The sequence below is a fragment of the Pipra filicauda genome, unplaced genomic scaffold (assembly GCF_003945595.2).
Source record: "Pipra filicauda isolate LSUMZ 115617 unplaced genomic scaffold, ASM394559v2 scaffold184_size3518187_pilon, whole genome shotgun sequence".
Taxonomy (NCBI): domain Eukaryota; kingdom Metazoa; phylum Chordata; class Aves; order Passeriformes; family Pipridae; genus Pipra; species Pipra filicauda.
In genome coordinates this window covers 1-106,556 of record NW_024104292.1, presented here as the reverse complement: position 1 = coordinate 106,556, position 106,556 = coordinate 1, and the positions used below count along the sequence as shown (strand labels likewise).

The 106,556-nt window shown below is 42.6% G+C and overlaps 1 protein-coding gene across 1 annotated transcript; it reads right to left on the bottom strand.

Annotated features, from left to right (window-relative positions):
- Positions 1-5,368: 5,368 nt before the first annotated feature.
- MAML2 (mastermind like transcriptional coactivator 2) lies at positions 5,369-72,935 on the bottom strand. The gene is made up of 5 exons (XM_027735570.2): positions 72,930-72,935; positions 70,203-71,666; positions 18,174-18,377; positions 15,722-15,833; positions 5,369-10,143 (listed from the first exon to the last, which is right to left on the bottom strand). The coding sequence occupies exons 1-5, from the start codon at positions 72,933-72,935 to the stop codon at positions 9,161-9,163; spliced, it is 2,769 nt and encodes a 922-aa protein (XP_027591371.1). The 3' UTR covers positions 5,369-9,160.
- Positions 72,936-106,556: the final 33,621 nt, after the last annotated feature.

The following is a 106,556-nucleotide window of genomic DNA, read 5'->3' as shown; positions in this document are numbered from 1 at the left end:
AAACTTTTCATTTGTTTTCAACAGTTTTTCCCCTTTCTTTTTTCGTGGGGACCCACGAAGATATTTAGTCCATTCCAGTGACTGAAGACAGCTAACCATACCACTGTAATTTCTGACAGCTGCCTAAGCAGGTCCTGAAGACCTTCAGACTCCATACCCTCCTCATCCTCATATTATCCTTCCTGTTAAAAACTTCCACCTGGCATCTAACCCAAACCTGTGATTTCTTGGCCTGTACAGATCATTGTGGAAAATACCTAATCTTTACCCCTGGAAGCAATGATTTATCCATTCAAAGACTTTATCTTTGTCTAGACTATCCTATCCCCACTCAAATCTCCTCTCCTTCAGCCTAAACAACCTTAGTTCTTTTCTATATATTATCTAGACTTCTGTTCATTTGCATTGGTTATTTCTACCTGGGCTGCATCATATTACCAGGGTGCTGCTATTCTGCAATCAGTAATAGGGTTGAAATCTGTGGCCAGACATCATCATTTTGATCAGAGTGGGCATTGGAGCCAGGGTTTGGGCTCCTTTTTGAAAATCTTGCCTTTTATCAAAATGTGTAAAAGCTTGGTGAAAGGATTCTCCGATGAAAGATAGTTTAATAAAAAGTAGCATTTCTGGAGCTAATCTGCCATCCAAGTGCACAGCTATGCTGTGTCGCAGTGTTGGTGGCCACTGGGAGATTTTTCTTTATTGCACACTCTCACTTGCTGAAAGCTAAAACCGATCTAATAGCAGGAGGCTTTGGAGGCACAGTGAAGTGTATAAAAAGGACTCAATTTCAAATTTTTTTAAAAAAGAAAACCCAAAGGGAAAGCAAAATAGGCCACTACTGAGGGTTAAAAACACAGATGTAACAAAAGAATATTTCTGAGGTTTTGTGTGGTTTTGTGCACTTGAGTCACTTACAAAAAGGCTATATTCAATGCTGAGAAACTAATGAAATGTTCTTCAGGATGGGGTTTTTTTTAATTCCCTTTTTTTTAATGATTTACTTCTTTAAATGGCACTATCTTGTCAGCTGTTGAAAGCTTCTCTTTGTAACCCTCTAAAGCACTCCAGACATTTTCTATGGGAATGTTTTAAACTCCCCAGTACAAACAGATGGTCTGTTGGTATTCGTATGACAGAAGCTAGCAGTTTATATTGTAAAACACACTAGATTAAATTTTTGGGGTGGGAGGGAAAGTTAATGAATGAGATTATCGTGCCATGGCTTTACTCTAGCAAGATCCACAGAATTAATCAAGACCAGTGTGGCACATAATAACATAAAGATGCCATGTAACTATGGGGAAACTCTTTTGATGAGTGAATTTGTTACTTAAATGAAGGGAAAAGTTGGCTTTAAGGGAGTGTTATGCATGAAATCCTGATTTGAGCTGTACTAATGCAGTTAACTTGCTGCTCACGTGTGAATGGGGATGCCACGTAGCCCTGCAGCTTTGATCAGCCTTTGGGAACATACATGGAGTTCCTGTCTCTGCTGTAGACATCCTGTCAGCCTGGTTATCTAACAGACCAAGGCTAACATGTTCACACTAAGGAAATTACGTGAGAGAGTACAACGGGTTTCTTTACACTGGCCTTGATTTGCTGTACAGTTAAATTACTCACAAAGGTACTATGAATAACATTATGCCAATTAGAAGTCTTGCTGAAGGACAAGTAACATGGTAAAAAAGCACAATCCTTAAGAGAGGAAAGAACTCAAAAAATTAATAAACCATCATTGGCAAAGTTGTGCAGATTCACAAAGGGTTATTTTACCCAACACATATATTTTAGACATTCTTCAATATTTACTTTAAAGACACTGTGAAGTTTGAAGAATCAAATAATATGGCCTATGTATCTGACACATTTCTCTTTTTAGAAACTGCAATTTCAGAAAATTCACCAAATTCCTTCTAAAACAAATTTGAAGAGATGCAGCCAAATTGCAGAGTCCCCACATATGCTTTTACTTGAGAAAGTTAGATGTCTTTCACTGATGGAAATTTCATTGATATGTGAATTATATATTAACCTGACTGTCATGTGTGCCCACTTGTTCATGAAATCAACTTATGGAACTAACCCTATAGGATACATCTACAAGAGGGACCTTTCCAAATCAGATCCTCAAACAATAGCACAATAATTTCTACTAAATATTTCTCAGTGGCTGGTACCCTGGAGTTCTTCAGGAACTAACTTAATTTTAAAAAAAATTAATTTTAGGCCTCTAGAGTCAAACTTCCCTGTTGTACTTAGAGACCAGGTCAGCACAAAAGGCAATTTGAATACATTCCCTGGTTTTATTTTTACCATGTCCCTCCAACATGGTATCAAGGGCAAACTCTGCCCTTATGTCCTGTTTATTGACCTTCACAATGACCAGGAACCTTTCCTTTCATGTCAAATTGATATTGAGGGATAGGTTTTGCCTTCAGATCTGTTAACTTCAACATGAGCTGCATGGATGCACCTATACCCAGCATTTTACCCAAACACTTAACAGCACCACGGGGTTTTCCTGATGTTCCTGGACATGAAGGATAAAACAGAGCAACTGTGTCCTCTCAAACAAGGCAGACCAGTCAGCCAGAGTGAAAACATGGCAGGCAGCCTTCCAAAAAATGTAGATAGAGCATCTTTGTTGTCTGAAGCTGTGCACAGGAATGCACGACATGTCTGGGGAGAGTGAGCTGCTCACCAGGCACATGCCAGTGCAGCCAAGCGGGGCTTTTTCTGTTCCGCTCCAGGAGGCACGGGTTGGCTCTGCCATTGCACATCCCAAGGGTGATGGAGCAGCTCATCCAGCCTTGGTACCCAGGCACACAGCACACCAGCAGCACAAAGATCCACATGTCCACCTGAAAAGGCCATCACTTCCTGGGTAATCACTCTTCAGCACACAGGAGTCTGAATTATTACAGGCAAAACAATAATTTAAGCTCTGGCTCTTTTAAAGGAGCTCCTTGTAATGAAAATGCCAGAATGGCAATTGCTACTTTGGGTTGGGTTTCTTTTTTTTTTGCGTGTGTGTGTGTGTGTGTATGTGTGTGGTTTTGTTTTTTTGTTTGGTTGGTTGGTTTTTTTTGTTTGGTTGTTTGTGTTTGTTTTTTTAAAGCTTAGATTTCTAAGTCCTAATCAGGCTGCTTTTTTCAGTTTGCATGACCTGTTCTGGAGCACATGGATGAGGATTTTACACTGCAATTTCTCCATTATGACAGTAACTTCTGGTTGAGCTAGCTTGTAACAATTTTGTGAAGAAGAAATCAATGAAATTTTGTATTTTATTTAAAAGGATACTTGGGCTATGATTTGGAATCCTAGTAAAGAGAGTCTATCAAACTGGTCTGCATGACTGAGAATGCCCAATTTAAAAATTAGGATGAAGTAATGTTTTCCTGTGGTCTAAGCTTTTATTGTGGCAGGAGGAATCCTCTCCCTGGTTCTTGCAGCTGCCAGACCTCCATGCTGCTGAAGGAGGGAGCAGCACTCTTGGCTGGTCTGCCCTTCTGAGCCGGTAGTGGTTCCCACCAAGTGATTCAGATGCAGTGGGAAAGGTCAGCCCTCATCTGGGTCTGGCGCAATTCCTGCTGTGCTGCTTCTGGCCAGGCAGGGAAAATACTCACTACCACCCCTGTCTCACACCCCCTCCACATGGTCTCGCTGGCTACATCTCCCTGGGCAGAGGATACAGGCCTGAGGACATTTTCTGGCATGGAAGCCATGTGGCGCAGGGTGATGTGTGTCCATATTATTATAATGTCCTATCTCTCTTGTCCTGCATCCACAGTGGGAATGCCTCTTAATAGTGAGACCTGTAGGAGGGTGGATATTGCACTCAAGCACTACCAGGGACCCTCATACCCTGGTGGCACAGGCAACCACGCTTCAGGGACAGGGAGGGGTCCCAGGCTGTTTTTCAGCTTGCTGATACAGACATGTGTGCTTCGTGTGGGCAGCAGCCCTGCCTGAGGCTCCCACATCCTACCTGCCCTGTCTTCTGCCTTTACAGCTACGATAGACAAAGAGGCACTTTTAGGGCTTGAGTTTCTTGACCTGTTTACCTTCAGATAAGTGGGACTGTACCTTATTTTCCTCCCTTGAGTGCAAGGAAAGCACTGTCTGCTGCCTGTGTTGGAGATGCTGAAGAGAGAGCCATACGCCTCTCGGGCACCTCCTTACTTCAGCGTGTCCATCCACGATTGGGAGTGTGGGTACAGTGGGTGCAGTGGGACACAGGGCACCTGCCAGCATCCTCCCCCCATCCCTCCAGTGAAAGCACTGGATGCCAGGGAAGGACAGAGGAGCCATTCGTGGGTGGGAGTCAGACACAATGGAGGGACTGAGCAACACTAGCAAAAAACCCATGAGGACAGCAGTCAGCAGAGCTGGTGTTGTGAGGGGCAGCCAAGGGAGGTGCCTCCCTGCTTACCCCGTGGGGGAAGGTGAGCAGAGGGGGACTAAAAGGGCGGATGCACTGGATGGCAGTCCCTGAGCATCACAACCAGCAGTGAAGCAGTTAAGATGTGGGGAGCCCTTTTTTTTTTTTTGCTACATCTGAAAATAGCACAAGGCAGCCTTTGAGCACAGGCATTGATGCGCTGACATTTGTCCCGCTGAAATATCCCCTTCCACCACCCCTTCTGCTCAGTTTGTGGGGTAGGAAGAGCCACCCACTTGGAGATGGAGCCCAGAAAGCCTCTCAGGGAACAGGACATCACTTCCTCAGCGCTGACCTGCTAAAAATAGTCTGGTAGGGATGAATATTTGTGTGAAACAGTCTGGACCTGATGTGATCTGGTACACGCTGAAATCTCTTTAGGCTGGAATCTCTTTAGGCTAGAATGAGGTGTAATGTGATGCAGGCAAGGAGGAAAGGAGGAGAAGGGAGTTGCCTGACTTCTGGCATCTCATTAGGGGTGTCTGCTAGTGAGGGGAGAGGGGCAGATATCTTCAGGGCATGATCCAGGGCAGGGCATGGGCTTGAGGACCTGGCCAGCCCTCTTGGGGTGCCTAACTCTTGGGAGTTCACAGTTCTCGGCTTTAACTTCTGCAGGATCTCAGAGCAAATTGCTGTGCTGCAAGACTCTATCAACCCATGCACCAGGAGCTAAAATACTATTTTTTGTTAACCATCACTTGTTAACCCTTACTGGTAATGAAACCATGTCTTCAGTCACTAGGAAAACATCACAGCTCTCTTGCGAAGAGGCAGGCTGAGCTCCTAGAAGCTGCCACATGAACATTTTTCTCATCCCCCCTCCTAAAATATCACCATAATTTTAATTTACTCAGATGAACCAGCAGGTGACTAAACAGACATTCAATATAAAATTCACATTAAGAAAAGAGACACTTGGGATAATTTTGATTGATTTATTGGCAGAGTTTTGATAGCTACTGAAAAACATACTATTCATGTTTAGGTGAAAAATAAATGAAGTCAAATAAGTGTCACTGCATAGTACTAGGAGGTATATACAGCCACATGTAAAAATGCATAAACACAAACATTTCTGTACAGCATCTTTTCAGTCTGTATAGAGAAACACTGGTTTATAATATGGGGAAAATATAAAGCAGACATACATGCAACAAGGACATGACAGTTACATAGGTCCCACCTGCATCCCAACAGCTGCAATAACAATAATAACAATAACAATAATAATAATAATAAAAGCCTTTTTCAGGGAAAAAATTTGAAACCTGGAATGTTTTCATATTGAGGTTTCCAGACAGCTTCAGATGTCAAACCTATCTGAAGGTTATTTAAAGGCTTCATTCAAAGCCCTGTGAAGGCAATGGAAAGACTCCATCGATTTCAGTGAGCTTGGGGTCAGACCCAGCTATTTAACCATGATCCCATTCTGCCCTCCCCCAAAACCCAAAGTTGAAGTCTGCAGATAAAAATAAACAATTGTATCATACAAAACTTTGTATATAGAATACAAAAGGTAACCGTTGACTTTTTGTATAAAATACAACTTTGTGATAGTATATTTATTTCACATATGTATAAATATAACCCAAATAATATGATTTTTATTATTCCTACCAAAATATTATTACTTTTTGTTGTTGTTTTTACAAAAGTTTACAAAACAAATAATTCTTTATATTTACAACCCAATACTGTGAAGAGTGCCCGGTCAATGATGAAAAATAGACTATAAGGGTAGTGCACTTAGCCATTGCAAAGAAAGAGAAAAAAGACACTAGCTCCATTCAGATACAAGTGTTCTGAAGAAATGATACTGGATTCAAGTTTTGGTTGCAAAAGTCTTTACAAGCTTGCATTTCAAATGCATCAGGCTTATATTTACAGGACTGGACGTGGCCTCTACCGTTTTTGAATTTACTTAAGACAGGATGAAATTTTGCTCCCAGGTATGGCACTCACAGCCCAGTGTCTTTTCCACTCTCGGCTGAGGCCAACAAGAAAACACTCAGCATTGAATCCACCACCACATGGTATCACAGAATCATAGACTATCCTGAGTTGGAAGAGACCCACAAGAATCACTGAGTCCAACTCCTGACTCCTTGGGATCAGCTCCTCAGATGAACAATTTTTTTACACCATTTTAGGATCTGGAAAACAGTCTGCTCTTAATACAGGAACCAGTGGTGGCTTTTTCAATGGTGTGTGAGGGTAGTTGAAGTTACCAGACTTCAGTCACCATTGCTCATGGTGATACTAACTCAGCCTCGGCCTTAGTGGCATCCATCGCAGTCGTCTGTTCCTACCAGAGCGCTGCCGGTCACTGTTGACCCTTGTAGATGGGGTATGTGCCCGTGTGTGAGGCAGATGAGCCAATCTTCCTTCTGCTTCAAACTCATGTAGCTTCTATTTCAGTCTAGTTTTGCATGACTTATAGGGGACACATTTGTTAGATTGCATTTGTATCTCTCCAAACTTAGGTGGGACCCCAGTGACCTGAGCTGAAAAGCTCTTCAAGGACTTGGAAAAATTTGTACTGATATATCAAAGGGACCACGTGCACCCCAGCCAAAACTGGGGAGAAGAGGGAGCTTTCTGGGCAGCTGAGTGACCATGTTACACAGTGCAGGGGTGTGCAAGGATCACTAGCTGGGGTGGCAGAATGGATTCTGCAGCAGGCTTTCTTGTCCCTCTTAATGACAAACATTTCTGGGAATGAACAGCCTCAACTGGCATGTCTAACTAAATGCCCATGTTACACCTTTCCTGGAGGTGCTAGTGCTCATTTGTGTGATGGTGCTTCTTGAAACATCTTGAAAAATTTGAAGTGCCCATTTGAATGAATGCCATTTGAAATGACAGGGTGAGCTGACTGGAAAAGCCTTATTAAAACCTCTCTCAAGAAATAGGTCAGATAAGTGCAGAGGCTATTGTCAAATAGTCTCCTCATCCCACTGCTACTAACAAGGATGAATAAAGCACTTGCACAGGCAGAGCAATGCCTCTTGGCACCAAGGCATGCAAACGTAGGCATTGTATTCCTTTGCCACATCTAGTTTTAGCTAATTCAGAGGAGGCTGTGAAACACGTCGCACCACATCATTTTAAAGAACAGTATTTTCATTTGAATTGCAAGATCTGTTCCCATCCATGAATCCTGTCTGAATCACTGTGGAGCTGCTTTATAGTGACATAGCATATCCTTCTAATGTCCTTACTGACCAAGTCTATAGCAAAAAATTTAACACAGTTGAGACTGTTCCTTGGTAGGTATGGAATTGCCTGTATGCTTATTGCTCTGCTCTGTTAGCCTTCAAGGCAAGGTGGCTCCAAACTGCCTATGGAAATGGTCCTTGCCCCAGGATATCTTCCTAGTGATGCACAGAAATTGCTCAGGGCAGTGTTAGCTGGGCCATCACCAAACGCAGAACAGATGATTTAGTCCAGTGCCCAAAAATATTCCCCCGAACTGTTTCATCTACAAGCACAGATGTGGCTGAGCGGAGCCTCCTACTGTGAGCTATAATTGATATGCATGCTAGTTTCAGGGGCAGAGTCTTTCATACTCCACCCAGTGGAGGCTGTGGGGACCTTGGCCATCACTGGAACTCTTTCAACTCTCCCTGTATAGCAAAGGAAAACCAGGATGGAGCCAAAATGCAGTGCAATCAAAATGACAGCCTCTCCCCAGACAAAAACGATGGCATTTCTTCTGGGGTAAACCTGCTTGATAGAAGAGGACTGGGCTGAACTAACTGACACTCACTATGGGTTTAGATGAAAATGAGCACAGTGGCTTAGCTGAGCATTTACCCTCCTCTAAGCTGGACTGGGAAAGTAGTCAGTGAGGGTCAAATCGTAAGCACCCTTCTCACTCAAGTTCTCCATTAAGTCACTGGAGTCCCTGGGGTAGGGCAAGGTAGCAAAGTGAGGATCCTGAGCTTTGGTAATAGTTCATCTCGTATTTCCCTCAATGCCCAAAATGACTGTGTTACTGGCAGGACAGTAGCGTCCTCTGATAGTCACTGCAAGCACTGATGAAAGGGAGAATGCAAATGCTAGAGCACACTGAGTAACGTGTTGGAAGATCTGCTTCCTTCTTCTCTTGGATAAGACCACTTACCCTGTTGTGTGCTACAAAAGATAGAGGGTTTATAATAAAATCATTGAGAAAGCAAATGTGAGTTTGTACGGAGCAGAAGTAAACAGTTTTTGTGATGCCATGAGATTTACACAGGGCTTGATGCTGTCAGGGCTGCAGTCCCAAGGAAGTTAAGGGCTGTGAACATGATGACTGAAGAACTCTGGACCACTTAGGCTCTTACTTGCACTCAGAGAAATGTTGTTCCACAACCCATACCACTGTCTGGTGCTTCCATGTGTGGGAAGCTAAACATGTTTTTCCCCACAGTCCCTGTGAGAAGAACTGATGAGTCTGCAATGCTCTGGGCCCTGGTGTGGGGAGCAGACCCTTCATGCATTCTCACTCCTTTGTGACAGGCAGGAATATCACTTATGCTATCACTTCATCTGGGGTGACTTCAATTTTGTTCCTAGAGCAACTCTTCAAAGAGGGCAGTTGCCCTATGTGGTATTTTAAAGAACAGCCCAGTTACTGGAGTGTAAATTAATAAAGCAGGTTGTTGGCATCTAAAGAGAAAGCTAATGTCCTTGCTGCCTCTTCATCTGATTCCCTGTCAGTACTGTCACTTATGAGTGGTTCCCTAGAATTTCGTCGAGGTTGATGTCTTTCATCCAGTCATCATTACCAGGTTCTGTTTTCAGTAAAGAATCTATGAAGTCCGAGTCACTGTTGAGCGCAGGTCCTATACTGTCACCTTGCTGGTTTAGAAAGTCAAATGCTAGGTCATTATTATGATCACCTCCTTGGTAACCCCTAGAGTTTTGGTTGGTAGATGTGAAACTGGTTGATGGCAGAGATGATGGCGGTGTCATACTTGTTCCTGGCTGATTCAAGGTAGGCATCGTCTGTCCTCTTAGCTGGTTAGGTCTTATGCTGAGCCCTCGTAGTGAGCCAGCAGGTTGTCCATTTAGAGTCTGGTGCATTGGGTTTAGAGGGGGCCTCATTTGGACTCCCGCTGTTAACTGGTTAGGAGGTGCCAGTGCACGCTGAGGAAAATGCTGGTTGCCTACATTGCGTTGCAAAGACTGGTTAGGATATGGAGTGCCAGTGGGGAAACGGACCCCTGCAGGCTTCAGTGCATCCTGCTGCTTCACTGCAGCTTCTTGTGGGGCCCAGTTCTGGGCAGTGGCAGTAGCTGTGATCATCACATTGGCTGGCCGTTGAGCAGGGATACCTGTTGCTCCATGGTTCAAGCTTGGCCTTATTTGCTGAGTGTTGACCACTGACCCTGTCCCAAAAGCTGTCACATTGTTTCCCTGTGTCATGGTTTGCTGTCGGGACACCATGGGGTTATTCTGACTGGGCAGAACCTGATTTTGGTTTCTGTGTGGCTGCATTTGATTCATTCCTGAAGTCATGTTGTATGCACTTGGTTGGTTGCAGGGAAGATTCCCATAGCAACCCATATTCCGAGCAGCAGGAACAGAAGGCATTCGGCTTCCAGCGGTGGTGGACATGAGACTGGAGCTCTGGGGCATGAGGCTGTGCGTTGAAATTGGGTTGGATAAGGACATGTTGTTGGAGCTCATGCTCGCAGCTGCCGAACCACCTGGAAAGGAGAAAATAAAAGTGTTACAACAAGCATGAGTGCATGAATGAATTGTGTCATTCATATACCAACAGGTCAAAAATCCAGTTTTCTATTAGCAGAATTTCTTGAAGAAGATACTATGCTCTTAAGAGGACTTACATGAACTTGCTCAAGGCCTTATAGATGCCTATCATCCAAAGGGTGGTTTGGCCTATATGAAGCCCTTGGTGGCTTTTCCATCCCTTCAGAGGACAGCAGATGAGCCAAAACTAGTACTCATTGTAAGAGAAATATTAGAGCTGGGAAGGACAGACTGAACCACTGGGCAGGAGAGAAGACTTCTCTGCCTTTTTCTACAGAAGTGCTAGTCACCTTAGACAGGACAAAGCCTGTTTAAGTGATCACAGATCAAGAACTTCCTTAAAGGGCATGGCTCATCCTGGCTCCCTCTAGAGACAATGGGGAGCTAGAGGCACCATCATCAGGCTCCTTTTTTACCTACAGCAGCAGTATCCATCCTTTGCGGGAATACCTGTCCTATATAACAGTGGGAGCCGAGACTGCAGCTCAAACATTTGCAGCCATATGCTGGGAGAGCAGTTCAGCCCAGTCTGTGACCTGCCTGTCCTCCCACGTGGCAGCAGAGTAGGTACAAGAACATGACTTAGTGTTCTATCTGGGGAGTCCCACCCAGATGCCCTTCTAAACTCCCTTTCCAGCTGGGCTATTTGCTCCTGTAGAAGCTGAGGGAATCACACATGATATGCTGGCATTTGCAGCACATGAAATTCACCTTTTGTGCATTAGAAAACTATGAGCTATGAGTTGGCACAAATGTACCACTCATGGCTAATTCTGCCTACTGGAGGATTTTCCTGTACCTGACACCCGCCAACGAATCACAAGAAGAGAGTCCTTCAGCCTCCAAACCTGGACACAAGCTCACTTCTGTAGCACATTTGCGGCTACATAGTCTCTATTTCGAGGCCATGGTAAATCAATTTTGTCACTGTAGGCTGATTGCTTCTGCAGTGCAAGACTGAATTAATCCCTGAGAGGCTGGTTGAAGACAACCGTTTTCCAAACACAGCTGCTGTAGATGGCACTGTGGAGAACGCTCTCTGCACAATCAGCTGCTCCATAGCTTAATTGCCTTTGCTACTGTTGCTTCCAGTACAAGCCCTGCGAGAAGCACAGCTTGGAGAAGTCAGGTTCAAGGCTAACAAAAGGAGATGTTTGTTCACACAATGTGTGGGTCAGCTGAGGAAATGTTTGCCGCATGGCACAGTACAAGCTAAATTCTCGTATCACTTTGGGTGGCTCCCAAAGCATGAGAAAAGCTGTTGAATGGGCTGGCTACCAAGGTACCATTGCATTTCGGAAATTCCCTGACCCTCTGCCAGAGGAAGGAACATACGATTCTGTAGATTTTCTATTTCATAGATATCAATTACTAACAATTGTTGGACATGGGACACCGCCTTGGTTTGATCCTTCATACATACCACAAAAACAGACAATTCGACTAACTTTAACTTTGTCATCGAATCTTATATATTGGTCTGTGTGATAAATTTTATCAGGTGGTTCATCATCAGTTCCTTCCTACCACACAGGTGCTTCAAGACTGTGTCATGCTTGCAGCATTCTCCGAATACTTTAGTATCAGTGAGTGGCGTGTTTTCCAGTCCCTTGGTCCTTCGAAGCTCTTTTTGACGTTTGATTTCAGAGCTGTGCATCACTGCTGGTCACAGTAATAGCTTTTGCACATCTCCAATATGGATGTAAAGTAAGCTCTATTTTTCTTGTTCGGCCTTGTCTTGGACAGTGTTTGTGCATTCGGTTCCAATCACACAGCCTGTTCACAGTGATATCTGGAGATCTGTCAGCGATTACCTTTTGAGCTGTGTTAATTTTGTGTCACTCTGGTTTCTTAACAAAAATTGGCAGTAAGAAGTCAGATGCTTTATAGGACATTATCTGAACAAGAAATACCATGGAAATTTGAAAATATTCTTTCATATCAGTCCATGTTGTTTGACAGTAATTATATCCCCTTCCTATATTCTTTATTATTCAGGCTGTATCTGCTTCCCAAGTAGTTTTGCTGAGTTCTTCATTAGGTCACTAGGGCTACAATAACCTACTTACTCTTTTAATTTTTGTCATGGCATTAGCAGTCTGGAGTTTCAAGATTAAGTAGAAAGTAACATTAAAAATTTGGAGAACCTTTCAGCCAGCTCTTTTAAAACTCTTGAAGACAAATCATGCGCATACATATTTTAAAAGTCTGTGTTTAGGAACAGCTGTTTAATAAACTTTTCCTGTTGAAATGTCACCATAATGATGTTCAGCTCCCTCAGAGTGGAACTAAAGAAAAAAAAAATCATATATTTCTGCCTTTTCTGCATTATTTTTATACATATGCTATTTCCATTTAGTAATGGATGCAAAGGATTCATTTTTTTTCCTTAAGGACTTAAAAATTAACTCTTCCCAAATCATTATTAACACTGAGAGTGACTCCACAACCAGAGTGTTTGTTCCAAATTAATATAAACATAGATACCTAAATTAAGAAGCTCCCCCTCTGTCCTGGGAGGCAGCCTGTTCCACAAGCTGGCTCTAAGCAGGAGACACTTGTAGAGAATATAATTGCCTTAAGAACTATGTTGTCCTAACTTAAACACCTAAATTCAGTCCCCAGACTGGTCAGGTCCTGGTACAGGAGAAGCTATGGGAGTCCACCTGACTTTAGCTCAACAGGGACAATCAAATTCTCACAGTCAGTGCTCAGCAGGCAACCACACTATTTTTGGCTTTGCTGATGGGTTGTGCGTTTTTGGAACTACTGTAACATTTATTGTGAAGACAGGCTGAGAGAGTTGGGTTTGTTAAGCCTGGAGAAGAGAAGGTTCTGGGGTGACCTAGCACCTTCCAGTACCTGAAGGGGGTTACAGGACAGCTGACGAGGGACTTTTTACAAGGATATACAGTGATAGGACAAGGGGGAATGTCTTTAAACTGGCAGTGGGTAGGCTTAGATTGGATGTAAGGAAGAAATTCTTTACTCAGAGGTGGTAAGGCACTGGAACAGGATGCCTGGAGAGGTTGTGGATGCCCCATCCCTGGAAGTGTCCAAGACCAGGTTGGATGGGGTTTTGAGCAAGCTGGTCTAGTGGAAAGTGTCCCTGCCCAGGGCAAGAGGGGATTGGAATTAGATGATTGTTAAGGTTTCTTCCAACCCAAACCTTTCTGTGATTTTACAGTCTTTTTGCAGGGGTGATAGGGATGGGGCCCCTGATTCTTTGCTCCTTTATGCTGCTATCAAAGAGGAGGAATGGTACAGAATTCAGTGGCATTTCAAAAGACCTGGAACACCAAGCTGGGGAGAGATGGTTTCCTCCCTCTAGCTGAACTACAAGTTTGTGGACCTGCTTTACTTGTCATTGGGATGAAGCCCCTTCTGGGGTGACCCTGCCAGCTGTTGAACAGACCTCAGTGCTCCTGCAAATGCCACACTCTGAAAAATACAAGTGGATGGGACATGGGTTGTACTTGTACAAAAGACGAAGCTTCCTCTTTCTTTGTATTGCTATTTTTATGATTTTATTTTTAACACAAGTATTTTCTGGTCTGATTTCTTCCAGATGGGAAGAAATGCCTTACCCAGAAGCACAGTGTACAGCAGCTAGGCACCCCAGGCTACAGCGATTCAGAGAAACATCTTCCCTACCTGATTCACCTGCTTCTTGCCATGACATGGCACTGTGAGGAAAAGTATAGAGGAATAAAATGCTTAATCAAGTTTCTTCAAGCCCTGGTGTTATTTTATTTAGCTTTTTGTCTCTTCTTCCCTGACCTGAGCAGAGCTATTCCCAGAAAAAGGGAACAGATTCCCTGCTGTTACTCCGTTATGCAAGAGTTTCCTAATCACTCCGTCTGGTAGCTTTGTTGGAAACTCCTAGAACAGCCCTTTCTCCGAGGCTCACCTAAAAAGCTGCTGTCCTCCCAGGGCTCACTCAGCAGGGACTTGAGATTTGAATGGACAAGTGCTGCCAGTCCCACATGCTTCAAACCCAGCAGATGGGACTCCAAATACCACAAGACTGACAAAGAGTCCATCAGATTAACAACAAGAGCCACCACATAACAATGGTGATCTACTCATTTTGGAGCCTTTACAGATGTGGCTGCAGTCACTTCCATTTTCTCTCTCAAGCTGGAAAAGGAATGTTTTTAAGTAAAAGCCAAGAGTCTCAGTTAATCATTTGATTCCAGGAATGAGCCTTTAAACAACACACCAAATCACAAGATTCCCCAGCAAACTGCCAGGGTTGCCAAAGCATTTGTTTTGGGAGCACAGGAGTTAGCCAGCAAGCAGGGCACTGTCTGCCCTGTGGCATTGCCCTCATCATCGGCTATTACACTGGCATCAGGGATGCTTGTGGAAATTTACTGGAGATCATAAACACTCAGGTCCATTAGAAAGTGGCAGTTTCCAGCAGCAGTTTCCAGCCGGCAGCAAGCTTATCACTGCTAGAACTTGGAAGCAAAGCAAAGGAGTGCTTGAATGTTGCCTGAGCAGCCCAGCCTGGCCCTTCCCCACAGAGCTGTGCTGGTGGTCCCATGGCCAGCAGGTTGGGCAGAGGGGTGGCATGTGAAACAGCTTCACTTCAGAGCTCATTAAAATCGTAATAGAAGATGAAAAAGTTTTGCTAGAAAGGACAGGTAGGAAGGAAAGACTCAGACCACTGGCTGAATCTGCAGAGCCAACAGTTATGGAAAAACAAAACATCACACCATCTTTTTTTTCTTCAGTGTGTTGTATACAAAATGATACTAGAAGGCAAAGGATCCTTTTTATGCTTACATGCAAAGGCACTTTGCAGTATAAAGAACATCCTTTGATCCCATCTGCTGCATTTCTCCCACCTCCTCTCTCTCCTCAGCATTTTTTCCTTTGTCCTCTTGAGTGGTCTCCAGCCAACCAGCAAGGTGAATGGCATGAAAAGTCAAACAGGCAGGCCTGCACTTCCGAAACTAGACCAGCAGTAAAGCCATGACCATGGCATATTAAAGAGACCAAAAGTACCATCCATGATGGTGCCATGTGAAGTACTTAAAAATCAATATGAGGGGCCTCACACCGTACAAGAACTGCCATTCAAAGGGAGGGATGGCTCTCGTCTCAGTCTCTGAAGCAAAATGTACCACATACATGAGAGAAGCATCTGGATGGAGTGAGGTTGCATAGTCAAGAGGACACCTCTGCATCAAGTATTTCAGTGCACCTCTGCCCCAGACAGTGCTAATGGGAGGGGTACCAACCCCTTCTTCCCCATGTCTGAGAGAGGCAGTATCAGCGTGGATGAACCACCAGATCACACATCAGCACTTCTCAGTGGTGCAAGACAGTAAGGTAAGTAGCACAGGAGAGCAACAGCCACCATCCACCACTGCCTCTGTGGTGATGTAAGTGGATATCCAGAAAATCATGCCCTGGTCATCTGTATATGCATGGCTCTTCTGGATTTTCTTCCAGTTGGAAGGAAGGAAGGAAACAAACAGTTTCATTGAGCCCATGGGCACTTACCAGGATATTGGTTTGCTTGTTGCATGTTGACCACGTTCCTTCTTTGGTCTTTATAATCTGGTGGTGGACGTGTCAAGTGTCTGTTCAGCTGATCTTGTGGAGTTATTTTCTCCTAGAGGATTAGAGTAGAAATGCATTAATTTGCTTTTCCTTATGCTTTCCTGCCTCTGTGTTTTGCCCATCTCTTTGTTGTCTCAGTATGTATAAATCTCAAGTGTTTCTTCCTTTCACTCTGTCTGGTCCACAGAGGCACCTGTGAAACTGTGTCATCACCCACTAAAGTCTATAAGAAACCTTTTTGCTGGTTGCAGAGTGTTTGAGACTGGTTCAACTTTCCTTAAAACCACTGAAAGTTTCTCAGCCTCTGAGAACACTGTCCACATCTGCAGTGCAGTACAAAGTATCTTCTGATGTACATCCTGTCTTGCTCACCATGCTGATCAGATAGAGGGGCCTGATGGTTCCTCATGGCTCCCTCCCTCTCTGTGCAGCTAGGTGTGCTTTCTCTGAAAGAACAGAGACAGAGCAAACACCCACGTCTAACCCAAAAAACCCACACAGCCAGGGTGCAGCTGGGGAGCAACAAAGGCTGACACCTGCTCCTTGGCTGTGTCAATGACTATCAGCCTGTTTCACCCACATAGTTCTCTCAGCATGCACAGCTGGCAAAGAGGACTTCAGCTCATCATCCCCATCCACAGCCATGTCCATTCCTCACTTACTCCTTCCTCCTAAACTGGAGGAGTGACCACAAAAATCAGTTTTGTTCTCGCGCTTCATCTCCCCTCAGCAGAGATGACAGCAGGACACATGGTGTAGCAAAGATGGTGCTGTGCTGGCTGTTTTTCACTCACCAATGGCCTGTGCTTCCCCGTAAATGTGTGTGGTGCTGTCTTTCCTGTTACACTGGGAGTACAAGTGTTGGGGCAAGGACAGAAGGGAAAGATTGCAGAAAAAAATATTAGTTGGGGAGAATTTTTTATTTATTTTGAGCCTGCAGGGACATGTCTGTGGTAAGAGGAAGATAGAAATCAAAGTCCTAGAACTGAAATCTGACTAGCTGCCCTGTGTTCATAAAGATCTGGAAAGAGCAGGCACCAGAGTCAATGCCAATCTCTCATCAGCATCAGTGTGACTTGATGCATTCAGAGTGCTACTGTTCGCCCATGAGCAACAAAACCTTGGGACATGTGGCCTCGTGGCAGGAAATTGTGAATTTGGTGCACACACACCCTTACTGGGCAGCTGCTGGGCAGGCTTCACACCTGGGCACAATGTGCCCAGGTTTCATGCTCAGCTGCCAGAATGGCAAGCTGGCTCATCAGTGTGAAAAAGTCGGGCCCTGGCTTGTGATGGAAGTCCACCAGAGTAATTTGAGGATCTTCTGCCTGAAAAGAGCAGGTAAATGGACCTTCTAATGAAAAATCTGTTTTTTCTTCTCCCAGGAGCAATTAAAAACACTGGGAAAAGAGCCTTTCTTGTGGTGTTTAGGCATTTCTATAATGCATGATGGGAGTGAAGGGTCTGATTAAGAATTTTAAGGCTTGTTTTTACATCTTGCTAAACCTGAACCCTTCTGAAGAAGAAAGACAAGTTATCTCCCAGGAAATCCCTGCAATGCATGCAGAAACTGTAGGCAAGCTTTTTGTGCGTTTCTGTGTACACGATACAAAAGCAAAGTCAAGCTGATTAAAAAACCACATTCTGTAGAGTATTTTCAATTTCTATTTTATTTCTTTTTAAGAGAAGCTATTTGAGCAATTAACTTTTTGTTCTGCTAAAAATTCTGACAGAAAACTGCATCACATAGAGCTGACTTGAAAGTTCCTTTTTCTTCTGCATAAACCAAAAGGCAAGAAATATTTCCTTGTAGAATCCCCCATGCTTCATAAAAGGACCAGTAACTCCCAATAGGTCTCTCAGATACCAAAGGAGTGGGAAGAATTGACTACAGGTATCTGGAAATGCAAAAAGACAAACGGAGAAAGGAGGACTCATGTATGATCTCAGCTGAGCACATAACTTGTGTTGAAACCCAAAATCAATGTACCTGATCCTCGTTTACACACAGGCACTTTACACCATGCTGCCTGGGTCAAAGAGCCTGGAAGTCAACTTTCCTCTGAGGCTGAAGTAGCTTAGCAGTGCATGTTGGCTTATCTTGCAAAGAAAACCATGGACAATCTCCATATGCCTCAAATCAAGTATATGCTTGGACTGTTCTTGTAATGACACCACAGTAGCTTGGATATTTAAGTTGTTTCATATAGACTGAAGAAAGTTTCAAAAGGGCTTAGCAAAGCGCTGAAAAATATGAGGCACACTCTTGAAGTTTTAGGCATTGCCAAAACGACCTCAAAGTTTAGGGGACTTTCTTTCCCCATCTTAGCTTTCTTTTCTATTGTTTTTTTGACAACATTTTCCATGTAAAATAAGGGATTAGAAAACTTACAGCTTCTGCCAACATCTGCTGCTGTAGAAGGAGTTGTTTTTGCTCCATCATTTGCCGTTGCAGAGCCTGTTTCTTTTCCATCAGCTGCTGATTCAACAATGATTGCTGGGATGAGTTCATGTAACCACTTCCAGTGTTTGGATTTGAGCAAGAACTGGAGCTTGGAGTGGGGCCAGCTCCCTGGCCTACCACAGAGTGTTGATCCTGAAACAGAAAAATGGCTCATGAAGGATGAAAATAATAACAAGCATCAAGAAAAGGAAATAATCCTTTGTATGTAATTAGCTCAAGTTCAGGACACAGCCCACAGACTCTCGGGACAAGTGACCGATACAAAGGCTTTGACAAATTAAGAAGGGGTTTGAATAACTTTGTTGCTCAGGGAAGAGTGAAAATGTGCCAGGTGATTCCAGTGGAAAACCTCAATATTGTACCAGGAGCTTGGGAAACATGACCAGAAGTAACAGAGCTGTCCTGGGGATGTCTCAGGAAACATGCATTGGGCTGTATGGCAGATTGTTTGACCACGAGGGAACAAACTCAGTGTCTGTTGGTTCCTCCATCTGGTGAACAGCAGCAAGAAGTTACAGACTTATTACTAGAAGTGGCATTTATTCTTAGAAAATACAGAGGTGGTAAGTTGATACTTTGCAGTGGGGTGAATGGCGCTGCTTTCATTCATCCCGTCATCCCCCTGACAAGAGCAATCTCTGAGAGATTGCTAATTGACTGCCACTAGCAACAGGATTAAATAGGCTTAGAGTGTATCAACTTCCTTGGTAAAACAAATGTGTAACTGGGAAGGACCTCGAAGAGTGCTTTAGGGTCTCTGGTCTTGGTGAGGAATCTAGATCTGCTTCCTCTTTCCAGTGTGCAGCTTCATGAGGAAGGGATGGCCAAAAGTCATTGCAGAAAGCAATGGGAAAAGTACTTGAGGACTCAAATCGTGCTCATACAAGATGAGACATGGAATGACAATATGCTGCTCCTTTTCTCTCAGCCATGATTTCCCTCAGCAGCAATATGTTTTCTGCCTACTTACTCCACCGGTTTTTAGTACTTGAGACTTTACCAAATGTAGGAAATAGCTTTCTCAGTGTACACACAAAACCACTCAGCCTATGTTGGATCATAGCAAAAGTCTGCTTCATGGCCATTGTCCCTCAATGCATCTATGGAAATATGGACTGACCAACAGTGGAGCAAGAACTGGTCTCACATACCCAGGGATCAATGCTGGGACCAGTTCTGTTTAATGTCTTTATCGATGATTTAGATAAGGTTATTGAGTCCACCATCAGCAAATTTGCAGATGACACTAAATTGGGGGGGAGTGTTGATCAGCTGGAAGGCAGGAGGGCTCTGCAGAGGGACCTGGAAAGCCTGGAGAGTTGGGCTGATTCCAACGGGATGAGGTTCAACAAGGCCAAGTGCCGGGTCCTCCACTTTGGCCACAACAACCCCCTGCAGCGCTACAGGCTGGGCACAGAGTGGCTGGAGAGCAGCCAGGCAGAAAGAGACCTGGGAGTTTGGATTGACAGGAAGCTGAACAGGAGCCAGCAGTGTGCCCAAATGGCCAAGAAGGCCAATGGCCCCCTGGCCTGGATCAGGAACAGTGAGGCAAGCAGGACTAGGGAAGTGATTCTTCCCCTGTACTCAGCACTGATGAGGCCACACCTGGAGTACTGTGTCCAGCTCTGGGCCCCTCAGTTCAGGAAGGATATTGAGGTGCTGGAGCAGGTCCTGAGAAGAGCAACGAGGCTGGTGAAGGGACTGGAGTACAAGTCCTATGAGGAGAGGCTGAGGGAACTGGGGTTGTTCAGCCTGGAGGAGGCTTGGGGGAGACCTCATCACTCTCTACAATTCCCTGAAAGGAGGTTGTAGCCGGGTGGGGGTTGGTCTCTTCTCTCAAGCTGCTATCAGTAAGACAAGAGGGCAAGGTCTTAAGCTCTGCCAGGGGAGGTTTAGGTTAGATATTAGGAAGAAGTTCTTTACAGAGAGGGTAATCAGGCACTGGAATGGGCTGCCCAGGGAAGTGGTGGATTCTCCGTCCCTGGAGGTTTTTAAGATGAGACTGGATGTGGCACTTAGTGCCATGGTCTAGTAACCACGGTGGTGTTGGATCAAGGGTTGGACTTGATGATCTCAGAGGTCCCTTGCAACCCGGCTGATTCTATGATTCTACTCATGCCCTGAAGACCATGGAGCACTGATGCTTATTGCTTTTCAAACTCCAGGAAAGCCCATTTCTGTGCCTTAGCTTTTGCATCCTTCCACTCCCCAATGACACTCACTACAGACTAATCCCACTTAGCTTTCTGCCATCTGGCAAGGAAGAAATGCAATGATTGTTATGGGTGTTCCTATTTTAAAATAGTTCTGTGGCTTCTAGATGGGGACACATGAGTGTGTAGCTAGTTAGATAAAGTATTTAAAGACTGTTACTGAAATAAACCCCATGACTTTCTTCTGGAGCCACCTGCAGCCCCCAAGGCAGTCTTACAAACCCACCCTTCAAATTTATTGGGCTCTTACACAATAATATCCTGCACACTTTCTTTCAGTTCCAGAAGGAATCCAGGATTGCTCGGCACTGCCACATTTTTCAGCCCTTATGTTAGCTGCAAGATAGAAAATACCTCCTCTCAACAGACCTGCTTGCCAAGTTGTTGTGCAAACTTTTTTGTCTTTCTTAAAATATTTTGAAAAGAAAAATATGTTACAATAAATTGGCTTTGACTTCTGTATTCAAATGACAACTCTAGCTTGAACTCAGCCACATGTTCCATCCATTAATAGAATTCATCTGTTGCATTTTTGCACAGATAGTGCAGGCTCCCCGAATATGCTTTCATAGTCACGCTTAAAAAAACCAACGAAGGCCAACTTTTTCATTCCCTCATCCCCTACCAGCCCATATAAGCAGTAGGAGGGATTTTGTTTTAAGATAAACTGTGTAGCGTCCATTCAGAGTACCTATCAAAGAAAGCTCTTCTGTAATAGCCATTGGCACAAAACACCAGCTGCTTGGCAAACAGACCCTGAGAAAAGAGTGTAAATCATCAACTTGGAGCCAGGTTGGGGTTTTTTTTGCATTTGGTCCTTTCCCTGCTGTTCATGAAATGTCAGTGCCAACCTATGAATCTACGATGTGTTACTTCTCCTGCCTGCTGATCTTCCGTCAGCCATGTTGGGATGGGAGAAGTTTCCTAATAAATTAGGGGATTAGCTGCACAGCAGTTTGACCCTTCATGAACCAGTGCTATTGAGCCTTGCTCTCACCCCACGCTTGGAGCACTGCAAATCAGACAGCAGAAGGGCTACACTGCTGTCAGGGACGTGGGGCTCTGCTCCTGAACTTGGACAAAGAGCACCTTCCAACATCCCTGATGAGGAAGGGCAGATTTGGGTTGGAGTCAGCCTACTTTCGTTGAACTGTTTCATCCTGCTCTAAGCCTGGCTTTACTGCAGCAGTTTTACTACAACTCCACACATCTAAAGCTGCTGGTACCGCCTTGTGAACCTCATTCCCAGGTTCCCGTGCTGTGGTTCATGTGCTTTAACTTTAGAAACCCCTGACCAAAGAAAGCCTGGAGTGGGATGTGCACGTCCCCTTGCCCAGAGGCGCCTCTGCCCAGCAGGCTGCAGAGGCAGCCTGGCATCTCTCCATCTGCAGAACCCCAAGTGCTTGCCTGCACAGTGACACCATGCACAAGGAAGGTAACCTTTCCACTTTGCCTCCAAGGAGGCAACATGACCAGGAGAACATCCATGCAGCCAGGTGTCAGGGACAGGCTGGAAGCTTCACACCTCCAACAAGTACAAATGTCCATCTGAGTCTGCCCCCAGTTCCTGCCCCACTTGTTGACATGCCACATCCCTCCAAATGAGCTGCAGCCCTTTCAGAGCTGTGTCTGGTGCCAGCTGGGGCAGTGGCAGCAGCTGAGGGCTGAGTTAGTGTTCACCAAGCACCACAAAACCCCAGCTGGTCCAATGGTGCCGAAACTTCAGCACGACAGTGCTCTAGATACAAAGCAGGTGTGTTGCACCATGTCCTCTGATGTTACAGTGAGATATAAAACCTATGAGACGCAGAAAGAGGCAGTCAGTGAGAGCTCCTCAGAACTGGTAGCACAACTGGGGGTTTGTTCATCAGCATCACAAAGAACATTATGTTGAAATGTTTAAATTAGCAGTAAATCAAAGCACATAAGACCAAGTTTGCTTTTCACTATCCTTGCTGCAGCTGACTTTTGTTCATACAAATGAAGGGATGTTTTGGCTTCTAACACACATATGAACTTTATAAAATGCACTTTCCCCCTCCCCCCTTTTCCCTTCATCTCCCCTCCCCTCCCTACTTCTCCTTTCCCTTTCTCTTGCCTCCTTGCTTTGGACCTTTCCAACCAAATTGCACCTTTCTCCTTTCCTCTCCTCTTCCTTTCTCTCTGAAGCTTGTCAGGAGCCCTGAAAGCCTTTTGCAAGCTTATGTCTCTGCATTCTTAGTTCAGAAGTGGTTTAGGGACATTTGGCTGGAAAAGGATGGACAAACCTTTCATCTCTTTCTCCTGAAATGCCTTAAATTGCTGAATAACTTTGGTGGGACAGAAGGGAAACAATGGTAATTTTTTTTACTAAACCACAATGCCCACAGAGGCTGTTTGCTTCCCAGCCAGGAGCCCTGGCATCTGTGCCACAAGGCAAGCTTCTGCTTTTAGCAGATTTTCCCTCAAAAGGAGATGAGTAATTTTTCCACCTTTCTGTTCCTCTGTGGGGCAACTCATTCTGTGCCCAGCGTCAAGTCGGGAGTGAACGAATCAAAGTGAGTCTCTTCTAAGTTTAGGTCTCTAACAAAAAATTTAGAGCAGATTCTGTCTAAACTGCCTACTGGAGCTCTCCCCTCCCAGTACAGAGGGATGGGGTTGTATAATTAGGCTTCAGATGTTTAATTTAGATAATCAAGTTAGGAACCCAGATTAGATGATAGGAACATTCCCTTACACTCTTCATTTTGGATGCTTCTAGTCACACTTGAGTAAGATGCCTGGAAGAGCGAGCGTGAACACACTTTGATTTGTCAAGCACTAGTGGATCTTTTTCTAAGGGTGTCTGACCAAAAAACCTCCCAAATTAACCATGCAGAAGATAGGTTGAATTTCTCCTAATACTTGGCTAGAGAGTATTTTTATGCATTCCGGGAAGATCGCTTTCATATGTATAAATAGCATTTGAAAAACCTGAATATTACAAGATATCGAGACCTGTTTTTGCTGTGTCTAGTATCAGAGATACAGTTGGGTGAAGACTGCAAAATATTTCCTTTCAGTAATTTTGTGGAGTGTTTATAAGAAGTTGGCTCAGTCAACTTCTGTGTTTTTCTCCTGAGAACATCTGAGCTCTCAGGACAAAAATTTCAGGGCCAACCATGTTTCCAAGGCACATACACAAGGAATCATGGACACTAGCATTGCAATTTCACAAGCCCAGGCTGTCTGCCAGAAATACTTGTGCCTTCATCCAACCAGGGAAAAGAAGCAAATGCTGTGTCACTCCTTCAACAAACTGGAGTGATGGAGCTAAAAGAGGAAATGTGGACTAATCCCTTTCCACTGAAGCTGGAAATGATCATGACAGTAGAGAGCACACCTGATTTCTGCATCCTCATGGTGTGATTCACCCATTGGAGGGATAGGTTTGGACATCAAGTTATACAGCAGGTACTCAACATGCAGAGGGGTAAGTACTTCAGCACACTCGACTGCTGCAGCTCTCATTGGAAGAGCCAAGGACACTCGGCTTTTTAAGAAGACTTTTTTTTTTGACACACCGACATTAAAGTGTACCCTATAACTATTTTCAGAAATAGGTAACACTGTGCACAGTCTCACACATAAAAATGGGTGAGCAAATCCCTCAAAGAAACCAATCCTCACTAGTGGTGAGAAACCACGAGAAAAAGACTTTGACAGATAGTTATTTTTGCAATTTTTAATAGAAACCTTTTATTGCACTTTGCCTTTTCAGCACCAAGAGAGCTGCTTACTCCTGAGATCCTTGGGAACTGATTTTCAGCCATTAGTGATTTATTTGTAGCCCTGCCAGAATCCCTTGCTGGAAAGCTGCACAGCCCCATAGCCACTAGCAGGCAGTCTTATAACAATGTTCTCAATCCAAACTTCTTAAACTTGGGCAATGTGGGAGCTGCATCTTGCAGGATCCAAGCTCAGATTCAGCACTTGCACAGACACACAGCAACAGATCCAGGAACAGTGCCTCATTACCAGCCTTGTCCAACAATCAAGTCTTTAACGAGAACAAAGGTTGACAGTGATTAATCATTAAGACATTTCTTGTTCCTTGCTGCACGTGTTGGAGGCAGCCTCCTGCAGAGGCAGTCTGGCAGATTTCCTGTCTGCTCTATACCAGGGCCCGGGTCCGGACACACAGGGATGTCTTTTCCCAAAGCCAAGCACACAGATGAAAGTCTTGTCTCCATTTCTGAGCACGGCAAATTCGGAATTCATGTGCATTCTGCAAAAATAATAAACCCTCAGCTGTAAATCTGACTGCTGGAAATTCAGGCAAAATGACCTAAAGGAGATTTGTTCATGTCCGAATTTTTCCCAGAAACTTCAAGGATGGATTATTAGTATTTTACCACATGCACCACGGTGAACTTTTAATATCTTCTGGCACAATGTATATAAGAAGGTGTCCATTCTAGAAATATTTTGTTTATTTGTAATGAAAATAACATGCACGTGTTGAAAGTTCAACAGAGGAGGTTATTGTGAAATGTCTGCATTAGAAGAGGAATGTTGGCTCCATCGAAGTCAATGGCAAAACTCCAGCTGACTACAATGGGGCTAGAATTTCCTTCCAGATCTCCATCCAGCCACAGGGGCACAGTGGCACTCTTGGCTTGAAGTGACCTCATTTTACACTTTCTGGACAAGATACCTGGTTCAGAGAGACACCAGGAGGGCCTCCACTAATGTACTTGGGCAAAGACTATTCTGTGCTCTGTATGGAGCTCTACATTTAAATCATGAGCTTTAACTTATATTAAAATAAGTTTGCCAATAAGCATGAATGATGAAGACTTTGGACAAGACCAGACACATAATGATTTGTTCTACTCCAGCATTATCATTTGCAATGGCTGTAATATGCAATACCCACATTGCAACAGGCCAAACCCTTTAGTTTTTCATCACACAACTGCAGGAAAACAAATTAGAGAGGTTTAAGAAAATGCCACTCCTCTAGCTAGAGCAAGAGCTGGTGTGAGTGGACCTGTTTTGCCTAGTACTACAGGACAAGGTACGTGCGTACACACAGGCTCTGTGCTTCCACTAAGGAGTGGTAATTTCCAGCTGAGGCAGTGAAAACTTCCTAAACTGACTGAATGAGATATTTGTGATTATCTGTCTGCACCTTTAGTGTGGGCATATATTATCTGTGTATATGTATACCTTATTCATCTAAATGTTCTTGTCTCATTGCCATATGTTTATTATCTTTCCCCAAAATTATCTAGCCTGAGGTTGATACAGGAGAACTACTAGCAATCAAAACTAGAGTCTTGTAAGAGGAAGAGTGGATAATTCAGTAATAGGTGACACTCTCATACATACATGTTTATATTTAAATGTTCAATTTCCAAAGCAGTGCTACAAAAGACACTGAAGTTTTACATATAACAGGCTTATGTATAACATGTATCTTTTTTGGCATCTCACCTTATCCTCATGTTTCCCACCGTGCAGTGACTCTGACAGTCCCACTAGTCAAAGGGTATGTAGGCACCATACAGGGAAGCATGGTCCTGAAGTCCCCGAGCTAGTGGAGACCTGGGCTGCTAGGATCACATGGAGCCAAGTGAACTAGGAACATGTGGAAATTTTATTCTCAAAAGCCACTATTCATTCTCAAAGATAAACCATGCTGGAGAACATTGAGTTGAGGATCATTGAGCTGAGGATCATTGAGCTCAGTAGGATGCTATGTGAATGCAACCATCTTCCAGACCTGAACCCACACAGGGCTGTCACTATAAGATCAGGTATAAAAGGGTGCGGCATTTGCAAAACTATGACATTCTAACAGACCTAATGGAAAGAGAATAGGTCTGTGCCTTTTCTTTTGATCATAAAGACTAATGCAAAATTCTATAGGAAATTACTGTAATTTTTTATCCTCTTCATTTACAGGCTATTATCTAGTTTCCTCAGTTTTTTTCCACTAGCATTTATCTAGGTTTTCTTTGCACCTTCTATATCCCTCCTCATATAGGATTCTCCCTCCCTATAATTCTCTGTAGTTTAAAGACATCTGTGTCACTTTTAAATAACAAGCACCAAAAAAAAAAAGGGAAAAAAGTTGATGACACAATGTGAAAATTTTCCTCAAGCAATAAAAAAAGGCAAAGCAAACACCATCAATGCCAGTTTTGCCGAAGAAGGGCATGAGGGAGCAGTCAACCTGAACAAAATATTCAGTGAAGAAAGAGAAAAATAATTAAACACAAAGAACAACAGCAACAACAGAAAAACCACATCACTGGAGCCAAACACTTGAATTCAAATGGGTACAACATGGGTGACATGACTGTCAGAGATACATATTAAGATCAAAACTGTCCTGCTGAGAATACACAGCAAGAACATGAGCATCCTTAAACCAGAGCCTCCTGGGATTCACTTTCTAAACCAACAGCTCTGAACTCTGACAGAAAACAATGCCCAATACTGAAAAACAATGTGTGAAGAATGGCTCTGACCTGCATCTCCATGCACTGATTGAAGCTACAGGTGAGACACGCCTCAGGTGGGACTAGATCTCTTTGTTCCCAGTTACCCATCTCAGGACTATGACTGGTGGTACAGAAGGAGTTTCCCACTGTGACAAAAAATGTTTCACAATTGTTTCCCACCATACAACCCACAGCACTGGTGCAAGTGCACAACACAGGGTTCAACAGAGCAGCTAAAACTGCCCATCTACTCAGTTTTAAATGAGTCCTTATCACACAACCCCAACTGTGGTCTTACCTCTCCTTGCTGAAGGGCCTCCTTCCTTTATAACAGTCACTGTCTTTGTTATAAAACAACTTAATTTGATGGGTGTTAATTTGCAGGAATTGACATAAACCTTAGGCTCCTGCCATCCCCTTTCACTCTCTTAATGATTGTCATAAAATGGTGCCAGTGGCTGCAGCAGCCTGAGGGTTTGACAAATCTACCTATCCCTCATTTGTCTGTGCCAACAGCAGTTTCATCAAAGTGTGAAAACACCAGGTTTCCTAAAAAGCACTCCTGGGATTTGACTCACTTTTCATTATGATTTCAAGATGTAGGAAGCAATATGGTTTTCTCGGGTACCCTAGCAGCTCCAAATACTTCTCTGGGCCAGGCAAAGAGTAGAGCCAGGACCCTGAATTTTAGGAAAACAAAATTCCAGCCATTCAAAGAGTAAGTTAGTAAGAGCCTCTGATAAACTGCCCTCAGGGAATAGAGAGCAGAGCAGAGCTGGGAGATTTTTAAGGACACTTTCCATAGAATGCAGGAGCTCTCAATCCCCAGGTGTAAGAATTCAGGAAAGGAAGGCAAGGGACCAGCATGGATGAGTTGGGACCTGCTGGTCAAATTAAAGGACAAGAAAGAAATGCACAGGCAGTGGAAGCAGGGACAGGTATCCCAGCAAAAGTATAGGATTGCTTCGCAGTTGTGTAGGGATGGAGTCAGGAAGGCCAACATGTGGCTTGAGCTGAACTTGGCAAGGGATGCAAAGAATAACAAGAGCTTGTACAGGTATGTCAACTAGAAAAAGAAGGACAAGGAAAGCACACCTCTCCAGTGAACGTGACCAGCAAACTGGTAAGAATGTATGAGGATATTCTTAACAACCTTTTGGCCTCAGTCTTGACTAGCAATCTCTATTCCCACATTTTAGTTTTAGTGAAAATTCAGACTAGATATATGGAAGAAATTTTTTTATGATGAGAGTGACAAAACACTGGAACAGGTTTCCTGGAGAAGTTGTGAACGTCCCAGCCCTGGAAATGTTCAAGGTCAGGCTGGACGAGGCTCTGAGCAACCTGGTCTAGTGAGAAAGTGTCCCCACTCATTGCAGAGGAGTTGGACTAGATGATCTTTAAAAATCCATTCTAACCCAAATGATTTTATGATACTATGATTATAAGATTATTCTTCTCTGAGAGGTAACAGAGTTAGACAGAGCTCATCCACTTACTTATGCTTTCAGTCCTGCAAAGTTTAGCTCTTTGCCTGGCCAGGATCCCCATCACAGGAGTTGATCTGCTGCCTCACTGCTCCTCTGGTAGCCTTACTGGGCATGGCAGTGCTGCATGGTGGTGCATCTACTTCAGGAAGAAAAAGGTTATCAAAGGTGACAGAGGTCTACTACCACTGTACAATGGCACAGGCCCTTCAAGGAGCACCTGGCAACTCACTGAGCTCAAAGAAAGCTTAAATGGAGCCAGCTAGAGAGGTCAGAATAGCCTGATCCACCAGGGACCAGTCCTACCTCGGAGAGCATGCCTGGGAGTAATTATCTGAGGAAAGGCTTCTTAAATCAGATGAAGTAAAAAAGAATTATACTTCTGGCATTTATTTAGCTATTTACTGCCCAAATCTTGCAGCATGGGAAAGAATAACAGACTATCCAGAGCCTGCCGTATGCCAGCTATCAGATAATGTGTGACTGGAGAATAGGAAGGCTGATGCCAACAAAAACTTTCTTGGATGACTTCTGCTGTTTTGTATTATTCTTGTGCAAGAGCAGTGAAAACCTGTTTTACACCCCTGTTTTTAAATAGACCTACTCTCATATGAAAAAGAACAGGTGGACAGGGTATCGCTGTCCTGTTTTCCTTCTGAGCAAGGGAAAGCACAAATGCGATTTCCTATGTCAAATCATCCTTGTATTTTGCTGTAGTATTTCCCACATTTGGGATATAGCAAAAGTCACTAACCCACAGAGTAAGGAGTAAGGGGCCCTGGATAGCCTGCTATACTCATGCTATCTACCCTGCCAGACAAGCCATGGGCTTTGCTGTGGGGGACACAGCACTGCCTTCTGGCAATGCCTTTGAAGAGGCACTGGGGAGGTTCAAGTGTTCAAGTTCTGCCCCCGTCTTCACATGGTTGGTCAAATCCAGACAATTTAATAAACACATAAACTAAGAAAAGACTCAGTTTATTAGTACCAGACTTTTTAGGGGTCAGAGTGTACCCTTCTCACTGTCTGGTGGCAGAGTTGAGAAGATAAAAGTACAGTAAGGAGCCTTTCATTGGCATCTGCAATGCCCACTGAGATACATTGGACCAGACAGTTCAGATAAAATGGTGAAGTACAAACACCCAGCTGACCACTTAATTGTGCTTATGAGGAGAGAAAGCAAAAGGAGAAACCAGCTGAACTAAATGAACTACATGCGTTGTACTACATTCTGTAAGCACTTGGTTAGATACCACAGAGGTAAAAAAAAAAAGAAGTTGGCTTGGTTTGATTTGACTTCCCTGTAGAGGTCATCCTTTAGCAGTTCTGGCAGTTGGACAAAAATAGACGACAAGAGAGAAGTGTTCATTTATTGCGAGTGTGGTTTATTTTGGATTTTAGATATTCTAAATCTGCGTATTTGCTCTACTGCAAAATTATCTTGATCTGTGACATTCTTTTCCCTATCCTAAAAAGCAAAAGTTGGATTCATTCTTGAGCAATAGACAGTATATGTCTCCTTTAACTTAAAAATAAGGTTTAAATGGGATTTACTTGGCTCACTGGTTTGTACTATTTGGCACAGAAAAAAAGTTTATCCAAAGGCTGTTTTGCAGGCTACTCCTGCAAGCGACCTTCTCTCTGGGCCGCACAAACATTTCTGGTAAGTTTTTAAATCTCATAGGCAGGAGAAGCCTATGAGGCTGGAGCCCATGTGGATTCAAACAACAGGAGGAGACTCTGGCACAGAAGAATTCACAGACATTTGTTAATTAAGGGAAGGGTGAAAATCTTGTGATAGGTCAAACCATGGGTTCAGAATATCCAAAATATCATGATAAAGATTGATACTGGATAGCAAGGAGTTCTGATGTGACATTTTTGGGAGTTGACACCAAAACTTGAAAAATTGTACTACAATCACTATTTGATAAAACATCTCTAAAATACTGTGTCCCTCTTGTTATGACAATTATAGAAGTGATGGAAAATACTGAGAGTTTTTATCAATGATATAAGGTACCTCAAATGGGTGTTGAAATATGTATGATTATGTAAATTAGATTGCTTGGGCTAGAAAGGGCAGGTTTACAAAGTAGTTGGTTGGCATGGTAAAGAGCTCTTTGCAAGTACATCTTGTTCTTCAGATCAAAAATGTGTCAAACTCAAGGAATAACCCCTTACTAGCAAGGTCTTGTAGCAAGGTCTTTACTTACTCAACTAAAAATGCTTCCTTGATTTTAAATAATGTTAATTGTACCTCTTGATTTCTGCCCTGCTTCTCTGTAATATTTTTTGTGTGACTAATCAGACTTGAATCTAACAAAAATAAAGTGTTAATTAAGCTTTATCTAATCTCAATCTAATCTGACAGCAGCAACCCCCATCTGCTGCTCTGCTGTGCACTCCTGTTTGGACCACCTACTATACACGGATAATTAGGTGTCGCAACAACTATGGCATCTCATGAGAGTGCTGACTGATTCAGACAGCCATCTTCACAGCCAGGCCCACCAGTCCTTGCTTTCCTAGACATGCAATGGACAGGAGTTACTATATTGTCCCATTTAGGAGCCAGAAATGGGCTCTTTTCATGCCATCAGAAAGTTAGGTATCTAATCCAGTCACCCAGGCTCTCCTGGTTGTTCATGCAGTGAAGGCAACTCATTGCCTCCAGAGGGTTAGTGGCCAAGTCTGGACTCTGAAATGGATGGGATGAATCTGGAGGTTCCTCTGTTCTTCTGCTGACTGGAAGAGCATGGGGGGCTAACTTGGACATGAGACTATACATTGAAATGAGACATCTCTCATCTGATGATAAGAAATCTGACTAAGAAATTACATGGGCACCAAATCTGTAGTAACAGATTTCAGAGCCAAATGCAAGTGCATTGCAAAGATCCCACTGGGCTTTGGATCAGGCTCTGTCATCAAGACAAGTTAATAGGTGTGAGACATGGAGAGCGACGTGCAGAGAACTACAAACGCAAACATCCTCATAGTTAGATGTGTTTGCTTCTGGCCTGCACCTCTCAAGCTCTTCTGGGGGAATTACTCCAACTAATGCCCATCTTGTACATACGGTCATTTTACAAGGATAAGGAATAATTTAATGTATTCTCCTTTCTTGCTCAAATCAGTCTTATCTAGTCTTTGTCCACATACACTGCATGACCTGATTTTCCTCTCTAATTCTTCCTAAGCTGCTAAAAGCTTGTCTTGAAACCCAGCTCAGAGGTCAAGTGAGCAGGATTTCATGATTTCACTGGATATCTTTAAGGAGAAAATGAAAGCTTTGGGTTACACTGTTAGTCTGCCAGCATTAGACATAAGCTGGGTCCAATAAAATCTTCCAATGCTCACTCGACTGGCGGGAAGCACAATTTCTTGGTCCCCTGGCCAGAGCAGCTATCAGTTTAGATAAATAAAAACAAATGAAAGGGAGAAGAAACATTAAATGAATTGTAAGGGTCAGGCAGACACCTTACAATCTGGGGTAAGTAAAGATCTCTAGAGAGTCACACAAGGACTTTGCCTTTACTTCACTCCATAAGCTCTGACAGAAATTCTCTGCTGAAATTAGGGGCAAAACTCCCAGCAACTTAAGCAGGAACATGGACTCCTCAAGAGTTTGCGCAGCTCTACACTGAGAAGTATACCTGGCTTCTGCAAGGAGCAAACGTTTAAAGGCATGGCATACTGAAAATATGTGGCATAAAGGGAACAATGGATATACAGATAAGCAGACAGCAGATGATATATTCCTTCCTAACAAAGAAGGACAACCCTCTTTACAGCTGAGAGACCTATCAGCATCTTTGATATCACTGTTCTTGGGGGAACTGCTGAATAAAGGGTCTCTGTCTTTTTGAGCATAATTACAACTGATTTTTTTTTCCTGATAAAGAATGTAGTCATTGAGCCATAATAGCATTATTTGATGACTTAAATTCATCCTCTAATCCCTCCAAAATGGTATAAATTATTGAATAAGTCACTCAACCCTATAAAAGCACTTTGAAGACATTTTGTTCAGTATGATAATGATCAGAGAGAATGTAGAAAGAGTTACAGTAAATTAGACTCATGCTCCAAGCTGGCTGCCACTCAATATACTCATAGCTAAATTCTCACCTACTGAGTTAGACACTCTGTCATGGATAAATTAAGACACAACCAGTTCTAAAGTGTGTTGGCAAGGACCTTTAGTTCCTTCCCATTTTTTATACAGCACATCCATGTGATTTCTGGAGGTACTATCAGAGAGCTGCACAATGTTACGCTTTGGAGAGATGCTGCGGTACCTCTGAGCAAACCCAGAAACAAGGAAAATTAGTTTGGGTAGAGCTAATGTTCCCAAAACACAATATCCAGCATGTAGATTAGCTTCTCAGGCACTCCCAGTTTCTCTGCTACCAACCTCAAGCAGTGCCACAAGTTAACCCTTAACAAGGTGCCCAGAGGTGAACCTCCTTCCTTAGCAAAGCACTTCAGCCAGTATCAGAGCTACTCCTGCAGTGTTCCTGTACTGTGAGGAAACAGATCTATCCCAAATTCAAAACCAACACCAGTGAAAGCCATGCTGTGAGCACCCTGTCTCATCCTACCACTTTCCATCTCTTACATGGCAATGGGGATGCCTCAGTAATGGGAGTCCTCGCAATGTTGTGACAGTGGGGTAGCAAAGTGGGATCCTCATCTGAACTGAGGTCCCTTGTGATCACATATCACTGGTGATCACAACAACTATAGGTGAAATACTCAGCTGAGAACATACTTTGACAGCCCTTGTAATCATACAAAATTTGTTAGTTTTTATTAGTAGTGCCAGTGTGACAAAACAGTTATTCATGATGCTCCTTAACAAGGGGCATGTTAACTGCTTGAGTCTTATCAGTGACGACGACAGATAGCATGTACCAATACTTACAACAACAGTGCTCTAAATTCTGCATTTCTCTGAATTGCTGATAGACAGCTGAGAATTTCAGAAAACAGAGATGCCTTCACTAAGCATCAACATGTGATTCCCTGTACCCCTGTCTAGAAGAGGTGCTACAATCCTTAGATGTGTCACAGTCATGGACTAGCAGACACTTTTGAACTGTGTCCATTCTGCGGAATTTGATCCACCTTACAAAACACTGCATAGGTTTGTTCCTGTGCTGGAACGGAGAGCCAGTGTGCTTGGGACCTAAGCCAAAGCACTAATTCTGCCCAGCCGCCAATGTATTCTGGGAAATTTCTGCCCACAAGCTAAACTTCTGCTTGTTTCTCTTCATTGTAACTGATGCCTCAGCAGAAACGCTGGCCTGACCTTCTCCGCTGCCCTTAATACTGTGCAAAAATCAGTGATACATTCATAACACAGAAAAATCTAACACAAGTTTCCTTATATGAGTTATTGTTGGTTGCACTTTCTCCTATCCCAGATTCTATTCTATTCTATTCTATTCTATTCTATTCTATTCTAAATAAAAGAGCATAAGAGCTAGCAAACAGCTCCAGTTACCTGAGTATCCTGTTTCCAACAGCAATTGGTAATAAATACCTGGACTACAGGAAATAGAGTGTAAATAGAGTGCTTCTCCCCCTCATATACTTTGTCCATGTCAATCATACCTGCATGCTTCCATCAGGCCCTGCCACATTTCTCTTGATCACCTTTGCTGCCTTTCTCTGATCCTCTTCTAGGGATCTGCAATGGAACTGCAATGCAGTAGTCAAAATGTGAGTGAATTATGGGTTTAAACATCGGGATAATGATGTTTTGTAGTCTGCTTTCTATTCCCTTTCCAATACTTTGTATCTACTATTTGCCTTTCTGATAACTGTTGACGCTTATATTTTCAGAAAACTACTCATAACAACACAATATATATCTTCTGAGCAGTGGCAGCTAAGTTAGAGCTCATGGTTTTGTACATATACACAGGACTGTTTCTTTTAATCATGTCTGTTATTCTATATTTATAGACATGCACCATTTCATAGGCATTTATTTGTCAGGAACCTTTCCTCTCTCTTTTTTTAATTTTTTCTTCTTTCAGCTGGCATTTGGATTTACAGTGAATAATCTGTGTTATGAGCAAACTTTATCACTCTGTTACCACTTTTTTTAGATCTGTTTGTCTGTTGTACATCAAAGATCCTGGCATTAATCCCAATGATACAACTTTATTAAGAACCCGACTATTTAATCCCACAGTTTCTTTCTTAACTTGATCTGGCTGTCTCTTAGCCCATTGATAGTCTGAACTTTGTTAGATAAGTCTCCACATCTCCTTATTTATATATCAACTGAAAGGAAGTGGAAGTTCCTTTTAAGCAAGACTAGTAGTAGAAAACAGGTATATGCTCAAACAGACCCAATGTGCTGACACAATGGACACAATGTCAATGTTCATATCTTGGGGAGAAATAAAGCTGCCACGCTTGGATTATTACCTTAGTGTTTAGATTATTACCTTAAGGTTCTTTATTATCACAGGCATGTTTTGAGAAGTGAGATAAATAAAAGGATCATTGAGACATTCTTCTCATCATGGCCTCTCCTGCAATCTTCTGGGGACCAAACCAAGCATACAGCTGGTATTTGTGCAGGGAAATATGGACTGGAGACTGAAGCAGGATCACTTGCATAAGCTCTGAAAAGGTAAAGACTGATATGGGCTTCCCCCACCCCTTCAGATATGTCAGGCTGGAGCATCATTACATTCAGAGGAAGAGGTGAAAAAAGAGATTACAGGTTTATAGGAGATATGGAAAGATCTGGAAGAGAAGCTTCTGCCTCCTGGAGAAATAATCTTTCACAGAAAGCTTTCAGTGATAGTAACAGAAGGGAAAACCTCTTCATTTGCTTTCTAAGACCTCCACGAGCTTTTCCTCAAGACAGAGTTTCATATTTCAATGCCATCAAAGGACCAAACAGCAGCCAAGGTCAACCTGACAAATGCTTGCACCAGAGATTCCCAGGATGGAAGTCTGTGGGACCACTTGGCCTTTCTAGTCATTGCCAGACAGCTCATTCAGATTGCTAATGGCTCGGTCAAACTCTGTAACCAGCAATGCGAGCCATCAAGACTATACTTTTCCTCTTCTGTGGCTTTTCCTGGAGTTGTGGTGTCCCTAGCCAGTGTTTTGTCCTGGCAAGGAACAAGCTTTCTTTTCATCCCTTCTCTGATATTTTGAGATTCCCATTAGTAATGCTGGGAGAACAAAGGTGGATCATATGAAGCTGGGATGGAAAACTGGCTGAGCATCCCCTGGAGAAGACAGAAGTCATCTGACCCACTGTGCTCACACTCCTGCTTTCCATCACTCACCTGCCATCCCCTTCCTGATTCTCTCTTGCTCTACCCTGTCGAGTTTTGAATATCCTTCACATTTAGATGGGAGAGGATTTGTTCAGTGGGATATTCCCTGAAAACTGGCCTTTGCTAAAGTCCTCTATGCAACAGCAGTGCCCCCTCCCTTCTGTAATGACTCAGATGAGTAGGCCCAATGACTCAGTGGTTTGGAGAGCTTAAATATCAAGGGACTATTGACAATAGCCTTCCCTAGCTTGAGTAAGGATTACAGATCTTAGTGCTTTGGGATTGGAAGATTCCACCTCTTTAAGTTGTTTGTAACCTCCCTCCCTGGTATTGCAAAGGCATAATCAGGTAGTACACTGATAAAAACAGTGGAAAAAAAAATTCCTACTTTCCTGTGGCTGCTTAGGCATCACGCTGGGATCTTCAGGGAACCAAGGCAGCATGAAGAGATCAGCGTTATCCTACAGTTTCTGACTTCATGAGATTCAGAAGAGTTTTAGCTTTTTCTAAAAATGCACCTTCTCTGTCTGTTTTCTCCATGAAAAGAGAACATATGCACCTAAGATTGTTGCCACATTTCTACTAAAATGCAAAGGACTGAATTGCCAGAAAACCCCTGGACTAACAGGCAGTGGACGTTTGGAAGCTGCAGATGAGAGCAGCATGCCCTTGTCTCCATGCCAGGTCCGCCCTCCTGCCCACAACAAATGCACCTGGCAGCATTAGGCTATGCTAGCAGAGAGTTGGCAGCAGAAAAACAGACATTCCAGGGGGTGGATCAGTCTGAAAAGCACATAATGGGAGATGAGAGACTGACCAAAAAGAGAGAGGTTGCTAAACAGATGAAAATAAACTAAAAAATTGTAACGAATTATGATTTCTCAGAACGTCCCTTTCAATATACACATGGGATGCATCCAGAACGACTGTGACCAAAATAAAGATGCTATCCAGATAAATACATGTTTATATGTTTGCTTTGATGTAGGTTAACAATAAGGAGTAGAGGGGATGAAAACATTCTCAAATAATCACACTCTTAAAAGATTACATTAAGCTCTGATACACCGTTGATACATCCAGGCAAGAAGAAAAGATTATTTAAACTGAACAGGATTTTTACATTTGTAAGTAATTTTATTTGTGCACATTTTTGTTCTACTTTCTCAGGGAAGGAAAATGTGATGTACTTTGAGTGCCTAAAGACTTCAACTTGACATTTATCTCATTTGTTGAAAACAGATCCTTCTGAATTGATTTAATAAAAGTTTCAAGTGCCAAGTTTCCTGCTTGGAGCACTTGTTTTAAACAGTGAATGGAGGTATTTCATTATCCTTCCCCTTTTTTTTGTTCCAACCCCACAAAGCCCTATTTTTTTTTTTTACTTTCAGATGTTCACTCTTCATTATTTCTTAAAAACTGTCAAGTTTGAAAATGAGATTGTGACTACTTTTATTTTGTTTCAAATCCTGTCTATTCCTTCTGCCAAATTGATAAGCAACCAAATGAAGATGGGAAAGAATTAGTACCAAACTTTGTTGGAATTTTTTGGCAGTACATGTGTTCGCAGTAAAAGTAAACAAAATATTATTTGTACGTATTTGCAAAAAGCTAACAAGTTTTATGACAATAATAAGGCAGCTGCTGAACTACTCCCCTGGCATTCCAGACAGGATTTCAGAGTGCTTGAACTGACTCACACGTCACTTGGCACATTTTGTAGAGGGTACCTTATTTTTCAGTGGGAGGGTGAAGAAGCGTTGTAGCACCAAAAACAGCAACGTTGCTCGTGGGCTCTGAGTACATGCAGAATTCTTCAAACAATAAGATTTACAACCTCACTTCTTCCTCTGGCTACTATTATTATTGGAGTTATTATTAGCATTGCAATAGTTTAATGTAATTACATTGGGTATATTATTGCATTCTGAATCTCTCTGAAGGAGCAAGTCCATCCTCTCACCTCAAGCAGAAGAGCAGGTGAGACCATGCCCGAGGGGGAAGGTGCTTCATGGAGTGACCCCTCATGGACACCAGCATAACAGCCCCAACAAACTGCAAATCCTTCAGTGGCCAGTTTCAGGACCCAGGCGAGGGAGAATAGATTTGAACTTTCAAGCAAATGGTCATGGATGAAATGAACTTTTATCCAAAGGTCACTTTCTTAGCTGGCTGCCTGGTTAGCCACTTAGGCACCCATCTACCCAACTGCCTATGTGACTGCCTATTATTTTTCATCACCCTTATACCTGAGCTCCTACAGATCTTTAAGAGATGATCTTTGAAGAGCTTAAACCTTACAAATCTTTAGTGATTCATGGTTTTGCGAGTCATTGCTAAGTCCCTTTCTGGCTTCCTTGTAGTCCCCCTTCAACTACTGGAAGAAATCCCTATGAATATGGGCATTTCTCCTTTCCCATGACAAAATGACACAGGTATCTTTGTTGCTGTCAGCTCATCCAACTCCAGTTTACAGAGAACTTCTCTCATGACTGCAGCTCAATGACTCTTATTCAGATGGGCTCCCATGTGTGTTGTGCTTGTTCTCTTTTTCTTTTTTAATCATCTGGCGTAGCCCCAGATACTTCCTGATAAATCATATCTAATGTCTGTCTTGTGGTTTTCTGATGTGAACAACAACAACAAAATAAAAAATCAAAGTGGTAAAAAGCAATATTAAAAACACATTTAGTGCAATCACACACTGGGGGGAAATGAAGAAAGCACTAAGCTCTACCTACTTCTCTACAACCACCTTGAAAGTTTGAAAGTTACATTGAAAACGCAGTGGGTTGTAGAGTGAAGCAGTAATGAGAATCAGAGGATTAAATCAAAAAACAATTAACAGTTTTATTCTTGACATGCTGTTTCCAGCTTTTGGTTTAATTTTATCTTTATCATTCAGGTATTTCCATAACTGCTTGACTAAGGTGTTAGTAGTATTACTCAGGGAAGTTCAACATTTTGCTGGATTAGAGACATACATTTTTCAGCCCCCACTGATAACAATTACTGTTATTGTGGTTCCTGCTATTAAAAGCTTTCCCTTTCAAGGCTTCTATGGGCTCATTTTTTCCCCCTCTTACTTAAATTTCTAGATTCTTAACCTTGCATTCTCTTTTATATCAATTCCTACCAATAGCCCTAAATCTTCCTATTTGACCTCTATCTCTCTTGCCTTCCACATGCTCCTTCTGAGGCTCCTACAACTGCAAACAGCAGTGGTGGCCATGATTCAGCAGCTACTTGGCCAACAAGGGCTGGACAACCATCTCACCAGGAGGAAAACAGCCACCTCAGTGCTCCAAGCTGCAGAGAAAGTGGGAGGTGGGATTCATCCCTAGCTAGTGGCTAGACATAGAGCATTAATTTAATCTTCCGTATCATTTGCTCACAGCTGCTTCCAACTCTGCTTCTCCTTCTGACAATGTCCGAACTTCCCAGCAGATGGCATCTCCTCCCAACTTCTACCTGAGCTCACCATGTGCCCGAAGACAGAGCCTGCACCCACTTTCTTTTGAAACGACCAATTTTATATTCTATCTGTGTAGGAAACGTGCCCAAGGAAAGTGCTAACAGGAATGAATCTACACCATTACACATTCGTTTTGCAGCTCCAGCTACTATGTTTCTCTCAATATTCAGACAATTATGGGTTTTTCACTGCTGGAGTAGACCCAATGTTTATTTGCAGATCATCTCTAAAAAAACAACCAAAGAATGCAAATCATTTGCATCTATTACAACAGGAACTCTAACATAGAGTATAATCTATTATTTAGCAAATGGAAAGCAATAATAACAAGGGCAATAAGGCTGATGTAGGAGACCTTCCCTTCTTAAGCAAAAGCTGGAGAATTGGGATGGTTGCAACCCTCAACCCTCAGCCAGATACTGCATTAACACATGCAGTAGGAGAACACGTTCTTGTCCTTCTCTATCTAGCTGCATACTGTCTTTTCATTTCACCTCTGAGGACAATGTGAGCATGACTGAGTGACACCAAGACCTTTGTCCCAATGGTTTCATAAGTTTAGATATGATTTGGATAAAGCTTCGACTGGCACAGCCATAGCAGTACTGTCAGCTCTTCACATCTATGGATCCACCTCCAACCGCTCCTCAGAGCCCAGTTCTCTTGTGGGTCGTGAAAGAAACAGGCATGTGGACAGGAGACAGAAAGTTGAGGAGAGGAGGTTTGGAGGAGGATGATGGGGGAAGCTTTTAGGAAAAATGTGGAGGATGTTCTGATGGAATGCACTGCAGGAAAAATTTAGGACACAACCTCTTCTTGTAACACCATGCTGGCTAAGTCCAGCCCTATTCTATCTATAGTTGGCATTGCTTCCCTGACCAGTGAAAAACAGTATACTGAAGGAATATAGATCTTTCCTTTTCAAACTTAGCTGTCATGGCTACCAAATGAACAAACAGAAACGATGCTACTGGGCTCATGTGACCACATGGAATTAACTATCACAACTCGGCCATGAAATGCTAACTGAGAATTCTTCATGAATAGTCCAAAGTTTAAAAACATGCTTCCAGATAAAATAAAGCAATGCAATTATCTGATGCAGGAATTTGCATTGATGGCCTACAAACAGAAAATGAGAGTAAGTATGTAGAGTAAATGAGCCATTTTCTCAGACCTAACTTTTGACACGATGGTTTCCCTGAAGGAAATTTGTTGAGATTACCAGTGAGTCACATTCAGAATTGGATTTAAGAAGTACATAAAAAACCAGACACAGAAATCATAGAAAACAAGAGGAACTGCATCAATGATACATTTTTTTCCTGCATTAAGGCTAAAAAAGGTTGCTCATATGAAATGTGATTAGCACTGGCACACTTCTTATATTTGTTTCATTTATTATCGTTATTAAACTGCACCACTTGTGTGCACACTGCTGCAAAGATGGTGATCTTAGAGTGCTTTCAGCTGCAAGTTGACCTAAGGCTTTTATAATCTGAAGTCTCCTTCTTGGAAAGGCAGACAGAGCCAAGTCAGAAACTGAAGATGAAAACTATATATATCCTTTAGTTCAAAATACTGTGTAAACAAAAACTGGACCTCTGTAGCATGCTTGTTGGTTTTCTGTTCAGTCACATTTCTAGGTAATGAGTGAGATTTAATAACAGAACCTGTTCCTGTTGCAATCACTGGTAATTTTTTTAGTTGAAGAGGGGCAGATAAACTGAAGTTGTGTGTTTTTGAAACTACCACCCTGTCATTTAACTGGAGTGGTAATTTCCTTTAACATTTTGGACATGAATTCCACTCCCAAAGAGAGAGCAGCCCATTGGCAAGGGCTGCTAATGCAACACGTGCCAGTTTCAAAGCATCCTTGGTGGTTCATTTAAAGCAGCAGTCTAAAATCCCCTGAATTTCTGGGGAAACTGTCCTGGTGGGGACTTTTTAAATATAACCTAAGCTATTATTTTAGTTAAAACATGCCTTTTTCTCTTCCTTAAATGCCCTGTTTGAATTTTAACTGCTCTCAAATTTCAGATTTCAAGCACATAGTAAATGGGCAGGAGGACATTCATCTGCTGGGCAATTTTTCCCTCCACAGGCAGTTTCGTGCCTTAGGCAAAACACAGAGGGGAAGACTGGAGCACCATAGGACCTTTTTGATTCCCCAGCAGCACAGCAGGAGGTGGTGACCTGGCCCTTGGGTCCCTGAGGGGAAGGCAGGCTGCAGCAGGGACCACCAGGAAGAGAGATATCTGGGAGGTTTAACACAGCTACGGTCCCCAAGACCCTGGGAAACAATCACAGGTTTTAAAAAGCTCTTGGTTTGGGCTTTTCTGGGACACCGAGAAGAATCCTGCTCTAGACTGGCACAAAGCTGAGCAACCCATGCAGGAGGCATGGTAGCAGGAGTCTCTAAATCCAAGGGATGCCAACTCAAGTCAGAAGCTCAAGTGAGACAGCAGTTACTAAGCAAGGGACGCCAGCCATGGCCAAACTGAAGTCCTATCTGCTATTTATGCAAATATGTGGGGGCCACATGATGGTCTCAGTTTCTTACTGAGGGAACAACTGAGAGCAGGGTGATACAGAGCTGTGTGGGTACATGTGTGCTGCTACTGGCACATGCTCAGCATCCTCCCCTCACCAGGACTGTCTTAGGAAGGTCTGGAGGGCTCAAGGAGGAAGGAACCCACCATAATTGCATTCTCGTTTTTCCCCAGGCACTGGCTAAAATCCAAAGACACAGGTTTGCCTTCATTCGCAGATGTGGTGGAGACCATGGGGGATTTCAGTCTTGGACAACTAAGATCCCCTTCTGCCTATTCACTGTGAGTACAGGCTGCTCTGAGAAATGCCTTTGTGCTGGGCTTGTAAGGGCCAGCCTTAATTATTCCCGCTCCTCTTAAATCGTCTCTTTGTGCTACAGGCTCAGTTGTGATGATTTTTCATTTGAAGGGATTGCATCACATCAGACATGGGGCCATAAATCCCCCAGAATGGGCAAACTAGTGACAGCACTGGCCTGTTTTACAGCAGGAAAGTGTAAAGTTTATTGTCATTTTTAGAAGTGAAATGATTTTAAAGTGACATAATCTTAAAGCAAAAAAACCCCCACACCACTCTAAGAGCAACACTGCAGAAAGTTAATGTTTTCCCCAAACAAAGTGACCAGGTTATGGGAAGGGGTGGGAGTGGGTGTGTTGGTGGAAGTGGCCAAAGATGAATGAAAACAGGAAAGGAGAGTAGCTCTGATGTGGCTGCGACTTCCTGAACACCTTAACTCTTTGCTGTCCCTTTCTGACACTTACGTGGCTTCGGGCTGCCTTGCCTCACAAAATAGTTTGACCCAGGAGTGTGCTCCATCTGTGAAAGGGATAGATGGGCCCATGGAGCTGCATCTTGGGGCATATCCCTCCCAGGCTGTCCCTTTCCTGAGGACAGCCAGCCATGGGCACATAAGAGGCCCTGGGATCAAGCTTTATTTTGACAAAACGTTTGGAAAGTACATACTGAGATTTGGTGGGAGGGATAGCAAAGCACAGCCCAAAGATCTGACTTGGCATTGTGCCCTGGTGCACTGTTTCAGATTTAGAGGGGGAGGATTTTTCCCACATGCTCTGCACTGGCTTTGTGCTGCTCCTCTGAAGCCAACTGCCCCCACCCCACACTGAGAGCTTCAAAAGTCCCAGCTTGGGGTTTCGGTTCTCTTGTTGCCCGGCCATGCTGGATGGGAGCACCTCTTCTGTCCCGTGGGATTTACTGAGCTACCAAAGTAGGGAAAGAAGTGGCCCAAGGAAAGGCAGGGGCACAGAGAACTGACCCCTGCTCTTCATGCCCCAGTATCACCTTTAGTGGGGAAGTCATGTTCTTGACTGGAAAAGGATTCAAAGGCTTCCTTCTACTCTGATAAAAGTTGTGTCTAATACTAAAAGCCCCTTTGTGATCATGACACCAGAGTAAAGCAGGACTGAATACATCCAAGGAACATGATGCCATCCTGAAAACGCAGACGGCAACCCTGGAGGACAGCACATGGGTCAGTCTGAATAAGCAAAGCAAGGTTGTGGGGTCTGCAGGGAGCCCTGCAGCTCCAAGTCTCCCAAGCAGTATTTGAAGCTAATGGTTATCACAAAGGAGTCTGTACTCTGCATGTCTGGAGAGATGGAGCTCCGGCACAGAAATATTTCCAAAGCCTGCTCTTGGGGACAGCCTATGCCAGCTGACCATGTAACTCCACTGTGGTCCTGCAAATCCAGCTCCTTGCTTGGTGCCCATTGCATCTGTTAGCAACATGTCCCAAAAGCCAGTTTTCCTTATACACCCTGCCTCCAGTCCACAAGCGTTGGGTTGCATTGTCCATTCAAAAGGGCTTATGAACACAGGTCCCTTCTCCGCAGTGCATCAGCCCCAGTGTCTCCAAAGGCTATGGCATCTTGCGAATCTAGCATAAGGCAGTGTATGTCTTCCCCCAAAAGACCTGACTTCCACACTCAGAGCAAGTGTTTCAGTAAGTTACAAGGGACGTTTCTGTTCAGACAAACGCTTTTCTCCAGCCAGCTGCAAATCCATCTCACAGTAATGTTTCTATTTCAGTAGGCAAGTCTATTATGTCAGAAACCGTCTAGCCACAATCATTCAGAACACAAAAGCAATCGCATAATCCCCTTACTCTGTGCGAGATAAGCAAAGCTCCAATAAATGGAGCACTTCTTCTCTTGTGGATTTAATCCCCCATTTGAGGTTTTTTTACTGTTATTGTTATCCTTTCTAATCACCCAGGAGTAAGCAAGGATTTCAAATGAAAACTGCCCCTAATGGTTTCCGTCTTTATATACATGCACATATATATAACAAATATATATATAACAAATATGCATGTATATATACACACATATATATAATTTTGACTGTATATATCACTACATTCACTGGTAAGATTCACAAGAACTTCTTTTATTCTGATTCCTACTGACTCAATGAGGTCCCATCACCCCAAAAAGCAACTGAAAAGAATAAAATTTATGAACTTCAGAGGAATTTTCACCCAACCAGCAAGGTAAGTAATAAAACAAACTTCATGGAAAATAATTCACCAGATTTCTTTTCTGTTTTGACAGTAAAAGGGGACACCAGCTCTTCTTCTTAAGTAACAGACATTTGCAACTGGGGAAAGACTTCATCTCCCCAGATCTGAACCAGGTCGTGGGCTTCAACAGCACCTGTCCCTGGTGGGACTCTGTGTCCGACACTCGGTAGCGAGTTTCTGGACTCTCTTGTCCTGGATGTAGGCCTGGGAGAAGGAAAAAGCAGTTTCATACCATTTCCTTTGGCCTGGAAAGAACTGTTTTCAGGAAAAGTAGCAGATTGCTACTTCAAATGAGAAGCAAGATATAAGAACAAAAAGTCTGGACATGAGAGACTGAATCCAGTTTACAAGAAACCTTTTGGTCATGAATGATTAAGTGAAAAGTTATTCCTCCCTGCCTGTACTAATGCCTCACAATTAATGAAGCATTTTAAAGGATACTTAAGAGATGATATATATGAAACAGATCTTACTGGGAATGCTTTGTGTTGGGCTCAGCCTTCAAAGCCCCAAATAGTTTTTGCTTAGGCATACAGGGCTGGCAGAGAGACTCTGCTCCCTCGTCACAGCAAAAGTATGAAAGAACAAAAGTAAAAAAATGCAAAACACTGAGAGCTGCACAGTGCCTGGGACCACTTCTGCTACTAAAAGCAGGAGTGCAAAATGAGGGTAAACAAAACCAAATCATTCAAGCTGTTTCTCTTAGCTTGGGACACACATAGATGCCAGAAAGGGCATGGCAATAGTAGAGAATTGCCCTAAGAAGAGCATCAGGCCATAGGTAGATGGTAGCAAGGGAATAACTTGGTGCTATTTAAGAAATTATTGTCCCCTTAACTTGATGCCACTTCAATGTTGGTTTTAATGAAGTGATTTTATTTGGCATTGCAGACTCCCAGTAGAGATCCTGGACTCCTGTTGTTACTAAATACTGGCTGAGAGGTCAGGCTGAAGATGTGCAAGTGCTATTTCAAAACTGAAAAGATATCAACCTCGAAATTTGACTGAAGAGCAACTAATTTAAAGCTGATGAAGAGCAATCTTTGAAACTGTTCTGATTTATCTTGTAGCTTTCTACAGTTAAAAAGTGATAGCAAATTTTTGGGGGATAGATAACAAAAATCTTTTTGCAGCACTTTCCACTAAAGCAATATATGCATGAGTATTTCTGGTTATTGTATACACACGAAAAATCAAGGGCATGTCACAGTTTAAAAATAAGTCAAAGAACATGTAAAATTTTTAGTGCAGAGACTGCCATTTACTTTGTTGTTGAGTGCACTGAGGACAACACATCTGTGATTTGGCTTGCCTTTATCTGCTTTTACAATGGTAGTGTGTACTTGGTGATACAAGTTATACAGTGAACCAAAAAGTTCTGATGGTAGTTGAATTATTCTTAGGAGTAAAATATAGGTAAGTGTATAAATATTAGCCTGAAGATATTAATCACAAGCTTCCAGCCTATGTGCACTGATCCATGATTCAGTGATGTCAGTGGGAGAGATGAGTGTCTTGCCAGATTTTGGGCTGCTACAAAAATAAAAGTGCTACTGGTGTACGAATGAGGATGAAAATTTTGAAAGGGTCAAGCATATAGTTTTCAAATTATCAATGTTTTGTTGAGACATTGATATTTCAAAATGGTTTTTTGTTGAGGATTTTTCTTTAGTAGATTTGGCAGGACTAAATTAAATGCTTAATATTGAAATGCAGAAAAAGTGCAGAGATAAATTTTAAATTCTAGTCCTAATAGAAACGACCGCTATATATTCAAGTTGCATCCATACTTCATAAACATTAGGAGAGCTCAGATATCATGGATGTTTCGTTTGGTTTGATGACAGAATGAAGTCCTTCATTGAAACACGACTTTTAGAAAGTAGAATTATCATTAAATTCAGAAAGCAAGAGATTTTTTTTCCTGTGCCAGAAATCTTAAATACAACTAAATGAATTAAATAAATATAATTAGAAAAATTATTTTATAGGACCAAAGTCACTGAAGTCACTGAAAGAGTTCCCATTGACTTCAACGAGTCTGTAGATTTAAGTGCTTTTAGTTGAATGAATTAAAAGCTTTCTGTTAAACTAAATTAAATAATTCACAAGGCAAATCCTACCCTTCAAAGGGACATACCTAATGAGCAGAATTGCCTGAGCTTCACTTCTAACCGATTCTACAAGGAGCTACTGGAAGCCTCTTCCTTCAAACTGTTAATTCAATGGATGCACAGCATGAATTCTGCCATCCCTCCCTGCTCCACTGCCAGAGGTCTGGCATTAGCTGAGGAGGAACCATGAGACAATAACAGTGACAGGAAATGATAAGTGCTTTTTGTCTCCATCCCTCTTTTTGCCTCAAGGGCAAAACTTTTTATTGCAGCCGGGCGGTTTCACCTCTGCTATGTGCTGGCAACACGTTCAGAGCAACTCCGCTGGGACCACCTCCATGTAAGTAAGTGTACAAAGCATGCACATGGCAAGCTCTGCAGAAATGAGAGGGAAAAAAGACTGCTGGCACCCACACCCATTCACATGTAATAAAGTTATGGAAAGCCAAAATGATAAGAATAAGAAAATGAGTATAGGAAAAAGGTTCATGCAAAATTGGCACCTACTAGACCAGCTTAATTCTTTGGTTAAATGAAATATGTTTTAGTTAGCAACAAATACAAGAGACAGATTAAATTGTGTGAAATACATTGCCATAGTCCCAGTTTAGCAAACCTGTTGGTTTAAATCTTGTTTTCTTACACTGGAAACAGACTGGAGTATTTGGCCATTAGGCTTTTAATGCACACTCATGGCACATGGAGGAGACTGAACAGATCTTTCTTGGCATGAACCTCCTCAGATGACAAATCCACCAACCGGTTGCTTTATCATTAACAAAATAATTTACATGGCCCAAATCCAGCTATGGAGATTTTCTTGGGGAGGGAGCACAGAACATCTTCCCACAGCACATCCCAGATAGTGATGCCTGCTGTGGTGAAAGGACACCTGGCCTCGGGTCAGTAAAACTCTGACTCCTGCTTTGCCCCACTGCTTTCTCTTTCAGCTTTGTTTCTGCCCCTCAAGACCATATCTCTGTTCTCAAAAAGGGCATAGGCTGGTTTAGGATTTACTAAGAGTTGGACTTGTCCCACAGTTTTCTTTTTTTGAACGGTCTGTTGTTCTATCTGTGGGGTTTTTTAGAGCCATGCTTTTGTATAGCATCTGCTGTCAACATGAACACTCAGAGGACTGGGCTCACATTTTCTTTCCATTGCAAAATCTCTCATTTGTGTCTTCCAGCTGCCAGGAATGTGAACACTACCTGTGGCCTGAAAGTCAGGCTGTGTTCTTCTAGCCTCTGCATCATTGCAGCAATAAAAACGTAGTTAGCTCTGCTGTTAGTGACCTAAGAGCCAGAGTATGATCCAGTCAGTCCTCCCTGTGCTGTCAGTGCTATGTATTGCTAACAGGAAGAGGAAAAAAGAGTAAAAACTTGTTTCTCTTAGTGAAATAAGAAGCTATGACTCATAATGCACACCAGGGACCGACTAGTGTGCATTAAGAAGGTATCTTTTTCACTCCCTTCTTTTCTCTCCATAACCAGTGACACTTTGGCCTCAAAATATGTATCACAATAGTGCTACGTAGAGTCAAAGGCTTATTTTTTATGTTTTTCTCCAAAAACCTTACAAGCTGGAAGGCAAACAGAAATTTAGACAAGACGGATGTCAAGACAGATGTTAATTTTATTTTCCTACTCCATTATTTTTACCTGCTTTTTTCTTCCTATGCTTCTGACACATCTGAGTCTAACTAGAAGGGATACAGTTGTTCCTCTTTCCAGAGGTGACTGTATCATGTTTTGATAGAGACGTGCTGCCAAGACCTGAAATTGAATTATGTTTCAACTTCAAGATTCCTGTCAGCTTAGATTACAGACCTTTTCTAGCTGAAGGAATCGATCAGTAGTCCAAAACCCTCTCTGAAGGGACTTCAGCGAAGTCTAAACCAATCATTTATCCACCCTTTCAGACTGTAGCTACTCAACATCAAAACTGGGATGACAGCCACCAGCAGCTCTGGATAAGCTTTTCAAAATCCCTCATTTTTGACTTTTGGCACCGCTGTCTTTGGAAAAGATGGAGATGGCAGGTGCACTGCTAAAATCAAGTTATTTGCATCTGACTGCTGCTGTCAAGTGAAGAGCTCTAGAAAACCTGACCTCCAGTTTAAGTAGCTTCAACAAAAAATGTATCATCTGAGCTCTCATTTTCACAACCTTTTAACTTGTAACAGCTCTCATTTCTTGCCCCTTCCATCATTCGCAGCTCTATAGAGCTGAATCATGCAGCACTCATTTGGTGTATTGGTCATGCGCCTGAGTCACATGGAGGGAGATGGCTCATAGCAGGACCCAGGTCACAGAGACGGCTCATAGCACCATCTCAGGCCATGGTGTGGCTTCTGAGCAGGCTGCTGGAGCAGGCAAGCACTGGTAAATCTCCCACAGCAGAGCTTCTCTGTGGCTTGTTTTCTGTCCCAGACCCTCTGGTCTGCTGTGCATACAGCTCTTCAGGGATCACAAATCCATCCAAGAAGCTTTGACAGGTGTGGGCTCTTCTGAGATGGGGCAGAGGCCACCACAGTCCCTGAAATGGAGGTCTGTCTCCAGGGAGGCATGACACAGAAATTCATGAGACTCATGAGGGCGAAATTTGGACATCTCTATGATAGTGCTGAGATGCTGTAAGTGCTGTGACCCATCTGCCTGTATCGCTCCAGTGAGGAGTCCTGTAGTTTTGAGCAGGATTAGGTCCTAGGCAGGCATTTAGCATTCCATTGCACAGCTTCAGAAGCTGATAAGCACTTCTGGAGATCTGGCTACAACCATGGATGCTGAGGGCTTGGGAAGACTAGCCACTTTTGCTGACTTGGATACATGTTAAGATACCTTCAAATCCCTCCATTGTGTATAAGAGGGGGTGGTACAACCAGGTAATGCTCCAAAGCTCCTTCAGAATGGCAGAAGGAGACCCAGGCTTGTCCACAGCAGGATGCTTCTTTTACAGCAGACACTCTGGCATAGCCCCCAGTGGAGACTCACTGTATGCTGACAGGAGTCCTTCTGATGGCAGCATTACTGCTGATGAGTGACAGAAATTACGCTGACAATAACACTTGTCTTACAGCATAGATGTATCCACCCCAGTGCTTCAGCCAGCTCTGTGACCAGCGAGAAGGAGAAGGAATGATGGTAAATACACACTCTTGGGACTGCTGTGTTGGCCCCCATGGGACTCTGGGTCAGGCCACTGTGTATTTGAATTTCATGGGTCTGGGCTTTATTTACCCTGTGGCACACTGATATCACTCCGGGAGCATCAAGAGCTTTAAGACAAGGAGTGACTCTGATTTCTACAACTAGTTGAATGCCCTTGTACATAGTTACTGTGGCAGCATTGGTGAGGATCCAGCTAGGCACATATCTGAGTCATGGCTTTATGTCATGACACAACAAGTTCACATCACCTGTGTAAAGTTCTTGGGTTACAGCCAGTAAGGAGTTGGACAAATTTTCATCCTCTCTCTCTGCTTATGATAAAGAAAATATGCCTTTTCTCTAGTAAAAAGTGAAATTTCCCATTAGGAGAGGAGGTTTTTTGTGTGTGAGTATTTACTAGCTGTCAACTGTACAAGCTAATCAAATGCACTTTCATAACAAAAATTATTTTTTAATTGCATGAAAATTATAAATTTGCATGATGAATGAGGAATCACATTGCAAAAGAGACAGAACCTTCAAAACATAATTTTAGATCCAACTTCTTTTTTCTTGCATCTTCCATGAACTTAAGCTCTTCCATTTCCCCCCAAACACATGGTCACTGGGCCACAAGTGGCACCTGGTGCAGCTCCAGCTGGCTTTCTGCCATCTACATCTATGGGAGCAGAAACAGCCCTGTTTGTGACCATGTTTGAACACAAGAGATACAGTATAGGATAATTAGAAAAGTTTAACACATCACTCAATACTACAGAGTCATATAATCATTTAGGACATGGGAACAACGTCAGTTCCTGATGTAAGGGCCTCAGTTACAGATATGACAAGCTAGCTGTAAAGTAGCAGAAAAAAACCCCACAGTGCAATCTATCTTCTTTTCTGAACCAAAACTGCCAGTAGGTACTCAACAAAATGTCCACCAGAACATGTAAAATTAACGCCTGCCAGATCACACTAGAGTCCAGTGCTCTGACTGCACAGTTTCATTTCAGCTTTGTATAAAAATACAGCCCAAAGGCCACCCCAACTGCTGCTGCAGCAGTACTGAACTAAAGGCAAAAAAGGATTTTTCCCATATCCTGCAAGCAAGGTAAGGACTTCTTTTTCCTCTCCAAGGACAATGTAGTCAGAGGAATGTTTAGGAGGGCTATACTCTTCTCATAGAAGCACCCTTCGTCCTTCATATCTGCTAAATCTAGTTTTCAGCATAAGATCAGATGCTCAGGAGTCACAGATTACTTCTGAGGGTAAAAAGGTAACAAAGGAAAACAAGGTTTCTATTTGCTGTACTGGGTCTGTGGATTTCCTTGAAATAATGTGGATTCACCAGCTGGAAGAGGTTGAAGAGCAGCGTGCTGAGCAGCCTGCTGGAAAGCTAGAAGGTGGAGGAAAGTAATGGAAAAGAATTTCAGTTTTTAAAATTTTATCCCCCCTGAGCAATATCTGCCTCACCAGGCTAAACTTTTGCAAATGTATCTCTTCAGGATGTTCTTCTGCAATGAAATAGGAGAACAGAAATTTCCCTCATTCCTTACATCCATAGAAACTGCTGGTGAATCATAAGCAAAGTGGGTGGTAAAGGAAAGAAGACAGAAAGAGAAGAGAAGGAAATGTAACAGTCTGCTCTGGATCTGTTATCTGTGAGTAATAAGGGCAGTTATGGAGAAAAAACTGTTTATCCCTTGCAATTACTAAGTGTACCTTTCATCTTGATCACAAAACTTTGGTAATGAGATTATGCCATTTGGCTGTGAAAAACATCATTTTAGCTCTACAGTATCCTCTCCCCAAGGATTTATGCAAACATTGCCTCTAACATCAAACATGCATATTTTAATAAACTGTATTAGTCTGCCTTCTATTAAACTACAGTTCAAAACACCAGTGTTAATGAGTTCTCCCCATTTATGACAAAAAAACATAGCTAGGAAAAAAATTACTTTTTGATGACAGGGGGGTTGAAACTATTTGTGTTTAACAAATCAAACAAGCTAGTTTTATTTTTACATTCATTTCTACTGTGCAGCTTGGGGGATAAAGCTCAGTGCTGCCATCAGTGAAGGATTCCTGATTTTCCCCTGTAGGTACCGCGCAGTTTGCCAATGCTGTGCTGTGTGTGCAGGTTGAACTCGGCCCTGTCCTAGCGCCCTGCAAAGTGTAACTCAGTTTCAGTGCAATGACTTCGGATCTGCACCCAGGTATAAGCTGAAGCAACACGCAAGTGCTGGAAGAAGTAAGCAGCAGTCTGGGGAATAGTTGCTGGCATGTGAGGGCAGGGACACCCGGTGGATCTGTTGGCCTCACCTTGTGCCAGGCTTGCTGCATCAGCTGCCAAGGGTGGAGCTGCTCCTCCATCCTTACAAACAAGCTGCCACAAATGCACCATCCTTCCTGCTATCTGCTCTGACTGCTCACAGCAGCTTCCTCCATTCCTTCCAAACTAGAATGCAGTCCCACAGGGGAGCTGAGGCATCTCATTTTTGGCAAAGAACCTCATTCCCATGAAAGTAAGTGCAGCTTTTACAATACCATTTAATAACATGGCAACGATCTCATGCATTAGATTCATTTTCTTGCTGCCATGATTTGAAAAATAAATACTGCCACAAAGCAAGCTTTCAAAAAGCAGAGTGGTTTGTCAAACTTGCCTTCTCCTCTGCGATGATGGTTTAAAAAATACTCAAACACACTTTTGCCTGCACTGTTTAGTATCACTGCAGACTATGCACCTTTCTGCAGTATACACCACACGATGTCACCCAGGAAAGATTTCTGAAAAGCAGCTTCAGTGTATGTGAGCAGGGCTGAGGCTGCACACATGCAAGCTTAGTCTTGGTTGCTACAGCATTGGGTGTGAAAACGTGAATAGAGCTGTACAACAGCGTAGCAGTAGGACAGAAGACAGGATGTGTGTGTGCGAAGTTTTGTCCTGGTCAAAGCGCACAGCCAAAAGTGGAAAGAGCTCACACAGATAAAGATGAACCAAACTGCAATAGTCTAACTTGGGCTTAAAAGACTGCACCCACTGACCATGGTCCAGCTGCGGCTTGAAAGCAGCCTGAGAAATACTAGGCTGACATGGTAATGTAGCCTATGCTGGCTGCCCAGGTGTAAATTTCTTCTCTACCTTTGCCAGAGACCGAACTCTCGCTGCTGGTCGCTTAAAGGCCAGACTCTGCTCACAGGCTGGCCCTACAGCTGAGCTCATGCCTGCCTGTTCACCACCCTGATGGGGCATCGGGCATCCACCTCATCTGCCCTTGGCTCTCTAGAGTGGGGTGAGCCATGGCATCATTTCCCCACCGCTTCTGCCACCACCACACACGCCACCACTGCTCTTGGCACCTCCTGGGGGACAGAGTCACTCATTCTCTGGAGGTCTCTGTCTCTCCTTTTACTAACGGGGATTATAAGCGTGAGAAGCATCATATTTAGACAAGTATCGTTCAGCGAGGCAGCTTGGAACCTAAGTGATTAGTAGGCAAAATTCTTCCTCCAGGCCTTTATTCCCTGAAATGCCAAAAAAGACCTTCACTCGTGGAGATGAAAAAGCACTGCATTGAGGTTCCTACAGCGTCAAACCTTTCTGTCACCATCAGAGTGCAGACAATTTTCAGTGATTTTTATATGTATGGCATATAAAATTAACAAACATAATTTATTGCCCTCTCACACTGTAGCTGAATGTTTTACACAGAGGACCTATTCATCACTCTCTAACTAGTGCAAACAAATAGGGTTCCACAGTGTTGATTGATGGATATATTGGGTTTCTTTACTGCTGCTGCTGCTCATACTGATCTTGAATTAATAACTAGGAGTTTACTTTGTACATTGTTATGTTATTTTTAAAGAGCATTTGGAACACCTAAAGCCTGATTCTTATTAAAACTAAGTCCTTGATACATGAAAGTGGTCTGAAGATATAATTAAATTTTTCTTCGATTAAAAGCTCTTTTCTGTGGTCATAATGATACAAAGGGGATCTCTGCCTCAATCAGAATCAGAGACAAAATTTTTTCTTAGGAAATTGCAATAGCAGGGAGGGGTAAACATTTTTGTTGTCACTATTTCCCCAAATCACCCTAGTAATCAGCAGAAGTCTTTTGAACATAATGTAAAAAGCAGACATTAGTATTATGGGGGCTTTACATACTTGGCTTGAAAAGGATCCTGCAATAATTTATAAATCTAATTTCCTTCATTTTTTTGCAAGAAACATTTGAAAGTGAACAAGACTAGTACCTTTACACTATTGCTTTTGGCTTCTCCATGAAATGCCATTCCAGTTTGGATCAGTTATAAATGGCTGAAAATCACCATTTCCCTTCTGTTGCTTGTGTTCCTTGGGACATTTGTGCTACCCTGTGAAAGCAGTCATTAAACTTGCCCTGAAGGCAGCAGCAGGAGGAGCACATATGGCAGTAGAAACTTCTGGGGGGTGCTAAACTCTCACAGAGCTCCCATCTTGGAAAAAACTCCTTCCAAGAGTCATGGCTCCCAATCACATCCCTGTGCCTGCTCTCAGAGCTGAAAAGCAAATAGCAGATCCACTGTCACAAGCCCTGAGGCTGCTGGGCCAAAATGGGCCAGGTCAACTTGAAACCAGTCAAGTGAAAAAATACTGCTACAATGAGGGGCTGTAGGTTAGGTGATCCTAAACTTCTTTGGGGAAGACATGGCTGAGATTAATTCCCTCAAACAGGACACTATTTCAGGCATTCTTTGTATCAGTAGCAATCTTTTCTGCTGTGATGAAGCACCCTTATTTCTGTGGCTCCAAACAGAATTGTGTGTTACAGTGGTCACCTTTAGAGTGATCAAGAGATGTTCAAAGACGGACTGTAGGAACAGAGCCTCTATATGCTGGGATTGTGTCCAGTATATCTTCCAAATTTAGGCATTTTGAGTGCAGCTTTGCCTCTACATCGTACTGTCTGACTGCTTTTCAGAAATTTTTCTTCTGAATTTGCCCAACTCCAGGTTTGATCCCATGCTTACTTTTGGTATCCACAATGTTGTGTAGCAAAGATGCCTGGAGAAAGTGCTCCCTGGTGTTAGGGATAAGATGCCACCTTCTTGCTTGTTTTGCTGCCTGATGATATCAGTAGGTGCCTACAACTTTCATGCTAGGAGACAGTGATTAATTCTCCATTTGTCTTCCCCATGTCACTCATGATCTCTGTCTATATCTCCTCTTTCATATCCTCTCATGGTCTGAAAAGTCTCAGACTAATTGCAAGGAAGATGTTTCTTCCCTTCCATATGTTGCCTGAGATGGACACAAAGGTTGCTTGAGGTGTAAACAACCAGCATCATTATCCCATATGTATATATATGTGTATGTGTGTGTGTGTGTGTGTGCTCCCCACTTCCATCACAGTGACTCCTGCTGTTCACGTTGCTGTTTTGAGCAAAACTGGTGAGGGTATTTCAGATGAGTATGGTCTTTGTTTCTTTCTCATTCACTACAGAGCTTGCCCTGTGTTTCTCACAGAAACTCAGTAGCACTCTGAATCGATGAATAAAAAGATAGACCTGAGTCTGTACAAAACAGGAGAAAAAAACCTGCTTTTCCCAATACTTCAAAGCATTGGTCTGAAAATTAAAATATTCAAATGTATCTTTTGTTTTTAACTATTGTTTATGGAATATAGCAATTATGAACCATATTTTGATTAACATTTCAGTTGCCCTCTGCATCATCACACATGAAAATATATTCACCTTTGTGTAAATAGACATATATAGACATATATAAAGTAGTTGAGATGCAAATTCAGAAGCTTTGGTGTGAAATCAATTCCTCTCGTGATCTACATTTGAAGTGTAGCTCTTACCTTGTATCTATTTGCCATTTTGTGAAGTGCTAAGATGCTACTGTAGTGTACATGAGCTTATTTCCATCACACATGAGTATTGATACATACAGCCTCCTGCAGCATGGAATGTAAACCTATGAATTTTTAAAACGGTTTAAGCTATATATATTTAAATATTAATGAAATTAAATTCTGATCACTTTGGCTGGTGAAACTTCTAAATCTTTAAAAGGACGTTTCCTGAAAATACTCTGACATTTGTAGGAATCTTTGCCTGTCTGAACTTTTAACAGGGGAGTACATGGTAAAAACATTTTTATTTCAAAAATTTATAAAAACTGGAAAGTTTCTGGTAATTCTGAATCCAACCCTCTTCTGGTAATTCTGAATCCAACCCTCTTTTGGAGACTAAAATTAAAGATGTTTATGCATCTAAATAGATGGCCAGTTTTCACAAGTACTGATCTACTTCATCTCTCCTCAACTCAGTCACCTTGTACCAAGACACCTATTTAGAAGCACCACATATATTTCAAATGCTTTCACTTCACCAGCTGTGTTAGAAGAAAGTATTGATCTCACCATCTCAATTTTTAACCTTTACAGAACAGTTAATAGTTACTCACTTCACAGAACCTTTATGGATGAATTAGTGTGTAGAAAATAATTAGCATATATTACATAATTTCATTACTTCTATCACTGCTATCTCTGTTTCTGCTGATATTTGTGCATGAACTCAATTTGGTTTAGTTTTTGCTTGTAGCATTTGCATGGCTAAAATAACACAAAATCTGGGCATTCTATGTCTTTTTTGTTCAGTAACATTTATAGCATAATTCCAGCTTCTGCGTTGTTTTTTTGCCACAAAAAGACCAGACATGTAAGAAAAATTTGGGAAAAGCACAATAATGACTATCCCAAATGTTTACTCGGGAGACAGAGAGACCAAAGGGCACCTTGGAAATGTCATTTGAGAGGACATGGGGTAGCAGCCGTTTGCTTGTTTCTTGCCCTGAGAGTAGCACACTGTGTTGTCCAGATCCATAGGCTCAAATGCAAACATCAAGACAAAGTTATCTAATTAGCAGCCTCAAAATTGCCTCTGGCTTTTATATGTTGTTTTTGTCAGGCTTGGTTTTGCATAGGAGTCTGCTCTGTTTGAAAGACTATAATGAAGGTGATTAAAATGATTCATTAACATTGTGCCTGTTTGAGCAAACAATCCAAACATTTCTATATTCTCCGGTATCGAGCGCAGTGATCTTCACACAAATGTCCAAAGGTCTTTTAGCTTTTTTATTTTTTCCACAGCTTGACTTTAATTAATGTTTCATGTGCAAATTTATATACAATTACTGTGCCAACTGACTAGCTTTCAATTTGATTTGGATTCTTTGGGAGGAGGAGAGGGAAAATATCCTCAGAGTTCATAACAGACCATACATTTAAATGAATACTACAAATAAATGCCTGTAAGTCTATCCGGTGTCTCTAGCCATACCATCTATTCCACTTTGCTTAGAGGTGGCCTCTACAGGTCCCCACTTGGTTCTTTCTAAAGAGAAAGGGACACATGAGGTGACAGTCAGAGGACTAGTTTGTATTTTGCTATGAAAGCAGAGTAAAAAAGGATTCCATTTTTAATCTGAGTGCCTTGCTATCATAAATCTAACATTTATTTTAAATTTCATCTTAAAAGCAGTTAGGTTTTTGGATACCAACACTCTCCTCAGGAAAGCCAAACGATTTCTCAAATTGGTGGGACTGTGCAGTTAATTTCCAGCCTAAATTTTACTTATGGCCAATGTCAAAGGTGATTACTAGATGCAGAGGTTGGAAAATTTGTTAGAAGAAAAACAGAGGTGGATATGTTAAAGCTATATGGTTTTTGGATGAACATTCTCTAGATCTGCATAAATAATTTGGCTATGGACACGTTAAGTCCTACCCCGCAGCTTTAAAAAGCGCAGCCACAATAGGGAGATGAATGCTTGTATCTCCACAACCCTATTTTCCTTAGTATTTTCAGATCACGAGTAGAACACTCCAGATAGCATTTCAGGAGGATTAAAAATCTGATTTTTTTTTTTTAATGCAGTACTTATATACGTCTATGGAAAACCCTTCTGAAGAATGGCTCCAATGCTTCCTGCGGCCCTGGAGCTTTGCCACCAAGAAGTGCTGCTTCTGAAAAGGAAGGGCAGCCTTGATAGCACTTTAAATATGAAACAAGATTTTGACAACACAGCTGTACTTAGCCCATGAACTAGCTTTCATATTTACCACAGAGCCCTGTAATTTGTGGACTGAGAGCTATTTACTTCTTTTAAAAATAAAACTCAGCAGTGAAAACCCTATGTGAAGAAGAGAAGATGCCAAAATCAAGGACAGTGGCATGCTTGGGTCTTCTGCATCAATGTGATGAGTGCTGCTACTTTCTTGTTGTGTTTAGCAGCCCACATGGATGTTTCTCAATGGTGTTTCAGCTACCCAGACTTGGGTGCTGAAGAGGAACGAGGGCTGAGGAAGGACAGTCAGTGTGCTGGAAGCACGAGAGCAGAGCTGCAGGGTTAAAAGTAATGATAGGGCTGAGAGGAAGACAGCACAAGAGGACTGCATACTCCTTGTGACATAAGACTGGTATTGCACAACAGGCCAAGGAAGCCCTAGCCAAGACAAAAAAAGCCAGTTTGTATGCGGTTGCTAGGAATATGGTAGTGAAACAAGTGAGTTGGTCATGCAAACAACTTGTTCTACAGAAAGCAAACAAAGTGGAGAAAGTCTGGTAGAGTGCAACAACTGTGACTGGAAATGAGACACCTGGATTCTTTTGGATTTGCTCTGGTTCAGTCAATGCAGCAGATAAACAGTTAATGCCATTACAGAACAAATGGCAACAATCAAAAACCAACAGGAAAAGGCCATCACTTGCCATAATGTGAGCAAAACTACTGCAGTGAACGTCCTCCCTGCTGGGAAGTGGCAACACCAGATAAAAGTAATTGGAAAAAAAGAAGTATTTTGGAAAAAACCTCTTCCTGCCCCAAATACATTTCTTCCTGCTGGAAATTTTTGAAGTCCAGTTATTACTGTTTAGCCAGGTTTGTTCACAGGAAAAACAGAGGATGATGGAGCTGAAGAAATTTTCAGCCTGTACAATGCTCATAAGACCCACTTTAGAGTTTGTGGATCCCTTGTGTAGTGAAGCCCATGGAGTCCACTATAGGGAGAAAACAGTAGAGGGAGACACTTGAAAGGCTGCAGAAAGGGTTAAAAGTGGTCAGTTCATCACTCTTCTGTGTGGTGCCTTGGAAGTTTTCACAACACCAGATGTGCGAAAAAAAAAGAAGAAAGCAAGCACAGTGAACACCAGTAGACATCCTGGTGCCCTGGAAGCAGTTAAATTAACACCCAGCAGGGACAAATTTGCAGCTTTGGGAACAAGCTTAAAGTTAGTCTGTTTTCATTCCTGGAGTGAATTTGCAAGTGTATGACAGTGAAGTACAGCCTGGGAAGGAGAAGGCAGCTTTGGATTAAGGATGGATAGCCAGAATTTGCTTCCACCCTCCCTCTTCCCGCTCTGTTTTGCACTGAGGCTGTGAAGCTCCCAACACTTTTGCTAATCCCGCTGTTTTCCCATGTCTTTTACCAGTTCCAGTAGGAAAAAAAAGTAATTCTTTTTTTTCCCCCCATTCTAGCTGAAACCAGACAAGACTGGAGTCACCCCAGCAAAACTTGCTTTTGCTAGGATTGCAGTTAACAATCCTTCGGAGAAATCTAGTTCTGCAATGGATAAAGTTGGATGCTTTTCTAACCAGAACCAAAGCACTAAATCCTTTAGTCATTCATCACGCAGTTGGAGCCAGGCTATGGCCCGGCTTGCAACCACTGCAAATTATAGAAAAGACTGGAAAAAGAAAATTCTCTGAGAGTACATCTAACTCATCTTCAGAGAATTACAGAAAGCCCTCAAAGTCCCTGTCCCTCTTACAAGTTACACAACAAATTGTCTCCACAAAAATACCATCCTTCCTCATTTTCACACCTTAGTCTTTGCAAGTATTTTGGCATCAGTCAATCACGGGGAACTTTTCAACCAAGGTGGACTGCACAGCTTCTTACGAAGACCTGAAAGGACCATTCAATCTCCATCATTCTTCCTCATGTATATCTTTGGCAAGGCAGGAAGAAGCGTCAAATCTTGAAACAGGCTTCCCAGATACGTGGTGGATGCCCCAAGCCTGTCATGTTTAGGAGGTGTTTGAACCTGCTTTAACTTTTGGTCAGCCCTGAACTAGTCAGGTAGCTGGACTACATAACCATTGTAGGTCCCTGCCAACTAAACTATTCTATTTATGCTATTCTGTTCTGTTTTGTTCTATTCTATTCTACTCATGTTGGTTATTCAATGGCTATACTTGCATCTGTAGATGGTAGAGAAATTCTAGGGTCCCCTGAAGTTGAAGAAAATCAGATAACTTCTTGTATTAGTTGTTTTCCAGTGGGGCAAATATGCTGCTTATTCTGTCTCCCTGACTGATGGAGACTGGCAACCTGAAATATGTAGTGCGTCCTTTCAACCAGCAATTTGAAGGGCTCAGGGCTGCATTTCCTGCCCTGTCCTGAAGACTTCCTGCAGATGCTTTGGGAACTGACTACTGGAGACAAAGCCCTTAGGCCCCTTCACTTATTCCTGGCATAGGATACAGAAATAATTAGCTTTTAAGTGTTACCAGTCTTCTACTCTCCCCTTTGAGAAGATTGCAGGTGCTTGTCCCCTGTGCATCAGTAGCTCCTATTCTGCCCCATTTTCTCCCAAACTATTTCCCACCCTTAGATCCCCTCTCCTCCTCTGCACCCAGACTTACTCTCAGATTTCTCCTCTGAAGCTCCCAATCCTTCTCCCTGGTTCCCTCTCATCCAAAGTCAATTTGAACTCTGTACTACTGCCTTCCAGGCTTCTTCCTACCCTCAGACCCTCACTCTTCCTCTGCTTTACTCCTTCACAACCTTCTTTCGCAGTCTTGGTCCACCCCATCACAATTGCCCTTCTCTGGATCCAGTCTCACCTGGCTGTTTCTTTCCCTTGAACTAATCTTTCTGCTCCCTGACTCTCCCTATCCTGTCCTTCCACACACAGACTCCCTCTTGCATCCAGCTGTTCACCTTCCACTCCTTCTCCAGCCACCCTGGTAGCTGAGGTTCCCCAGCATCTGTCCCATGAGTTAACAACTCGCTGTCGCTGGCAGAAGCAATCCCATCTCCGCTTCTGGCCTCCAGCTATGTGCTCCCACCATTTCCCTTGTGCCAGTGTTGGCTTTGCCTGACCCCACAAGCTGAAGAAAGTCACTAGAAGAGGAGAAAACCTACACAGAGAGAAAAACGATAGTTTTCTGCTAGTTTTGTGAGAGCTCAGACAAGCGCCAGAGCTGGTGCTAGAGGGAGGAGTGGAGACAGGGTTGGGTTGAGGGAGGACTTCTTGTCCCTTTCTGAAGCTTCCAGCCTCTACATCAGCTCTTCCATCCCATGAAACCTCACCTAAGAGCATCCAGAGCCCTTGCTCTCCCCTTCTTTCACCATATTGCCATGCAATTCAATGCTCTGTAGTTTCAGTCTGCACATCTTTCAGGCAGAGCAGCACAGCTCATGGGCGCTAAGAGTCTCCTTCAGAGAGGTTATCCCTCACATTTGTGTCTCGCTCAGGTACTCTGAGCTGCACTTTCCTCACTGGTTACACAGAAAGCTTAGGGGGTTAACATTAAATACATATATCTGGTATGATAGAGAGGGATAAATATCCCTTCTTTTACTCAATTCATTTTTACCAATTCACTGGGTCTGTTTCAACTCCAGACTCTGTCAGAGGATTTCTCTGCAATGATAAACCCTTATCCAACAACTCCAATGATTGTAATAGCTTTGAATGACATTTTCCTCCTCTCTTTCCCCAAATACACAAGAACATATAAAATATACAGTAACATTTCCTTCGTCTTAAGGTTTGGCTGGTTTTCTTATTTAGATTATAAATTCTTCAGGGCAAAAACTGTCTTTTACACTGTGTGTACATTACCAGAAACAGGCATGCAGCAAATGAAGCAGGCAGATGGTTCTGGAATAGTTCTGTTGGAGCATCTGGCTGATTTTCTGGATTAGCATCACATTCAAATGGTAAATTCACCCGTGAAAACTCACATTAAGGGAATATTACTAGGTCTGTTCTGTCTTAACAACAGTCATCTGTGGCCTGGGGCAGGTCTCCGCCATAAAAGCACCAGCAGTAAAGGTAGCTGAGTGGAGGAATAAATATTTGCCATTAAAATATTCCTTCATTTTGAACCCCTAGAGAGACAAATTACTCTGACTGAGCACTCTTGAGCACTTTTGGGAATTAAAATAATAGGAAAACTCTAGGGAGAGAAATACGAGCTGGGGCTTGTTAAAATTTTTTTTGTTCCTTGACTTCTTGAGGTATTCATAAATTGCCTACAAACAAGTAAAAACTTACAGGAAAGGGTTTTTCACCATGCCAGCTCCAAATGGCTGTGGAATTATATTGTTTTTTCCAGGCTGCCTTTCCAAAATCCCTGCAGGAAGTTGTCTCAGGGCTTGACTCTGGCCTCAAATGCTCAAGCAGCAATAGCAGGAATCCTCACTTCAACCAGGTAAGAAACCCTTGCAGATACCATAGCTTTATAGACAAGTTCACAGGTCAAGATAGACTAACTTGCCTATTAGCAGAGAACCAGACCTGAAACATCCCTGGCCTCTTTCTTTCTGGTCAGCATGAAATCTTCACAGTTCCTTATCCCATTCTTCCCTGCTAGACTTTCTTTCCTGTTAATCTAATAAGCACAAAGTCATGTCCTGTTTTTGGTTATGATTCCTTAATTTACCCTACTACCTCAAGCCTGTAAACTGTACTCTTAGCCACCAGCACTGTGGAGCTATTCACTTGCCATTTTCTCCTTGGAGCCATCATCATCTTCTCCTGTGTACACACCTTGTCCCTCTGCTTTCCTTCCCCAGCCCCTGTCTTCCAGATGGCCGTGGAGTAAAATCAGAGGAGTGAAGCAGGTAACAGCCTTACTGTACCTCCTGTCTGCAACAGCATCTTTTTCCCTCACAGCCAAGACAGCTGACTTGGTCATGAAGGGCCTCTTGGATCACTGCTGTCCTCAAATCAACATTTCTAGACCTGCAGGTAGATGAAGTTCATATCCATCAAATTCCTTCCACAAAACCCATTTTATCTTTGTTCTTAAAAAAGCCAGCTCAACGCTGTTCCTTTGAAACAGGTGACATTTTTAATCTGAGTTTATGCAGTTCTTCACAGGACGATATTTTGCCCTATCAGTGGATCTCCCAGGCACTTTCACAATGTTAATAAATAATAAATAAGACTTCAAGTGTGCTGACATTAGCAAATAACTCATACAGGCAAGCACAATGATGGTTTTCTTTGGTACCTTAATGAAAGTACCTTCAAAAAGCAGTTCAAAAGAGACCTCAGGAACTTTGTCATCTACTGTCCAAATCCCCTAACCCAGAAGCATTTGACCATGGCTAATAATCTACTATTCTTCCAGTGTAAATGCTTTATGCAAAGAGTTCAACAAACCTTATGGAACTGGGAATGTCCTTGAAATTCTGAGTTACAATGTCCTCAGGGACTGACTGTCCACAGTGTGACCGTCTAGGGATTTTGTTCAGCAAACTGAGCATGAATGATGTAAAGCACCATCAAGATAAATGTCTGTCAGGACAACACAGGAACTTATGACATTTTCTCTCTGGTTTCATGTTCATAAATCAGCTGTGACCCTGCAACAGATGGTGGTATTGGGACATACTGAAGTTTTTATACAGAATGTTTAATTCAGAAGTCCTTGCACGAGGGAATGTGACCAAAATGGAGCTATCAATAAAAGCTGTCATCCAAATATTATTTTTATAGAGAGCATTGAAAGAAGGTCACATTGTTATTTTCTTACACCATGGAACAGTTTCTATTATTACAGATTCCAACAGCCTGGAATTGTTGTTATTTACAATCTCAGTTAAATTCAAGTCCTGGTTTGTACCAATTACCATAAGCCATTCTAAGTTTTCTCTCTTCCTTTCACAAATATTTGCAAAATAATTCCTTCACACTTGAAAACAGAGAGATTGCTTCACCAAAATGTGTTCTTCTTTTCTTCTGTAATGGTAAATACAAAGGTCTAGGAAAATACTGTTTTGATGTGAATCATTTAAACAAGCCACATTTTCTTTGAGAAATTTCAGGGGCTAAATTAGAGATGTAAATTACTGATCAGGAGTGAATGGTAACAAGAGTTTCTATATATCTGCACTTTCAAAAAAGGCACTAGCTCTTTTGCTCTGGTGCTTCTTCCTCACAAAGCACTCTAACTATCTGACATTTCAACATATACTTTTTATTGAATCCATATGCTGCCCATGCTTTAAAACCAAAAGGTAAAAGGTCATATCCTACTGCTTACTCTGCTACTGTAAGTCCAATTACACTGTCCTGAAATGAAATTTCACTGGCTTTACATTGGAGAAAATGAGAGGAGAATCTGTTTCAGCACCTCTACAGAGCTGCCAGGTTAGTTGAAATACCATCTCTATCACCTGGAGATACTTAAGAGTGATGAATACATATCAGTTAAGCTCTGGGCATTGGAAAGGCTGGTGTAAAGGAATGGTCTGCAAGGGGGGGTCAGCACTTGGAGCTTCTCTGTGGTGGCATATCCTGTGGTGCAGTGCTGCTCTGTGGCTTTTCTCCAGCCAGATGCAGCCATGCTGTGTCCCTGGGGCATGGACCACTTGGATGGCCATTGGCAAAATAGAAAGCCTTCCTGGAGAGAGCATGAGGCAAGAGGCATGTACGGGGAATATGTGCTTGGAGCTGGTACCAGAGAAGGGACTGTTTAGTATTCAGTAGGAAGGAAGACTGGTTGAGACCTGGTGAAGAAAATTATATAAGGCAAGCTCCAATTAGGGCAAATAACGGAAACACCACCCACCCACATCACCCCCCAAAATGCAACTAATCACAATTCCCGGGTTATTGAAAATGAAAATAGAGAAGTGAAAAAGAAGATGACTATATGCTCAAAGCATTCTAAAGGAACAGGGACTAACAAGGACCTCAGCTTTGCACAAGCAAACACTGTTGTCGTTTGTAACTACATAGATGCTTCCAAAGCCTTAAAAATAGGGACTACCAGTTGTTCACGTAAAGTGGGGGGTGAAGCTCTCACGATCTCTCGCGTTATCCCTGTCTCCAAAGCCAAGACTAAATAGGACACACCCACGCGTAGCAGATGGAGTGGCCTTGTTCCGTTAGGGTTACCGTTCTCATGAGCTCAGCCTTCTATTCTCCCTTCCCTTGAGCAAATGAAGTTGAATAAAAACAATTGGAGAAAAATTCAGCTCTTTTTCTTTTTTTTTTTTTTTTGACTTCTTCACAAAAAACTAATGGATCTTATTGAACAAGTCATAGAATCATAGAATCGATTGGGTTGGAAAAGACCTCCGAGATCATCGAGTCCAAATCCAGTCCATTTACTAGATCATGGCACTCAGTGCCACGTCCAATCTGCGTTTAAAAATCTCCAGGGATGGTGAATCCACCACCTCTCCGGGCAGCCCATTCCAATGCCTGATTACTCTCTCTGTAAAGAATTTTCTCCTGATATCCAACTTAAATTTCCCCTGGCGGAGCTTAAGCCCGTGCCCCCTTGTCCTATTGCTGAGTGCCTGAGAGAAGAGACCAACCCCCACCTGGCTAGAACTTCCCTTCAGGTAGTTATAGACGGTGATGAGGTCACCTCTGAGCCTTCTCTTCTCCAGGCTAAACAACCCCAGCTCCCTCAGCCTCTCCCCATAGGACTTATGCTCCAGTCCCTTCACCAGCCTTGTTGCTCTTCTCTGGACCCGCTCCAGCACCTCAACATCCTTTCTGAACTGAGGGGTCCAGAACTGAACACAATACTCAAGGTGTGGCCTCATCAACGCAGAGTACAGGGGAAGGATCACTTCCCTGGTCCTGCTGGCCACGCTATTTTTGATACAGGACAAGATCCCATTGGCCTTCTTGGCCACCTGGGCATACTGTTGGCTCATGTTGAGCTTCCTGTCAATTAGTACCCCCAGGTCCCTTTCTGCCTGGCTGCTTTCCAGCCACTCTGTGCCCAGCCTGTAGCGCTGCAGGGGGTTGTTGTGGCCAAAGTGCAGGACCCGACACTTGGCTTTATTGAACTTCATCCCATTGGAATCAGCCCATCTCTCAAGTCTATCCAGATCCCTCTGCAGAGCCCTCCTGCCTTCCAGCAGGTCGACACTCCCTCCCAGTTTGGTGTCATCAGCAAATTTGCTGATGATGGACTCAATCCCCTCATCTAAATCATCAATAAAGATGTTAAACAGGACTGGACCCAACACAGACCCCTGGGGAACACCACTGGTGACCGGCTGCCAGCTGGATGCAGCTCCATTCACCAGCACTCTCTGGGCCCGACCCTCCAGCCAGCTCCTAATCCAGGAGAGGGTACACTTGTCCAAGCCATGGGCTACCAGCTTTTCCAGGAGTATATTATGGGAGACAGTGTCAAAGGCCTTGCTGAAGTCTAGATAGACCACATCCACAGCCTTCCCCTCATCCACCAGGTGGGTCACCTGATCGTAAAAAGAGATCAGGTTGGTCAGACAGGACCTGCCCCTCCTAACCCGTGCTGGCTGGGTCTAATCCCTTGTCCATCCTGAAGGTGCTGTGTGATTGCACTCAGGATGATCTGCTCCATAACCCTGCCAGGCACCGAGGTCAGGCTGACAGGCCTGTAGTTGCCAGGGTCCTGCTTGCAGCCTTTTTTGTGGATTGGGGTGACATTCGCCAACCTCCAATCATCTGGGACCTTCCCAGAGAGCCAGGACTGTTGGAAGATGATGGAGAGCGGTTTGGCAAGCTCTTCTGCCAGCTCCCTCATCACCCTGGGATGGATCCCGTCTGGTCCCATAGACTTGTTAGGATCCAGCTGGCTCAGTAAGTTGCTAACTACATCCTCCTGGAATACAGGAGGGCTATTCAGCTCTCTGTCTCTGTCTATCTGCTCTAGAGGCCAGTTGTCCTGAGGGCCACCTGTCTTACTGCTAAAAACTGAGGCAAAGTAGGTGTTAAGTACCTCAGCCTTCTCCTCATCTTTGTTAACTATATTTCCCTCCAAGTCCAACAGAGAATTGAGGTTTTCCTTGCCCCTCCTTTTGCTATTAATGTATTTATAAAAGGAATTTTTGTTATCCCTAACTGAATTAGCCAAATTAACTTCAAATTCCACTTTTCTTTCCCTAATTTTTTTCCTGCATGACCTAGCTCTCTTTGTAAATTCTTCATAAGTAGCCAGTCTTATGTCTTATCAAAAGCTTTCAAAAATGTGAGCGGAATTTCTTAGACTAGTTAAAAACATTGAATTTTTCATTCAAAAACCTTAAGTCTTACTTCGAAGCATTCTTCACTGACTGGACTAAATTTCCTCACAAGGGGAAAGCTAGACTTCAAACTTCTACCCAAGCCTAGTTACAGATTTTCAGCTCAGGTTCTGTATAAGTATTGCAAACCTGATTATACCTGTGTAGAATTTGGAGCTTCTAATTATTCCCTAAACAAAGAGAGTGTTGAATTTCTATGAGATTTTTCATGACTATGTGTATATTGCATTCTAATAGACAATGCAAAGGAATCTTTCCCATAACAAAGGAGAATAAAAGAGAGAGGCAAAAAACCCCTTCATTCAGATCAATCTTCCAGGAAACCAAGATGGTTTCCATCATTTTTATGACTTTTCCCTAGAGGCAAAAGACATCTAATTAGCAAATCCCACTGTAAGTTTCTTTCAATTTGACACAAAGGGAATATGACAAGCAGAGAGATTGTAAGCCTTACATTTCCAGTTAGCCAGCTTGGACTGATAAAGCCAAGTTCAAATGGGTTTTGGGGATCTTAAAGCTTGGGGAGTAAAAACCCAGAGGATGAGCTGGTTCTCTAAAAATGTGAACTTATAGAGTTTTAGTCAGTGATATCTGATGGCAATGTCACAGCAGCCCTTTATGAACATACACTCACATTACCAGCTACAAAACATTCCAGCAAGTTCTGAGATGGTCCTTACAGCGCCCAACTACAATGATCTCCCCTAAATCTTCGTTCGCGAAGCCTAGCCATGATGATGATGACAATGATCTGAGGAGGAGCTGAATCATGCCAAGAAGAATCAAACCTTGATTCCTCATGAAGAAATAGACCATCAGTAAAATAAATATTAATCATGAAGTTAATTAGTAAATGCTGATAATTAATTGTGCATTACTGTTAATGATGTGTAGGAATCCTCCGAAGTGGGAGATGATCCTTCAGGAAAGCAGACCGTGCAGCCTAAATGAGCTGATGTCCCCATTGCTAAAATCAGTAGCAGTCAACCCACAAGGCTGCTTTGACCTTTGTTATCTTTATTGGAAGATAATACTAGAGGTGCCTCCTCTGCCTCTGATTTAATATTCAGACTTATGGGAGAAGTGGGCCCTGACCAAGGGGTTGGTGGGCTCTTGCAGATGTGCAGGCAGGCACTAAAGGAGTCCACAGAACTCATAAATACTGCAGGTAAACAGTTATGGTCAAACTTTTCAAAAACTCTGTAATTTACAGACCAATTGTATTTCTAAATTTTGTTCCAGCAGCTACAAAATACTCTGCTGAGAGAGACCTAATTGATTTTCTGAACTTCATCAGCACTTTGGAAAAACTGCTAAAGATCTCTAAAAAAAAAATCCAGTTATCTCTCTAGAGCATAGAAAAAACAGTGTTCTTGCTGCAAAGGCCCTGTAATGTGTGTCTACAAAGCTTTCAAGCTTCTCAGATGTGCTGTGGGTCAGGTAGCCACATCCTGCAGACACAACTGTGTAAAGTGGTCAGATGACAAGAAACTTCAGAAAATTAGTTTGCAGAAGTCTGTGATGACAGGCAAAACTCCTTCCTCGGTGTAATATCTAAAGTTTGGCACTCAGCAAAGTTCACTTAGGACAAGTTTCCTAAGCCAAAAGATCTCATGGCTGCACAGGTGAGAGGTCCTGCTACACTCATGGTAAATCTTGCAAGTACTACTAGGGCCAAGGTGCCAAGTCCCATCTAGTTGGCTGGCCTCCCTGAGCAGCAGCCTAAGAGGACACAGAGCAAGGAGCTAACATTGCCTCAAGCAGAGTTGCTCTCAATGTTTTTATTTCTTTCCAGAATGTGACCTTGCAATTTTTTTCAGAAAACAGTAGTGTTTGCAGAAGTTCTGCCTGTCTCCCCTGTGCTGACAGATTGCTGGAAGGTTCATCATGGCTGAATGAAGGAACTGTTAAAATTCATCTGCCCGCCAGTCCATTAAGAGAATGGGGAAATGCACCTAAGAAGAGAGCACACAGTAGCCCAGGAAGAACAGCCAGCTCCCACAAACCAACAAAACTGTGCTTGCATCCTGCCAACACTCATTCTCCAGCATCTTTCAACAAAGCAACTTCTCAAACCTAGCCATAGGTTTCACCTGGTACCTCTTGCTAAGGGATTTTCTGTTGGAGAAAATCATGGTTATTTGGTCAGGAAATTTAAAAGAATTAAAAGTAGAAAGGTGTGCAGGCATACAACTATATTTACTCTTTTTAAAACAGGCTGTTCACCCAAACAGTTTGGTGAAGAAACTCCAGTTCTGAATGATTAATTCACAGTGTTACTTCTCTCGGACTCCACGGAAAACACAGGCTTTCATTTTTCAGTAGTTTCTGAAATAGCTGTTTTTACATCCACAGATGATCTCCACACCTATATTCTGATTTCATATCTTCAAATGTGTTGAGCCAAAGTCCCACTGAAACTGCTCAGAGTTGCTTAAATGTCCCAAGGTCAAATATGTTTTACTTGTTTTGCATCTGGTTTCTAGATTCTGGAGTACAGTGAGATTGCACATTCTAACTTTGATTGGCAGGTCTGAAGCTTGGGATCTGAGACTTGGGTGTACAGGGACTTGGCATAGCATAACTAAGCTATAAAAGCAGATTTTGTCAGATCACTGTCTTATGATAACACAGTGGGAGCTGGCCACATGGTATATAATTGTAGACATTTCTGTGGCAACCTTCTCCTTCATATCTAAGCATGTATTTTATCCACAGAATATTCCCAGAACTGTGATGGGCATTTATAAAGCTCACAGATAAGTCTGATTTTCTTTGCCAAACAGATAGCAAATGTGCAAACAATATTTTTTGTCATATCAGTCAAAATATATCTAAACCCAGAATTTTCTGACCCTGCCTCCCTGAGAAAAATGATGGTATAAAAATTAACATTGTAAAATACATTACTAAGATAACATGGGAATTCATTAAAATTTTGACTTTCAAAAGAGCCTAAATTTTTGTAAGCTAGAAAACGTAGATAGGAGTCCAAAATAAGCTTGCATCTGCCCTACTATCTCACCTTTCTGACAGGTATCTACATAATATATAGCACTGACACATTCATTCCATTGCACTAAGCATGTGTTTCTTGAAATTTTTCTAAACATGCATTCATGTTTAGAATAGGTGCTAAACGTGCTAAATAGGTGCTAAACGTGCCATCACCAGCTGGGCAGAAGTGTGTGCTGAGAGGGTCATTAACATCTCTTGGAGGAATGAGGCCAGGCTGGGAAAGCCTTTTACTAGTTGGATCAGAATGATTCTGTAACAAATACGGAGGAATTTGTTTGCCTTACCTGTCTATGCTGCTGAGAGACTGGATACTGCAAACCTGAGATTTGCTGGCTTTGCTGCATTTTCTGAAGCATCATTTTTTGCTGCATTGCTAGGGTTACATTAGGCGGCCTCTGAAGAGACTGGTTTGGGAGAGGTTGAGCAGGTTGTGACTGTGGCTGTTGTTGTTGCTGCTGCTGTTGCTGTGGCTGTTGCATGGAAGTTGAACCCTGTGCCTGCTGGGTGTAGTGCAGAAGGGCAGGCTTGTTTTGGGAACCCAAAACTGAAGGCATCTGCTGGTTTGTTTGCTCTGAGTTAAAGTGAAACAAAGGCTTTGTGTTGCCATGATGTTGCTCTAGAGGTGGCTGAGAGCTGTTAATAAAGTTCCTGTTGAGGTCCTGAGGCTTTTGTTGCATGATTATATCCATTGGATTGCTCTGGGGAGTGGTTGGTTTATAAACATAGCTGTTCATCCCTTTTGACTGGTTTCCATTCACTGGTACCCCAAGAATTGCTGAGCTTTGTGGGCTGAACTGCTGCTGGCGAAAAGAAGGACTGGGGATTTTCTCTTGCACAAAGGGTCCAGGGGAAGGTCCTGATGGAGACAGCGTGGACCAGTTGGCTGTCTGGTTCTGCTGCTGCTGTTGCTGCTGAATCAAGGCATGCTGCTGCCGGTTGGCTGCGATCTGTTTGAGCTGCTGTGCATGAGACACCTCTTGCCAGTTGGGCAATGGCCGACTGGACGCAGAAGAAACCTGTGATACCTGTGTTTGATTCTGAGGCACCGAGGGGATGGGTGAAGAGGTGGACATGGCAGTGGTGGCCATAGTGAAGGCTGAACCTGTAGAAGAAGGCCTCATCTGTGGGGAGCCCACAGGAGCCTGATTCATGCCTGGTGCATATTCACTTTTTATCACCATCTTATCCATCTGCAGAGATCTCACAGGGCCCCTCTGGCTCTGCTGCCCAAGGTCAATGTTGAATGGCTCGTCTTGTTTTATCGTGGCATTTATCATATTCTCTAGCTCAAGATCACTCATTGGTGGCACTGATATATTAGTCAATTCATTAAACAGTTCCTGAAGCTCAAGATCCATCATTTGGTCCCAGGAGTCTTCCCCATATCTGTTAGGGAACATGGTCTCATGGGATGTCTGGCCGTCTAAGTGTTTGCTGCAGGACATTGTTTCTCCTGGTTCTTTCTTTACCTCTTTCAAAGTCATGTTAAACATGCCATTCCCACTAGCATGTGTATTGTTTGTTAGGCTGCTGGCTTTTCTTTGTGATCCTTGCCCCACAGTCATAGTTCCTGACATTGACTGGCTTTGGCAATTGTTAACATGTTGTCCACCTTGTCCCACTGCAATATTGTCACCCACTCTTATCCTCTTAATGTCAAGGAAAGAGCTCTCTGAAACACCATTGGGCCTCTTGTTGTTGACAGGTGACAGATTAACCACCAACTTTCTCTTCAAGGAGCCTTGGAGCTGAAAGAAGCAGAGACAAAAAGAATAATCATTACATAACACTGAATAGTCCATAGTCCAATTGCTTGAAAGGCAACAGGCAAGTAAGTATTGCTTAGCTCATAAAGCTTCTCCTGGCTTTTTCAGTCAATGAAACTGCAGAACTGTAGGAAAATATGCTCTAAGCGATGAATCTCCCTGCCATCACCACCCCTGCCACCAGCATCTTTCAAGCACTGCTGCCTCTTGTTGATCACAGACCCTCTTCCCCTCCCCATGATGGATTATTTCCCAGAGATGTATATTAATACATTAAGCCCTAATTATTTTTTGTTCTGAAACATCTGCCATAAAACACACATAACACTGCTCTGACACCTGTAACTCTTTCCTTTTTCTTGGATATTTACAGCAATACTTTAATTTGCTCACTAGCCCTGTGGGCCTACCGAAGGAAAAGAGGTTCATGGCTCTGTCTACCTGATTTACTCTCATCTGCTGTGGTTGTATACACAAATTCCCACTCCACACACAGAAAACAGAGATGTCAATCCCATGAGCTGAAAAGTTTGGACTTGGTGCATATGTCCTCTAATAAGATGCTGATGCCATCAAGAAGAGTTGAACATCATTCATAAAAGAACAGATTACTTTAAAAAGGGCAGCTGTCCTATATTTAGCTCTCCACTTTTGATTGTAGAGGTCTTTTCTAACCTTAATGGTTCTATGATTCTATGATCAAAGGGGTCACATGTGTGAGCAGCAGACACACACACACACTCACACACACGCAGTTGCGCGCGCGCAGCCCTCGCTCAGTGCACGGTGTCACTGCTCCAGCCGTTAGCAGTGCCAGGAAACTAAGCAGTGAAACGTGGCTCATCTTCTACCTTTCTGCACCTGGGTAGAAATGCAATGACCCAGGAGACATCAGACAATGACATCTGACAAATACCTGTGTGTGCCAGTGAGAAAATGGTGCCTGTACAAACTGTGATACCTTGGGAGGCTGTGATGGGCAGAGACAACTCAGAACTCTAATTTTCCAGTTAAATCAGGGAGGATGATTTATGAGATCTCCCAGTCACATTATTTGCATCATACTGTTTCATGTACAGAAGTCCATGGACACATAATACTCTGTTGTGGCCTCTATGACCCTCAGATCCAGGCTTATCTATAGGTAAAAGCTCTTCCCAGATAACTCCAGATGCGAACAGTTTTATTCTGATGCAAATACCAATGAGTTGCTTGAAAAGAGGTCAACTGAGAAATACATATTACCTCCATATCCACCTATCCTTCCATTGCATCAGAAGGTCACTGAATTTAGCCCTTAAAATAAAGTTTGTAATTTCTCTCTCTGACATTGAAAATTTCATCTCATATCTCAAGTTAAGTTTCCAGAATAGCTTTTGAATCACAGATTCACATTTTCATTTTGTAAGGACAGACATGTTGGTGTCTATTTGTACAGACCATGTTCCTTCAAGAGTAACTAATTGTCACTAGGTGTCCCTCAGGGGGGAGAGGTTTGTGTGGTCATTGCAAAAGGCACAGGCTGTCTTTGGTTAGCATGTCTTTCTGACACATGAGTCACTGTACTTTCCTTTGGAAAAAAAAAAAAAGGTCAGCTGCACTTCCTTTTACCATCATCTTTGTTGTCGGTGTGTTTATTAGAAATCATTCCTGTGCCCCCAAATTCATCTTCCTGGGAAATGGGGAAGTTCCCAGGTCATCAGAATACATGACTTGGCAGCACATTTTGCTTTCAGATTTGTTGCTGACAGAAAGACTGAACAGATAATGAAAAATATATTCTCTGCATATGTATACGCTTTATGTGGTTAATATGACTTTCTGAGATAATACCAGTTTGCTTGACATTTTGAAGCAGAGGGAGCTGTTTAAAAAGTCTCTACATTTTCAGGGCACCTGCACCAGGCTTTCTCATACATGTAAAAATGCAGATGTTACATTGGGCTTTGAATAGCAGCTGCTTTTCTCCTGCATTTGAAGTAGGTTCTAGCAGATAGAAGGTGAACTGGGTGAGCAGATAGGGCTGAGCTGGGAAGTGGTTTGCCACCCACAAGTCAGCAGCAGAGCCAGGCAGAGCTCCATGGTCCCCAGACACATCCCTTAACCAAACACTCCCTCCCTCGACATGGGCTGGAGGACTCCTGGTTTCATGACATCTGCTCTGCTGAAGTGCCTCCCAAAAGGGGCACTGCATATTTGTAAAGAAGAAATCACAAGTGCTAACTTATCACGTCTCCTCAAAACCTTGAACATAGCCCTTGGAATGTTGACAACAACGTGTTCTACAGATGTTCCCACATTAAAGTAAAAATAAGAGTGAGCAAGGCTGCAAGGTGCAAGGGAGTCTCAGGGGACTTCATTGATGCTGCTAAAAAGGTCCTGATTTCACATCCCCCATGAGTTCAGGATATGGAGAGCAAGGGCATGGGAAGGATGTGAGCAGCCCACAGGGATGAAGCCTCCTGTGCCTCCTTGCAGTGAGCTGTTGCCAATTATATATCGAGGGGTTTGCAGGGGACTGGTCTGTGTTTGTTCAGTGAGACAAGCACTGTCCATCACAAGCCTCTCCGTCTCACTACTTCATTTGAACTCTGCCTTCAAAGGGACACTGCTGCCCCAGTATTACATGTGCTTTGTTTTTTTTTTTCCCAGAAGGGAGTGGACCATGGTTCCATCACTCAAATCTTTGCAGTTTTCTAACAATCACATTTTTTAACTACCAATTGGAAATCACTACTCAAGCCCTTTTTCCCCAAGCGAAGCACAGACTCTTCAGGAGGACAAAAAAAAGAGAACTTGCCAGATTTCAGGCTCCATCTCTTCCAATCTGCAAGCCAGGATTGATTTGGGTCAGTAAATGTAAAGCAAAAGTTCCTATAACACACATAGAGACACATTCCTCCGATCAAACAGGCTTGCGATTACACATCTCAAACTGCTTAAACTGCATAATACTGAAGGGCTCTGTGATGGGAAACAAGTGACATGACAGTAAGTGGGAGAGGACAAAGCCCTCCATACCCAGCTCCATCCCACAGGTCGTTGTGTAGCACTGGATGAACCATCACAGAGTACAGGCATTTCCTGGCAGCCTGTGTTATTGTGAGACCTTTTGCTGAGCAGGCTCTGGTGAGTCAGTGTGTGTTCACACACTTACAGCGAGGCAGTGCTGGATGATTGGTCTTCTGAAGTTAAAACTGCACAGGCTGAGCCTCTGGAGATCATGTCTGTGAGACAGCCCAGCACTGTTAGTGGCCAAATGGCTTGGGGACGTTAACAGCGGAGGGCAAAACTCTGGAGATGACTTGGTCTAAATGAGCCAGTATGACACCACATCCTGTGCAGAGGGACATATATAATATTTATAAGTTTTATATTTATAACTTATTCTGAGTCTTAAAGGGATTTAAGAGACGCAGCTTCTTCTCTAATGCTCCTTGACACCAGGCCAAATCAGCAGGAGATCTACCGAGCTAATACCTAGGGTGCATCAAATCCTGGTAACAAATAATTCCTCTTTTGGGAAAAAAAAATTGTTTCACCTTTCTTTTGGTTGAAATTTTTTACTAAATGTAAAACTAGAGGATTTTGCTGAAAATTGATTATTTTTTTCTGTCTTAAATTTTTTTCAAAAAATGGAAACAAATGATTTTTTGATTTAAAAGCACAAATTGTCAATGAGAAATTTTAGAGATTGTTTTGTACAAAATATACATATTTAACAATATTTTTATCACATATTTGATACAATTCTGACATTACTCATGTGAATTCACCTTGCATTCCTTTCCACAGGGTCTGTTCGATATGGCTAAGAAAAGAATTGTCTGTGTCAGCAGGAAATTGCACAGTCTATCTGGTTTCACTTTCAATGAAAGTCTTATTTTTTTGCGCACTCTATACAGCTTCTGCAATTGGACTTCCTTTAGAATTTTCTTTTTATCTTATTTAACACTGTGTAGAAGCACAGTGCTTGACAGAAGTCCTAGGTTAACCATCCAGCACCTGGAGCTTCACAGTTCTCAGGACAAGTGAAAAACAAGCTGGTCCCTCTGACTTGCCCGAGTACCTTCATAGTGCCTGCAGATCTCAAAAAAAAAATAAAATTCCCAGTGCAAATGTTAGTAACACATCTGACTGTCACCTCAAAATGTTTACAGCCGGACACTTAAGAATGGACCAAAACACCGAAATGTCCCACGTAACATACAGAGAAAATACCAGAGCATTATAGTTTTAGGTCCCCAGTAATCCTTACTAGCTGAATACATAAAAAGAAGATTCCTACCACCTTTGTTCTCCGACTCTCACAATTTCCGACTAAGGTTTGCAGCTTTCTTAGCTCGTGTGATTGAACAATCAGGACAAAACTCATAAGATGCTACTAACTGGAACCCCATGCGATTGCCACGTTTATGGACCAGGCAGTGTGGCAGCATTAGCGATTCGTGGGGAGTGATACTTCTGATGTTAAAAAAACCCCCAGCTTTAGATTTTATGCTTTTAACATAGAAGCAGCAGAAAAATCTATTTTAAAAGGTCCCTTTTGAACTACCTAGAGTTTCTCACAATATGTGCTGACTGTATCTATGGCTGCACTGTAAACAAAATCCTTCACGTATCTGGGGAGGTAAAAGGGAAAAGGAATTACAGGAAAAATAAGAAAAATATTCAAACAAGGAAAAGAGGCCAAAAAAAAATTCATTCCAAAGGAGGAAAACATGCTGAATGCTACTTCTTATTTATCTTGTGAAAGCACCTTTGCATTGCAGGGTTTGACCCAGCAAGCCACTCCTGGGGCTTAGAGCCTGATCCTGAATGACAGTAACTCTCATTTTCAAAATAGTGGTTTGCAATGTTTGCTGCCAGACTTCTGCAGTGTCACCTCTGCAGTGTCTGTGGCTGTGCCAAGCTGGTGAGTGGCTCTGCAGGCAGGGACTGGGGCTCACCAGAGCAGAGCCTCCCTGTTGCAGGCATCCCAGTGTGCAGGAGGACCAGGTGTCCTTGTTTTCTTACCCCTTCAGCCAGACACAATAGGACAACAGGATGGTTGTGGTGACTCACACTGTGGCCAGCTGCAAAGCCACAGAGGCACCCTGGGGCTGACACAAGGACAAGGAGAGGCCACTGTCCTGAGATGCCACCTCTGGGGCCATCACAGGTCCTAATGCCACAATCACACATGCATCCTCAAGGCCCGTTTCTGACTACAGACTCAGGAGGGCTCCCATTGCCTCTATTTCTACATATCTCTCAAAATCTGGTGGCTCTGGCTCACACCCCGGGGCATCAGGTTCACCCTGACATCTCTCCTGAAGATCTCAATAGCATGGTTCTCTTCTGAGAACCTCTTCTGCTTGCACTTTCTCTGCCCAGCATGAGTATATTTATTTTTAATCTTTTGTCTTCATTTGCAGCATCTACCTGACATGGCTGAGGATGCAGGCATGACAGTTGTCTTCAGAGAGATTTTAGCACTCCAAATTCAGAAAGTCCAATCTGCTGGATGATGCTGGATCTGGGAAGCAACATTAATTTTTCATGTCAGACTGAGTGACAAAAAGGAGGCTTTGGGCACAGCACACACTGGGGGACAGTCCTGAAAGCTGGTGTGTCCTCACAGCACCACACAGCACCATGGCCAGGTCAAGGTGGTCCCTCCATGGGTGCAAAGACCTGTGCAAGAGTAGCAGATGCTGTTTCTCTCTCCAATCTGGTTTGCACAGGCTCAGCTCCAGGTGCCTCCTGCCACCCCCTCTGTGTTCACAGGAAGGGGACCCACTGTTCTCTCTGAGCAGTGAGGATGAGGAGGCACAGGTGCCTTCAGCCCCACACTGTAGGTGAGTGCAGGGCACTTGAGACAGCACACCTCCACCCTGCCTCACTCCTTTCCTATTTAGCTAATCAGTTCCTGAGACCACTTGGATGACCAGAAGCAAGGTTTACTGCCGTGAGAATTTTGCTCTACACATCCCAAACCTTCCCAAGGCCCATCCCTGTCCTTCTTATCATAAGCAGTTTGGGCAGAGATTTGGTGCCTATACAGGCCTCTTGAAGTGGTGTCCTGAGTCAGGTCGATCCTTGGGTGTAAGCACCACCAGCAATAATAATGCTGACTGAGAGGCAACACAAGTTTTCCTCCCTGCTTACTGTAATAAGTGCCACTAAAACTGAATTTGTAGTAATAAATAAGGATGTTCCTTGGCTGACAAGTATCCACTTAATTCTCATTATCTGGAAAAAGGCTAGAATAGTAATCAGCATGTTAGAAATCCCACAATTTACCTTCACTTATGGAAAAATTATGTATCTTGCCAACTGAACATACCAACCTAAAAATGCATCCATATTATTCACTGTGTACTGCCTATAAACATAACGTCAGGGCTCTGGTCCAAGCTGCTGAAGCACAATAATTATATTTTTTTATGCAGATTTTACATCTGATGGATTATAAAATATCATGTCTAGTCACAGCCTTTCAGAAGAATAGGAACACAGAAAAATAATAGCACTTTAACTAGGTCAAGATTGCTAATCAGAATGTAGCAGTCATTACTGTGTGCAAAACAAATAGGCATGAAAGATCTGCATTTCTTATCTTGCAAGCTGTGTATTGTCTTCTGGAGAAGTCTTTTCTGTTGTGTGTTTTTTTGTTTGGTTTTTTTAATGATCCTTTTCAACCACGAATAAATTAACACTTTGTGTGAAATCTATAGACATTTATGTCAACGTTTATTACTGTGAAATGTGAAACAAAGCCTAATGCAATCTGAGGTCTGGGAAATATAACTGCTTAACTGATCCTATTCTGATGAGAAGGAAATATCAAATGCATTATAAATGCTGACAGGATGATCAGGCATGTAAAAGAGGTCATCCAACACCACCCTCCACATTGTTTACCAGTTTCATAAGTCAGCTTAAAGTATTAAAAACACATACTGTCTTGCACAGGAAGCTCCTAATCCTTAAAAATGTGACTGCTGTTATTTGATTTGCCTTTTAGAGATCAATAGCACAGCAGACTTCACCTAAGGAAAGACTGCTGAGAGCAGCCTGGTCCTGGTATTCTGCTCATTGTTGCTCCCAAACTGTCTGTGTGAAGGTTTTGTAGGCTCATTAAGGCAGATATCCATGCCCACATGTGGGCTTTTATTACCTGTCTAAGCACCTATCTCCTCTGCAACACTCTGTATCAAAAGGTCAATCACTGCAGGAAGACAGTAGCCATCTATCAAGCCTTGGAAAATAAGGAAATACTTAGACTGTTTCTCTCTTCCTGCAAATCACACAGGATGCTCAAGCCAACTATTTGGCCTTGAGGTCTTCTGCAGGGCAAGTTACAGCTCATAGGAGATACAGTCATCACTTGTCAATTGGAAAAGAAAGATCCCTTCAGCATATTACCCAGTCATGCTTCCAGCATCACTCTATCAGCCAGGACAAGGAGGGCCCACGCCAATGAGAACTGCCCTTCCATCATGCACCAGCTAATGCTATTAATGAGCAACTGGCAAAATGGCTTCTTGTTAGAAGGAAGGAGTCCTGATCCTCTGCCAAAAACTTCAGTGAAAAAGTGATATTTAGGATCAAATTCAGACCTGTGGTAAGAGAATGTCTCTAACAAGGTTGTTGCACTTGCCTGATGGCTGAGTTTGACCTGTATTAGCATCTTCACCCTGCCTCTCCCCATCATGCGCGTTCATCCCATTAAGGACATAAAGTAACAGCAGTACTTAAGAGCCATTTTCAAAACCTTCAGCTTAAACATGCAGTGTCAGGACAGGCCAAATGCAACCCACCAAGAGTTTGACCGATATGAGCAGAACAGGCAAAGATTTAGAGGGCTTTGGAGGATTTTGAAACAACAATTTAAAAGCTTTGAAGATACCCCTATGAAGAGAATGGACAATAGAAGGGACAAATAAAAGAGAAAATGATGAAAGTTTATATAATAAGACTCTAACTGATTAACTGCAGATCGAGAGATTATTTAACAAGCTTGATCTGCAGTAAATTTAATCCCAGTGAAATTATACACTTTTTCATCCAAAGTGGATAGAGCCTGAGGAACTGCATGAGAGATTCAGAGCTCAGCAAGATCTAAAGAGGGACTTAATGTTTGTTTGGAAATGAGAAGATGCTGACTTATGAAAGGTGATGATAGCATATGTAGAAGGGGATGAAAAATATTAAACATCATGGTTCAAACTGGTCTATGGTTCATGGGAACTGGTGGCACTTGTCAGTGGGCAGGGGAAAAAGAGGCAAGGGGAGGAGTAGTGGTTTTCGCAGGCCTATCAAGGTGGTTGTGTATCTTCCCCTGATATATTTGTCATTGCTATCGATGAGATGCCACAGGGTTGAGAAAGACACGAGTCTGGAAGAAAACTGTAAAAATGGAATTCATTTGACCAGTATCTAGAAGATGATGAAATATGAAATATGGAAGATCAATTTGGAATTATAATCATTATGGAAGATCATTAGCAGGTTACAGGAACCCTAAATGCTTTGTTGTCTTGGAATAGCACATGTTCAGGTGATTTTTCATCATTTGGTCTTTCTTTTGTACCATCTTGATGAGAAGGTTGAGAGTATCCAAATCCAAGAAAATGGCTAGAGAGGCGGAGTAGAAACAAGCACTCACCCAGGAAGGAATGCTCCAGGAGGTGGAAAAGGTCAGTGGGAATAGAGGGGACCAGGAGCAGTCCAGGGTAAGAAAAAGGCACCTATGATATGAAAAAATCCCCCCAATTCAGGTACTGAAAAGCTCACAAGATCATGCTTAAAAGAAATGTGAGAAATGACAACAAGAGGAGAGAGGATGAATTTGCACAAAAGGATGAGAGGATGTTCGCACAAGTACACAAGTCAAATGCATGGAGACATCTTTGAATAAAGTGAAAATAAGTTTTCTGTTGTTCTTTTTCTCTCTGGTTAGCAAAGAGAATATTGCATATAGCAAAAGCCAGGCTTTTGTAAAAAGATTTGCTTTGGCAAAAGAGGTTCAAGGAGACCACACCTAGGCAGGACTTGCAAACCTTCCCAGGGATGAGGTGATGTCATTTGTACACTGCAGCCCTTCAGCTCCTTTATCCTGTCCCTCCAAGGCACAGCCCTACTGCTGAGCACACATCGTGGTTTGTGGCTTGGAGCAGCAATGCCAGTGACTAAGACTGTCGATGCAATCCCCTGCTGCAGACGCTCATGCCCCTGCAGCCATCCAGTCTCCTGGGAGCCTTTGTACTGGATGCCTTCATCCTGCCTACAGCTTTCTTCAAGGGGATCCTAGACTCATTGCTGAATCTTATGAGACACAGCGGGGTGCTAAATAGCTGATGAAGATGCTCCTGGTAGTCCTGGTCAGCAGCCCATCCCCACCAGCTATGGTAGTAAATAACAAAGGGTCACCACAAAACTTTCAGGTATTTTTGGCCCCTATGACAGTTTTCAGTGAAAGGGACACAAATGGATTCATTACAACCGATGCATCCTATATGCCTTATTTTCCTATGGATCACTTGTTGAGTTGACTTATGTGAATAGAAACGACACTGAAAAAGTAGTAGTTCTAGGCCTCTCAAATATAAAAGCCTTTCTCAAAGTCATATTTTCCTCCACAGCAGCCTTGAGTTTGTTTCTAGAGTCAACTGTGATCGCTGGCTTTGAAAATTCAAAATGAGAAAATTCTTTATTTGGCAATAACTGAGTGGAATAGTGTCTCTTTCCTGACATAACACACTGTGACAAAGGGACACATTCCTACAAGAATGGACACAGGTACCACAACCATCCCAAGAAACAGAATTTCTTGGCACAGCCAAAGACTCTAAGGATCTCTCAACTACAACCGAGATTTGTTCCATCAGTGCTACATCACTTTTGTAGCCTACACATCAATGATGCCCCAGGTGTGGCCAGAAGCAGAACTGTTCAACTGGTCTGCTGACTTGGGTAAGGGAGTTCAGGCACTTAGAGTCAGTTCCCACCAAGAGTAATGCAGTGGAAACCCTCTGCAGTTGTATAGCTCTGTAGCCACATTTCTTAAACTCCATCTCTGCAGACCACTAACACATAGAGTTCACTTGCTACTTGTTCATTTACCATGTTACTCACAGAAAGAAAGTGAAAGTATTGTGGCAAAGGCCTTAGTGGAGAGTTCCTTAGAAGACCTTTAGGATAAAATGACAGAGATATGAAGGGACCTCTGGACATAGAATCATTGAATCAGGGAATGGCTACAGCTGGAAGGGACCTTAGAGATCACCTAGTTCCAACCCCCCCTGCCATGGGCAGGGACACCTTCCACTAGACCAGGTTGGTCAGAGCTCCATCCAACCTGGCTATGAACACTTCCAGGGATGAGGCATCCACAGCTTCTTTTGGAAACCTGTTCCGGTGCCTCACCACCCTCACAGTAAATATCTAATCTAAACCTGCTCTTTTTCAACTTGAAGCCATTCCTCCTTGTCCTGTCACTACATGCTCTGCTGAAAGCAGAGCTACCAACAGTTACATCAGATTGTTCAGGACATTGTCCAGGCAAGTGTTGAACACATCCAAGGATGAAGACTCCACAACCTCTCTGGGCCCTGTTCCAGCTCCCCTGTTTTTCTTTACATCTAGTCAGCAGTTTGTGTTCCTTGCCACTCATCCTTTTGTTGTTCACTTCTAAGACAGACTTGGTAAGTAAATGGAAAATTTTGAACGTAGAACAAATGGAGGGAATGCATAAATTTGACTTATCTCCAAGTCAATGATCTATATGATGAGGGAGGAGGAGGAGATGAAAGCAATAAATGACAATGTACTTGAGAAATGTCAGTCTCCATTTCTATGCAGATTCCTTCAGGGAAGACATCAGATCAGTAGTTTTTAAATGACATAAATCAAAGGGTTGACCCATCAAACTGATGCCGCATCAGATGAATCTGAGTTGCTACATTATGCTTTTCCTTAAGCCCGATCTTAAGTTCACTGAGGTACACAAGCCTTTAAATGGACTTTGCTAGCCTTTGTTTCTCTCTTCTTGATTATAAGGTTCCATGACAAGGACTTTATCTCTATGTATTTTTCTGAAAAATACTCTTCATGCATTTAGACACTGTCAAACACATTAATAACGAGCCCCATTTTCCAGCTAGATTCCAAAAGACACCAATGCACATTCAGCGCCTCTGAAAAGCAGACATCTATTTAGGTGTCAAAATATGGATCCCAACATACTTTTGAAAATACTAGCCTGGATAAATATAATTTTCTATTTTATAATTAATGTGAAATCTTTCACCTTTACGGAACTAATTAATGGTGACCAGAAATCATTACAGTTAAAGGGCTGGACAGCAAACTGCTATATTTGAAACTCCAGAGGTAGCAGATTGGACAAATGACCACATCATTCTTGGTGCTAATTAGTTCCTTTTGCCCTTCATATGCTTCCCTTTCTTTCACAAGCCTTACCCAGGAAGCTCTGGGTCAAATGTGCTCAGAGGGCACTCGCCAAATTTCCACTCTCAGAAAAACCAACCAAAAACTCAGGGTTATGAAAGCACATCAGTGAAACTTTGCTTCCTTATTTTACTTAGACCAGGCAGGCTTTGGTAGATACATATTTATTCTCATTTATGGAGTGGAAATAAGCATTTTATACCCGATTAAATATCTGAAAAAAAAATATCAAAGATATTTCTGTCCAGAAAAAAAATCTTTGTTCTCATGCAGACTTTTGTCTATAGTGGTCTGCACTTGGGAGAAGCCTTTGGAAAGGCTGGCCATGAAGTCTTGCTTGGGACTTGGACCAAATCAGAGCAGTCTCCAGGGCAGCTGTTGCTCTGGCAGGTATAGTTGAGTTCAGTCTTAAGGTCATCAGTCAGGCACATTTCACACACACTTGAAAATACAGAGGTGGGAAAGCGTTTTGCCACATTCCCCAAGTGAAACTTAAATTCCAGGGCCCCCTTATATGCTGATATTTGTCTGCATACATGGCCTTGTTTGTGAATCTGTATTGAATCCCAATTCGACAGTGAGCAAAATTTTCTGTTGCTGTAAACAGATGCAGCTACACTGACCTGTATCAGTGTTTTACTAAGAACCAGCCCCAAAGCCTGAAATCTGGATTATGAACCAGCATTTACTGGAAGTGCAGATTGCAGCAGGAACTTTTGTTGGACGCCTATTGCAACAGACTCTTCACTTCTTTTTAAACTGCCTCTAGTGTTGCAGGCTTTTACTGAGGGAATGGAGCTGGCAGGAAAGCCACAGCTCTTCACCATCTCAGAAAAGCAAAAATAAAAAAAATATCAGCAGTCCTTAAGGATACAGCACTGCTAGGTAACTGGGACAAAGAATTAACAAGGACTGACTTTTCCCTCCCTCTGTTTTCAAGGATAGTAAGTAACAAAATCTGGCAGGCTGAAAAGCCCCTGCTCAGAGAAGAGAGACAAAGAGGCAGGGCTGAAATTCATCGTGTCAGTTTAAAAAGGCAGAGTTTTGCATTTACACAATATGCCCATTCTTGTTCTCCTTGACTCATGGAAAAATATTGAACATCGGACAAGAATGTAGGAATGTGTCTGGTGTCTGATCTCCACAAAAATCTAAATGCTGTTTGCATTCACATAAGAAATAAAGACTTGCTGTCCAGGCTCTCTTGATGTTTAAAAAAATAACAGTAGTGATAGCAATATCATTATAATAACAGCAGTAATATAATTTTTTAAAATGGCTGTGTAACTAATACAAATAAAGCACAAATCCAGGCACTCCCGGCCCTTAATTTCAAACACAACTCAGCAGAGCTTTCTCTACCATTTGCCTGTCACAAGCATCACAAAGGCTCCTCTCCACCGACAGCATCTGAAACCAGTGTTTGTTTTCCTAGGTAGCAGAGGTTAAAGCTTTTTATTGCTTTTTTGCCTTTAGAAGCCGTAATAGTTGCAGTGCCTATATTACCATCTATGGCAGACAGGCTGCATGTCTGCCAGCTGTCAGGCAGCCTATTCATCTCCAGTTGCCTTTTGCCTACTTTCTGCAGCAGAATTTCTCTCCACTTGATTTCATGTGCTGGAGTCCTGTGCCTGCTGACGTTCCTACTGCTTGTTTTTAAACACAGGCTGACTACAAGCTTGGGGAGCATGGGAGCCCACAGCCCTGAAGAACTTGGGGCTCCTGTGTCACATGCAGCTTGCCAGCCAGCCAGCTATGGCCCTGGGTCTGGGCAACATCATATAATGGGCAGGATACGAATGGGGGTTTCTGGCCAAACCCAGTCATTGACTGAAGGAAGAGGCAACCAATGGGGTCACCATGGCCTGCACTGATGGGTTGCTCTAAGATGTCCCAAAACACTCTCCTTCTGCTTGTTCCATGGCAGAGATGTGGAATCTGGCTACTTATTCTCTGCCCAGAAACCTCTCTTCTTTCTCGGTTCTTCTGATCCATCTACGACACATGGTCTCTGTGGTAAGGATTATTGGTACACATAATGTCTGGCCACTCCTGACCCAGCTGTTCCTGGAAATCCACTCAGGCACCTGCCAGCGTCATTAGGCAGCAGTATATCTCTAAAACATCCAATACCATGGTATTTTACAATTTTACCAAAGCCTGATTATCAGATAGGACTATGCAGGAAGATAGGATGGCCAGGTCCCCAGGCCATAAAGACCAGATCCTACATAGTCCTGTGCTATATCATTCTTTGCCTAAACAAATCATGCTCCCATTTATGAGAGTCCCTGAAATCACGAGAGGCAATGCTGATATCTAGTGGCTGCCTCTTTTTTTTCCCCAGTAGGTTAGTGATCTGAAAATCTGCAGACCTGCCTATTTCTTGACCCACGGCATGAGCTAGTGACTCATAGGAGGTGGAGAGAGAATGAACATCTGTGCCAGACCTTGTGACAGGGGTAAAATAGATCATTCAGTTGCATGAGGTTTGTCAAATTGGTGTGTTTATTTTACATTTTCCTAGGTGTGACCCGCCTGCTTACCCAGGCTGTGAGAAGCCTCTTGAAATTTCACTTAAAATCCTAACCAAAAAGGATCAGCTCCCAATTACCAAGTCCCGAGTCATGAGTTGCTCTTCCTGCCATTACTGCTATATGAGACTGCCTACAGAAAAGAAACAACACTTCAAAAAACCACCCTCACACAGGTCAGCCAGGAAGCCCACAGCCAGATGCATTTGCCCACCTCCCTGCTCCCCAAGGAGCCTAGGTCTTGAGCTCCTGAAGTCAACAGAAAGACTGTTGTAGACATCAGTGTGTCTTGGATCAAACTCCAGCCACCCAAGAAAAGAGATGGGCTTTGCAGCCCATCCAGATGGTTAACAGCTTTACATACAACCGCTGCCTTATTAAATCTACAGTAAATTAAGTGAACACTTAAGACACTCAACTGAAAGTGCTATTGACTGCGGTAATTAAATTGAAATACCCAATTAACCACACCAGAATAGGAAATGAATATATCATGGGGCACCAGTCTATAGTGTCTGAGCCAATCAGATGCTGTCTATACCTTTAATTTGGGATGAAATAATTTTTAAAGGGAGTTTATGATTATTTAAAGATGTGTTATATACATATACACATATATAGACATTGTCTATATATGTGTATATGTATATATATACATACAGACACATATTATACTATTATATTTAAGTCTTCTGTCTGAGCTCTAGCCTTACGTTGGCAGAGATGTACTTTCAATTCCAGGTCAGCCACATATTCCAAGATAAACTCCCACATTATTAAAACATCTAAATCAGAAGGATTACAAATGTCACGCAGTGGACTTTTTTTCCCCTATATTAAGAACATTTACATGAAGGTGTCTGCAGTTTCAAAGCCATTTCAGATTGAGGCCAAAGCGAATGTTTGGGGGGGGGTGGGAAGAAGAAAGAAAGAAAGAGTCTTTTTTTTTCTCTCTATTTAGCCTGTACTGTCAGGTCTCTGCCTGCTGCTCTAACCACAGCCAGCCCAAAGCAAAAGTTTACCTTTAATTAAGACATTTAAGTGTTAGGATTCTTAGGCTCTGAGCCTCTCTCCCTTTCCTCTCTCTCCTTTTTCCATCAGGAGTAGAAACTTCATCTCACCTACAAAGGCACACTTTGCCCAAATGTTGATAGACTGCAGTGAAAAATCTTCACTCCAGACGAGTCTCCTGGTGGAAGGTTCTCAGCCATTCCCAGTGACAGGGCCCCCTTAGAAACATGGTGGTTTTGGGGCTGCCTCAGCTTTGAGAGAACTCAGGCATGGCCACCCCACCCTGCTCTCCCAGAGACGTGTATGAGGCCCTGGCCCTGGTTTGGCCTTTGTTTGGAGGAGAATTTACTCTCCACAAATCATGAAACTGCAGCCTCATAATAGCAGCACTCAGAATGACAAAAGGTCAAACTGGGTTACAGCCATTCAACCCTACTGAGTTATTTGGGTAGTGGCAAGAGGAGTTACTTTTAATGACTTCACATCCCAGCCTCATAGACAATAACCAGAGAGTGTCTATGAGCCTGCAAGCCTTAATCTTCAGCTCACGAACCAGCAGATCCCAAGAAAGCAGAGATACGACAAATTTGGAAGCCATCTTCCAAATTTGGGGGTTTCAGTAGAGAACACACTTCCTTCCATTTCCTCAGTCATCTCACTCATCCTGGCATTGTCCACAGCATTGCCTCTGCCTTGCCCTTTGGTGGTGACTAGGTCCTATTTCTGCCCGATGCTCCTAAAGGCTTCAGTATCTCAGTGCCCAATGGACAGAGCTGAGGCAGATGCCTGTCCTTCAGGATGCTGGACCCTGCATCCCTGTGGGACCATGTTCAAAGGGTCTGAACTGCTGCCCTCCACCCAGGCTGTGGAGACGGGGAAGGCAGAGGTGGTCCTATCATGGTTCTGCAGTATTTGGAGGGGTCATACAAGTATCATTTCTGAGGTGTTTGCTTTGCTTTGGTCATGCCTCCATTTTGGCCACTTCCACATGTTTTCTGGACCAAACTGATCTCTTATGGTTGCTCTTCTCATAAGTGGAATTGCAGCCCCTGTGGCCCTCGGCCATTGTTTATGCTGGCAGAGATCAGTGGATATTGGCAGGTAAACTTGGATGGGATTCAACAGTGAGAGGGCAGGGAGGGAAGAAAGGGCACACTGTGGCCCTCGGTGCCTTTGCCTGCCTTTCAGAGAGCATGTCCATGGACAGAGGGAATGGAAATCACAAGTGAGGTGAAAGCTGTCCTTGCTGGTCAGGAGACTGGGCTGAGGCAGGTTTTAAAATGCTTAGATCTGAAAGGTACCTTGGATCCTGTTAGGTATCTGTAAGATCCTCTCTGTGGAAGATGCTCGACTGGCCCCAGAACCTTTCTTCTATATATCTGACAACACTTCTGAATATATCATGCTGCCCACTCTGTCCCATGAAGGAGAGGCAATACAGTCAAGCACAAAATGTGTGCTGGAACAGAGAGCAGCAGGGTGAACTCTGCTGTTTTGGCCATCCCTCCTTCACTCTACTGCAGCAAGAGGTAGGAGAAGTGAGTCTGCCGTTGACTCACCTTTATGCCTCTGAGATGCCCAAGTAACCCAACCCTGACTGAAGTCGACAGAAAACTCATAATGGGCCCCAAGGCCCATCCTTAATGCATCAGAGCCTAAAAGAAGAACCTGGCCTGGACTGCCTGGCTACTATTCAAAACAGCTCTTAGTTATAAAGAACAAATTGTAAGTTCTCATGTAATGTCCCTGGCAGAATCTGAACTTGTAAAAGAAAAGCCTGTAAACATCATTCCCACTCAGGAACTGTGCAGTGTTATTTTTTGACCCCGATGCACTTTGACATATCGCAGAATTACACAGGTTGAATGTCCCCCCCCGACGGTCTTGAATGAAAAATTTCAAAAGGTTTCTCTCTTTTTCTTTGCCTCACTGCCTATTACAAAGAAACATCTCATTTTGCTCATGTAGATCTAAAATGATGACATACAGCTTTGAAATGACTTCAAGTACAATAGACAGATTACAAGCAAAAGCAGTTCATGAGCTCTAATTCTGCATTTACCTGCTGTGAGGAGCAGGTTGCAGAGCCTGTACCTCTCCATTGAGCCCCGTGAGTGTGTGAAGGATTTGTTTACATGCTGGAGGAACAAAGTCATGTAATGGAAATTCTGAAAATGGTTTTGCTGAATTTTACTTTTCTATTTTCCAGCTTAGTTGAAAGGAAGCACAGCTTCTCTGAACCTGAATCCTCCTCCACTGACAGATTATTTATTAAACAGCAATGGTAAGTTGGAGCTGTTTTCACTTAAGGACAATTCTTTCAAAGCCTAACAGAGAAGCAGAGTTGCCATAGTTACCTGAGTAAGCCCTCAGCAGAGCACAATTCCTTCCTACAACCCAAGAGTTTAGGGCAACTTGCAAGTTTGTCAGACAAAGCTTAATGATTTGCTATTTCATGCAAGTGCATTGCATTTATCCAATGAGAAGGTGATGTGAAATCACAGATAGGATTGCCCCCCACCCTTTTTTTTGGTGTTGATCCAGAAGTCCATGGGGTTCACACCAGCTAGAAATTTTGCAGGGTATCTTGACAGCTGGGGAGGAGTTTGGAGTAAAAACACATTTAGATCTTGGCACTGATTTCGGCCATCCAATCCAGCCCATCATTAACAGCTTCTGTACAGCACTGGTCTTCCTCCAGGGGCTGTAAAAATGAACAAAACCTTTGTTCAACCTAAACTTCCTTTCCTTGTCTGCTGTTCCTGCAGACTTTCCATTCTAGTGGTCCTATTGTTTCATTTGGAAATGTCAGAGAGCTGCACAGCATGCCCATTTTATAAGGAATATGTTCCATTTTCGGAGGCCAAAATGGTGCACTCTGTTGTTCCACAAGTAATTTACTTGAAACTTGCTTGGGCTTACTATGGTTTGTCTGAAATGGTCTTCTTTCTCTTTGTGTCTTTATTTTTTTCTTTTTTCTTTTTTTTTTCTTTTTTTCTGTTTTTTAGGTGCCAGTATCTGTATTTAGATTGGTAGCTACTGCAGACACTTGCTTTGCACCTGAACAAATAGGACTGCTGAGGATAAGATTAGCTCCTTTGTGCCAGCTAATCTAGACACTGGGCATCCCAATGAATGGGCATTTTGCTTTTGAACATCCTTTACTGGAAGTGGCAAAAAAAGAGTAAATACCCTGATTGTATCATCTGTTAAGTGGGTCATTCCTACAAAGGGGACTGGAAAATCTGCTTTCCTACTCACAGTTTCCTTCAGTTCTTCTTGTTGTGGTGTTGGAGAGAGCAAAAGGGAGAAGAATGTGCATAGAGACTTAATTCTCCTGAGAACCTGGTGAAATCAGGCAATCCACAAACTGACAGTCCTACATCCCCACAGGGCCTAGGTTTCCATATTGCTCTGAGCTTTTCCCCTCTTGGCTTCTTCCCCCAGCAGCCTTATATCATGGTTTCAGGCATAAGTACATCCTTGCCAATCAGCACAACTGCAGTTTAATTAGGAAGCAGGAGAGATGACGCAAGCACAGCGAAAAGTGGTCACATACATTGGCCACTTCTGTCATTAACAGCATAAGTTTTGTGAGGGTCTTTATAAGGGGCTGTGATGCGGAATGGATAATGTTGCTGACCTGGGACCAGAGGCTCAGAGGGATTTAGACCCCTAAATCCTACTCAAAATTAATGGGGATTAAGTGTCAAAGCTGAGCAGCTGTTTAAACTCCCCTGGAATACCTGAGGCTGAGTGCCCACTCAAGCAGTCCTGCCGGCCTCCACTCCCCTTTCTGATCAACACGGTTGACATGCATTTTAGAAGATATGAGTATATGCAGCCATGGTGCAATTTCAAGTAGAAGACAGCAAAGAGGAACAGGGGAAAGAGAATAAAAGAGTAAATTATGAAGCAGGGAGATAAGGATGAGACAATGTATGATTTAATCTGAGGAGCAGTGGACAGAACTCAGCAAAAGAAGAGATCTCCAGCAAGATCCTCCAGAAGATCCTGGAGAACTAAAGAAGAAAGAAAGGAAGAGGAAATGAAGCAAAGGATGGCCGTTTCTCTCTTGTGGAGACAAGTCTTTGCTGCCCCTCAAGGTTTAAGGGGCCACTCATATGTGAAGCAGCTTGTCGCTAGTGAACTTTTGCAGGACATACTCATGTTATGACCTACTTTTAAGTAGATAGCTATTTTAAAGATGCTATTTTAATAAATATCATGTTTCTGGCTGGATGATTGACATGGGACATTTTGTTTCCAGAGACAATAAGCATGGAAGAGCACCATGCCATTGGAATTCTGGTTGCTGAGGGTCTTTGCATTTCCCTCCTTTCCCTGCTAACACTGAGACCATTCCATTTGGATTTGACAGACTGGTGGAGTTTCAGAGAAGTAAAGCTCTTACAGGTTGCATGAAAATTAATGGCTAGAAAGAGAATATCCAGATAAGGGAGATGCTGGTTGAACCCAGACATGTGTTCAGCAGAGGTTGGCACAGGTACAAATTGATCCAGCTGGCATCTAATGTCTTTTACGTGGTGAGGATGTTATAGAACACAGGAGAAGGAACTGAGTATGTTGTGATTGGTAAGAAAAAGGAATGTAAAGGGACAATGACTCAAATCTGTAAGAAGCCCAGCTTCTTTTTCTGTTTCTTTAACATCTCAGTTTTCAGAGGTAAATTATCCTGGATGATTTAGGCCATAAAAGCTTTTGAGTCATCTTCAATATTTAGCTGTGAAAGACGAGACAGTTCAGTTCAAATCACTCATCTGAAGACATGTTAAATAATTAACAGTGTATGGTTTGCAATGCTATTTACCATCCCATGGGGTTGCTAGTCCTCTGACCTTGTAACAGCCTTATTTCACAAACAGCGCTCTGCAGGACTGCACATTGACAAAACTTCTTAAAATAAGGAACTGTAATTCAATATCAGCCCAATACGTGTGGTGGAGCAGGTAGTTTGTGCTGGTTCTTTTGGGCCTCAAGTAAACAGAGTGAGTTAAACAATAGGGAAAACTGCAGAGGAAAGAAAGGGAATGTGGTATATGCCAGTGCCAAAGCTTGAATACATTCGATGTAGTAAACTAAGGTCACTGCCTTTGTTAAGAAAATCTTGGCAAATGGCATCTGTTTAGAGGTCAGGCAATTATATTCTCAAGGAAACACAAACTTGCATGCTATTTAATGTTTCCAGCCTCTGTTGCACAGTCCTACATCAGTTCAAATATACAACATCCCCGATGAGTAACAGATACTGCTTGACACACTGCTTTCCTCCAAGCTCAGTTCTAACAGCGGTAGAAACATTTATGGCAAAGTTGGGTTTTCACTGAGAAGAACAACCTCTTTGAAATGGAAAAATATTGAGAATGACTCATAATGAAATTGACTGCTTTATTTTGCCTCTTTCCAAGTTTTCTATTTTATGTGAGTTTTATTTAGCTTTGTTTCCAGTTTACTGTTAGTTTTTTGTGCTTGTCATTTCATTTCATTTCATTTCATTTCATTTCATTTCATTTCAGGTTTTCCAGTGCTTGCAGCACAGGTCAGCTTCTCTACTCTCTGACTGGCTGAGTGTCCTTTATCACAGTATTTGTCAAATAGTCGAAAGATAAAATAGCAGATAATCACTGAATGTTATGGGTTGACACTATCAGCAAACTAAAATACCAAGTCATTCAGAAATTTGCAAAACTAAGCTCTTTTCCAGGAAACAAACCAACCCAAACCCCAAACTTAAACAAAACCATCAAAACAAACAAACAAACCAACCAACCAACCAAAAATCAGTGTTTTTTCTACTTCCGTCTTGATTCACATGAACTGCTAACTACAGTGTGCAGCTGTTGGCTAAAAATTATCTTGGCATCAGAACACTGGCAAGTGGCAAACATGGCACCGATTTTTAAAAAGGCTCTAAGAAAAATACTTAAACCAGGCAAAATGTATATATAAAAATTTCTAAATAATATCTTTAGGTGACACTGGGATAAATAGGATATACTAGAGAAGTCCAGCTCAGTTTTTGCAAAGGAAAATTGTACTTCATAACTCTGGTAAGGATTTTTGAAGACGATAACAAACATGCGAACAGGAAGAACTCATTGGCATAGCTTACCTGGAAAGCTTGTGCCCAAAGGCACTCAACAAGATCACTTGCTAGAGATGCTTAAAGAAATTAAGCTGCTGTGAGTAAGAGGGAAGCTCTTCACATTGGTTAAAAGGCAGAACAGAAGGGTAAAACCAAGTTATGAGTGAAAACTCACAAGAAAGGGAGATTACACGCATCTAGGCAATAGAAGAGCAGATGGAATTCAATATAAATGGATATAAAATCCAGCACATACGAAACAGTCCTTTCTCTGCCTACAGAGATGGGACCTAAACTCTGTCTTACTCCTTGGGAATGAGATCCCTAGGTCAGAATAAACTGTGCTATAACACCGTCTCAATGCTCAGAAATGCAAATGTTCAGACAGCAAGCTGAATGATGGCACAGGAACAGAGAGCAAGGCAAACACATCATGCTGGCAGTGTCTAAATCCACCCCCATCACAAAAGGAACATAGTAGACAGACAAATACATAGAGAAGGACAAAAAGGACAGTCAAAGGGAAAAAAACAGCTTCCATGGAGGAACAAGTTAAAATGACTAAGATTTTTTCAGGCCAGGAAAGAAAAATTTGAGGGACAAATATGAAAAGAGATCAATGAATCTTCAAGTGCAAGAGTTGGACAACATCATGTCAAATGTGCACATGGCAAAGTAAAGGCAGACAAGGAGGTCCTGATGTGAGAAACCGCTACAAAGCTACTTTTAGCAGGAGGTCATTCATGCTGTAAATTTAAATAGAATCAGAAATCAACTAGATAAATGAACTGAAATTGTGTCAGGGGAGGTTTAGGTTAGATATTAGAAAAGGGTTCTTCACTCAGAGGGTGGTTGGGCACTGGAACAGGCTCCCCAGGGAAGTGGTCACAGCACTAAGCCTGACAGAGTTCAAGAAGTGTTTGGATGATACTCTTAGGCACGTAGTGTGACTCTTGGAGATGGTCCTGTGCAGGGTCAGGATCTGGACTTGATGATCCTTGTGGGTCCCTTCCAACTTGGCATATTCTATCATTCTGTGAATGCAAATACTCCATTTATCGATGCTTAGCCAAAGATGGCTCGAGGCTGGAAGAGCATCGTGGGGAAGGTTATGTTTGTTCATGTGGTTATTACACTGTTATAATAATGACCATTAAGAATGACCACATACAGAATCAGACAAACCTTTGGTCTCAGCCAGTCCAGATTTCATATCTGTGCTTGCTCTGAGATTTAAATCACAACATTTCTAATTGTGTATGAAACTAAATGAAAAATTGCTTTTTTGTGCTCGCTCTATTCATCTTGAACTGCTCTTGGTTTTGGGGGTGAGCATATAGGAAATACACTGGGAAGAAATACAAGAAGTTTTTTAAGGTATCATCTCTTCTGCTCTGCAAATGTCATTTATTATATTTATGTTCATATAACAGTCATGAAAATGGAGCTTTCATGTGGTAGAGATCATTGTCTGCTGGAGTAATAAAACAAAACACTAATGAATGCCAATGATGGGATTTGTTTCTGCACACATGGGTATTTCTGTCCCATACTGTTTAAAATGAAGCTTCCAAACTCCTCTATCATCACTAAGTCCAAATTCATCCACAAAGCACTAAAGCAAACCACTAGAAAATGTAAGCATTTATCTGTCAGAAGCATCTCCCTACACAGCTCTGGTGTTGCAGTCTTCACCTTCTAGAGATGAACTCAGTCAAGACTTTCAGAATAAGTTGGAATGTTATTTCCCTTGAGTAAAATTCATTGAAACTGATGAATACGTAGTTATTGGAAATCCCCGTGGGGCTGAGATTTTACTTCCAGTACTAAAGTCTTGAGAACACCAAATGGTTTAGTTGTAGTTGTGTAATCCTGAACTGGAGGCAGGGAATGAATAATCTAAGAACAGGTTTGTCATCTCCAGCCACTAAATACTGACATGGAAAATGTTCTGCACTAAAAATGAGCAGGTAGATTGACCCGGAGGGGGACAGGTTGTCCAGACTTACCCAGTCCTTGGTCTCTCTGCTTGCCTCATGTTTTCATCATTTCTCTCCCTGTTTCTCCCGATAAAGCTAACAATGTCTCGGTTGTTTTGCTCCCTGCCACTGCTGAGGGCTCTATTTTTAATCACAATTAATATGGAGGCCAAAACAAAGCAAAACTTATCTCTGCCTCTCATTGTTTGTAAAGGGGATGTTTAGTCTGAGGTCATGTGGCATGCCTCTGGCCAGGCATGCCCCAAAGTCAAGCCATGCTCAGGGCCTGCATGAGTCCTGCCAATCAAAACTGCCCTGGAGGTTTGCTTTACACACTATGTTTTTTTTATCATTTGAGGTCTTCTAAATACTCCCTGCAGCTCTCTGTGTAGGTGTGTGGCGTGGCATGGCATGGAGAGGCACTGGGGAAATAGCACTGTTTCTTGGACTGTCTGTCACTGCCATGACCATCCCTGACCTTTAGGGCAAGAGTACATTTTTAAGTAAAGACACCTTACACAGACATCAGCAGCTCCTCTCCTGACCATGGGTTACTTTGGCAGGAATGAGGCCACCTTGACCACCGTGGACTTAAGGTACCTGACCAAGAGGGATGCAGATGAGTAAGTTAAAGTAAAAACTAACTCATTATGGTGCCTGAAAACAACAGCTGATGCTCCTGAGAGCCCATTTCCTTGGGTACCAAAGCTCTATGAATATGCACCAAAGAATCCTAGTGTATATGCAGAAGCAGAGATCTCAGCACTGCTATGGTTTCAGAGAGACTTCAATTTTCTGTAATTCACTACAGAGCTCCTTTCAGTTCACATGTTCCAGCCTTCCTCATCTACCTGAGCAGTCATGAATGCAATACAAGACATGGTTTACCTATGGCAAACAGCCTTTATAGTCCTTCACAGTTCACCATGCAGGCAGGCAGCTTTGGTACTGCACCACCTGAGTGGGCAGCTGCTGGATGTCCTATAGCGACCTCAGAAGAATAATATTATTTTCTTTTAATCTTTTTTTTAGGATTAATTCCTAAACTGCTTGTTTATCTAATTTACAGGAACTGGTTACACTCCAATTTGGCACACAAACAAATAATAAAACCATCTTAATTTTAAAAGACCTTGCTTATCAAATGCATTTTTCATAGACAAGATATTTGTTGAGCATTAGTGTATCAAGGCAGTTTTCTGTGCCTGTGCCAACAGCCACTTTTCCCTGAAGAACTGAATGTCTTTGAAATATTTTGAACCCCCACTTTCTGCTTCACTTGCTAAATAATTTCACATTTCTTCCAAAAACTGATCTTCTTTCATCAGATAGCAATCCATATTATCGCAACTTCCTGGAACAGAGGAATGCTACTGACAGAATGAATATTTAGGTACAGAAGTAATTTTATTTTTTGCTAATTTAACACAGGAAAATGCTAAATTTGCACATTTCTAACTAGCATATGTGTAGATGCACTTCTTGCTTAAGCTGTCCAAACCAGGTTATGTTCTATGAGCATGCTTAACTAGTCCTCAGGGTTGTTTTATCCTACTTGCTTTTAGCATACCAACAGACAAAAATACAACTGAAGGTCAGCTTTAGCAAACTTCCATGCATTTGACTTTACATGCATTCAGGAAACCTTATGTCCATCACTAACAGATTCGAAAGGCGTGCAAACATGCACAAGGGAAATGTTATTAAAGAATGCCTATACTATTAACTGCTTGCAGCTGCCCTATTAAGAAACAACATTATCAGCCTCAAAAGTCCTGAAGCTGCTTACTGAAATGGTTACGGACTAAGCTGTCTATTTAGTTTGAGCATATATTTTATTTGAGCAAATGAAGTGAATAAGCATGTGTGCAAATGATCAGACATGCTGATTTGTGTGTGATTACTCAAGTCAAATGTTTAATTTGCATAACTGAATGCAAATTAGGTACAGAACTGCAAGCTAATATGAAGCATGCCATTTGGCGCCTGACAGTTTTAAAAATCAGACTCAAAACCTCCACGCTTAATGTAACTAAATCAGAACAGTGGAATTCAGCACAGCAGATATCTATCATTTGATTCTGCTTATAGTTATTTACCAATAAAGGAGGATGACATGTAAACAAGCAGTAGAACCATAAATCTGCTTCATTTTTTAGCTCTTCAAAAGAAACCACTGCTCTGAGCTTCTAGCATATTCTTTCTGGTCTTATTTCTTAAATAAAAATCTCTGACAAAGAAAAACCTACAACTGTCCAAAGATATGCAATGGCTCCCCTCTAAAAGGAGATGTTTGGTAGTTTTTTTGGAAGTGGAAGGTTTCCATTGTACATGGTCCTCAAATTATTTTTAGCTTTGCTTGTTTACAGTCTGGAATGACATATTCACTGTGATTTGATGTTTCCTAGTATTCTTGATCCACTCTTTTCCAAGGGAAGCAGTGGAAAGTCTAAGATGTAGCAAACTGAATGCAATACCTCGTATGAGGAAAATATTTATAGGGAACAATCTGACAGGGATTGGGAGCTGAACTGGATGATCTAATGGGCATTACATTCCTGGAGTCTAATGATTCATAGTTGCAAAATGGCAAAACCGCAATTCTAATGCTATTTAAGAGCACAGTGAGTAGGGTTTTTTTGGTGTATTTGAAATTCTGGCTTACTATAATATACAAGAGACCCCGTTGACTCTGCTCAGGATGTCTTTCCATAATGTCTGTAGCTTGGTTATAAACCCAAACACTTCAAAAGCCAGGCTTGGGAGCTGAAATATAGTCAGGAGATCAAACAGTGGCTGAGGAAATCCCATACTCCAGCCTATGTATATATGGCAATTTGTTGCCCCACATTTGAAGATGCAGCCCAGCTGAGACTGCTGCTGAACATGGAACTGCTGCCTGTTTAAACTGGGAACTACAAAAAAGGTTTGAAAGAAAGGCACACAAAGCTCCTGCAACCTAGGAGGCAAAAAACAGAGTCAAAAAACACAACAGCCCTAAAAAAGCCCATAGTGACATGATTTTGCATGCCCAATTAACAATTTATGAGTGACGGAGGTTGGCAATACCGAGGAACTGACTCATGAATACTCTGCTTTCTCCATCAAGGAAAAAAGAAGCAGAGGTAAATGTCAGAGTTGCCCTTTGGCTGTCTTCCCCAGGGTGGGCAGAGCCCCCTGCAGCCCCACTGTGTGATACCTGCAGCCCCCCTGTGTGATGCGTAGGGGAGCAGGAGTGGAGCAGCCTCATGGAGGACACCGGTGCCACAGCACACACTTGGACTTGAAAAACTGACAGTTCATCATCTACGTGGAAACTGAAGGTCTGCGCATGTGCCTTGCCCAGATGATGGCTCTGGCTGTGCAACCACTGGAGGAGCAAACATGAAGGAACTCTGGACAAAGGAATTCTCACTTATCGGCTGGACAAGTCTCAAGTGTTGTCAACAAACCTTCTGAGACAAAATCCAAAGCCTAAAGATAGAAATAAGCTCTATTTATTCAAACATATTAAAAATGTCTTTTGCTACGCCTCTGCATAATGTAAAAACCTAGAAAAGAGGCAAGTATTGATCATGTGCGATGCCCTGGTAGAAGTTTTTTCAGTGAGCTGTTTGAACCTTAAACACCTATATTCACTGTGGGTATGAATTTCTGTGAACACACTGTAAATCCCACTGCTTCACTATTGGTGAAATGGAGCTAACATCAAGGACAAGTGTTGTTTTTCAAAGGCAATAAATAGAGTAAACAAGTCTGCTCCTGAAGGCCCAAGATGCTAAAGCTGAGAGAGAGATATGGCAGGGAGCAGCTGAAATTAATGGAATTGCACTTCATTATAATTCAACTAAGAATTTGATCCTCTATCAATATACAAGTGCACTGGTAGATTCCTAAAGATCAATATATATGTACATATACATCACATACACACAACCTGGAGACTGATTTGTCTCAATACAGCTTCCAGCTATTAAAGACCATTCTAATTCTGTCTGTGTGGCTGCAGGGCTTTCTACCCATCTATGGTACCTCATGCAGCAACATGCAAGACTAACGAAGTCAGCCCTCACCTTTCTCTTTCATAAAAAAAACAGAATGAGAAACCAAAATTCAATTCAGGAGCAGTTACTTCAACTTCATTAGACCCAGTATAGATATGCTGGTTCTCTTCCAGTAGAATATATCCATATGAGTTCAGACTTATAACTGAGCTTCTGCAGCATGACAAGTTGGCATGTGTCAGCTCAGTCACGGCAACTCCGCACTTGTGCGTTCATAGTCCCCAGCAAATGGGATATAATTCAAGTAATCATGAAGTAAGTTACACTTCAATGACAGCGGGTTATGCTAAGTCACATTTCCATGTATCTGTCAGGAACTAGAAGTGTGCACATGGACTGTTACCACTGGTAATCAGAAGAGCACAATTACTGAAGTTGTGCTAACCTACCCAAGAGTCTGAACTCTCTGTATGCAGAGAACATGGAAGAAGTGTTTGATGATATAGGTCAGATTTCCCTGTCTTGAGGACTACTTTATTCCTTTTTCAGCGATACTACATAGGACTTCAGCAGTTGCCAAATTTCAAGCACTGATTGTAACCTCACTTACAGAAAAAAAACCCAAAAATTCTTTTGGCCAGGAACTGCTAACTGAAATAGCTCGATGATTTCAGTGTACTTCATTAGGATTTACAATCTCCAGGGTAAAACACAATCAGCATTTGCAACACAATGTAAGTATACAAAAAAGCAAGTAGAAATAGGAATATTCCCCCAGCCAAGAATTCTTACAGGCTGGATCTGCTGATGTGCTGGCGCCTGCAGAGGCTTTCAGGCGAGGGGCTTGCAGAGGAGCTTGTGAGATGTCTGAGCTGTGGGAACTGACAGCCTGGGAGGCTTAGTAGAGGCAGGGTACCCATCCTGGCATTTTCAAGTCTTAGGTTGTGGCTCTGTAGGGAAACTATTTTGATTTAAACAATAGCCACCACTGAAAATGGTCCTGCTTCTCTCCTCCCACTCTTCCTTGTGCACTGGCATTTTTCTGGCCTCAGACAGGCTGGGTTGGAGACCTGAGCCAGCTGCCGGCTCTCTGCTCATTTCTGTAAGGCTAGTTTTCTGCTGATTTAGCTTTCTGAACACGTTTTCTGGTGGGGGCAGAAAACTGTCAGTGCCAGCAGAAGGGGAGTGGCAGGGGGACAGCAAGGGGAAGGGAAAGAAGCAGAGCCCTACTTGGCTGCAGCAACTGAGCATTAAGTCCATTTAGTGGCATCAAAGTATGTCACCATTAGTATTCCTGTCCCATAAAAGAAGAACAATCAATTCAACTTCAATTCTTAGGGCTTAAAATCTGATTTCTCTAGCAAATAGTTTGCTTGATGATAAGCTGCTTCCCATTGCTTACTGCAAGTAGATGCTGTAGCCAGACATCTTTTTGAACCTTTCTTTTCCCCTGATCCTCCCAAACGCAAACTGTCCCCGGTCACATTTGTGTAAGCTCTCTGGGAACAGTACCAGCAGCCAGTATCACATATGGATGCACTTGGATGTCTTGGTCCTGGGTAGGTGGGCCCAGGGCTTTGTTGTCCCTCTGAGACAGTCTGAGCACAGCCCAAATCACCAGAGAAAAGGACAGGGAGAGGAAGGAGGACACAGGGAAGGGGAGGGCTGAGGTCACAGGACTGTGATGGGAACTCAGGCATCCTGGTTCCTAGCAAAGCAGTGTGGCTAAGATGTCCAATGGCTTCAGTGCAGACTGTGCATTCCCTCAAGTGCTGTTGACCTGTCATCTCATGGCAACAGCGACCCCAGAAAGCTGTTTGTAAGGAGTTTGGCCCCCTCCAAACACTGGTTTACACAGGTCCAAATGGCACAGAAAGTGGGCCAAAACTAACCAAACCCAATCAGGCAGTAACCATCATTCATGCCTTCCTCAGGCTAACCCAGTGGAAAGGTTTTCTAATTGAATTTACATGTCTAATGCAAAAATAAATACAAAAATCCAGCTTCAGAAATGTAAAGGCTGTAAGTGACACAAGGCAGGTGGAGCTCAGGTTTAATGCTGCTCTCTTCCCCATACAGTCATGTTGCCCTGATCTCACCCCAACATGCACACGGTCACTTTGGGGCTGCCAAGACTAATCCATTAGTGCTGCATGGTGCAGTGGTTTCAACAGGGTGAACTAAGAGAACATAAATCATCACAGAAGCTAATTAGGCCAGAGAGAGCCAAACAACCACAGTGACAAACCACATGAACAACTTTGTCTTATTTTGACACGCCAGGCTTGTGTGGTCTCCTCAGCTTCTGTTGAGCCACCTTAGCTCAACAGGCTTTACATGGAGCAAATGGCCCACCACCCCCTGCATATCCAACAAATATAAAAACAGAGAATTAAAAGCTCCCAAATCTCCAGTCTGCACCTTTATTCTCCCTCTCTCAGACTTTAATACTATTTTTTGTTATCATGTGGTAATTTGCTGACCTCTCAATTCTTCCCAACAGCCGCAGCTGACAGATTTTTTCTAACGTTATTCCAACGAAAGTTTAATGAGAACTTTGCTTTAAATAACCTAATGAAATAAGGGTACCAATTAATCCCTTTGGGCCAAAGTCAGTTCCTCTTTATTTTTATTCTCTAAAAGAGACTGTAAAAGTCCCTCCTGCAGACGGTGGTGCTGTGGAACTTCATGGAGATTAACCCATGAGTTTCAACTGCAACTGTGTGATGGGGAATTGGAAATTTTTCAGTCAGGAAGGATTTTCCATTGTAGAAACGCTGATTTGTCAAAAGCAATATATTTTGGGGAAAGTGTTTTGAAAGAAAAAAGCATTACAGAATTTCAGTGCTACAAGAAACCAAAAAAGTCTTCAAAAGTAAAACAAAGCCAAACATTAAAATATCAAAATTCACCATGACATTGAAATTCTGAGTTTCAGCTGGTTTAGCAGAAAATTTCAACTACGCAAATAGCTTGATATCCCCCAGTATTTCTAGACAGGTTCTCAACAGTATCCACTTTATGCAGCCACACAGAATTCCTAAAACCAGAAAGGGACCTTAATGTAAAATCTGTCTATACCTTATGTGTAAAGCGAGACACATCATGTCACTTACTAATTTCAACATTCCTTGATAAGATGTTGCAATATGAGCTACATTTGCTCTTAACAAGGCCAGGGTGGATGGGACTTCGAGCAACTTGGTCTAGTGGCTGGGCTGCAGTAGCACAGACCTCCAGGCAAGCTCTTTTATTCTCCTGAGTGATATCAATCTGAGATCTCCCTACTGCTGCTATTGCACGGCTTTTGCTCCCTGAATTAGCTCATTTAATGTTCACGTATCTCAACACTGCGCTGTAATCTGCAGTGTAGACAGAACATTATTTCTCATCTAAATTTATCCAGCTTCAGTTTTCAGCCACTGGATCCTGTTATGTCTCTGTCTATCCATTCTAAAAGCTTTCTATTATTAGAAATATGGTACAGAGTTGAACAGATCAGATCCATCACCGCTTTATGATCTTCCCACTGTTTTCCTCACTTTTAAACCACAGTCTCCTGTCTCTGCATACGGGTCTCCGTTTCTCAGTCTCTGCTTTACAGTGGGGAAGCAAGTGCAAGGCTGAGAGTGTGGCACTGGCTGGCGAGGCAGCTTTCACTGGAAGAGGGCAATCAGAGAGCAGAAAGTACTGGTAAGTGCATCTGCTGTGTTGCTGGGTCCAGCATCACTGCGGGCACACTTGCATTATGTCAGTGTTTCACGTGGTTGGTGGTGCCTGAAAGATTGTTCTGGCTTTGGCTTGATCTCTCACCTGACAGGTATTTAGCTTTTGTCATGCCCTGCTTTGTTCTCACAGTTATACGCCAATAAAATTACCTTCTCTTCTCCCCCAAACTGTCCTACAAACCTTTAAGTAAAGCACACTACATAAAACAGGCTCTGTCATTCCCCGGGCTGTCAAATCACGACTGTTTTTGGAGAAAGCTCAGATACGGATCTCATCGTGTGAGATCAGGTTCACCCACAGAGATGAGGAGAATCCTTTGTCTGCAAAAGATGGTTTGCAAAGTTCAGTGCAAGTTCCCTGCTTAGTCCTGACGTTTGTGCTCTGCCCACACAACCGAACTGAACAATGAACTGTGGGAAACATTCCTCTGCTGCTCTCACCAAGCTGCCAGAGCAGGATGCAGAGCTAGGATTTATAGAGTTAAGAATTACACAAGGTTATATGGCTATATAAAATGCAATTAAGATGCAAAGAATATTTTATAGCCTGACTGCATCAGTGTCATAGAATTTCATAGCTGACTGTGTGTTTTTCCATTTCCTAGAGCACTCTTTAAAAGCTGAAGGAAATGCATTCAAAGCCAACAAGATTAAATTATACATAGTTCCTATTACTTTGCTCTTATAAAAGGACCTCACATGGACACCTCAGCCTAAAACACAGGAATGATGAGGTTATTTTTGCCATAAGCCAAACATATGTCCTTTAGATTATGTAAGAAATATTTGTGGTCCCTGCTGGTGTTGTCAGAATGTACATCATATATTAGATTTCCGAATACACAGAAATACCCAGCTATTAAAGCAAAACAAAAGGGATTTAACGGGTTAGACTAATGAATTTCAGGAACTGATTATCCGTGGCAGTATGATACTGCCTGATGCGTTAAGAACAGTGAAATAATGTAGGACTTTGCCTAAATAAGATTTATACACAGTGCCAGCTAGCTGGTAAAAAATAGCAATAACCTTTTAAAACATTAATTTAGGCTTTTATTAGAATACAAAGAACCTCCAGTTTTTGAAAGCAGGCATTGTCTCCCCTTTTAATTTCAACAGCACCGTGGCTTGAATACAACACAGCAGGGTGTGTGTTTTCTAAAGTTGGGTTATTATCAGAGAGCTCAATGCAGTTTGCCAATAAGCCTTTATTTGGCAAAGCTTAAAACTGCTGACAAATGAGATTCTTCCTACAGCAGTAAAACAAGGCACAGTTCAATATGCCTAATTACAAAAACACACTGAGAACCACTGTGAAGTATGTACATAGCTGAAAAAAAAATGATCTCTGCATCACAACTGAGGGACTGGCATCCCAATGCCATCTAACCTCATGGAGTCAAAATACACAAACACAAAAGATCTAGGGACAAGATCCTGGGTTTATGCCTGGTGCAATCCTGTAACACCCAACAGACTGCGTCAAGCCCTTCTTCAGACTGCAGTGACCCACTGCCACAGGACATCCTGCTTCTGCTCCTGCAGTCATGCTGGCTTTAGGAGCTACCTAACCATGGCAAGATGAGCACCCTGTAAGATCAGAAGCAAGTTTAAATACACAGAAGGAGAAGTCTGAAAATAAAATTCTCATCTTGAACAATAAGTTCAATTAACTGATTTTTTGCCTACAAAAGTATGGTAGTGCTTTTTCTTCAGGACCTCTGAGACTTTGTCTCCAAGGGTATGAACTGATGAGGAGTTGAGAGTGCAATTAAAACCTTGAAACTAAATGAAAAGATAAATCTGTTTAAAGTGAAGCAGCTCTTTGTATCTTTCTCCAACATAAGACAAGATAACTAACAGACTTGTTTCTTTAATAGTGTGGGACAGTGCACACTTTGAGTTCAAATGTGAACCTCATTCCATAACAATTATATGTTGCACTGATGAACTCTATTCTAACTCCAGTGGAATTAAAAGTATTTCATGGGAAATTAATTTGCCCACTTGGGCTAAAGGTTGTTTCTAATGTATCCTTTTGTTAATGTACCTTTCATCCATGAGCATTTGAGTAGCTATTTGTGAGCAACATTCTCTGGCAAGAGGATATAAGCAATGAGGAACCACAGTGAGCATGACTGAGAAAGAGAAAATTATTAACAATTGCATTTTGATTGAGGAACAGAGTCTTTTTGGTTGACATAGGATAAAACTTTTGAGCAGAAAACTCTCTTGACGTCAACTTCAGGACATTTAATAGTATTCCTAGGCAAAACTCAAGATAAACAGGAGTAAATCAGTACAGCTTCATGTCTATGGTGCATTTTCTTTCATAATTTTAATATTTAAAATATGTGCACATTTTAAATGTTTCATATTTACTATAAATATTTATAAAAATATTAAGAACCACAAAGAGAAGTAACCCATTGCAGTGAAGGCAAGTACCCAGGAAAAATGTCAAATCCTCAAATAAAATGTCCTATAATATAATGGAGTATCTTATTTGTTGTCGTGTCCCATCACTTCCTTCAGCTACACTGAGTGTCCCTGAATGAGGATTTATAGCAACCACCACAGTGTGTCTCAGTTACTCAGTCTTTGACTGTATTTCAGTCAGGACTGAATGGTTTTATGTTTATTCCCATTGCTTTCAGGATAAAATTGCAAATTCTGAGCATTAAACTCAAATTTTAGTTTGAAAATTACACTTGGTACTTTCACAGTGCCGTGCTAGCTGAAGTCAGATACATTTGCACCTAAATAACATTAGCAATATTATAAGAAATGCCTGGAATGCCGAAGGGACCTGAAATTCCCTTTTCAAAGGCATTTAAATCATAAGAGAGCACCAATTTAATAGATAATTAATTCACTTAGGCTCCTGAGTGCACCAAGTCACTTTTGAAAATAAGCCCCAGCCTCTAGGGTCATGTAAGCTCTTTTGAAAACTTTACACGCCAGCTCAAATTCACCTTAATTGTATTGATAATAAAGCTCAGGGTGAAACAGGATTCCTGGGAATCATGTATAACCAAAAAAAGATCCTGGTTTCATTGAGAGATGCCAGGTTAGGTTTGCAGAGCTGGCAGGGCAAAGAGAGGAGCTTTTCGTTGATCATATGTGATCTATAGGGAACTGAGACACAACAACAGAGCTCTAGATGCGTATCTTCCTGAAAAGGATAGTTGTTAAAAGGATAAGGGGAAACCTTAGGAGAACAGTACGCAATATATTAGTCTGTAAATTAACAGCTGCCCTTAGTGGAATCAGTATTAGGTGTACGGAAAGTGCACTGTTTGGGTCACTCAAAGCTCTGCTCATACCTAAAACTAAACTCCTGTTTATGATGTGCTCAGAAAGGGCTGTGATGTGAGCACATGGAGTAGAGTGCTGCAGTCCATAGAGCTGGAGGAGTGGGGAAAGTGCAGGGAATTCAGAAGACAGCAGCAAAAGAGATGAGGCAGATGGGAGGAGCAAGGTATGAGAAAGGATTAAGAGTTAACTACATATAGCCTGCCTCAGCACTGAATTAAAGCGCCCAGCTAATAAAAATGCCTTGGGAGCAGAGTTATTATTTACTGGGGTGTTTTAATCAGAGAATCATAGAATATGCTGAGTTGGAAGGGACCCATCAGGATCATTGAGTCCAACTCCTGGCTCTGCACAGGACCATCTCCAAGAGTCACACTACGTGCCTGACAGTATTGTCCAAATGCTTCTTGAACTCTGTCAGTCTTGGTGCTGTGACCACTTCCCTGGGGAGCCTGTTACAGTGTCCAACCACTCTCTGGGTGAAAAGCCTTTTCCTGATATATAACCTAAACCTTCCCTGACTCAGCTCCATGTCATTTCCTCAAGTCCTGTCACTGGTCATGAGAGTGAAGAGATTGGTACTTGCACCTCCACTTCCCCTTGTGAGGATGTTGAAGACTGCAACGAGGTCTCCCCTCAGTCTCCTCTTCTCCAGGCTGAACAGACCAGGTGACCTCAGCCGCTCCTCATACGGCTTCCCCTCAAGGCCTTTCACCATCTTCGTTGCCCTCCTTTGGA

Bases quoted from the DNA above. Each gene is read 5' to 3' on its own strand.
- MAML2 (XM_027735570.2), bottom strand. The intron at 18,378-70,202 runs GTAAGGCAAACA...TTTCTGTTTCAG, and splicing joins TCTCTCAGCAGCATAGACAG to GATCAACACTCTGTGGTAGG. The intron at 15,834-18,173 runs GTAAGTTTTCTA...CTAATCCTCTAG, and splicing joins AGCAGATGTTGGCAGAAGCT to GAGAAAATAACTCCACAAGA.